This window comes from Aegilops tauschii, chromosome 2 (genome assembly GCF_002575655.3).
Source record: "Aegilops tauschii subsp. strangulata cultivar AL8/78 chromosome 2, Aet v6.0, whole genome shotgun sequence".
Classification (NCBI taxonomy): Eukaryota; Viridiplantae; Streptophyta; class Magnoliopsida; order Poales; family Poaceae; genus Aegilops; species Aegilops tauschii.
In genome coordinates this window covers 8,808,731-8,952,909 of record NC_053036.3, presented here as the reverse complement: position 1 = coordinate 8,952,909, position 144,179 = coordinate 8,808,731, and the positions used below count along the sequence as shown (strand labels likewise).

The 144,179-nt window shown below is 42.1% G+C and overlaps 2 protein-coding genes and 1 pseudogene across 2 annotated transcripts in view; 2 read left to right on the top strand and 1 right to left on the bottom strand.

Annotated features, from left to right (window-relative positions):
- The window catches only part of LOC109775212 (laccase-15), a 4,965-nt gene extending 4,610 nt beyond the window's left edge, over window positions 1–355 (bottom strand). The window contains exons 1-2 of the mRNA XM_020333960.4: window positions 184–355; window positions 1–113 (exon numbers count right to left, since the gene is read on the bottom strand). The exon at window positions 1–113 is cut by the window's left edge and continues 39 nt beyond it. Coding sequence (XP_020189549.1) covers window positions 1–113; window positions 184–273 — 203 coding nt within the window. The 5' untranslated portion in view covers window positions 274–355. The remainder of the gene's footprint in view (window positions 114–183) is intronic.
- A 12,706-nt stretch (window positions 356–13,061) lies between these two features.
- On the top strand, window positions 13,062–13,655 carry LOC141040599 (uncharacterized). Its single transcript, XM_073506709.1, has one exon. The coding sequence runs from the start codon at window positions 13,062–13,064 to the stop codon at window positions 13,653–13,655; it is 594 nt and encodes a 197-aa protein (XP_073362810.1).
- A 40,801-nt stretch (window positions 13,656–54,456) lies between these two features.
- LOC141040598 (uncharacterized) lies at window positions 54,457–133,016 on the top strand (annotated as a pseudogene).
- Window positions 133,017–144,179: the final 11,163 nt, after the last annotated feature.

Here is a 144,179-nt window from a genome sequence, read left to right as displayed (position 1 = left end):
TGAACAGCCACCGAGTCTCCTTCATTAACCTCTATCGCTGGACCTGGGAATTGCCCGTTCACCACAGTGACCAGCGTGTCGTTGCACAACCGATTTAGCTTAACCTGGCTCACCTATATTCCAGTAAATCCATCGATTATTTACTTGTACAAAGGAGGACCAAGGAGGCTAAGAAGAGCTTACAACAAAGGTGTGCTCGACAAGCTCCGCACCGCCTGCCGCTGCTAGGGCCGCAGCGACGAAGAACATGACGAGGACCGCCATTGCTGCCATCGCGCGGGAGCCAGTAGCCTCGATGGTTAGCACACACGGATGTATGCTCTATGTATAGGGGGGTGGGGGTCGGCGGGTCGTTGGGATTAATTAATGCATGCAATTAGTGGTACATAAGAATGAAAAAAAGTTCTAACGGGGACCTCACGGTCTGTGCTGTACAACCTTGGGCCAGTCACCCCTAGGACACAGCCTCCAAACCGTATCCCATTGCCTCATGCTACTAGATCTCTCTCTCTCTCTCTCTCTCTCTCTCTCAACGATTTGTAGGGAAGACGACGGCCGGTTCCGGTGAGGGCCGTTAGGCTGACGGTGTGTGGCAGTGGAATAGATTCTGCTGAACAAGACGGCACCAAGCGGTCCTCTTGACTCTGACGTTAGATCGATCTGCAGGTAGTCAAATCGAATCTGACATCCTCCGTAACATCCATGGTGGGTTGCCATTGGCACCAAGCGGAAGACGCCGGGCGAGAAATGTCCTAGGTCGACGGCCGATCTTCTCATGCACTCTAATGGGTCTTGGGTATTTCTTCACCTTCTACCTTCACAGCGATGCCTATGATGCGGCGCAGCCAACCTGGAATCTCGTGTGAGAGGCTGATCAAAGCCTCGTTCCAACAACTATGTCCGGCGGAGGAAGAGAGCCGCCGCAGCAGCACCACGGCTCCGACAGCTCCATGTCACGGGTCACAGCCGACGCCTCTCTTGTTTGCTTGTGGACATAGATTTTTAGAGCACATGCACCGCGGCCCTGCTATCCTGGTTCTATTGTTTTACGATCCGTGCAACACAACTAACTTTTTACATGAATTTTTTTTTCTTTTTCTTATATAGAAGATGTCTTGAAGTTCAAACCCTTGCGACGCGCCAAAGCACATAATTCGATCATATAACAATCCCTTAACATGCAACAAAGAATCATCCCAAAGTTTCTATCGGAGAACGTAGGACGAAAACGTGCATCAACCAGTATGTATAGATTACCTCAATGTCACCTCGATTATCCGCGAGTTGGGTGTCAAAACATACATCAAGTGAATCAATAGAACATCCTATTTTCATCACAGATGTCTCATCGCAAGACATACATCAAGTGTTCTCAAATCCAATACTCAATCCAACATAACGAAACCTCAAAGAGTAAGACTCAATTAATCACAAGAAGGTAGAGGGGGAGAAACACCATATGATCCAACTATAATAACAAAGCTCGCGGTACATCAAGATCGTGCCAAATTAAGAACACAAGAGAGAGATCAAACACATAGCTACTGGTATATACCTCAGCCCCGAGGGTGAACTACTCCTCCTCATCATGGAGACTGTCGGGATGATGAACATGGCCTCCGGTGAAGGTTTTCCCCTCCAGCAGAGTGCCGAAATAGTCTCCCGATTGGTTTTTCGTGGCTACAGAGAATTGCGGCGGCGGAACTTCCGATCTAGGTTTCTTTCTGGGGGTTTTGGTATTTATAGCAACTTTTGGTGTCGGTTTCACGTAAGGAGAGTCCACGAGGCAGCGAGAAGCCAGGGGGCGCGCCCTGCACCCTTGCCTCTTCCTCGTGAAGCTTGTGGTCCAACTCCGATGCTCCGTGGGCTTCTGCTGGTCCATAAAAAATTACCGTAAATTTTCAACTCGTTTGGACTCCGTTTGATATTCATTTTCTGTAAAACTCAAAAACAAGAAAAAAACAAAAACTAACACTAGGCTCTAGGTTAATAAGTTAGTCCCAAAAATAATATAAAATAGCATATTAATGCATATAAAACATGCAAAACAGATAATATAATAGCATGGAACAATAAAAAATTATAGGTACGTTGAAGATGTATCATGGTCCATATATAATTTTGTTACGTTATTACAATTGTTAATTTTACCATTAAGATTTTTCTATTCGGACCGATTAACAATAAGAATACCATCCGGTTAAGATTTATATATGGATGTGTCTATAGAAAGCTATACTCGTGTCTGTTATGTTGGGAAACGTAGTAATTTCAAAAAATTTCCTACGCACACGCAAGATCATGGTGATGCATAGCAACGAGAGGGGAGAGTGTTGTCCACGTACCCTCGTAGACCGAAAGCGGAAGCGTTAACACAACGCGGTTGATGTAGTCGTACGTCTTCACGATCCGACCGATCAAGTACCGAACGCACGGCACCTCCGAGTTCTACACACGTTCAGCTCGATGACGTCCCTCGAACTCCGATCCAGCCGAGTGTTGAGGGAGAGTTTCGTCAGCACGACGGCGTGGTGACGATGATGATATTCCACCGACGCAGGGCTTCGCCTAAGCTCTGCAACGGTATTATCGAGGTGTAATATGGTGGAGGGGGGCACCGCACACGGCTAAGAGATCTCAAGGATCAATTGTTGTGTCTATGGGGTGCCCCCCTGCCCCCGTATATAAAGGAGCAAGGGAGGAGGAGGCCGGCCCTAGGAGGGGGCGCACCAAGTGTGGAGTCCTACTAGGACTCCCTAGTCCTAGTAGGATTCCACCTCCCATATGGAATAGGAAAAGAGGAAGGGAAAAAGAGAAGGAAGGAAGGGGGCGCCCCCCTTCCCTAGTCCAATTCGGACCAGACCAAGGGGAGGGGTGCGGCCACCCTTGAGGCCCTTTTCCTTCTTTCCCGTATGGCCCAATAAGGCCCAATACGTATTCCCGTAACTCTCCGGTACTCCGAAAAATACCCGAATCACTCGGAACCTTTCCGAAGTCCGAATATAGTCGTCCAATATATCGATCTTTACGTCTCGACCATTTCGAGACTCCTCGTCATGTCCCCGATCTTATCCGGGACTCCGAACTCCTTCGGTACATGAAAACTCAATAAAACTGTCATCGTAACGTTAAGCATGCGGACCCTATGGGTTTGAGAACTATGTAGACATGACCGAGACACGTCTCCGGTCAATAACCAATAGCGGGACCTGGATGCCCATATTGGCTCCCACATATTCTACGAATATCTTTATCGGTCAGACCGCATAACAACATACGTTGTTCCCTTTGTCATCGGTATGTTACTTGCCCGAGATTCGATCGTCGGTATCTCGATACCTAGTTAAATCTCGTTACCGGCAAGTCTCTTTACTCGTTCCGTAACACATCATCCCGCAACTAACTCATTAGTCACAATGCTTGCAAGGCTTATAGTGATGTGCATTACCGAGTGGGCCCAGAGATACCTCTCCGACAATCGGAGTGACAAATCCTAATCTCGAAATACGCCAACCCAACAAGTACCTTTGGAGAAACCTGTAGAGCACCTTTATAATCACTCATTTACGTTGTGACGTTTGGTAGCACACAAAGTGTTCCTCCGGTAAACGGGAGTTGCATAATCTCATAGTCATAGGAACATGTATAAGTCATGAAGAAAGCAATATCAACATACTAAACGACCGAGTGCTAAGCTAACGGAATGGGTCAAGTCAATCACTTCATTCTCCTAATGAGGTGATCTCGTTAATCAAATGACAACTTATGTCTATGGCTAGGAAACATAACCATCTTTGGTTAACGAGCTAGTCAAGTAGAGGCATACTAGTGACACTCTGTTTGTCTATGTATTCACACATGTATTATATTTCCGGTTAATACAATTCTAGCATGAATAATAAACATTTATCATGATATAAGGAAATAAATAATAACTTTGTTATTGCCTCTAGTGCATATTTCCTTCAGTCTCCCACTTGCACTAGAGTCAATAATCTAGTTCACATCGCCATGTGATTTAACATGAATAGTTCACATCACCATGTGATTAACACCCATGGTTCACATCGTCATGTGACCATCACCCAAAGGGTTTACTAGAGTCAGTAATCTAGTTCACATCGCTATGTGATTAACACCCAAAGAGTACTAAGGTGTGATCATGTTTTGCTTGTGAGATAATTTTAGTCAACGGGTCTGTCACATTCAGATCCGTAAGTATTTTGCAAATTTCTATGTCTACAATGCTATGCATGGAGCTACTCTAGCTAATTGCTCCCACTTTCAATATGTATCTAGACCGAGACTTAGAGTCATCTAGATTAGTGTCAAAACTTGCATCGACGTAACCTTTTACGACGAGCCTTTTGTCACTTCCATAATCGAGAAACATATCCTTATTCCAGTAAGGATAATTTTGACCGCTGTCCAGTGATCTACTCCTAGATCACTATTGTACTCCCTTGCCAAAATCAGTGTAGGGTATACAATAGATCTGGTACACAGCATGGCATACTTTATAGAACCTATGGCCGAGGCATAGGGAATGACTTTCATTCTTTTTCTATCTTCTGCCGTGGTCGGGTTTTGAGTCTTACTCAATTTCACACCTTGTAACACAGGCAAGAAACTCTTTCTTTGACTGTTCCATTTTGAACCACTCCAAAATCTTGTTAAGGTATGTACTCATTGAAAAACTTATTAAGCGTCTTCATCTATCTCTATAGATCTTGATGCTCAATCTGTAAGCAGCTTCACCGAGGTCTTTCTTTGAAAAACTCCTTTCAAACACTCCTTTATGCTTTGCAGAATAATTCTACATTATTTCCGATCAACAATATGTCATTCACATATACTTACCAGAAATGCTGTAGTGCTCCCACTCACTTTCTTGTAAATACAGGCTTCACCGCAAGTCTGTATAAAACTATATCCTTTGATCAACTTATCAAAGCGTATATTCCAACTCCGAGATGCTTGCACCAGTCCATAGATGGATCGCTGGAGCTTGCATATTTTGTTAGCACCTTTAGGATTGACAAAACCTTCTGGTTGCATCATATACAACTCTTCTTTAATAAATCCATTAAGGAATGTAGTTTTGTTTATCCCTTTGCCATATTTCATAAAATGCGGCAATTGCTAACATGATTCGGACAGACTTAAGCATAGATACGAGTGAGAAACTCTCATCGTAGTCAACATCTCGAACTTGTCGAAAACCTTTTTGCGACAATTCTAGCTTTGTAGATAGTGACACTACTATCAGCGTCCGTCTTCCTCTTGACGATCCATTTATTCTCAATTGCTTGCTGATCATTGGGCAAGTCAACCATAGTCCACACTTTGTTCTCATACATGGATCTCATCTCAGATTTCATGGTCTCAAGCCATTTTGCGGAATCTGGGCTCAGCATCGCTTCTTCATAGTTCGTAGGTTTGTCATGGTCTAGTAACATAACCTCCAGAACAGGATTACCGTACCACTCTGGTGCGGATCTTACTCTGGTTTACCTACGAGGTTTGGTAGTAACTTGATCTGAAGTTACATGATCATCATCATTAACTTCCTCACTAATTGATGTAGGAGTCACAGGATCAGATTTCTGTGATGAACTACTTTCCAATAAGGGAGCAGGTACATTTACCTCATCAAGTTCTACTTTCCTCCCACTCACTTCTTTCGAGAGAAACTCCTTCTCTAGAAAGGATCCATTCTTAGCAACGAATATCTTGCCTTCGGATCTGTGATAGAAGGTGTACCCAACTGTCTCCTTTGGGTATCCTATGAAGACACATTTCTCCGATTTGGGTTTTGAGCTTATCAGGATGAAGCTTTTTCACATAAGCATCGCAACCCCAAAATTTTAAGAAACGACAACTTTGGTTTCTTGCTAAACCTCAGTTCAAAAGGCATCGTCTCAACGGATTTTGATGGTGCCCTATTTAACGTGAATGTAGCTGTCTCTAATGCATAACCCCAAAAACGATAGTGGTAGATCGGTAAGAGACATCATATATCGCACCATATCTAATAAAGTACGGTTACGATGTTCGGACACACCATTACACTGTGGTGTTCCAGGTGGCGTGAGTAGTGAAACTATTTCACATTGTTTTAACTGAAGGCCAAACTCGTAACTCAAATACTCTTCTCTACGATCAGATCATAGAAACTTTATTTTCTTGTCACGATGATTTTCCACTTCACTCTGAAATTATTTGAACTTTTCAAATGTTTCAGACTTGTGTTTCATCAAGTAGATATATCCATATCTGCTCAAATCATCTGTGAAGGTTAGAAAATAATGATACCTGCTACGAGCCTCAATATTCATCGGGCCACATACATCTGTATGTATGATTTCCAACAAATCTGTTGCTCTCTCCATAGTACCGGAGAACGGCGTTTTAGTCATCTTGCCCATGAGAAACGGTTCGCAAGCATCAAGTGATTCATAATCAAGTGATTCCAAAATCCCATCAGTATGGAGTTTCTTCATGCACTTTACACCAATATGACCTAAACGGCAGTGCCACAAATAAGTTGCACTATCATTATTAACTTTGCATCTTTTGGCTTCAATATTATGAATATGTGTATCACTACGATCGAGATCCAACAAAGCATTTTATTGGGTGTATGACCATAGAAGGTTTTATTCATGTAAACAGAACAACAATTATTCTTTTATTTAAATAACCGTATTGCAACAAACATGATCAAATCATATTCATGCTCAATGCAAACACCAAATAACACTTATTTAGTTTCAACACTAATCTCGAAAGTATAGGGAGTGTGCGATGATGATCATATCAATCTCGAACTACTTCCAACACACATCGTCACCTTGCCTTTTACTAGTCTCTATTTATTCTGCAACTCCCGTTTCGAGTTACTACTCTTTAGCAACTGAACCAGTATCAAATACTGAGGGGTTGCTATAAACACTAGTAAGTACACATCAATAACATGTATATCCAATATACCTTTGTTCACTTTGCCATCCTTCTTATCCACCAAATAGTTGGGGTAGTTCCGCTTCCAGTGACCAGTCCCTTTGCAGTAGAAGCACTTAGTCTCAGGCTTAGGTACAGACTTGGGCTTCTTCACTTGAGTAGCAACTTGCTTGCCATTCTTTTTTGAAGTTCCCCTTCTTCCCTTTGCCCTTTTCTTGAAACTAGTGGTCTCGTCAACCATCAACACTTGATGTTTTTCTTGATTTCTACCTTCGTCGATTTCAGCATCACGAAGAGCTCGGGAATTACTTTCGTCATCCCTTGCATACTATAGTTCATCACGAAGTTCTACTAACTTGGTGATGGTGACTAGAGAATTCTGTCAATCACTATTTTATCTGGAAGATAAACTCCCACTTGATTCAAGCGATTGTAGTACCCAGACAATCTGAGCACATGCTCACTAGTTGAGCGATTCTCCTCCATCTTTTAGCTATGGAACTTGTTGGAGACTTCATATCTCTCAACTCGGGGATTTGCTTGAAATATTAACTTCAACTCCTGGAACATCTCATATGGTCCATGACGTTCAAAACGTCTTTGAAGTCCCGATTCTAAGTCGTTAAGCATGGTGCACTAAACTATCAAGTAGTCATCATATTGAGCTAGCCAAACGTTCATAACGTCTGCATCTGCTCCTGCAATAGGTCTGTGACCTAGCGGTGCATCAAGGACATAATTTTTCTGTGCAGCAATGAGGATAATCCTCAGATCACGGATCCAATCCGCATTTTCTCTAGGAACATATCAAAAATAAAACAGGGAAGCAACAACGCGAGCTATTGATCTACAACATAATTTGCAAAATACTATCAGGACTAAGTTCATGATAAATTTAAGTTCAATTAATCATATTACTTAAGAACTCCCACTTAGATAGACATCCCTCTAATCCTCTAAGTGATCACGTGATCCATATCAACTAAACCATGTCCGATCATCACGTGAGATGGAGTAGTTTCAATGGTGAACATCACTATATTGATCATATCTACTATATGATTCACGCTCGACCTTTCGGTCTCCGTGTTCCGAGGCCATATCTGTTATATGCTAGGCTCGTCAAATTTAACCTGAGTATTCCGCGTGTGCAACTGTTTTGCACCCGTTGTATTTGAACGTAGAGCCCATCACACCCGATCATCACGTGGTGTCTCAGCACGAAGAACTTTCGCAACGGTGCATACTCAGGGAGAACACTTATACTTTGATAATTTAGTGAAGGATCATCTTATAATGCTACCGTCAAACAAAGCAAGATAAGATGCATAAAGGATTAACATCACATGCAATCAATATAAGTGATATGATATGGCCATCATCATCTTGTGCTTGTGATCTCCATCTCCGAAGCACCGTGCTTGATCACCATCGTCACCGGCTCGACACCTTGATCTCCATCGTAGTATCGTTGTCGTCTCGCCAAATAATTGCTTTTACGACTATCGCTACCGCTTAGTGATAAAGTAAAACTATTACATGATGATTGCATCTCATACAATAAAGCGACAACCATATGGCTCCTGCCATTTGCCGATAACTCGGTTACAAAACATTATCATCTCATACAACAAAATATATCACATCATGTCTTCACCATATCACATCACAACATGCCCTGCAATGAGTGCTCGCAACGGTTGTTGCAAGTTTTACGTGGCTGCTACGGGCTTAGCAAGAACCGTTCTTACCTACGCATCGAAACCACAACGATAGTTTGTCAAGTTGGTGCTGTTTTAACCTTCGCAAGGACCGGGTGTAGCCACACTCGGTTCAACTAAAGTGGGAGAGACAGACACCCGCCGGTCACCTTTAAGCAATGAGTGCTCGCAACGGTGAAACCAGTCTCGCGTAAGCGTACGCGTAATGTCGGTCCGGGCCGCTTCATCTCACAATACCGCTGAACCAAAGTATGACATGCTGGTAAGCAGTATGACTTATATCGCCCACAACTCACTTGTGTTCTACTCGTGCATAGCATCAACGCATAAAACCAGGCTCGGATGCCACTGTTGGGGAACGTAGTAATTTCAAAAAAATTCCTACGCACACGCAAGATCGTGGTGATGCATAGCAACGAGAGGGGAGAGTGTTGTCCACGTACCCTCGTAGACCGAAAGCGGAAGCGTTAACACAACGCGGTTGATGTAGTCGTACGTCTTCACGATCCGACCGATCAAGTACCGAACGCACGGCACCTCCGAGTTCTACACACGTTCAGCTCGATGACGTCCCTCGAACTCCGATCCAGCCGAGTGTTGAGGGAGAGTTTCGTCAGCACGACGGCATGGTGACGATGATGATATTCCACCGACGCAGGGCTTCGCCTAAGCTCTGCAACGGTATTATCGAGGTGTAATATGGTGGAGGGGGGCACCGCACACGGCTAAGAGATCTCAAGGATCAATTGTTGTGTCTATGGGGTGCCCCCCTGCCCCCGTATATAAAGGAGCAAGGGAGGAGGAGGCCAGCCCTAGGAGGGGGCGCACCAAGTGTGGAGTCCTACTAGGACTCCCTAGTCCTAGTAGGATTCCACCTCCCATATGGAATAGGAAAAGAGGAAGGGAAAAAGAGAAGGAAGGAAGGGGGCGCCCCCCTTCCCTAGTCCAATTCGGACCAGACCAAGGGGAGGGGTGCGGCCACCCTTGAGGCCCTTTTCCTTCTTTCCCGTATGGCCCAATAAGGCCCAATACGTATTCCCGTAACTCTCCGGTACTCCGAAAAATACCCGAATCACTCGGAACCTTTCCGAAGTCCGAATATAGTCGTCCAATATATCGATCTTTACGTCTCGACCATTTCGAGACTCCTCGTCATGTCCCCGATCTCATCCGGGACTCCGAACTCCTTCGGTACATCAAAACTCAATAAAACTGTCATCATAACGTTAAGCGTGCGGATCCTACGGGTTTGAGAACTATGTAGACATGACCGAGACACGTCTCAGGTCAATAACCAATAGCGGGACCTGGATGCCCATATTGGCTCCCACATATTCTACGAAGATCTTTATCAGTCAGACCGCATAACAACATACGTTGTTCCCTTTGTCATCGGTATGTTACTTGCCCGAGATTCGATCGTCGGTATCTCGATACCTAGTTAAATCTCGTTACCGGCAAGTCTCTTTACTCGTTCCGTAACACATCATCCCGCAACTAACTCATTAGTCACAATGCTTGCAAAGCTTATAGTGATGTGCATTACCGAGTGGGCCCAGAGATACCTCTCCGACAATCGGAGTGACAAATCCTAATCTCGAAATACGCCAACCCAACAAGTACCTTTGGAGACACCTGTAGAGCACCTTTATAATCACCCATTTACGTTGTGACGTTTGGTAGCACACAAAGTGTTCCTCCGGTAAACGGGAGTTGCATAATCTCATAGTCATAGGAACATGTATAAGTCATGAAGAAAGCAATAGCAACATACTAAACGATCGAGTGCTAAGCTAACGGAATGGGTCAAGTCAATCACGTCATTCTCCTAATGAGGTGATCTCGTTAATCAAATGACAACTTATGTCTATGGCTAGGAAACATAACCATCTTTGGTTAACGAGCTAGTCAAGTAGAGGCATACTAGTGACACTCTGTTTGTCTATGTATTCACACATGTATTATGTTTCCGGTTAATACAATTCTAGCATGAATAATAAACATTTATCATGATATAAGGAAATAAATAATAACTTTATTATTGCCTCTAGGGCATATTTCCTTCATGTTAATCTACACTACTTAATTGCCTTACGTTGCAACGCGGTATACATCTTCTAGTGGTTCGCCATTACTATTGGAGATGTGATTTAACTCAACCTGCTCAAGTAACTATTGTGGGCTGCATGCACTGCACCGTGTTGTTGTTCGATTTTATTTTCTAGAATACGCAAATTGCGTACCATGGCTTTACAGAAGAAAAGAATTGTAAGTACAAGATGACTACGCCTTGCTGCGAGACTAGCATACACTCCACATCCGGCTAGTCCAAAGACAGCCACCAATGATCAGACAACTACCAAGCAAAAGGGCTTGCCTAAAAGCGAAAAACTTCGGCGCGTCTCGACCGACGTCGATCACCTCCGAAGAATAGTAGCTCCCACCAAGCTTCGCTTGTCGATGCACTATCCCCCCTTAATGCCTAAAGGAGGTGGCAAGAGGACTGAAGGACTCGATCCGACTTGAGGAAGGCACCGTCTTACATTTGGGTCAAGTATTCCCGAGGTATTGACCAATTTAAGCACGGAACAATTAATATCGCACACATCCCAAAATATATGTGTATGGTCAGATAGCACAAATCACATGTCGCCCTATCCAGAACATCCGATGTAAGTTCTGTCCAGAACGTCTCACAAATGGTTTGGACTTTGTCACCGCTAACATTTTCTTGGTGATCAATGCCATTCTTGTTACCAGGAGTGGTTTCAGAACAGATACATGGATGGGGGACCAGCTCATGATGCCTTGGCTATGCCGTTGGGACATGCAAACATGGTCCAGAATCTAGCTTTTGATTTGTCAGGGTAAGCTGGTACTAGAATGTTAATAGCAAATTAATATCTGGACGCCGCGTGTTAGTATGTATGTTCACTCATTTTAGTACGTATGTAATCATTATTTTGAAAAAGCTAAATGATTTTATATTAAGGAACAGATGGAGTATATTTTAACCACGTGCCACTACCTAAAACAGGCTCTGCATTGGTCCTAAGCCTTTAATAATTATAACACTCTCTTCCAACCGCTGTGCAATGCCCTCAAATGGGTTGTAGCGGGGTGCGGTGACCACGTGAGTGCCAGCAAACATGACCTTGCAGCAGCCTCCAAGGCACAGTGCCGTCATGCAACGATATCTGTATAAGTTGTGGTCCATATTTTTTTTTTACATTATTACTATTGTTAATTTTACCATTAATTTTTTTATTTGGACCGATTAACAACAACAGAACCATCCGGTTAAGATTTATATATGGATGTGTCTATAGAAAGCTATACTCGTGTCTGTTAATCTACACTACTTAATTGCCTTACGTTGCAACGGGGTATGCATCTTCTAGTGGTTCGCCATTACTATTGGAGATGTGGCATAAATCAACCTGCTCAAGTAACTATTGTGGGGTGCATGCACTGCACCGTGCTGTTGTTTGATTTTATTATCTAGAATACGCAAATTGCGTATCATGGTTTTACAAAAGAAGAGAACTGTAAGTACAAGATGACTACGCCTTGCTGCGAGCGTAGCACCCACTCCACATCCGGCTAGTCCAAAGACAACCATCAACGACCAGACAACTACCAAGCAAAAGAGCTTGCCTAAAAACAACAAACTTTGCCGCGTATCAACCTACGCCGGTCACCTCCGAAGAACAGTAGCTCCTACCAAGCTTCGCTTGTCGATGCAGCATCCCCCCTTAATGCCTAAAGGAGGTGGCAAGAGGATGGAAGGACTCGATCTGACTTGAGGAGGGCACCGTCTTAGAGCAACTCTAGCAGACCTCGCATCCGCCCCCGACCCGGAAAATAACCGCCAAAATGCGGGTAGGGGCGGAAAAACCTGCCCGATCAGACCCCGCATACCACCCCGGCCCGGAATTTTTTTTAAGGGGCGCGGCAAAATCTTGGCCCCAAATCGCGAATACGCGGGTTTTCCCCTCGCAGCTGCGGTGCCCTACATCACAAAGAAGCAGTTGGCGGGAGGGACATTTCAGCCCGCGCGCCTTTTCCCCACCCCTTCCGCCGCCGACTGCCCTTGCTTCCGCCTGTCCGCCGACGGCGCTTCCGGCCAAATCTGCGGGCCGAATCGCGCCGCGGGGCCGCCCCCACCCTCCCGCGCCATCACGCTGCACCGACCGCCCGGATCCGGCGAGAAGGAGCGGCGCCCTCGACGCCGCCGCCGCCGGGGATTGACCACCGTCGAGCCCGCCCCTCGTCCCCGCCCAGGATCATCCGCCGCATCTGCCACCGGTTAGTGCGTATTTTGGTGATTTTCGCGAGCGAGCGGTATAGTTGATTGACGCGACGATATGCATGTAGATGGAGTTGAGCCCGTGCGAGAAGTTGTTGCTCTCAGATTCGTCCGACTTGGATGACTCGGATGTTGAGACCATGCTTGCGAACTTTCGGCAGCAGACATTAGTCATGGCACTTGCTGTGAAGGAGCACGAAGACGAGAACCCGAAAAGGTGGCGAGGATCGACCGTCGGGCATCTTTGCATTCCTCGGAATCGTCATCTTGGGAACGAGATGTTGATGCAAGACTACTTCGCGGATAATCCTACATATCCACCGCACCTCTTCCGGAGAAGGTACCAAATGCGCCGATCCCTCTTTGTGAAAATTGTTCAAGCTTGCGAGGCAAATTGCCGGTATTTTACTCAAAGAAGAAATGCTGCGGGCTTAAAGGGATTTAGTGCATATCAAAAAATCTCCGCAGCTATGCAGGTGATTGCATATGGTGTTCCGGCTGACTATGCCGATGAGTACCTTCGCATTGGTGAAGATACTATAATTGAGTCAGTGCGTAGATTTACAAATGTGATCATCCGTGTCTTTGGTCCTGAGTATCTTCGGGCACCCAACGAGGATGACACAAAGAAACTGATGTCATCTAATGAGAGGAGAGGTTAGCCTGGCATGCTAGGTAGCATTGATTGTATGCATTGGACATGGAAAAATTGCCCGAAAGCATGGCAAGGAATGTATTGTGGCAAGTCTCGTGATGCAACAATTGTGCTAGAGACCGTAGCATCCGAGGATTTACGGATTTGGCATTGCTTCTTTGGTATGCCGGGCACTCTCAATGATATCAATGTGTTGCAACGGTCTCATTTGTTTGCTAGGCTTGCTAGTGCTGATGCTCCTGCTTGCAACTACACTATCAATAGGCATGAATACACAAAAGGGTACTATCTTGCAGATGGTACATAACCTCCTTGGTGCACATTTGTCATGAGCATCAAAGAACCCAAAACTAAAAAATAGTGTGAATTTGCAAGGGTGCAAGAGGCAGCCCGAAAAGAAATTGAAAGAGCATTCGATGTTTTGCAATCTAGGTTTGCCATTGTCCATGGTCCTGCTCTTTTTGGGATAAGAAAACCTTGAAAAATATCATGACATGCTGTGTTATCCTTCACAATATGATTCTTGAAGATGAGAGAGGAATGAACTTGGAATTCTTCTACGACAATGTGGGTAGCCGTGTCAAACCAGCTAGAGACCCTCACCGCATTAAAGCTTTTCTTCAGACATACAAGGAGATTGAAAATGCAAACACACACTTTCAACTTCAGGAGGATCTCATTGAGCACCATTGGTAAAGGGCTGGACAGTGACTCATTTTTGTATTATTTTCTATTTGTATTCATCATAAGTTTTGTATTGCATTATTTAAGTTTGATTCGGTCATTTGAATAATTATTTGTAATGTGGATGATTGTTGTATTATGTTGAATTTGAATAATTACTTAGTTTGCTTCCGTTTGTTGTATTATGTTGGATTTGATATTTGCGGGCTGATGAGATGCGGGAAGCAGCGGTGCAAGAGCAGACACCGCAAAGCAGACCCTTATAAAAGCATATTCGTTGCATATACTTTTATACGGGTCCATTTTGAGATCTGCATCTGCGGCTGTGCTTGCCGGCCCGCAAAAGCCGTTTTCCGCGAACTTCAAACACATTTTGCGGGCCGGCGGGATGCGGAGTCTACTAGAGTTGCTCTTACATTTGGGTCAAGTATTGACCAATTTAAGCACGAAACCATTGATATCACACACATCCCAAAATATATGTGTATCGTTAGATAGCACAAATCACACGTCGCCGTGTCCAGGACGTCCGCTCTAAGTCCTGTCCAGAACGTCTCATAAATGGTTTGGACAATGTCACCGCTAACATTTTCTTGGTGATCAATGACATTCTTGTTACTAGCAGTGGTGTCAGAACAAATACATGTGAAATACGTGCATGAGACATGGATGGGGGACCAGCTCATGATGCCATGGCCATGCCGTGGGGACATGCAAACATGGTCGAGAATCTAGCTTTTGATTTGTTAGTGTAAGCTGGTACTATAATGTTAATAACACATTAATTCATAGTTAGAAGTAACATAGTGTGGTTGCCTTTATTCGTTTGTAGACTCATTTTCTCTTGAGAAGTGCTACGTGATGACAACATATTATGTTATTTAAAACACCTCTGTCTTCAGTAATTATATGCCACATAAAAAGACTTATATTGTTATTTTTGAACACAGTACAGGCACAAGCGCTCATATATATGCAGATACACTCACCCCTATGAACACACAAATGCACACCCTATCCCTATGAGCACCTCCGAGAGACTAATCCGGCATGTCATCTTGAGATTTTACGAAGTCATCGTAGGCTCCTCATAGCTAACTCGAGCCTCTCTTCCCTGCCCCTATTCACAATGGGGATGTTCTTATTAGCTGATGGCGTGCATGCTAAGCTAGATACACCGCGATCCCGGTTCTTTTGGGAAGGAACTGGCATCAAGCGGAAATATCACCTGGTAAAGTGGGCGGCTGTCTGTAGGCCAAAAAAATTCGGAGGTTTGGGGATCCTAAACTCCAAACTTATGAACGTAGCCCTATTGTCCAAATGGTGGTGGCGGCTTGCCCAGAACAAGACGAGTCTCTGGGCTCAGCTGCTAAAGGCTAAGTATTTCCCAAATGGGAATCCTTTCAGTGCCCCGGCCAACGGCTCCGTGTTTTGGAAAGGGATCCAAGCGGTCCGACCAGCTTTTGCTATCGGGGCCAAATTCCAGATCCAAAATGGAAATTCCACTCGCTTTTGGCTGGATCATTGGCTGGGAGCCTCTCCCCTTTGGCAAAGTCACCCCAATCTTTTTCGGATCGCCACTGACACCAACATCTCAGTGGGAGAGGCAGCCCGTACTGACCCTCCAGCGATCCATTTCATGAGGGCCCTTTCCAACGCCGAACGGGAGGCATGGGACGACCTAGTGCATCAAATTGGTGACAACCGTTTAGGGCCGGGCGAAGATTTGGTCGATTGGAGCTTGACAGCGTCCCGGAAATTCTCGGTTAAATCTTTATACAACAAGCTTACTGAAGGGACAGCGCTTGATATAGCTAGGAGGCTCTGGAAGGCAGGTCTGCCCTTGAAAATTAAAATCTTCATGTGGCAAATGCTCAGGAATAGGCTGCCCACGTCGGATAATGTGGCAAAACGTAACGGTCCGGCTGACGGTACCTGCACTGTGTGCGGTCTAGGTGAAGATGTTAACCACGTCTTTTTTAGATGCCACCTAGCCAGGTTCGCCTGGAGTGCAGTTAGGGAAGCCTTCCACTCGAACTGGAACCCAGCCTCGGGGAACGACTTGATTGCCATCCTTAAAACCACGAGAGGGACCAGTAGTAGAATCGCTTGGCGTTGCGTAGGGGCGCTACTATGGGCTATTTGGACGACGCGCAATAAAATTATGATTGAGAAAAAATTTCCTAACCACCCTGCGGATGTGATCTTCAAATGTCACCTTTTCTTACAGACGTGGACTCCGCTGGGGAAGGAGCGCGATGCTGAGCGCATGTCGGAGGCCATGGCGCGCATCAAGACTATCCAGGTGATGGCTAGACAAGACACCACGACTCGATGATGCTTTTGGAGCCTTCGGTGGATGTTTCATGTTAGATAGGTCTTCTGCGTTGGATGATTTGGATGGTGTAATGGTGCCTTCGGGTGGAACCTTTGTTCTGTTTTCGTCGTCGTCTTGGACTGAACTTGTTTTCTGCTTTTCCGGGTTGTATCTTGCTGTACTGGTGCCTGAGGGCTTTATTAATTTAAAGCCGGACGCGTCTAGCGTCTTTGTTCCAAAAAATTTATCTTGAGATGTGCTATGTTACTAGCTAAGTTACATCCACTATGACCATCCTTAGATGCTAAAACTTATCATGCCTGTGTATTACTATTGTACAACCGGACCACGTTAATTACTATTGAACCACCGGAGCAGTGGTGAAAATTAAGGTGCGACAGTGAAATGCTCGGATGCACCAGCGAACCACCTAAAAGATTATTACTTCATGCCACGTATACCTAATAATTGTCCCTCTCGGTGGCAGATCTGGTCGTCCAAATATGAGACTTGTCTAATAATAGCCGTACTTCCTCCGATTCATTTTACTCCGCATATATGATTTGTCCGAATTCGAATTTCATAAAGTTTGACCAACTTTATAAAAAAAAAATGAACATTGACAATTTGAAATCACTATCTTTAGAACCATCAAGAATTGAAAACTTTATATTGTATAAATTTAGTATTGTACATATTGATATATTTTCATTTAAATATAGACAAACTTTACGAACTTTGTCGTCAGAGAAAATTATATGTGGAGTAAAAAGGACAAGAGGGACTACTATGCTTGATAGTACTGATTAAGAGCATCTCCACCCGTCCCAGGAAGGCCCCCGAAGCACTTTTTTTAGCGCCGGCAGCAAAAAATACTCCCAGTCAGGGCCCCCACGACCATGTTTTTCGCCGGATTTGGGCAAAAACGGCGCCGGCGACCGCAACCAGAACCCAGGCTCCCGGGGGGCACTTGGGACGCCCGGCAATACTTTATGCATGCAGATACCCCACCAGTCAGCCTCTCTCTCCTCCCTCTCTCCTTCTTTTTCTGCTAGCCCATCACTTGCATGCAGAAAAAACCAAATGTCCTCTCTGTCTCCGCACGAAGCCGCGTTGCGCCGCGCTCGCCTCCACGCGCGCCTCGCCTCCACGCTCGCCTCCTGGCCGCCGCGCACCCTCGCCACGCCAAGCTCCGCCCGCGGTGGCGGCGGCCGGCTGCAGGTGCGTGTGTGCCTGGACGGGGGCTACCACGTTGGCGACAAGCTGTGGCGCCCGCCAATCGGGGCGTGCTGGAGCTTGGCATCGTCGAGCTGTGGCGCAATGGCGGCGGCGACGAAGAGCGCGCATCGTCGGCGTCCACGGCAGCAAGTCGCCGGAACCGACGTCGGTGCTGTACAACCGGAGCCCGAGCCCTTCGACCCCTCCTTCCTGCCCCCGCCCCCTCTCCACCCGCCGAAGGAGGCCGCCTTCTCGCTCCCGCAGCTCCCGCCGCAGCTCTCCGTCCCGGCACCGCAGCCGCAGCTCTCCGTTGCCCGTCTCCACCGCACAAGGCGCCGCCGGGCGAGGAGATGGAGTTGGAGCCCCAGGCGGCGGTAGACGAGCTCCTCGAGGCGGCGCGCGCGAGATATTGGTCAATCACCGGCTCCCTCGTCGCCCGCCCCGCCGGGGCACCCTCCCCTGCTCCGCGCTGCTGCAGCGCCTCCTCCCGCCTGCGGCTAGCAGCTCCGTCGCCTCGCCGCTCAACGTCGCGCTCAAGCTCGCTGCGCACAAGGGCCGCGCTGGTCGAGTTGCTCGACACGCCCGGCAGGCCGCGCTAGTCCTGCTCCTGCTGCGGCCCAGGGCGGAGCGCCTGGTCTCCGGCGAAGGGGATGGAGTCCATGCTGCTGTCCGCGGCGGCGACCAGTGCCGTGGCGAGGGCGGCGAGCAGGAGGGTCGAGGGCGGAGGCGGCGAGCGGCAGGCTAGGCGAAGGCGTGCGGTGACGAGTGGATAAGTGCGTGGGAGGGCAAACGAGTGGACATTTTCTCATTCGCTGGAAAAAAAATTCGCCGGCATCCCCCCACGAGGGGAAAAAAAATGCCTCCGGGGGGCTCAACGGCTGGAGATGCTCTTAGTCCCGTCGCCCCATGGGGGTAGATTTTTTGTCCCCGGGCTACCGCAAGGACTTGACCTGTGCGGGCTATTTAACATGCATAGGGATTTGTACTTTTTTTAATATATATACTCCCTTCGGTCCTTTTGACACTGCATACTAGATTTCTAAAAAGTTGAATTTTGTAAACTTTGACCAAACTTATATTCAAAATTATCAACATCTACAATAGAAAATAAATATAATATGAAAATATATTATATGATGGATCTAATGATATTGATTTTGCATTATGACTGTTAGTATTTTTTGGTATAAAACATGGTCAAACTTTAAAGACTTTGACATCGAACAAATCTAATACGTGAACTGGAAAGTACCGGAGGGAGTACAGTCTTGGACACAGAGCAAATACGAGAACTATACATTGTTGTGGATAATTTATAATTTTTGGTTGTTCCCCCAAGTAGTGCGTCTCTTGATAGATTTGTGATTCATCATAGAATCCTTCATTGTTTTGGTTCAAAGCTTGTTGATGTTAGGTACAATCTTAATTTTTGTTTGGTTCGCAATTCAATCTTCAAAATTCTCATAGTTTTTGCAAGAATTTTTGGTCTGCCTGTATACACTATTTTCAAAAGAAAAAAAAATTCAAATTATTTCGTTGGTCAGAGTGTTGTTTTTGAAGGAATGCTGCTGGTTTCCCTTTTGTGGACTTGATATGTGAAAAAGAGTTCTATCGTATTTTCGCACAGTTTTGGTCTCGTAGAATTCGAAGCAACACAATCTTTGCAATAATCAGTGCCTAATCCAGTCTCTGTAATAAAGTTCCACGATTGGAATCGATCGCTTAGTTTTTCAAATGGAATTGGGATTTTGTTAGATTAGCGCCATCTAGATCAGGTAGTTAATGTTGCAAAGTCAGAGTTATTTTATATTAGTTCGACACAATAGTGTGGTACCAGTACCAAACATGAGGATGTATTGATCCTTAGTGTCAGACATGGATTTGCAGAGAAAGGAAAAACAGCTATACATGACAAATATTGCCCAGATACACTCCATTATTTAACTGCAAACAGTGTCGGGTTCAGACAAGCATTGAATTACGTGACCTAAGTATTCATAAACATTGGTATTTGTTGTACAGTTGGGACGTCCTAGTGTCAGGTTTGGTCGAGTAGTACTCGCTCCGGTTCTTTTTACTTTGCATATTTGATTTGTGTCAAGTCAAACTTTGCAAAGTTTGACCAAATTTATATTAAAAAATATCAATATCTACAATACTAAATATATATATTATGAAACTACATTCCATAACTAATTTAACAATATTGATTTGGCATTGTTAATGTTGACACTTTTATCTATAAGTTTAGTCAAAGTAGAGATACTTTGACTTTAGACAAATCTAATATGGAGACTAAAAAGGACCGGAGGGAGTATTTATCACTGGCTAGTGTAAGTGAAAACTTACATACACCTAATAATGGTACTACAGTGGCAACTTTTGTTGTACTTCCTCCATATTTTAGTCTGCATCTATAATTTGACCAACGTTATAGAAATAAATTTATCAACATCCATATTAACGAATCAATATCATTAGATGCATCATGAAGTTTAATTTTCATACTATATAACTTTAGTACGGTAGATGTTGATATTTTTTAATATAAATTTGATCAAAATTCCCGTCGTTTGACTTGAGATAAATCTAAGTAAAATATGGATGGAGTACTAGCGATACCAATACTCCTTCCGTTACCTAACATAAGAGATTTAAATTTTTTTGCTTGATTCATATGTATCTAGACACATGTTACTATGTATGTTCACTTATTTTAGTATGTATGTAATCATTATTTTGAAATAGCTAAATGATTTTATATTAAGGAATGGAAGGATTAGATTTTAACCACGTGCCACTACTCAAAACAGGCTCTTCACTGCTCCTAAGCCTTTAATACTCACTGCACTCTTCCAACCGCTATGCAATGCCCTCAAGTGGGTGGTAGCTGGCTGCGGTAACCACGTGCGTGCCAGCAAACATGACCTTGCCGCAGCCTCCAATGTACAGGGCCGTCATGCACCCTATATCTGTATAAGTTGTGGTCCATCAATAATTTTGTTACATTACTACTATTGTTAATTTTACCAGTAAATTTTTTTTACCGGACGAGTTAACTATAAGAATACCATACGGTTAAGATTTATGTATGGATGTGTCTATAGAAAGCTATACTCGTGTCATGCATACTACTTAATTGCCTTACGTTGCAACAGGGTATACATCTTCTAGTGGTTCTACATTACTATTGGAGATGTGACATAACTCTGGAAGTCCATTGGTTCTCCCGGGAGCGCGCGCTCCAGCACGTGAAGATTATATTTCAGTGTGAAAAAATTTCAAACAAAAATTTGGCGCATACATCTCGACATTATATGTGTGCGCGTCAAGTTCGCAGAAAACCGGCATGTTTTGTGGCTTGTGTAAAAAAGACAAAAGGATGTATTGAGAAAAGCATTTTTACCACTAGATTTTGTCTTTTTCACACACGCAACACATAAGTTGTCGGTTTTTCGCGAAACGACTTTGTGAGCATGTACAATATAGAGATGTACGTGTCAAGTTTTTGTTTCAAAGTTTTTGACATTCCAAAATATGTTTAAAACACATTTTAAAAACCGGGAGCACGCGCTCCCATGTGCCAAAACGCCACTCTCACATAACTCAACCTGCTCAAGTAACTATTGTGGGGTGCATGGTGCATGTACTGCACGGTGCTATTGTTCAATTTTATTTTTCGAGAATACGCAAATTACATACCATACCTTAATAGAGGAAGAGAATTGTAAGTACAAGATGACTACACCATGCTGCGAGCGTAGCACCAACTCCACGTCGGTCTAGTCCAAAGATAGCCACTAACGACCAGACAACTAACAAGCAAAATAGCTTGCCTAAAAATGAAAAACCTCGCCGTGTCTCGACCAACGTCAGCCACCTCCGAAAAACAGTAGCTCCCGCCAAGCTTTGCTTGTCGATGCATCATCCCCCTTAATGCCTAAAGGAAGTGCCAAGAGGATGGAAGGACTCAGATCCGATTCGCGGAGGCACCGCCTTACATTTAGGTCAAGTATTCCCCAGGTATTGACCAATTTAAGCAAGCAAAAATTTATATGGCACACATCCCAAAATGGATGGAGTACTAGCGAGACCAATACTCCTTCCGTTACCTAACATAAGAGATTTCAATTTTTTTCTTGATTCGTATATATCTAGACACATGTTACTATGTATGTTCACTCATTTTAGTATGTATGTAACATTATTTTGAAATAGCTAAATGATTTTATATTAAGGAATGGAAGGAGTAGATTTTAACCACGTACCACTACTCAAAACAGGCCCTTCACTGGTCCTAAGCCTTTAATACTCATTACACTCTTTTCCAACTGCTATGCAATGCCCTAAAGTGGGTGGTAGCTGGCTGCGGTGACCACGTGCGTGCCAGCAAACATGACCTTGCAGCAGCCTCCAAAGTACAGGGCCGTCATGCACCCTATATCTATATCAACACCTACCTACTAATAAAGCAAGGTGCGTTTCTTCATTTTTTCCATCCGTTCATCGTCGAAATTTATTTTTCTATCCGAGGTGGTATTAAATTTTTGTGCATCTATATTCTACCAATCCTGATTTTCGAACTTGGGCTACACACGCTGTGGCCCAGTTAAGACAGCCCACCTATTTCCCTGCCCACGAAGCTCCAAAAAGTCTATTAGTCATCCGATGCGGCAGATAGTCAGAGCTTCGCACAGGTCACCTCAAACGATGCCGGACCATTTCGTTTTTCCTTTCAGATTTATTTTTAATTTTACCTTTATTTTGTAATTAAAACTTTTCAAAAAAGTTCGGAATTTTTTATTCAAAATTTTTAAAAATGTTCAGAATTACAATATTGTTTTCCCTCTTTTTAATATGTTGGGAAAAATATAGTTTTATCATTTTCATTTTTTTCAAATTCAGGACATATTCATAAAAATTCCATTTTTGTGTTTTCAATTTTTTTGGGATTTGCAAAAAATTTGAAAAAAAATCTAAATTGAAAAAATATTCTTGTTTTAGTAAAATGTTCGCAGATTCAAAATAAATTCCACGTTTAAAAACAAATTTTATAAAAAAATCTGAATTTTCCAAACATGTTCAGTTTTCAAAAGTTGGTCACGACTTCAAAAAATATTTGTGTTTTCATAAAAGGTTCATGTCTTCATAAAATGATGCGTTTCAAGTTTTGTTCATGTTTTTTTCAAAATGGAAGGAATATTAAAAACATTGTTTGTAATTTGAAAAAATGTTCAATTTTCTAGGAATATTCGGCAATTCATATTTAAAAAAATCAAAAAATATTCCTTGATCCAGGCTCCCGACCCGCATCCTATCCCTTGATCGAAGAAGAAGCAAAAGAACTCCAAAACAAGCAAGCATCGCTCTCACGTCAGATCATCGCATTACCTATACCTGCATCTATTGTTGTAGTATCTGTGAGCCATGGGGACTCAGCAATCTCATTATCATGGGTATCAAGACTAGCAAAGCTTAATGGGTATGGAATGGATAAGTGATGAGGTTGCATCACCACTAAGCATTGTGTGGTGGCTAACTTACGAGTACAAGAATAAGAAGAGAATCCACACAAACGATCGCAAACTAGTCTGCATAAGTTGTGTCCATAAATAATTTTGTTACATTACTACTATTGTTAATTTTACCAGTAAGAATTTTTTATCGGACCGGTTAACTATAAGAATACCATATGGTTAAGATTTATGTATGGATGTGTCTATAGAAAGCTATACTCGTGTCATGTATACTACTTAATTGCCTTACGTTGCAACACCGTATACATCTTCTAGTGGTTCGATATTACTATTGGAGATGTGACATAACTCTCGAAGTCCGTTGGTGCTCCTGCGAGAGCGCGCTTCTGCACGTGAAAAATTATATTTCAGTGTGAACAAATTCCAAACAAAAATTTGGCGCATACATCTCGACATTATATGTGTGCACGTCAAGTTTCGGAGAAAACCGGCATGTTTTGTGGCTTGTGTAAAAAAGACAAAAGGATGTCTTGAGAAAAGCATTTTTAGCACTAGATTTTGTCTTTTTCACACGCGACACATAAGTTGTCGGTTTTTCGAGAAACGACTTTGTGAGCATGTACAATATCGAGATGTACGTGCCAAGTGTTTGTTTCAAATTTTTTGACATTCCAAAATATGTTTAAAACACATTTTAAAAACCGGGAGCACGCGCTCACATGTGCCAAAACGCCACTCTCACAGAACTCAACCTGCTCAAGTAACTATTGTGGGGTGCATGGTGCATGCACTGCACCGTGCTACTGTTCAATTTTATTTTTCGAGAATACGCAAATTACATACCATAGCTTCATAGTAGAAGCGAATTGTAAGTACAAGATGACTATACCATGCTGCGAGCATAGCACCAACTCCACATCCATCTAGTCCAAAGATAGCCACTAACGACCAGACAACTAACCAGCAAAAGAGCTTGCCAAAAAATGAAAAACCTCGCCGCGTCTTGACCGACGTCGGCCACCTCCGAAGAACAGTAGCTCCCGCGAAGCTTCGCATGTCGATGCATCACCCCTTAATGCCTAAAGGAGGTGGCAAGAGGATGGAAGGACTCGACCGATTCGCAGAGGCACCGTCTTACATTTAGGTCAAGTATTCCGCAGGTATTGACCAATTTAAGCAAGAAAAAATTGATATGGCACACACCCCAAAATATATGTGTATGGTCAGATAGCACAAATCACATGTCGTAGTGTCCAGAACGTCCACTCTAAGTACTGTCGAGAACGTCTCACAAACGGTTTGGACTAGGTCACTGCTAACATTGTCTTGGTGATCAATGTCATTCTGGTTAGCAGGAGTGGTGTCAGAACACATACATGTGCATCAGACATGGATGGGGGACCAGGTCATGATGCCATGGCCATGGCGTGGGGACATGAAAGCATGGTCCAGAATCTAGCTTTTGATTTGTCAGGGTAAGCTCCTACTAGAATGTTAATAACACATTAATGTCTACTTCACCCAACATAATATTTTTTTAACTTGATCGATGCTTACTTTGACTATGCACATATGCCGTGATCCATTAACATTACTATAAAATATTTTCTAAACTCATCATGGCTTTGCTTTTTTATATTTTTTAGCTCAGTTAGAACATCAGCAACGGGACTTAGCAAATCTGGCCTCCTAAACACACGCGGAGGCGCCGGTCAGCGATCGGGCGTGTCCGTTTTGAGTCCTTATTTGTCCGTTCGTGCGGCCATACTCCTCATTTTGTCCATTATATATCCGGTCACTTGTACGTGATTGATGGAGATGAAGAGAGAAAAATAAAAGAATGAATAAAAAAAGAAAAATGATTGTCCGGGATGCGCTGTGTTTTATGTGGCAGACTGACCGAGGCACCCGCGAGCCCTCGTATTCTCTCTACATTTTTTTATCAATATGAGGACTCACAGACAATCTGGACATATAGGGATGATATTATGTGGCCGATTGAGTCACTTTTTTCCTTCTCTCTCCCGTTCAATCAAAAACCCGGCAGGCCCGCGAACATTTGAGGAGGATTTGTGAAGGCCGGTTATAGATGCTCGTACATTCATAGGAGCTACCACGGTTCTCCTCTGACATCCGCTAGTATTTTAGCTCCTCCTGTAAGTAGTTGGTCCCTGGGTGTGAACACTTCAAACAAAGAGAGGGAGGGGTGGGCGAGCGGTGTTTTGGCACCCGGGAGCATACGCTTCTGGTTTTTAAAATGTGTTTTAAATATATTTTGAAACGCCACAAAATTCTCACAAAATGTTTGGCGCGTACATCTCGACATTACACCTGCTCGCAAAGTTGTTTAGGGGAAAACATGCAAATTTTGTGTCGCATGTGAAAAAAATAAAATTTAGTGTTAAAAAGGGCTTTTTGCGAGACCTTTTTTTTCTCTTTTTTACACAAGCAATACAAAATGTCGGATTTCCGCAAAAGTTAATGTGCGCACATTTTGAAATGCAATTTTCCGCATATACTCTCATGTGCCAAAGTGAATATTCAAAGGAGTGATCTCCTTTACGTTCGATCTCTTCCTGGTTAAGAAATTCATCTCGTGTCTTGCAAAAAAAAAAAAGAAATTCATCTCGTGGGGTCACCTCCAACGTGTGTGGGCTACCAGCGGGGCTGCCTTGTCCACGTGCTGCCACGAGAATATGAGATGTTAGGATGGTAGGAGTAACTTACACTCATGTCACGCATATGTAACTACATTTATAGTTAGGAGTAACATAGGGGTAGTGTCATATGTGGTTGCATTTATTAGCTTGTAGACTCATTTTCTCTTGAGAAGTGCTATGTGAAGATAACATATGATGTTACTTAAGACACCTCTATCATCATTAACTATATGCCACCTAAGAAAACTTATATTATTTGTTTGAACACAATACAGATGCAAGCGCATATATACGCGCACACACTCACCCCTATGAACACACGCGCGCACCCTATCCCAATGAGCACCTCGAAAAAACCAAGCCGACATGTCATCTTGAGATTTTACGAAGTCACCAAAGACGCCTCGTAGTCGACGGGAACGACTCCTCCCGCTGAACTTATCTTGGGACGTGTTATGTTACTAGGCAAGTTACTCCCACTATGACCTGCCTTAGATGCTAATACTTATCATGCCTGTCAATTACTATTGTACAATGGACCACCTATTAATTACTATTGAACCACCGGAGCAGTGGCGAAAATTAAGTTGCGACAGCGAAACGTTCGGATGCACCACCGAACGAGCCAAAAGATTATTACTTCATGCAACATATACCTAGAATAATTGTGCCTCTGGCTGGCAGATCTAGTTGTCCTAATATGAGATAGGTGTAATAATAGTCGTACTCCCTCCGATCCATTTTACTCCGCATATAAGATTTGTCTGAATTCAAATATCAGAAAGTTCGACCAACTTCACAAAAAATATATCAACATTGAAAATACGAAATCACTATCTTTAGATCCATCAAGAAGTATTGTACATGTTGATATATTTTCATTTGTATATTGCCAAACTAAAGTTTGACCTCAGACAATCTTATATGTGGAGTAAAAAGGATATCAGGGATTACTATGCTTGATAGTGCTGGTTAGTCCCGTCGCCCCTATGGGGGTAGGTTTTTTGTGCCCGGGCTACTGCAAGGACGCTACCTGTGCGGGCTATTTAACATGCATATGTATTTGTACTCTTTTAGATGATACATACTCCCTTCTATCCTTTTGACTCTGCATATTATATTTCTAAGAAGTCGAATTTTGCAAACTATGACCAAACTTATATTGAAAATTATCAACATCTACTGTACAAAATAAATATAATATGAAAATATATTATATGGTGGATCTAATGATATTGATTTTGCATTACGAATATTAGTACTTTTTGGTATAAAACATAGTCAAACTTTAAAGACTTAGACTTCGAACAAATCTAATACATGAACTAGAAAGGACCGGACGGAGTATAATCTTGGACAGAGAGCAAATACGAGAACTATACATTGCTTTCGAGAATTTATAATTTTTGATTGTTCCCCCAAGAAGTGCGTCTCTTGATAGATTTGTGATTCATCAGAGAAACCTTCATGGTTTGGTTGAAAGCTTGTTGATGTTAGGTACAATCTTAATCTTTGTTGGGGCCCCAACTGAATCTTCAAAATTATCATTGTTTGTGCATGAATTTTTGGTCTGCCTGTATATACTGTTTTCAAAAGAAAAAAAAACAGATTATTGTGTTGGTGAGAGTTTTCGTTTTGAAAGAATGCTGCTGGTTTCTATTTTGTGGGCTTGATTTGTGAAAAAGAATTCTATGTGCATAGTATTTTCGCGCACTTTTAGTCTCAGAGGATCCAAACCAGCACAATCTCTGCGATATCAGTGCCTAATCCAATCTCTGTAATAAAGTTCCACGATTGGAATTGGTCGCTTAGATTTTAAAATGGAATTGGGATTTTCTTAGATTATCTAGATCGGGTAGTTAATGTTGCAAAGTCCGAGTTATTTGATATTTGTTCGACACAATAGCGTGGTACCAGTACTAAACATGAAGATGTATTGATCCTTAGTGTCAGACATGGATTTGCAGAGAAAGCAAAAAAAAAAAACAGCTATACATGACAAATATTGCCTCAGATACACATTTGACTGCAAACAGTGTAGGGTGTGAGACAAGCATTGCATTGAATTACGTGACCTAAGTATTCATAAATATTGGTATTTGTTGTACAGTTGGGACGTCCTAGTGTCAGGTTTGGTCGAGTAGTACTCGCTCCGGTTGTTTTTACTCCGCATATTTGATTTGTGTCAAGTCAAAACTTTGTAAAGTTTGACAATATTTATATTAAAATATATCAATATCTACGATACCAAATATATATATTATGAAACTACATTTCATAACTAATTTAACAATATTGATTTGGCATTGGGAATGTTGATACTTTTTTTTGTAAGTTTAGTCAAAGTAGAGATACTTTGACTTCAGACAAATCTAATATGCCGACTAAAAAGGACCGGAGGGAGTATTTATGACTGGCTAGTGTTAGTGAAAACTTACATATGCCTAATAATGGTATACAGTGGCGGCTTTTGTTGTACTTCCTCCATTTTTTAGTCTGCATCTATAATTTGACCAACTTTATAGAAATAAATTTACCAACATCCATAATAATGAATCAATATCATTAGAAGCATCATGAAGTTTAATTTTCATACTATATAACTTTAGTATGGTAGATGTTGATATTTTTTAATATAAATTTGATAAAGCTTCCCGTGGTTTGACTTGAGATAAATCTAAGTAAAAAAATGGATGGTGTACTAGCGAGACCAATACTCCTTCCGTTACCTAACATAAGAGATTTAAAAAATAAATCTTGATTCATATGTATCTAGACACATGTTAGTATGTATGTTCACTCATTTTAGTATCTATGTAATCATTATTTTGAAATAGCTAAATGAATTTATATTAAGGAATGGAAGGAGTAGATTTTAACCACGTGCCACTACTCGGAACAGGTTCTTCACTGGTCCTAAGCTTTTAATACTCATTACACTCTCTTCCAACCGCTATGCAATACCCTCAAAGTGGGTGGTAGCTGGCTGCGGTGACCACGTGCGTGCCAGCAAACATGTCCTTGCAGCAGGCTCCAAAGTACAGGGCCGTCATGCACCCTATATCTGTATAAGTTGCAGTCCAGAAATAATTTTGTTACATTATTACTATTCTTAATTTTACCAGTAAGATTCTTTTTATCAGACCGGTTAACTATAAGAATACCATACAGTTAAGATTTATGTATGGATGTGTCGATAGAAAGCTATACTCGTGTCGTTTAATGTAGACTACTTAATTGCCTTGCGTTGCAACAGGGTATACATCTTCAAGTGGTTCGACATTACTATTGGAGATGTGATATAACTCTGGAAGTCCGTTGGTGCTCCCGGGAGCGCGCTCCTGCACGTGAAAATTATATTGCAGTGTGAAAAAATTCTAAGCAATAATTTGGGGCATACATCTCGATATTATATGTGAGGACGTCAAGTTTCGGAGAAAACCAACATGTTTTGTGGCTTTCGTAAAAAAGACAAAAGGATTTCTTGAGAAAAGCATTTTTTACCACTAGATTTTGTCTTTTTCACACGCAACACATAAGTTATCGGTTTTGCGCGAAACGACTTTGTGAGCATGTACAATATCGAGATGTACATGCCAAGTTTTTGTTTGAACTTTTTTTGACATTCCAAAATATGTTTAAAACACATTTTTAAAAATCGGGAGCATGCGCTCGCATGTGCCAAAACACCACTCTCACATAACTTAACCTGCTCAAGTAACTATTGTGGGGTGCATGCTGCATGCACCGCATCGTGCTGTTGTTGAATTTTATTTTTCGAAATTACATACCATAGATTTATAAAAGAAGAGAATTGTATGTATAAGATGACTGCACCATGCTGCGAGCGTTGCACCCACTCCACGTCCGTCTAGTCCAAAGATAGCCACTAACGACCAACAACTACCAAGCAAAAGAGCTTGCCTAAAAACGAAAAACCTCGCTGCGTCTTGACCGACGTCAGTCACCTCCGAAGAGGAAGTGGATCCTCTAACATTAAGGAGGGAAGTCACCTAAGCTACAGTGCAATCTAGTGCTAAACAAAGAAGGAATGTCAGAGATACTGTAGCAAATAATGTATTTATTTACTGTAGCAGGTTATGTGCGTGGTTACTGTTCATGTAAATAAATTTAAAATTAATTTTATTGGATCATAATTTGGTTTGTATGTATTTTTTGTAAATGTATACAATAGATCTGTAATTTGCAAATTAATTCAAGTCATTTTAGCCTTAATCATATGGATGTGATGGAGGAAAGTTAGGAGCTTAGGTGACTTCTCTTCTTGATGTTAGAGGATCCACTTCCCTCCGAAGAACAGTAGCTCCCGCCAAGCTTCGCTTGTCGATGCATCATCCCCCTTAATGCCTAAAGGAGGTGGTAAGAGGATGGAAGGACTCGATCGGATTCGCGGAGGTACCTTCTTACATTTAGGTCAAGTATTCCCCAGGTATTGACCAATTTAAGCAAGAAAAAATTGAAATGGCGCACATCCCAAAATATATGTGTACGGTCAGATAGCACAAATCACATGTCGTAGTGTCCAGAAGTCCTCTCTAAGTACTGTCCAGAACAGGTCACAAACGGTTTGGACTAGGTCACTGCTAACATTTTCTTGGTGATCGATGACATTCTGGTTACCAGGAGTGGTGTCAGAACACATACATGTGAAATACGTGCATCAGACATGGATGGGGGACCAGCTCATGATGCCATGGCCATGGCGTGGGGACATGCAAACATGGTCCAGAATTTAGCTTTTGATTTGTCCGGGGTAAGCTCGTAAATGTCTACTTGACACAACATAATATTTTGTTAACTTGATCGATGCTTACTTTGACTATGCACATATGCCGTCATCCATTAAAATTACTATAAAAGATTTTCTAAACTCATCATGGCTTTGCTTGTTGATTTTTTTTAGCTCAGTTAGAACATCAGCAACGGGACTTAACAAATCTGGCCTCCCAAACACACGCGGAGGCGCCCGGTCACCGACCGGGCGTGTTCGTTTTGAGCCCTTATTTGTTTTTTGGTGCAGCCATATTCCTCATTCTGTCCATTATATATCGGGTAACTTGAACGTGATTAATGAAGAAGAAGAGAGAGAAAGAAAATAATGAATAAAAGAAAGAGAAAAGATGGTCCGGGATGGGCAGTGTTCTATGTGGCGGACTGACCGGAGGCACCCGCGACCCCACGTATTCTCTCTACATTTTTCATCAATATGAGGATTCATGGACAATCTGGACATATAGGGATGATATGAGCGATCCGATTGGGTCACTTTTTTCCTTCTCTCTCCTGTCCAGTCAATAACCGGGCAGGCCTGCGAACATTTGAGGAGGATATGTGTAGGCCGGCTCTAGATGCTCGTACATTCATAGGAGCTACCACCGTTCTCCTCTGACAGCTGTTATTATTTTAGCTCCGCCTGTAAGTAGTCGGTCCCTGGGTGTGAGCACTTCAAACAAAGAGAGGGATGGGTGGGCGAGGGGCGTTTTGGCACCCAGGAGCATATGCTTCTCGTTTTTAAAATGTATTTTAAATATATTTGAAATGCCACAAAATTCTCACAAAATGTTTGTCGCGTGCATCTCGACATTGCACGTCCTTGCCAAATTGTGTAGGAAAAAACATGCAACTTTCGTGTTGCATGTGAAAAAATAAAATTTAGTGTTAGAAAGGGCTTTTTGCGAGACATTTTTTTCTCTTTTTTACACACGCCAAATAAAATGTCGGATTTCCGCAAAAGTTGTTGTGCGCACATTTTGAAATGGATTTTTCCGCATATACTCCCATGTGCCAAAGTGAATTTTCGGAGGAGTGATCTCCTTTACGTTCTCTTCCAGGTTGACAAATTCATCTCGTGGGGTCACGTCCAACGTGTGTTTGCTAGCAGCGGGGCTGCCTTGTCCACGTGCTGGCACGTGGATATGGGATGTTAGGATGGTAGGAGTAACTTACACTTGTGTCATGCATATGTAACTATATTCATAGTCAGGAGTAACATAGAGGTAGTGTCATTTGTGGTTGCATTTATTAGCTTGTAGACTAATTTTCTCTTGAGAAGTGCTATGTGAAGATAACATATTATGTTACTTAAGACACCTCTATCATCATTAATTATATACCACATAAGAAAAATTATATTATTTTTTTGAACACATTATAGATGCAAGCGCACATATATACAGGCACACACTCACCCCTATTAATGCACACATGCACACCCTATCCGTATGACACCTTCGAAAGACTAAGCTGACATGTCATCTTGAGATTTTACGAAGTCATCGTAGACGCCTCGTAGTCGACGGGAACGTCTCCTGCCACTGAACTTATCTTGGGACGTGTTATGTTGTTTGGTAAGTTACTCCCATTGTGACCAGCCTTAGATGCTAAAACTTATCTTGCTTATCAATTACTCCCTCCGTTCCTAAATACTTGTCTTTCTAGGCATTTCAACAAGTGACTACATACGGAGTAAAATGAATGAATCTACACTTTAAAATATATCTACATACATCCGTATGTGATAGTCATTTGAAATGCCTAGAAAGACAAGTATTTAGAAACGGAGGGAATACTATTGTACAACGGACCACCTATTAATTACTATTGAACCACCGGAGCAGTGGCGAAAATTAAGGTGCGACAGCGAAACGCTCGGATGCACCAGCGAACCAGCCAAAAGATTATTACTTCATGCCACGTATACCTAGAATAATTGTGCCTCTGGTGGCAGCTCTTGTTGTCCAAATATGAGACAGGTGTAGTAATAGTCGTACTCCCTCCGATCCATTTTACTCCGCATATAAGATTTATTCGAATTCAAATTTCATAAAGTTTGACCAACTTTATATAAAATATATCAACATTGAAAATATGAAATCACTATCTTTAGATCCATCAAGAATTAAAATTTTATATATATTGTGTCAATATATTATTGTACATGTTGATATATTTTCATTTATGTATGGCCAAACTAAAGTTTGACCTCAGACAAATAAGCACTTTAGGGATTACTATGCTTGATAGTGCTGGTTAGTCCCGTCGCCCCTATGGGGGTAGATATTTTGTGCCCGGGCTACTGCAAGGACATTACCTGTGCGGGCTACTTAACATGCATAGGGATTTGTACTTCTTTTGATGATATATACACCCTTCGATCCTTTTGACTCGGCATATTAGATTTCTAAGAAGTCAAATTTTGTAAACTTTGACCAAACTTATATTCAAAATTATCAACATCTACTATACAAAATAAATATATTATATGGTGGATCTAATGATTAGGGATGACAATGGGTAGGGTATGGGCGGGTATGGTCTTTTTCTGCTCAAACCCATACCCAAATATTTTTTCTATACCCACCCATTTCAATATCCATGGGCACAAATTGGTACCCATGCCCATACCCATCGGGTATATTATACCCAGTGGGTATCCGGTGGGTAGAATATATAACATCGGCATGATAAAGGTAAGACAAGAAATGGTCTAAAACTAAACTTAGGTACTTGGCCATCACAATCTGGTTTGCACTTACATCAAAAGTTCACAATGACGATTGAGACACAAAGGTCTTAGGGCCAGTTCTTTTGGTGGCTTCTAGAATAAGCTGCAATAAGCTACCCCCTACCTAGCTTATTCTAGAACCCCAACCAAATTTATTTTTTAGAAGCCTAGTAGTTAAGACTTGACTAGTAGGCTTCTAAAAAATAAAATTGGTTGGGCTTCTAGAATAAGCTGGGTAGGGGGTAGCTTATTCTGGAAACCCAAAAAAGCTAGCAAAAGAACTGGCCCTTAATCTCCATTACTAACTAACTTACAAAAAAATCAGGTTTGCGAACTTGCAATGCTAATTACTGTAGGTTTACCCAGATATTATAGGGATTAATTAATTTATTAATTTTTTTGGGTATTCATTGGGTTACCCATGGGTATAATTTCATACCCATACCTTACCCATGCATTTTGTGGGTATGAATATCCATTACCCATGGGTATGAACTGGTAGAAAATCTCACCCATGCCCATTGTTTTCGGGTAGGTCCCCACGGGTACCCGTACCATGGGCAAAAGTGCCATCCCTACTAATGATATTGATTTTGCATTATGAATGTTAGAATTTTTTTGGTATAAAACATGGTCAAACTTTAAAGACATAGACTTCGAACAAATCTAATACACGAACTAGAAAGGACCGGAGGGAGCACTATCTTGGACACAGAGCAAATACGAGAACTATACATTGCTGTCGAGAATTTATAATTTTTGGTTGTTCCCCCAAGAAATGCGTCTCTTGATAGATTTGTGATTCATCAGAGAATCCTTCATAGTGTTGGTTGAAAGCTTGTTGATGTTAGGTACAATCTTAATTTTTGTTGTGGCCCCAATTGAATCTTCAAAATTCTCAGTGTTTGTGCATGAATTTATGGCCTGCCTGTATATACTGTTTCTAAAAGAAAAAAATTCAGATTCTTGCGCGCTGCCCCTCCCCGGTACCTGCAAATTGTCACGGCGATCGAGCAATGCGTCGATCTCGTGACTCTCTCCATCGATGATCTCGTCGGACGGTACAAGGCTCACGACGAGCCGATGCGGTACAACCTCAGAGACGGGAGGAACGACGAGCTTGTGATGCTCACAGAAGCGCAGTGGATCGCCCTAGAAAAGCAAGGCGGACCCAAAAACAGCAGCAAGAAAAAGGGGAAGCAGCATTCGATGAGAAAGAACTTCGCCGACTTGGACGGCGACTCAGACAATGAGGCTGCACCGCTACCGAGGAGAAAGTTTGGCATCAGGAAAGTGAGGTGTTATAATTGCGGCCTCCTCGGTCACTTCAAGGCTGACTGCAAGGAAGCACCAAAGCAGAAGGCGCTGATGGCCCAGTAAGGAGATGATGGTGACATGATGTTGATGAGTGAACTCGTGGACGAGAAGTATCCAGACTCTCAGGCTTTGACTAAGCAAATTGTCAAGCTTGCGGAAGAAAAAGTTTCTCATCATGATCGTGGTTCAGAAACTCGTGTCAAAGCTACAGATCCGGGGGGGGGGGGGGGGGGGGGGTGATTCCGAAACTTACGACAATGCTATGGACGTAAGTGCTAATTTTGCTGGAGCGGATACAGCGAAAGCTGCGTGTGCTCGTCCATGGAGAAGTAGCCTTTGTGCGGCGCGTTTGAGAAAGGGCAGCTGCGGCCGAAAGAGCAGTTCAGAAAATCTTAAGATAGACGAAGACGTAGCGTCAGAAGTCCACGACACCAGGCATTTCGATGTGGTCATGTTAAAAGATCACAAGGCGAATCGAGATCTGCGGCGAGTTACACTCGGACCAGGTGAGTGTGATGCGTACATGACGCCAGACACTGCAAGGAGCAGCCTCGTGTCCACGGTGTCAGACAGCGTGGCGAGCACGGGCATCGCGTCACACACCACGACGTTGGACGCGGTAGCAAAGCCCGTTGTGTCCCACACGGCTGGAGGGAGCGTGGCCGTCTCAGCGAGCGCGCTTGGCAGCCTAGTTGCGGGCGCTGCAAACGGCAACACAGCAGCAACCCAAGGTAGAAGCAGTACGTACAAGGAATGTCCAGTAGCTCTACAAGGAAACTCACCACCACGTGAAAGCCTATTAGATGGGCTAGAAGGAGCAGGTGGCTCCCATGCAGGTGCGCTGGAAAGGACCCCGGCTGCACCAACAAAATCATCCACAGTGCAAGAAGTTATTTTTGCACATGCGTCACCTCCTACAGTACAGGTGAAAAGAACACGTCCATCTACAACTGATCATCTACCGCCGGTGTTACACCCATATCCGGAGACAACTCTTCGGGTGCTTGACCCAGTAAAGGTGAAAAGGAGTGGGCGACGGTGTCTAACAAGTGTTGAAGAACCGGCAAAATTTGAAAATGCAAACACGGAGGAGTGTTGGGGCGTCGTGCTATGGAAGAGGAGTTGAGGTCGATCCACGACAACAATGAATGGGAGCTTGTGGATCTTCCCAACTATAAAAAAGTAATAGAGCTCAAGTAGGAATTCAAGGTCAAGAAAAATGTCGAAGGGTGTGTGAAGCACAAAGTGATGCTAGTGGCCAAAGAGTACGTGGAAGAGAAATGTGTGTACTTTGAAGAAGTGTTCGTTCCCATTGCAAAGATTGAGTCGGTGAGATTACTCATCGCTCTCGCGGCTCAGGAATCATGGAATGTACATCACATGGATGTAAACTACGTGCTTTTGAAGGGCGAGATAAAAGATGTGTATGTGAATTAACCACTGGATTTCATGAAAGAGGGAGAAGATCACAAGGTACTGAAGTTACACAAAATCTTGTATGAGCTATGGCAAGGACCTCGGGAGTGGAGCATCAAACTTGATCAGACATTGATTTCTTTTGGATTTGAGAAAGCCCCACTAGAGCATGCAATGTACAAGAGAGGTGAAGGAAGGGATCGTCTACTAGTTGGCATCTACGTCGATGATGTTTGATACCGGAGCAGATGAAGAGTTGATGGCAAAGTTCAAGCTACAGATGAAAGAGCTTTTCAAGATGGATGATCTCGGCCTTTTGGGTTATCAAAAGTCGCAGAGGATCACACTATGGCAGGAGACATAAACAAGGAAGGTACTTAAAAGCAGTGGCATGAAATACTGTTGATGCAATAGAGTATATTGCAGCGGCCGCTGCGGCGTGTCAAGGTGTGTGGCTAGGAAGACTATACGGTGATCTCATAGATCGAGATCCGGAACAGGTGTTGCTCTACGTTGATAGCAAATCTGAAAGTTTTCTACGCGAAGATATGGTGAGGCATGATAGGAGTAAGCACATTGATACGATGAATCACTATATAAAGGACTGCGTGGAAGAAGCTAAGACGGAGTTTAACAACAATCGCACTGATGATCAACTGGCAGACATGCTAACCAAGGCTTTGGATAGAGAGAAGTACTTGGATATGCGAAGGATCTGCGTCAGAGCTGTGACGTGACGACGTCGTGATTAGGGAGTGGTTGTTGGAGTTAATCACGTATCTAGTATATGTGTCCGAGTAGTGCACGTATACCTTGCCAACTAGGTTAGCTTTTGGGCTATTTGCTCCTCTATATATATGTAGCCTAACCCCTGTACTTTGTATCGTGCAAAGCAATACAAAATATTAGCAGGCTCGACACGAGCCTGTAGGCATCATATCGTTGTGTCCAGTGTCGTCTTTGGCTATGCATCGATCTCCTATAATTTCGCGTACGTGGTTCCAGCGACATTGATAGAGCAGGTACGCTACATTAGTAGAAAATAGGGCTTTGGTCCTGGCCGGGTAAGTCCATTAATCCCAGTTCACTCACGAACTGGGATCCATGGGGCATCCGTCACGGTTCGTGAGGTCAGGGGGCCAGCCGGGCCTCGTGGCCCATTGGTCCCGGTCCGTCTGGTCCCTTTGGTCCCGGTTCCAGACACGAAGCGGGACCAATGGGCCTCGCTCCTGGCCCACAATCATTGGTCCCGGTTTGTGGCTGGAACCGGGACCAAATGGGGTCCTTTAGTCTCGGTTCCAGCCACGAACCGGGACCAATGAGATGCCTATATATACCTGATGTCTATTATGCAACTTTATTCTTGTAGACATGTATTTGGCCTCCAAGCGCAGAGTTGTGTATGACAGTAGCAATTTTTCCTCAAGTGGATGACCTAAGGTTTATCAATCCGTAAGAGGTGTAGGATGAAGATGGTCTCTCTCAAACGACCCTGCAACCAAATACAAGAAATCTCTTGTGTGCCCAACACACTCAATACAATGGCAAATTGTATAGGTGCACTAGTTATGCGAAGATATGGTGATAAAAGTATAATATGGATGGTAGAAATATATTTTTATAATCTGAATAAATAAAAACAGAAAGGTAGCAAATAGTAAACGGGCACAAAAACGGTATTGCAATGCTTGAAAACAAGGCCTAGGGTCCGTACTTTCGCTAGTGCACTCTCTCAACAATGCTAACATAGTTGGATCTTATGATTATCCCTCAAAGTGCAATAAAGAATCACTCCCGAGTTCCTATTAGCGGAGAACAAAAGATAGAAATTGTTTGTAGGGTACAAAACCACCTCAAAGCTATTCTTTTCGATCGATCTAATCAAGAGTTCGTACTAAATTAACACCATATGACACACATCAACCAACTCTAATGTCACCTAAATACTCCAATGTTACCACGAGTATCCATGAGTTAATTCTACGATATGCATCAATCAAGTTCGTGATCATAATATTCAATCCGCACAAAGAACTACAAAGAGACCCCAAAGTTTCTATCGGAGAAAAGATAATAAAAACGTGCATCAACCCCTATGCATAGATTACCCCAATGTCACCTCGGAAATCCGCAAGTTGAGTGCCATAACATACATCAAGTGAATAAATATGATACCCCATTGTCACCTCAAATATTCATACCACAAGACATACATCATGTGTCCTCATATCTGAACATTCAATCCGACAAGACAAAACTTCAAAGGGTAAAGATTCAATTCATCAAAACAAGAGTATAGAGGGGAGAAACATCATATGATCCATCTATGTTAACAAAGCCCATGATATAGATCATGAGAGACAGAGAGAGATAAACACATAGCTACTGGTACAAACCCTCAGGCCCGAGGGTGGACTACTCCCTCCTCATCGTGGTGGCCGCCGGGATGATGAAGATGGCCAACGGTGATGATTCCCCCCTCCGGCAGGGTGCCGGAACGGGGTCTAGATTGGTTTTCGGTGGCTACAGAGGTCTGCAGCGACGGAACTTCTGATCTAGGTTAACCTCGAAGGTTTTTGGAATGTTTGTGAATTTATAGGGTAAAGAGGGGATGCGGGAGGCCACCGAGGTGGGCACAAGTCACCTGGGCGCGCCTGGGCCCCCAGGCGTGCCCTAGTGGGTTGTGCTCCCCTCGGGGCACCCCCCAGGTGCTGCTCTGGCCCATCTTTGGTGTTCTGGTCCATAAAAAATCACCAAGAAGTTTCGCGGTCTTTGGACTCCGTTTGATATTGATTTCCTGCGATGTAAAAAACAAGCAAAAAAACAGCAACTGGCACTGGGCACTGGGTCAATAGGTTAGTCCCAAAAATGATGTAAAGTTGCTACAAAATGATTGTAAAACATCCAAGAATGATAATAAAACAGCAGGAATAATTCATAAATTATAGATACGTTGGAGACGTATCAATACCCCCTTGCCCGCGAGCAGAGTAGTGGAGTGCTCTGTTTTTTTGGCCGGCTGTGGGAGAGCTTTGTGGTGCTCTAGCTCACCTCCTATGCACATGAGGTGTTGGATGAAATGCCCGAGCCACACTTAAGCTTTCTCCTCTCAAAGATCCTTGTCCAAGCTCCATTTTCCTCAAGATTTGTCTAGGTTTGGCGGTCCGTCATGTCCCGTCCCCGTCCTCACCGCCGTCGATCCCCCGCGCCGATCTCGTCGCCGCCACCACCGTGGTGAGCCTCTTGTTCTTGTCTTCTTTATAAAAGAAAAAAGTTCTTACTTGTATGATTTAAAATATACTTGTGTAATTTTCTTACTTTTATTATTTTTTGTTATTATATAGTGCGATGGTTTTGGTATCCGCCTCCGTCGGCCCTCGTCCTGTCTATGATTCGGATGTGGTATATATATATTATCTTTTATAAATATTTGTTTCATTTAGTGTTTATGACAATTATGCCGACCAACGTGACAGAGATTTTTTTATCTAGGAGGTATGTGAACCGGAAATTCCAACTGACCCTATTGTCGAGAGGTTAAATTTAGTTGACGAAGAAAACATTTACTTGAACGAAAAATTGAAAAAAATTGAGGAGGAAAAGATGATATTGGAGTTGCATGTTGTGGATGTCGTCGATGATGACAAGATCAAGATGGATGCAATGCGCTTGAAGATTAGAAAGATTAGAAAATATGCCATTCATACTGAGACTTTGTATCATTATGTTGTTGGATCAATTGTTACCTTAGTTGCGATTATGATCGCATTTGTTGTTGCATTGAAATGTTTTACATAGTTTCAATATATGGTTTAATTAGATGCTTTGGAGAGTTATATGTTGTTCAATGAGAACTATGTATGTACTTTGGTTTTAATGTGATGATGAACTTCTATTAATTTGGTCACTTCTGTATTCATGATGTTCTGTAATGGTCTCTGACACAATTAATTATATATAATGCACGCAGATGAACCAGCAATGGATATACGGTAACAGATGCACCTCCGAGTAGATTAAGGGCGTGCATAATTTTCTCGAAGTGGCTGATGCAAACAAGCAGAATGGTTTTATGTGTTGTCCATGCCCTATATGTGGGAATACGAAGTCTTATTCTGACCGGAAAATCCTTCACACCCACCTGCTTATGAAGGGTTTCATTGCCACACTATAATGTTTGGACCAAGCACAGAGAAAGAGGGGTTATGATGGAAGACAAGGAAGAAGAAGATGATGACAACTATATGCCCCCTGAATACAGTGATGCTGCAACAGGGAAGCTGAAGATCAAGAGGAACCACACGATGTGCCCGATGATGATCTTCGCCAGGTCATTGTTGATGTAAAGAGACAATGCGAAAGGGAAAAGGAGAAGTTGAAGTTTGATCGCATGTTAGAGGATCACAAAAAAGGTTTGTACCCCAATTGTGAAGATGGCAACACAAAGCTCGGTACCACCCTGGAATTGCTGTAGTGGAAGGCAGAGAATGGTGTACCTGGCAAAGGATTTGAGAAGCTACTGAAAATATGAAGAAGAAGCTTTCAAAAGATAACGAATTGCCCGACAGTACGTACACAACAAAGAAGGTTGTATGCCCTCAGTATTGGAGGTGCAGAAGATACATGCATGCCCTAATGACTGCATCCTCTACCGCGGTGCGTACGAGGATTTGAACGCATGCCCGGTATGCGGTGCATTGCGGTATAAGATCAGACGAGATGACCCTGGTGATGTTGACAGCGAGCGCCCCAGGAAGAGGGTTCATGCCAAGGTGATGTGGTATGCTCCTATAATACCACAGTTGAAACGTCTGTTCAGAAACAAAGAGCATGTCAAGTTAATGCGATGGCACAAAGAGAACCGTAAGAAAGACAGTAAGTTAAGAGCACCCGCTGACGGGTCGCAGTGGAGAAAAATCGAGAGAAAGTGGGGGGGGGGGACTTTGCAGGTGACGGAAGGAACGTATGGTTTGGTTTAAGCGCGAATGGCATTAATCCTTTTGGGGAGCAGAGCAGCCATCATAGCACCTGGCCCGTGACTCTATGTATCTATAACCTTCCTCCTTGGCTGTGCATGAAGCGGAAGTTCATTATGATGCCTGTTGTCATCCATGGCTCTAAGCAACCCGGCAACGACATTTATGTGTACCTAAGACAATTAGTTGAAGAACTTTTACAGCTGTGGAATGGAAACGGTGTACGTGTGTGGGATGAGCACAAAAAGCAGGAATTTGGCCTACATGTGTTGCTGTTTGTAACCATCAATGATTGGCCTGCTCTCAGTAACCTTTCAGGACAGACAAACAAGGGATACCACGCATGCACGCACTGTTTAGATGACACTGAAAGCATATATTTGGACAAATCCTGGAAGAATGTGTACCTGGGCCATCGTCGATTTCATCTGACCAACCATCAGAGAAAGGCAAGCATTTCAAAGGCGAGGCAGATCACCGGAAGAAGCCCGCCGTCCGTACTGGTGATCACATACTTGCTATGGTCAATGATTTACAAGTAATCTTTGGAAAGGGTCCCGTCGGACTATCTGTTCCGAATGATGCTAAGGGACGCGCACCCATGTGGAAGAAGAAATCTATATTTTGGGACCTACCCTATTGGAAAGACCTAGAGGTCCGCTCTGCAATCGACGTGATGCACGTGATGAAGAATCTTTGCGTGAACCTGCTAGGCTTCTTGGGCGTGTATGGGAATACGAAGGATACAACTGAGGCACGGGAGGACCAGCAACGTGTGCACGAAAAAGACGGCATGCCTCCAAAGCAGTATGAAGGTCATCCCAACTACGCTCTTACCAAAGAAGAGAAGGAAATCTTCTTTGAATGACTGCTCAGTATGAAGGTCCCGTTTGGCTTCTCGTCCAATATAAAGGGAATAATAAATATCCCAGAGAAAAAGTTCCAGAACCTGAAGTCTCATGACTGCCACATGATTATGACGCAACTGCTTCCGGTTTCACTGAGGGGGCTTCTACCAGAAAACGTTCGATTAACCATTGTGAAGCTATGTGCATTCCTCAATGCAATCTCTCAGAAGGTGATCGATCCAGATATCCTACCAAGGTTAAGGAGTGATGTGGCGCAATGTCTTGTTAGTTTCGAGTTGGTGTTCCCACCATCCTTCTTCAATATCATGACGCACGTCCTAGTTCATCTAGTCGACGAGATTGTCGTTCTGGGACATGTATTTCTACAAATATGTTCCCCTTTGAGAGGTTCACAGGAGTCTTAAAGAAATATGATTCGTAACCGCGCTAGGCCAGAAGGAAGCATCTCCATTGGCCATCAAACAGAGGATTTCATTGGGTTTTGTGTTGACTTCATTCCTGACCTTAAGAAGATTGGTCTCCCTCAATCGCGGTATGAGAGGAGACTGACTGGAAAAGGCAGGCTAGGAGGGGACTCAATAATATGTAGGGACGGTCATTCTTGGTCTCAAGCAGACAACACAGTTCTACAGTATTCTACCTTGGTGACCCCGTATGTCGATGAACACAAGAATATTCTGCGCTCCAAACACCCGGAGCAGTGTGACGACTGGATTACATGTGAGCACATCAGGACTTTCAGCAGTTGGTTGCAAACACTTCTCATGGGTGACAACACTATTTCTGATGAGCTGTACTCGTTGGCCCGGGGACCATCTTCGACTGTATTAACTTACAAAGTGTACGAGATACATGGGAATACATTTTACACGATCGCCCAAGATCAAAAGAGCACCATTCAAAACAACGGTATCCGCTTTGATGCATCAACCAAGAGGGGAAAGGAGACATATTATGGTTACATAGTGGACATATGGGAACTTGACTATGGACATGATTTTAAGGTCCCTCTGTTTTAGTGCAAATGGGTCAATCTGTTAGGAGGCGGGGTACAGGTACACCCACAGTATGGAATGACAACAGTGGATCTGAACAATCTTGGGTACACATATGAACCATTTGTCCTAGCCAATGATGTGGCGCAAGTTTTCTATGTGAAGGACATGTCTACCAAACCTAGAAAAAGAAAAGATAAGGAAGCGGATACATCATACGATCAGCCAAAGCGCCACATAGTTCTTTCAGGAAAAAGATACATCATGGGATTGGAGGGCAAGACAGACATGTCTGAAGATTATGAAAAGTTTCATGAAATTCCTCCCTTCAAAGTCAAGGCTGACCCAAGCACCTGGTTAAATGATGAAGATTATCCATGGTTTCGGCGTAATAAGCAAAGGACACAAGCGGAAAAAGTGAAGACTTTCTCTCCACAACTATTATGATGATGCCTTTGATCTAGAATATCACTGCAGTTACATGTGAAGAAATGAAATGCCTTTTGTAACAGATGAGTTTCCTTATGAAACCCTGGTACTTCGAAAGAGATTGTCCGTTTTGTACACGAAGTGCATCTAGTTTTTGCCGTAACCCTCTCAACTTTTTAGCACATGCTATGTGGGTGAAATGATGATACCATGCCAACTTTCAACCTTTTCAGAGTTCATTTGTAGTGATTTTCAATTTCACTGTAATTTAGCTCAAAGAATGAACTAACAGCAAAAAGAATGAACTAGAAAACTTTTATGAAACTCTAATAGCAAAAAGAATGAACTAAAAATAATCAATTAAAATATTATGTTATGATCAACTAAAACAAAACTATAATATTCTTCAATAGCTAAGAATCAACTAAAAAGCTTTTATAAAACTCTAATAGCAAAAGGAATCAACTAAAAAGCTTTTATAAACCTCTAGTATTTTTGAAACTAAAATTATATAAAATTTAGCAACTAAAGTTACCAAAGTATTTTTTGTTCAAAACCTTAATTGCAAAAATAATTTTCATAAAGAATTTTTTTGTTAGAAACTTTAATAGCAAACTAAAATAGCAAAATCTGTTTTCGATGAAAACAGACATTTAAAATAACCTAAAAATTACCAAATTGAATATAACGATAAAACACAGTAATATTAAATAGCAGGAAAAAGAATCACTAAAAAATATATTTTATAGTAAAGTTATTCAGAAACTAGTGATTCACACTAATTTCAAAGAATTCAAATTTAAACTATTCAAATTTGAAAACTAATGGCACTAACAGAAAGTTTAAAATTTTTGTGACTTAAAAGAAAAAAGAATCACTGAAAAATAGTAAGTAGAAACAATAGAAAATAAATAAAAGAAAAAACAAAACAAAAAACCTGGAAAAAATTAAAAAAATGCCACCTACTGGGCCACCCCGGCCTGAATACGACTAGAAACCCAACCAGCTAGTTGGGCCAAAATTCAAGCACGCAGCAGGCCCAGTAGGCCCACAGGCAGAGAGACACGTTTTGGCCAGTAGGCCTGGTATAGAGAGGAGTACGAAAGGGGAGGCACTGCCGCGCTTATAAACTGGTGCTGAAGCTCCTCAGCTAGCGAGGTGGGACTAAACATCCACCGCGGCAGTGCCAGGCATAGGCTATTGGTCCCAGTTGGTGGCCCGAACCGGGACCAATGCCCACCTTTGGTCCCGGTTCGTGCCACCAATAGGGACCAATGCCCACCTTTGGTCCCGGTTCGTGGCACCAACTGGGACCAAAGGTCTCTACTTCCCGCCCTTTGGGCTGACGAAAAGAGAGATTTGGTCCCGGTTGGTGGCACGAACCGGGACCAAAGGGGGGCACTGGTCCCGATTTGTGCCACGAACCGGAACCAAAGGATTTGCTATATAAGCCAACACTTAGCGTTTTTCAGATGTCATCTCTGCAATTGCCCCCGACGACGCCGCCTGGCTGCCCGAGCTCGCCGTAACGATGTCGTCGCAGCCCTCTGCCCCATCGACGCCGTCGCCGCCCTCTGCCCCATCGACGCCGTCGCCGCCCTCTGCCCATCGATGCCGTCAGTCTGCTCGACCTCGCCGTCGACGCCCTCGCTGTGCCCCGACCACGCCGCCCTCGCCCCTGCCCCGACGACCACGCCGCCCTCGCCGTGCCTCTACCTCGCCTTGCCCCGACCACGCCACTATCGCCCTGCCCCGACCACGCCGCCGTCGCCGCCCTCTGCCACGCCGCCATGCCTCTGCCCCTGCCCCGACCACGCCGCACCTCTCCTCGGTCCGGCCGGCGCGCCCTTCCTCCCTGTCCTCCTCCCTGTTTTTTTCCACATATATGATGATATTTTTATTCATAGATGATATGTATGTGTATATGATGATATGTCCCATTTTTTCATGAATTTTTTGTTCATATATATGATGTTTTTTTGTTCATACATGATCATATGATGTTTTTTGTTAATAGATGATCATATATATGATGTTTTTTTGTTCATATGTATGCATAGATGTGGCTGGATGTATATATATAGAAAATGATCATATGCTGTTTTTTATTCATAGAATATTTTTTTGTTCATGAGAGAGGCGTGGACGTCGGACAATCAAATTAAAAGTTTGCAATAATTTTGATCATATGTCAAACTTTGAATTTTGACATATGCAACATTTGATCATATATCAAAGTTTGATCATATGTCAAAATTTGAATTTTGACATATGCAACATTTTATCATATGTCAAAGTTTGATTGTATGTCAAAGTTTGAATTTTGACATATGCAACAATATTTGATCATATGTCAAAGTTTGAATTTTGACGTATGCAACATTTGACCATATGTCAAAGTTTGATCATATGTCAAAGTTTGATCATATGTCAAAGTTTGAATTTGACATATGCAACATTTGATCATATATCAAAGTTTGATCATATATCAAAGTTTGAATTTTGAGATATGCAACATTTGATCATATGTCAAAGTTTGAATTTTGACATATGCAACAATATTTGATCATATGTCAAAGTTTGACTTTTGACATAGATTTATCAAGAATGCCCCATTATGGATGTGCACAAGTTGATTCAATTTTTTTTTCTGATCTCATCTATATATATATATTCTTCTATATGTCACGTTGTCTGTCAAAGTATTGAAGAAATCCATGGCTTCATCATTAGCCGGAAGTAACAGGCGTATGATGCTACGAAGCTCTTCAAAGTTGTTTTGGAACGGAGTTCCGGATAGAATAATTCGCTTTTTGGTACAAATTTCAGCAAAGGCCTTCCAAATAGCGATGTTCGGAAGGCTCTTGCTGAACTTCGTACCAAAAAGCTAATTACCCTATCCGGGACTCCATTCCAAATCAATTTTGGAGAGCTTCGTACCATTATGCACCTGTTACTTCCGACTAATGATGAAGCCATGGTTTTTTTGAATCCTTTGACACTAGACAACGTGACATATAGAAGGGTACATGAGACCAGGAAAAATATGGACCATTTTTTGGACATCCAGAATGGCGCCATTTCGTTAAATCCCTTAAAGGTTAAGAGAATCCCTTGTTTGACATTCATGAGAGAGGCGGTCCGGACATCGGACGTTCATTTTTCTTTCATAGAAAACTCCGGTAACTCTACAACATGAGGGGGGACGTCGATCAACCCCCTCTCGCCCGACCAAACCCTAGAAGCGTCGAGGCCACCCCAAACCCTAGAAGCCTTTCCGAGGCCACCCTGAACCCTCGAAGCGTCGAGGCCACCCAAATTTACCATGTTAAAAGAGCATTGTCGAGGCCACCCCAAACCCTAGAAGCGTTGTCGAGGCCACCCCAAACCGTAGAAGCGTTGAGGCCACTAATATGATTCCTTGTTGTGATTAGCTAGCTAGGTCTATGTTTGCCACTAATATATCCATCTCCCATGTTTGTATATTAATTGACATGTTGTAATATTTGCAGAAACTATGGATCAAAGAGACTTGGAACAAGAGCAGTTGTTGGGGGATATAATCTTCGGCGAAGGTGATGTCTTCTCGTTTCTCAACGACACCGATGGTCAGGAAGGAGAGGATGACGGCTCCGGTGATCGAACAATGGAGGAAGGACATGATCATGAAGGCTCCGGTGACCGAATGCCGGAGGAAGAAGGAGACCATGATGACGGCTCCAGTGACCGAACGGAGGAGGGAGCTGTAGCAAAGTCCGGCAGGGTATATATATTAATTAAGCCTGTGCTGACTAGCTAATTGATGCATTAATTGTTTTGGTATGTACATATATTAACTCTTTTTTCCTCTTTTATAGCCCTCCGGATCGAGCCAAACTTCGGTAACGAGACGAGGCCCGAAGAAAAGGTTGCGCCAGGATGAAAGGTTCACGATTACAGCACTCGGGACGATGCCTACCGATTGAACCCAAGCGGACCAAGGACTTACACTACTAGGGAAAAGCCTAGCAGCAGCGCGGGTTTTAGGTACATTAGTAGCGCGGGGACCGCCGCTACTAATAAGGTGCTACACCTAACACTTAGCAGCGGCGTGTGGGCGCCCGCGCTGCTGGTATACAAGTGTAGCAGCAGCGTGCTTCGTGCAAGCTCGCTACTGCTAATAGCTCTAGCGTGCTTGGGCTGGACGCGCTACTGCTACTATCACGCTGCTGCTAACTTTCTCCACTCGCTACTGCTAATTTTAGTAGTTTTTGTTTTTTTTCTGCATATTTGTTTTGTATTTGAACAGGCTTTATACAAGAATCTTCAGCAGATACAAATGTCATCATGATACACATACAAATGGCTGCGAGGCCACAAATGTAATCATAGCATATACATACAAATAGTCTCATCATAATCATCATCCAACACAAAGTGGTATCTCGTCATCATCTCAAAAATAGCGATACAAGTCTCGATTACTTGCAACTACATCGTCATCCATCTAAACAATGATATACGCGAGAAGAGCTATCACTGTGAGTGAGAGCGGAACTATGTAGTACATGAGTTCGTATCCCTCTCTCGCATTAGCGTGAACCTAAACTAACTACTGCCTGTCGCTCGGAAACCGAAAACCGGTACACCTGGGCCTGACACTCCAGCCACTCATCGTATATATACTCCTGGCATAGCACTTCTATGTCATCGATGATCTATGCACCTGCATCGTCACATGAGTCGATGATATGCAACATATATAGTTGAGCAACAGAAAGAGACAGACTTGGCAAAAATAGAAGCAACAAATCATAAGCACAAATAACAAAGTTGATCGTACCCAAAATGCCCTAACTAGAGTGATCGTCGCTAGTCGAGGAGGACGGTTTAATTACATCACAAATAAAGTTTCGTCGTGCATAACTCAAAGTTCCGTCGGACAGAAAGTATGGACTAAACGGACACATTGTCATATATCAACAATCACTCCAGCATGTCGTGCCATCCATCCAAGTCAGGGAGATAGTCCCCGAGCCTAGTGAAAGGCTTCAGGTCGAGACGCTGAGAGGCTACCCGTGTTCGGATGTCTTCCCGCGACATTTGTCCTTCTTCGTAGAACATCCCTGTTTTTCCGACGACCTCCTTCATGATGATTTGGGAAAGTTCGCGCTGGATGTGATAGAACTCAGCTCGAAGTCAATGATTCTCGATATCTCCTACGTTCTTTGCCCATTGCGGAATATGGGCATCGCCGGATTTAGCTGACATGCGAAGGTTCTGGTGATCCCGTCTGTGCTCCAGCATGTGGTGTAGGACATAGAATCCATCATTAAGAGAATCACTCGGTTGTTGGATGCAGCAGAAGTCGGTCTTATGGCCGAAGGCGGGCCTGCCGTCCCTTCTCTTCTTGTCCTTGACCTCTCCACCCCGTGCGCCGTAGAGATAGATAGCACTGTCGAGAACATCCTTGATGTGGGTGTAATCCCATTTGTTAATGTTCTTCGACGAGTCCAAGTAAAGAGCGTGAGAGTATCGGAGGTAGAGCATGATGAGGACAGCGCGCCCGCCGCTGTGCAAAATAAGTGCACCTCAAATTAATTAGCCTCCACCGTGCAAATGAATGATTGAAATCGAAGGAAGGATATCTGCGCGGATGACTTACAGGGGATGATAAGGCACGAGAATCGCCTCCTTGTCCTTATTGGCGAGCATGAAATTGACTATGTAGTCCCTCGCGTATTCACGGTGCTTTGCGCAGACTTCCAAGAAGCTCTCGTGCATGAAGTACGGGTCAGCGACACAGATATAAGGTATCTGCTCAACCCCGATGATGTAGTTCATGTGCAAGGCGTAAAGGCGGACAAACGTAAAATCCAGCTTCTTCACGTGAAACATGTCGAATATGTAATCGAATCGAAGGAAGAACTTATCCGCGGGGAAGAAGTCGACGTACGACAATTGCCGCGGAACGTTAACCACGTAGAGTGGGTATCCTGGATCTTTCGAGGCGATGATGCCTTTCTCTATCTGCAGCACATCGTCATGAAGACTCCTTAGATCGCCGAATCTGGCCTTTAGCGCTGCAGCAGGTAGGATTGGTTGACCGGGGATATGCAATTTATCCGCGCCAGTGATATCTATACGGTCTTGAATCCGAGGCTGCTGAGGCGGCTGGATCATAGAATCAGCTTTCTTGCCTTTCCTCGCTCTCTTCCTAGGCTTCTTTGCCGGAAGGTCGTCTATAATACGTTGAGCCTACGGAGGCGGCAATTGAGGCACCGACTCATGATGCTCAAACCCTGAGTAGGCGCCAGTATAGACATACTGTTGAGTGCCATTGTCAACCTCATCCTCATCCATGGAGACGTCATCAGCGACTAATGGAGCCTCTTCCTTACCCTGTCCGCTATCACCCAACCCGACACCCGACGCTAATTGGGTATGTGGGGTGTTGATGTTCATACCTTGCTGAGGCTGCGTGCTCGTGGGTGTGCTCCCGGCCGCCTCCAGACGAAGCTGACTCTTTGTCCACAACAGGACCCACCCATTGCAACAATCACCAAGCCGCCGCGGGGTCTCGTCGTCATCCCCCCTAGTACCAGAGGAGGCAAATTCTCGTGGCCCGGTTTGACACTGGCCATGGAAACCTTGAAGACGTTCGGGGGGATCGGCCGGCTGTGGAACAATGGTTCCTTCGGATTCATTATCGTCGCCTTCCCCACGTCCACCTTCTGGTCGCCGATGGTGTACAATATGGTGCACGGGGTTTCGTCGGCCTGCGAAGAAAAGTCTGCGACGTGAGACATCCGAAAGGCAACGAAAACGGGAGATTATACATTTATTGAAGGGGCCGGTGTGACAGATACCGTGAGGGCGTCGAGCTCAGCCAAAGACGAAGCACCGCCGAGCACATCTGGTGCGGGAGCCGGTGCGGGAGCAGGTGCAGCTGCAGGTGCTGGTGCAACGCTAGTCGAGCTGCTCCCCAAGAAGTCAGCAAGGGGAAAGTCCGCTGCATTTTTTTTCTGGATTTTGCCTGGTCCAATTGAAAACGGCCGGAACCAAGGAAGTGGACATATCTACAACCATCTGTTTTGCGGCAGCTACCGCTGTTGCGACTGTCTGAGATGATTTCTTCTCAACCGCAATCTCAACCTTCTTGTCGATGTTTTTTCGGTTAACCTCCGTCTTTCCTTTCTCTCCTCCTTGGTCTCACTGTAGTACTTCTTCCACGTGGCGCCGTCTCCGACACCGTTCACGCGTCCATACGAGGTCGAGTATCCACCGGGATTCGTTTCAATATGTTCAACGCCCGGTTGAATGGAGTGTCCCACTTGGGCCTCGCCAACGCCTCAGACGGCGAGTCGCTATCGGCCGCAATCTTGTGCTGCTCTCTCTGCAAAAGGCACAAGGATCGTTTACAAATATAAATAACATGCAGTCGAATCGATCAAAAAATAAAATTACCAGCAGTCTGATGAACTCCGTCATGACCGCCTTCATCTCGAAAACCTTCTTCACTGGGTCCCAACGGTGCCGGGCCCTGAGGACGTCACGCTCCTGCGGGACGGTGAACTCCGCCAAGGGGTCTGGGATGCCCAGACTCGCGGCTTCCGCATCCTCCTTGGCCCATTTGGACTTCTTCTCGCCGTAACCACGGCTTCCGAGGTGGTGGCTCCCAATGTTCCTCTGTTGAAGCCCCTTTATGTACTTAGACTCTTTTTGGCAGCTTCGGCCTCGCAAGCCGCCTTGAATATTTGAAACTGCTCTTCCGTGATTGTCGGATTATCCTTTATAATCTCGGAGTAGGGTTCCTTCTTGTCGATGACCCTTGCTTTCACCCTTGTTTTCCAGGCGGCCAACGCGTCGCTAAACTTGGTCATGGCGTGTTTGTTTATCTTCTTCATTGCCGGGTCCTTATCTGGATCTTTATAATCCTTTTCATTCCGGCCCGGGAACAAGAATATCTGGTGAAACTTCTTTAGGAGGGAGGTCCTCATATTATCTATCTTCTGTAGTTTCTCATCATTGATGGTGGCGGTTGTCCGTACGATGCAGCCTATTTGATTGTTGTAGCACGCGCGCGCTTCCTGGGGCGCTTTTGGCTCAAAATTGGCATCGTCCACCTCCGTGACCACCAGTCTAGTAGTCCTGAGCTTGTTAGGAAGCCGTTGCCTCTTTGCTTTCGGTTCTACACCGGCTCCGCTAGTCTCGGCGCCGGTCTCAGTCTGAGCGCCGGTCTCGATGTCGGTCTCAGTCTCAGCGCCGGTCTCAGTCTCGTCGGCAAGGCTCAAAAATTCGTCTGCCGCCCGGTAGACGTCGTTGCAATCACCAGAACCCTGTCCTTCATCGCTGCTAGCCATGTTTCCTACAATTAAATCTAGTCAACTAATTCTAGACCTAATAAAATGAATGATGACATAAAGAAGGCCTATTGTTTTGCAGGAACGTTGACTCCTTCCCGGTGCGGCAAATCCCGGGCACTCGATATGTCCTAGTTTGTAGCACAAGTCATGCCGAAATTGACGGAAAATTTCGGCATGACCTTTGCTAAAAAGTGGACAAATCGAGAACCTAAATTTTTCCGGAACGGAAATGAATCAACATTCCGACAAAACATAGGCCACTCGGCTTCATTCCCTGGAAACAACAAAAGGCCACTTGGGCACAATCGAACCACTTCAATGTCGATTATGATCAATGAGCAAACAAAATTGAGCATTTTTCATATATCATGACCACTTCAAATTTGCATCTCCTAGTGTTTGACACTTCAAGAAAATCTACACAAATTTCATGCTCTCTGAAACTCAATTCAAAAACCAAATATAGATGGAGGCAGATGTGGCGAGGGAGGCAGGGGCGTCTCTGTCAAAGCCCTAGTTAAGCATATGCAATTTTTTCCTACGGCGAGGGAGGCAGATGTGGCGAGGGAGGCAGGGGTGTCTCTGTCAAAGCCCTATCTAAATTATTTTCCTAACTAAATTAACCTAACTAAATTATTTTCCTAACTAAATTAAGCTAACCAATTTAGAGAGAGAGAGAGAGAGATAGGAGGGGTGGGGCTTACAGAGGATGGCTCCGGTGGTGGCGCGGGAGGCAGTGGTGGCGAGGAAGGCAGGGGCGTCTCCGATGATGGCGAGGGAGGATCCGGTGGCATCGACTGCGGCTCCGGTGGCATCGACTGCGGCTCCGGTGGCGTTGATGAGGCCGCGCTGCTCCGGAGGCGTTGGGGGCAGCTCCGGTGGCGTCGACGGCGCGCGACTCTGGTGGCTCCGGGGGCGTCGACGTCGGCAGGAGACGGCGACGAAGTGGGGCGACGACGAATCGGGCAGACGGCGGCGGGGTGGGTCGAGGGTTTTGGGGGAGAAGTGGTGGCCTAGGGGAAACGGTTTTTTGGTTAAGTCAAACTTAGCGGTAGCGCTTTTCGCGAACGCGCTATAGCTAAGTTAGCTATAGCGATTTTCACAAAACGCGCTACTGCTATAGCTATGTAATTTCCCTCATATTTCTTATTTCCTTTTCTGTTTCTATATCGGGGGTCTAGGAAACGCGCTGCAGCTACGTTAGCTATAGAGCCTCTTACGAACAAACGCTACTGCTATGCCTTTCTCCTTTTTTCCCTTTTTCATTTATTTTCCTCTACATTTTATTTTTTCCTTTCTCCTTTTTCTATTTCTTTCTTTTTCATTTACTTTTCCATTTGTTTTTCATTTTATTTTATTTCCATTAGCAGTAGCGCTCTCCGCGCGAAACGCACTGCTACTTATGTCCTAGCGGTAGCGCGCTTCTCTCAAGACCGCTACTGCTATGCGTAGCCTATCGTTTTAGCAAGGGGAATATTAGTGGTAGCGCTTTTTCATGTGCATGCGCTACTGCTATTGTTGTATCTGTAGCGCGGTTTTCGTACGCGCGCTACTGCTATTTAACACTAGCGCCCATTTGTGACACGCGCTACTGCCAAATTTCTGTGCATAAGGTTTTCCCTAGTAGTGTTATCTTCTGCTAACTGCGGAGCTATTGTTAGGGACAACATCCCGATCAGCATCTAGAAATGGAATAAGCCTAAGGAAGACGACCCTGAAGTTTCTTATGTCACCGATAGACAAAAAAATGATCTTTGGACCACGCCGAAGGCAAATTTCACCCTACCGCCAGAGGAGGATCCCAATAAGCCAGTCATAGAGCCACTGGTCAAGGCGTGTGCTCTTAAGAAGATGACAGATCTATTCAGGAGGTGGAAGAATGAGTTGAAATCAAAGTTTGTCGACAAAGAGAAGACTCCAGAATTCACCGGACGATTTGAGAAGATAAGAGATCACTTGCCCGCATTTGTGGCCTACAAGACATCGGACAAGAGTAAGAAAATGTCAGAGACAAACAAGATAAATGTTGCAAAGAAGCAGTTTCACCATCACACGGGGTCAGGTGGCTACCTCAAAGCCCGGCTATTGTGGGACAAAGCTGAGCAAGACCTGCTTGCTAAAGGGGTCGAACCAGAGACATTAAACTGGCCAGACTGTTCAAGGACTTGGTTCTTCGGGGTTGGGGGAACTTTGGACCCTGAAACAGGGAAGTGCTGTTGGACGGACGAGCAACTTGCAATACCTGTCGAGAAGCTTCAGAAGTATATCACCGCAGCGCAGGAAGGGACGTTCATTCGCGATAGATAGAACGACGAGCTGACTGAGGCCCTCGGGAATCCTGAGCACCCTGGACGAACACGAGGCACGCCAATATCCGTTCTATGGGTGGTTGGGTTTCCCAGCGCAGGCGGTTACAGAAGCCGGGAGAGGAAGAGGAAAGCGGAGCTGAGCAAAGTGCAGAAGCTTAGTGCAAGACTACAATAGCTAGAGGAACTTGAGAGCCAGCGAGCTGCGGGCCAACCATCTCAGCGGCACGAAGCAACCCTAGAAGCTACCCTGCCATCTCAGCGAAGAAGCAGCATGGCTTCCACGGAGCTCGTTCAGCAGCCTGACTTCACGGCTCCTAGCTACCCCGTGGATGCTATAACGGAGGCTCAACATTGCCAGCTTATGACAAAATGTCAGAACCTCACCTTGAAGGCTTCTGTCAGCTCTGTTGCACCTCCTCAACCTGACGGAAATTTTCACTGTCGTCCAATTCCACATGGCTATGCTGTTGTGACGGTGGATGAAGTAATGGAGGGATTTGAGGAGCTCGATCTTGACCACCCTACAGGTGATGGGGAGAATCAGCTGGGTTATGCTCTGAGGACTACATGTCTATGGAGGAAGGAGTACATCAAGCTCCCGAACTGGACGCCTCCGCCTCCTCCTCCTCCTCCGGTAAGTCAGGGCACTCCACCTCCTCCTCCTCCTCCTCCTCGCGCGAGTGATCAGGGCACTCCGCTTCCTTCTACGGCTCCTCCGACGCATGAGGGCACTCCGCCTCCTCCTTCGCCTCCTCCGGCGCGTCGGAGTAGTCTGCCTCCTCCTCCTCCTCGTCAGCAATGGCGGAAGATAGACGCCGCGGCTCCGGCTCCTCCAGCGCGTCGGAGCACTCCACCTCCTTCTCCGCCTCGTAAGCAACGATGGAAGGACGCCGCCGCTCCGGCGGCTAGCAGTACAACAAGATGCGGGAGGCAATTCAGATACGATCCATCTCTCAAGACTTCGGAAAAGTTACCACCCGAGAGGACCGAGAAAGAAATCACGGAGATCTTTGAAGCCTGAGTGAGGGAATTTTTTGCAAAGAAACCTCTGCCTCCGAAGGAGACGATATATCCGGTGAAGGCGAATCACACTATCGATGCCCTGAAGCGACCAGCAACGCCTCCGCCGGATTCCAACTATGTCCGCGCTCTTGAAAAGACATATGAAGATGCGCGGCAGTCGGGAACTACTTTCAGTGATAAAAGGTTAGCAGTTGAAGAAGTGGCAAAAAAAATCCCCAGCTCGGCGAACAGGCGAACCAATCGTGCCACCTGTCGTCGCTAATCTGCCGGGGATGGTGCCCGGTACTGATACGTCTCCAACATATCTACAATTTTTTATTGTTCCATGCTGTTATGTTATCAATCTTGGATGTTTTATAATCATTTTATAGTCATTTTATATCATTTTTTGGCACTAACCTATTGACATAGTGCCAAGTGCTAGTTGCTGTTTTCTGCATGTTTTTTACATCGCAGGAAATCAATATCAGACGGAGTCCAAACGCAACGAAACTCCATGGAGATTTTTTTGGACCAGAAGGAACGTAATGGGCCCTGGCTGCGCTTGGGGGTGCCCCGAGAGGGGCACAACCTACCAAGGCGCGCCAGGAGGCCCAGACGCGCCCTGGTGGGTTGTGCCCACCTCGGGTGCCCCCTAGACCGCCTCTTTGCTCTATAAATACCCCAATATTCCCAAAACCCTAGGGGAGTCGATGAAATATTCATCCAGCCGCCGCGGAGACTAGAACCACCAGATCCAATCTAGACAACATCTCGGATGGGGTGCACCGTTTCTGGCGCCGTACCCCGGAAGGGATTGACAATCCCTTTAACACGTCGGGTTGCGAGGATTTGCTATCTGTGTGCAGGGTTGTTTACGTTGTGTTGCTTGGTTCTCGTACTGGTTCGATAACCTTGGTTTCATATCTGAGGGAAATACCTACCGCCGCTGTGCTGCATCATCCCTTCCTCTTTGGGGAAATACGGACGTAGCTTCAATCGACATCAAAAGGAATTTCTCGCGCCGTTGCCGGGGAGGCTCTTGAACATATACCAGGTTCCTAATCACAAATCACATCTCCTCGCAATTTACATTATTTGCCATTTGCCTCTCGTTTTCCTCTCCCCCACATCACAAAAATTTGCCGTTTTATACGCCTCTCTTTTTCTGTTCGTTGTTTTCTTGCCAGATCTGTTTTTGCGTGCAATCTTGTTGTGTGGTCATAATTACTCAAGAGAACACCAAGTTATGTGATTTCTCAAATACCAACAACAATGATTTTATCGACTCCGATTGCTCCTCCCGCCACTAGTGCGGAGTCTTGTGATATTAATACTGCTTTGCTGAATCTTGTTATGAAAGATCAATTTTCCGGTACTCCTAATGAGGATGCCGCGTCCCATCTTAATACCTTCGTGGAATTATGCAATATGCAAAAGAATAAATATGTGGACAATGATGTGGTGAAGATGAAATTATTCTTGTTTTCATTGCATGACTCTGCAAAAATTTGCTTCTCTTCTTTGCCTCGCAATAGTATCGATTCTTGGAATAAGTGCAAAGATGCTTTTATCACTAAGTATTTTCCTCCCACAAAAAGTATTTCCCTTAGGACCCCGATCATGAATTTCAAGCAACTTGAACATGAGCATGTTGCACAATCTTGGGAAAGGATGAAAATGATGCTAAGGAATTGCCCAACTCATGGGTTAAATCTTTGGATGATCATACAATTTTTTTATGCGGGGTTGAATTTCGCTTCTCGTAATCTTTTAGATTCCGCCGCAGGTAGTACTTTTATGGAAATTACTTTGGGTGAAGCCACCAAATTGCTTGATAATATAATGGCAAATTATTCACAATGGCATACCGAAAGGGCTCCTACTAGTAAAAAGTTAATTCGGTTGAAGAAATTTCTTCTTTGAGTGAAAAAGTTGATGCTCTTATGAAATTGGTTGCCAGTAAAAATGCTCCTATTGATTTTAATGATATGCCTTTGTCTACTTTGGTTGAGCAAAATAGTGATTCCATAGATGTGAATTTTGTCTATCGAAATAATTTCAACAACAATGCTTATAGAGGTAATTTTAATCCTAGGCCTTTTCCTAGTAATTCCTCTAATAATTATGGTAGTGGAAATCAATCTTATAATCATAATAGGAACACCTCTGATCTTGAGAATAATATCAAAGAATTTATCAACACACAAAAAGTTTTCAACACTTCCATAGAAGAAAAGTTGAGTAAGATTGAGTATTTGTCTAGAAGTGTTGATAGAATTGCCCATCATGTGGAAAATCTCAAGATGAAAATTTTTGTGCCTAAAGTAGATGAATCAATTAAAGCGCTTTATGTTTCTATGGATGAAAGTAAGAAAAGAACCGCTATGCTTAGAGCTAAAAGATAATTTTTAGAAAAAGCGTTCTCTAGTGATTACTTTTGTAAAAGTGATGAAGATCTTAAAATGATTGGTGTTTCCTCTATTGATTCTTTGTTTAGTAAAGTTAAGATTGATGGAAAAGGGACTGGAGAAGAGTCAACTTTAGGTAGAAGGCATCCCAATATATTGGAGGGTGAAAATCTTGTTGAGAAAATTGATGAAAGTGGGTTTGGAGAGGTCAAAACTTTAACTAGTGATGTGCCCACTCTTTTGGATTACAAAGACTTTAATTATTATAGTTGCTCTTCGATTTATTGTATTTCTTTGTTGCAATCCATGATAAATTCACCCCATGCTTATGAAAAAAATAAAGGTTTTACGAAACATATTGTTGATGCTATGATGAAAACTTTTGAAGAAAAATCAGAATTAGAAGTTTCAGTTCCTAGAAAATTGCATGATGAATGGGAACCTACTATCAAATTCAAGATTAAAAATTATGAGTGTTTTGCTTTGTGTGATTTGGGTGCTAGTGTTTCTACAATTCCGAAATCTTTATGTGATGTGCTTGGTCTTACTGGTATTGAAGAATGTTCTTTGAATTTGCACTTGGCGGATTCTACTATTAAAAAGCCTATGGGAAGAATTAATGATGTTCTTATTCTTGAAAATAGGAATTATGTGCCATAGATTTTATTGTTCTTGATATTGATTGTAGTCCGTCTTGTCCAATTATTCTTGGTAGACATTTTTTACGCACTATCGGTGCCGTGATTGATATGAAAGAAGGCAATATTAAGTTCCAATTTCCTTTGAGGAAGGGTACGGAACACTTTCCTTGAACAAGAACTAAGCCACCTTATGAATCAATCATGAGGGCATCTTATGGATCTCGAACCAAAGATGACAAAACTTAGATCCTTGCTTTATGCCTAGCTACGGGCATAAAACTATATTGCTTGTAGGGAGGCAACCCAATCAATAGATTTTTTTTTTGCTTTTTGCTTTCTGTTCTTGAGTTTTAGCACAATTATGCTACTATTATGGTTGTGTTTTTTGTGTTTTAATTAATGTTTGTGCCAAGTAGAACCGATAGGATCTTCTTGGGTGATAGTTGTTTGATCTTGCTGAAAAACAGAAACTTTTGCGCTCACAAAAATAATTGTTAAAAATCACCAGAACGAGATAAAATGCCAATTCTTTTTGCACAAGATTAATATACAAATTACCCAGGTCGTTCTAGTTTTTCAGAATTTCTGGAGTTACAGAAGTATTCGAAAATTTCAGAATGCTACAGATTGTTCTGTTTTGACAGATTCTCTTTTTCTTTGTGTTGTGTGCTTATTTTGATGGATCTATGGTTTTCTTTGATGAGTTTTTTCCATAGAAAAGTTGGAATACAGTAGATATAATACAAAAAAAATATGAATTGGTTTGATATAGTACTTATAGTAGTGGTTTGCTTTCTTATACTAACGGATCTCACGAAGGTTTTGTTGAGTTTTGTGTGATTGAAGTTTTCAAGTTTTGGTTTATCTTATGATGGATGAAGGATAGAAGAGCCTAAGCTTGGGGATTCCCTGGCATCCCAAGCTATTATCCAAAAGTGAGCAACCAACTAAGCTTTGGGATGCCCCCGAGTGGCATCCCCTCTTTCTTCTAATGACCATCGGTATTTTACTCGAAGCTATATTTTTATTCGTCACATGATATATGTTTTGCTTGGAGCGTCTTGTATGATATGAGTCTTTTCTTGTTTTATTTTTTGTTTTAAGTCATCAATCCTTGTTGGACACACCTATTTGAGAGAGCCAAAATTATGTCATGACTTATTAGAATTGCTCTCTATGCTTCACTTAAATCTTTTATGAGCAATGGACTTGCTCTAGTGCTTCACTTATATCTTTTTGAGCACGATGTGCTTAGTTTTTTTTGAAGAAATGCACTCTTGCTTCACTTAGATTTATTTGAGAGTTAGTAAAATTTGGAAGAAATTCTCTCTTGCTTCACTTAAATTATTTTGAGAGAAAGAAAAATTATGCTTGTGATCTTCACTTATATTTGTTTGAGCTTATGAAAAGCACACATGAAAATTAGTCCCAGAGTGATAGATATCCAAGAAGGATATAATAAAAACTTTCATGAAGATCATTGGACAAAATAAACTTGATTCTTAGTAATAGTTTTGAGATATGATGCTGTGATATGTGAGTTATGTTGATGAGTAATTATGCTTGGTAAGAATATTGGTGTTAAGATTTGTGATTCCCTATGCAAGCACTAAAGTCAATAGTCATGCAATGAAATTATATCCTACTTGTGGTGCATTATTTGATGTTAATTATGCTTAATGCTTGCTTATGTGATTATTCGTTTCTTGGTGCGTCGCTTCTCAATGTTTTTGCTAGCCTTCATTTTGCACCAAGTATGATCTCTACTTGTGCATCCAAAATCCTTTAAACCAGTTTTGCCACATGATTCCACTATATCTACCTATATGCGGTATTCTTTTGCCGTTCTAAGCAAATTAGCATGTGCCACCTCTAATTTCAAAATAAACTTCTCTTTTGTGTATTTGTTTCGCCCGCGAAGCGGTGAGGTGGCTAATATTTTCCATGCTGGATGTGTTATTCTCACGATGAGTGTTTATTCACTTGTCATTGCACGAGAGTAAGGCAAAGGTTTTTGGGATGCCCAGTCCTGAAATGCAAAAATGAATTTACTTTATGTATTCAAATAATAAATTCCTTGGAAAGTGTTGGTATGGAGGGCAACCGTGGATACGGCTAGCCAGGGAAAGTGAAAGTATGGTGGAACAAGGAATAAACTTTATTTTCTGTTTGGGAACCGCCTATGATATATCTAGCATAGAAAGTGTTGGGAACTCTAAGTCATTTTCGTTGGTGGGACGGATACACCCCCCAAAATGTTTTTATCTCTAATTTTTCGCTTTCAGCTCTAGCACCTCTACAGATCCCTACTTCCCTCTGCGAAGGGCCTTTCTTTTACTTTATGCAATTTTTTATTTTGAATTTGAGTCTCCATCTTCTCTTATAAAAGAACCAACTAGGAGGCAATATGATCGTACTTAAGTATTGGGTGTAGCTAATATTCGAGTGTGTTTCATGAATGGATCAATGGTTGAGCATGATGGGCTAGGGATAACTTATTTTAGCGTTGATGTTTTGAAAGATGGTTGCTTGTTGATATGCTTGAGTATCTAAATTATTATGTCAAAACTAGACTATTGCTTTGAATCACATAAAAGTCCAATTCTCCATGCTATAAAGAAAAGAATATGATATGACATGTTAGGCAGCATTCCATATCAAAAATTCTGTTTTTATCACTTACCTACTCGAGGACGAGTAGGAGTTAACCTTGGGGATGCTGATACGTCTCCAAAGTTTCTATAATTTGTGATAGTTACATGCTGTTATATTAGCAATATTGGATGTTTCATAATCATTTTATAGTCATTTTATATCATTTTTTGTTACTAACCTATTGACATAGTGCCAAGTGTCAGTTGCTATTTTCTGCATGTTTTTTACATTGCAGGAAATCAATATCAGACAGAGTCCAAACGCAACGAAACTCCACGGAGATTTTTTTGACCAGAAGGAATGCAATGGGCCCTGGCTGCGCCTAGGGGGTCACCCAAGGGGGCACAACCCACCAGGGCGCGCCAGGAGGCCCAGGCGCGCCCTGGTGGGTTGTGCCCACCTCGGGTGCCCCGCGGACCGCCTCTTTGCTCTATAAGTACCCCAATATTCCCAAAACCCTAGGCGAGTCGAAAAAATATTCATCCAGCCGACGCAGAGTCCAGAACCACCAGATCCAATCTAGACACGATCTCAGATCGGGTTCACCACCTCCGTTGTTGCCTCTCCAATGATGCGTGAGTAGTTCTTTGTAGACCTACGGGTCCGTAGTTAGTACCTAGATGGCTTCCTCTCTCTCGCTGAATTCTCAATACAATGGTCTCTGGGAGATCCATATGATGTAACTCTTTTGCGGTGTGTTTGTTGGGATCTGATGAACTTTGAGTTTATGATCACTTATATCTTTTTATATCCATGATAGTTATTTGAGTTTCTTTGATCTCTTATATATGCATGATTTCTTATAGCCTCGTATTTCTTCTCCGATATTTAGGTTTTGTTTGGCCAACTTGATCTATTTATCTTGCAATGGGAAGAGGTGCTTTGTAGTGGGTTCGATCTTACGGTGCTTGATCCCAGTGAGAGAAGGGGAACCGACACGTATGTATCGTTGCTACTAAGGATAACACGATGGGGTCTATCTCTACATAGATAGATCTTGTCTACATCATGTCATCGTTCTTATTGTATTACTCCGTTTTTCCATGAACTTAATACACTAGATGCATGCTGGATAGCGGTCGATGTGTGGAGTAATAGTAGTAGATGAAGGCAGGAGTCGGTCTACTCATCTTGGACGTGATGCCTATATAATGATCATTGCCTAGATATCGTCATGATTATTTGAAGTTCTATCAATTGCCCAACAGTAATTTGTTTACCTACCGTTTGCTATTTTTCTCGAGAGAAGCCACTAGTGAAACCTACGACCCCGGGGTCTTCTTTCTCATATATTTGCCTTTGCGATCTACTTTTTCCTTGCATTTATTTTCTGATCTATTAACCAAAAATAAAAAATACTTTGCTGCACTTTATTTTATTTGTGATCTATTTATTCAATATATTACAACTTTCTCCTGTCCGCGCACTGTTTCTGGCGCCGTACCCCGGAAGGGATTGACAACCCCTTTAACACGTCGGGTTGCGAGGATTTGTTATCTGTGTGCAGGGGCTGTTTACGTTGTGTTGCTTGGTTCTCCTACTAGTTCGATAACCTTGGTTTCATATCTGAGGGAAATTCTTACCGCCGTTGTGCTGCATCATCCCTTCCTCTTTGGCGAAATACCTATGTAGCTTCAAGCGACATCAGGTACCAATCCTAGTGATTACCTGGGCGATGATCTGGAGTTTGAAACAATGGAGGTGGACGAATTCAGATACCAGTACGGGGAGCCTCTCATCAAATATGGTCATCCTCCTCTAACAACGATGATGTGGAGATTCCATGAATGGTACTCGACTACCTGCTGGGAGTCTGGGAAGGATACTTTGAGGATGAGAATTAAAGAGGAGCATGACCTCGTTGGAATGGATCTGTTGTGTGTTGAATTTTACGAGTTCTTCCAGTTATACAATCAAAAGGCCCTCGACAAAACACTCGTGACTTGCTACTGTCTGTAAGTACTACTTATGTAATTAAGTCTCTGTATATTGCTCAGCTCGTTCATTGCATGTGTATATATAATTATCCTCACTATGTTATGCAGATTGAAGATCGTCGAATGCATTAAAGCACAAATCTATGACATTGGGTTCATTAAACCAAATTTCATACATGAATGGACGGTTAAAAAGAATGTCACAGAAATGGAGGACAACTTGCTAGAATCGTTGCTCAAAATTCAAAACACAGATAAAATACTCTTTCCTTATAACTTCAAGGGAGTGTTACTATCGTGTGCATATTAGGTTTCTGTTGTTACTCGAGGTTATAGTAATGTAATTGATGAGTTATGCATGCGTGCGTAGCTTCCACTTTATTCTCCTAGAGATTAAGCTTGAGCAGGGAGTAGTAACTATCTTAGACTTGAGACGAAAAGATCCCGAGGACTACGCGAACATGACTCAAATGCTCCAGAAGTAAGTTCAATCGATCATTGTCGCACCATATCGACAACTTTGTTCATTTCCTGATATCATGTTATTATTTTCTTTGTCTGGCAGGGTTTGGAAAGAGTTCACCATAATTACTCCTGGACTGCCGAGCGAGCTGCGATTTGCACACCCAAAAGTATGTACTACTACCTAGTTCCGCGCATCTCCCATTGATTCTAGCTAGTTTCATCAATACTATTTATCATGCTTGCTTATCAGCCTGATTGACCTCTATTTCTAGTAAAGTGCGTGTGGAAGGAATCCGGGAATGATTTTTGTGGATACCACATTTGCGAGTTCATCTACAACGCGACGGCCTCTAAGCGGGGCTACTCTGAAAAACAATATGAAGTGCGTAAGCTAAAAATATTCACAATTTTATTTTATTACCATCATTTGTGTTGAGTGTCATTCATATACATGTATTGACCCTCTTCTTCAAATTAGATCTGGCAGATGCGGGATGAACTCCTACCACAAGATCGCATACGAGCAATTCAAGAGGAATTTGTGGGATTTTTTCTTGACCACGTCATCAATAAAGCTGGAGAATACCATGTGGAAATTGACATAAGATGTTAGGGATTGTAAGAGATCTTATATTGTATATATGTAGCTAGTAGCGTCGGATAGATATACAAAAACTTGTTGTTCGACAAATCTCTCGGAGAAAGAGAGGTGTACTCCTTTCTGTATATGTTCATGACGGTCTTGTGGAATTAATGGTTCCTTCATTTGCTTACTAGCTAGTGTGTCGAGTTCTCTCTATACGTATAGTAGCTAGCACTGGTACAGCGATGTGCTAAACAAACGGTTTTTAACCCCTTTCCGCGACGGCTTTTGGAACCGTCGCCAAGTGAGTGTGGGTGATAGGGGGGTCCTTCCCACACGACCTAGAAATCGTCGGGGATAGGCCCACTTGGGACCCAGGCTGGGGCCGTGCGCGATCGGGCGAGGCATCGAAACCCAATAATTTCCATAGGTATGTACATCCCACACGGTGAATCCCAGAAATCATTTCCGTAGGTATGTACATCCCACAGGGTGAATCCCAGAAATCATTCCCGTAGGTATGTACATCCCACACGGTGAATCCCAGAAATCATTTCCGTAGGTATGTACATCCCATACGGTGAATCCCAGAAAATCATTTTCGTAGGTATGTACATCCCACACAGTTCTTTGTGTGGAAACGTTTGTGCAAGGTGGCCTAATGCAAACAGTTTGCTGCCGGAAGCCGTTTGTGATTGTTAGTTGATCGAACACGCCTACTTTCTAGAAACCGTGTGGGTTGTTTGAGTTCATCGCCCACGGTACTGTCTGATTAACCGTTTTCAATAGAAAACCCCAATAAGCAGGGTAATTAGCCTATTATTGATAATCCATGTACTAATCAAACCGATATTTCTTATAAAACACACCATATATTTCATATGCGTATAAAAGCAACCAGAATTTCATAATCGAATTACATCAGATAGCTTCGGCACTCAGTTACGCCATTACACAACAACACCAAGTTTCACATGCAGAATCAAAAAACTTTGAAAAGCAGCATCATACACGGTAAATAGACAGATGAATCTCATCCGGGAAACTGCAGAAGCGGAAGGCAAATATTGAGCCTTCAGTGATGTTGAATGTCCTTGCAACTTTACGCCAGTGGCTATGGATAATTGCCCGCCCAACCTTCGTCCTCTTCAGCAAGACTTCAATATTGTACCGTGGGTGTTGAATGAATACCTTCCTCGCCTCTTGACCATGCAGGTGGTTTGAGAGGTAATCAGCGGTGGACTGCTTTGAAAAGTACTGAAAACAAAGCTATGCATAAATCGCTGTTGTAAATTTTGAAATGGCGCAAGGGGTAAAAACAAGGTAAAAGATTTGGTACCATCCTATAGTTGACTTATGTCTTCTTCATTGTGCAAACAAAGATCTTTCTGTTATTCGTCGCAAGTTTCTTCATCCTAACAATCTTTCCGAGTTTCTTGACTTGATTGATATTCATGGAGATCTCATTTCCCCATATGCAAAATGGGTTGAGTAGTTGGTCTAAGCTTCTAACAGCAGGACCTACATGTGCAAGACCAAATTTTAAGAAACCTAAATATTAGAATGATTCCTGCAACTGCACAATAATGTGCTATTAGCCAAAGGACCCTGCTTGAACAAACCTCAATGGTAAATCGCAGTGTCTCCCATTGTTTCCCTGCAACACACATAAGGAAGATCTTGATCAGGTTAACTGAGATTTGCCATACTATCAGTAGAATATGTATTGAGTAAAGCCAAATTCGATTGGTGTCAGATGCATAACAATACAAAATTGTACCCACAATAAATGAAAATCAAATTGCAGAACTGAACCAAACAGTTAAATGGACAACAGACCAAATGAACCAAAATAGTTAACTGAGCACAACATTGCAGAATAGTAACATGTATGAGAAGATAAGACAGTTAACAAAACAAAGAATGCTTGAGAACAGTACTACGAAATGTAGCAATTGTTGGACCAAAGTGTTAACTGGACATTACATTTCAGAGGACCAAACTGTTAACTGAACATCAGATTGCATATTAACATTACAGAGGACAAATCACTAGAAGGCACTAGCGGTGGCCTCGAGAAAACATCATGAACTGTTTTTAAAGTAGACAACTGCGTGGCGGTGTCGACGGTGGCCTCGGAGACGAGGTGCTCCTCCATGATCTGGCAGTCGACACGCATGGCAGCCATAGCGACCTCGTTCGCGCGTGCGGCCGCATGCTACTAAGCTCCATGTTATATTGCGTGCAAAATGGCTGTGGGCGGCGCTTAATTCGTGTAGGGGGTAGTGATTTCGGTGGAAGGTGTCGCTCCGTCGGTCGGAGCATGTGGGACGGGAAAGGAGGAGGATGGTGTGGGTGGGGTGTGGATTACCTGACCATATCGACGAGGTCGCGCAGCAAGAAGAAGGGTCGACGGCGAGGAGGCCGCGCAGCAAGAAGAAGGGTCGCCGGCGAGGAGGCGGCGCTGCAAGAAGAAGGATCACCGGCGTGGAGGCGGCGCTGCAAGAAGAAGGGTTGCCGGTGAGGAGGAGGCGCTGCAAGAAGAAGGGTAGCCAGCAAGGAAGCGGCGCTGCAAGAAGAAGGGTCGCCGGCGAGGAGGCTGAGCTGCCAGTAAGCAGCAGTGAAGGTTTGAACTTGGAAAGCAAGGAGGAACAGTGGAAATGTGGCTTTTGGTAGGAGGGAGGGGGCGGGGAGATAGATATTTCCGCGGTGGCAAAAAAATTCGCTCGGTGCCGCGAGAAACTGGCGCGCAAGTGTGGTTCTAGCGTGGGCGGTGGACTGTAGACTACGAAGCTTCCTGCGTAAGCTAGACAAGACGGTGCGCCAAGATATTTTATATCGCATCCCACACGACTCTTTCTAGTAAACTATTTGTGGTATACCTGATTTTTTTGATTATGTTTTTAAAGACAAAATGGTGTTACGGAGGGAAAGGATGGTGTTTGAATTGCTATAACATTTACGTCCAGTGAACATGCAACTAGTAGATGAGTGTTGTGTCTAAATTTGGAATTATTCCGGGTTCGTTTTGCGTTTTTATGCATTAATTGAGTTTCTAGGCATTTAATGTGCATAATTCAAATTTGAACTACAAGCACAGGCTCCAGTGCACCAAAGTTGTTTGAGAAACCACATGTGTGTCCTTGGATGAATTTCTAGGTCCTATGCGAGAGATGGAAATGAAATTCAAATATCTGGGCGTCGTGGCTCGGCCAGAAAGATTGAGAAACTTGGTTTTTTAATTCCTGTAAATCCAAAACATGCCTGAAAATCATGAACTTGGCATGGTGTCATGACATGGCAGCAACATGTTTGAGTAATTTTTTTGGCGGAATTGGGACAAGCTTTGGTGTAAGCTTCTTGCAAACCGGAGCTTCCGTCAAGAAGGCTCGTGGTCATGAGAGGGAACGTGCCACCTCCGTGTGCGAAACGACATACGTACGCTGCCTTCTCCCGCGTTAATTTTTTTACACTGGCAGATTAGACCAAATAGAAATATCGTGCTAAATTTTGGAATTATTCCATATTCGTTTCGCAATTTTATGCATTAATTGAGTTTCTGGGCGTTTAATGTGCATAATTCAAATTTGAACTACAAGCACATGCTCTAGTGCACCAAAGTTGTTTGAAAGATCACATGTGTGTCCTTGGGTCAATTTATAGGTCCCATGCAAGAGATGAGAATGAAATTCAAACATCTGGGCGTCATGGCTCAGCCGAAAAGATTGAGAAACTTGGTTTTTTAATTCCTGTAAATCCAAAACACGCCCGAAAATCATGTAACTTGGCATGGTGTCATCACATGGCACCAACATGTTGCGGTAATTTTTTTGGCCGAATTGGGACAAGCTTTGGTGTAAGCTTCTTGCAAACTGGAGCTTCCGTCTAGAAGGCATGTGGTTCCGAGAGGGAAAGTGCCACCTCTGTGTGCGAAACAACATACGTACACTGCCTTCTCCTGCCTTAATTTTATACATAGGCAGATTAGACCAAATAGAAGTATCGTGCTAAATTTTGGAATTATACAGGGTTCGTTTGGCATTTTTATGCATTAATTGAGTTTCTGGGCATTTAATGTGCATAATTCAAATTTGAACTACAAGCACATGCTCCAGTGCACCAAAGTTGTTTGAAAATTTACATGTGTGTCTTTGGGTGAATTTATAGGTCCCATGCAAGAGATGGGAATGAAATTCAAACATCTAGGCGTCGTGGCTCGCTCGGAAAGAGTGAGAAACTTGGTTTTTTAATTCCTGTATATCCAAAACACGTCTGAAAATCATGAAACTTGGCATGGTCTCATGACATGGCACCAACATGCTGCGGTAATTTATTTGGCCGAATTGGGACAAGCTTTGGTGTATGCTTCTTGCAAACCGGAGCTTCCGTCAAGAAGGCATGTGGTTCCGAGAGAGAACGTGCCACCTCTGTGTGCGAAACGACATACGTACACTGCCTTCTCCTGCCTTAATTTTTTTACACAGGCAGATTAGACCAAATATAAGTATCGTGCTAAATTTTGGAATTATTCCGGGCACGTTTGGCCTTTTTTATACATTGAGCGAGTTTTTGCGCATTTAATGTGCATAATTCAAAATTGAACTACAAGCACAGGCTCCGGTGCACCAAAGTTGTTTGAGAAACTACATGTGTGTCCTTGGGTGAATTTCTAGGTCCTATGCGAGAGATGGAAATGAAATTCAAATATCTGGGCGTCGTGGCTTGGCCAGAAAGATTGAGAAACTTGGTTTTTTAATTACTGTAAACCCAAAACATGGCTGAAAATAATGAACTTGGCATGGTGTCATGACATGGCAGCAACATGTTTGAGTACTTTTTTTGGCCGAATTGGGACAAGCTTTGGTGTAAGCTTCTTGCAAACCGGAGCTTCCGTCAAGAAGGCTCGTGGTTATGAGAGGGAACGTGCCACCTCCGTGTGCGAAACGACATACGTATGTTGCCTTCTCCCGCCTTAATTTTTTTACATTGGCAGATTAGACCAAATAGAAATATCGTGCTAAATTTTGGAATTATTCCAGATTCGTTTCGCAGTTTTATGCATTAATTGAGTTTCTGTGCGTTTAATGTGCATAATTCAAATTTGAACTACAAGCACATGCTCCAGTGCACCAAAGTTGTTTGAAAGATCACATGTGTGTCCTTGGGTGAATTTATAGGTCCCATGCAAGAGATGAGAATGAAATTCAAACATCTGGGCGTCATGGCTCAGCCGAAAATATTGAGAAACTTGGTTTTTTAATTCCTGTAAATCCAAAACACGCCCGAAAATCATGTAACTTGGCATGGTGTCATCACATGGCACCAACATGTTGCGGTAATTTTTTTGGCCGAATTGGGACAAGCTTTGGTGTCAGCTTCTTGCAAACCGGAGCTTCCGTCTAGAAGGCATGTGGTTCCGAGAGGGAAAGTGCCACCTCTGTGTGCGAAACAACATACGTACACTGCCTTCTCCTGCCTTAATTTTATACATAGGCAGATTAGACCAAATAGAAGTATCGTGCTAAATTTTGGAATTATACAGGGTTTGTTTGGCATTTTTATGCATTAATTGAGTTTCTGGGCATTTAATGTGCATAATTCAAATTTGAACTACAAGCACATGCTCCAGTGCACCAAAGTTGTTTGAAAATTTACATGTGTGTCTTTGGGTGAATTTATAGGTCCCATGCAAGAGATGGGAATGAAATTCAAACATCTGGGCGTCATGGCTCGCTCGGAAAGAGTGAGAAACTTGGTTTTTTAATTCCTGTATATCCAAAACACGTCTGAAAATCATGAAACTTGGCATGGTCTCATGACATGGCACCAACATGCTGCGGTAATTTATTTGGCCGAATTGGGACAAGCTTTGGTGTATGCTTCTTGCAAACCGGAGCTTCCGTCAAGAAGGCATGTGGTTCCGAGAGAGAACGTGCCACCTCTGTGTGCGAAACGACATACGTACACTGCCTTCTCCTGCCTTAATTTTTTTACACAGGCAGATTAGACCAAATATAAGTATCGTGCTAAATTTTGGAATTATTCCGGGCACGTTTGGCCTTTTTTATACATTGAGTGAGTTTTTGCGCATTTAATGTGCATAATTCAAATTTGAACTACAAGCACAGGCTCCGGTGCACCAAAGTTGTTTGAAAAACCACATGTGTGTCATTGGGTGAATTTCTAGGTCCTATGCAAGAGATGGGAATGAAATTCAAACATCTGGGCGTCGTGGCTCGACAGGAAAGATTGAGAAACTTGGTTTTTTAAATACTGTAAATCCAAAACACGCCTGAAAATCACAAAACTTGGCATGGTGTCATGACATGGCACCAACATGCTGCGGTAATGTTTTTGGCCGTATTGGGACAAGCTTTGGTGTAAGCTTCTTGCAAACCGGAGTTTCCGTCAAGATGGCTCGTGGTTCCGAGAGGGACCGTGCCACCTCCGTGTGTGAAACGACATATATACACTGCCTTCTCCCGCCTTAATTTCTTTACACAGGCAGATTAGACCAAATATAAGTATCGTGCTAAATTTTGGAATTATTTCGGGTTCGTTTGGCCTTTTTTATACATTGATTGAGTTTCTGCGCATTTAATGTGCATAATTCAAAATTGAACTACAAGCACAGGCTCCAGTGCACCAAAGTTGTTTGAGAAACCACATGTGTGTCCTTGGGTGAATTTCTAGGTCCTATGCGAGAGATGGAAATGAAATTCAAATATCTGGGCGTCGTGGCTCGGCCAGAAATATTGAGAAACTTGGTTTTTTAATTCCTGTAAATCCAAAACATGGCTGAAAATCATGAACTTGGCATGGTGTCATGACATGGCAGCAACATGTTTGAGTAATTTTTTTGGCCGAATTGGGACAAGCTTTGGTGTAAGCTTCTTGCAAACCGGAGCTTCCGTCAAGAAGGCTCGTGGTCATGAGAGGGAACGTGCCACCTCCGTGTGCGAAACGACATACGTACGTTGCCTTCTCCCGCGTTAATTTTTTTACACTGGCAGATTAGACCAAATAGAAATATCGTGCTAAATTTTGGAATTATTCCAGATTCGTTTCGCAGTTTTATGCATTAATTGAGTTTCTGGACGTTTAATGTGCATAATTCAAATTTGAACTACAAGCACATGCTCCAGTGCACCAAAGTTGTTTGAAATATCACATGTGTTTCCTTGGGTGAATTTATAGGTCCCATGCAAGAGATGGGAATGAAATTCAAACATCTGGGCGTCATGGCTCAGCCGAAAAGATTGAGAAACTTGGTTTTTTAATTCCTGTAAATCCAAAACACGCCCGAAAATCATGTAACTTGGCATGGTGTCATCACATGGCACCAACATGTTGCGGTAATTTTTTTGGCAGAATTGGGACAAGCTTTGGTGTAAGCTTCTTGCAAACCGGAGCTTCCGTCTAGAAGGCATGTGGTTCCGAGAGGGAAAGTGCCACCTCTGTGTGCGAAACAACATACGTACACTGCCTTCTCCTGCCTTCATTTTATACATAGGCAGATTAGACCAAATAGAAGTATCGTGCTAAATTTTGGAATTATACAGGGTTCGTTTGTCATTTTTATGCATTAATTGAGTTTCTGGGCATTTAATGTGCATAATTCAAATTTGAACTACAAGCACATGTTCCAGTGCACCAAAGTTGTTTGAAAATTTACATGTGTGTCTTTGGGTGAATTTATAGGTACCATGCAAGAGATGGGAATGAAATTCAAACATCTGGGCGTCATGGCTCGCTCGGAAAGAGTGAGAAACTTGGTTTTTTAATTCCTGTATATCCAAAACACGTCTGAAAATCATGAAACTTGGCATGGTCTCATGACATGGCACCAACATGCTGCGGTAATTTATTTGGCCGAATTGGGACAAGCTTTGGTGTATGCTTCTTGCAAACCGGAGCTTCCGTCAAGAAGGCATGTGGTTCCGAGAGAGAACGTGCCACCTCTGTGTGCGAAACGACATATGTACACTGCCTTCTCCTGCCTTAATTTTTTTACACAGGCAGATTAGACCAAATATAAGTATCGTGCTAAATTTTGGAATTATTCCGGGCACGTTTGGCCTTTTTTATACATTGAGTGAGTTTTTGCGCATTTAATGTGCATAATTCAAATTTGAACTACAAGCACAGGCTCCGGTGCACCAAAGTTGTTTGAAAAACCACATGTGTGTCATTGGGTGAATTTCTAGGTCCTATGCAAGAGATGGGAATGAAATTCAAACATCTGGGCGTCGTGGCTCGACAGGAAAGATTGAGAAACTTGGTTTTTTAAATACTGTAAATCCAAAACACGCCTGAAAATCACAAAACTTGGCATGGTGTCATGACATGGCACCAACATGCTGCGGTAATGTTTTTGGCCGTATTGGGACAAGCTTTGGTGTAAGCTTCTTGCAAACCGGAGTTTCCGTCAAGATGGCTCGTGGTTCCGAGAGGGACCGTGCCACCTCCGTGTGTGAAACGACATATATACACTGCCTTCTCCCGCCTTAATTTCTTTACACAGGCAGATTAGACCAAATATAAGTATCGTGCTAAATTTTGGAATTATTTCGGGTTCGTTTGGCCTTTTTTATACATTGATTGAGTTTCTGCGCATTTAATGTGCATAATTCAAAATTGAACTACAAGCACAGGCTCCAGTGCACCAAAGTTGTTTGAGAAACCACATGTGTGTCCTTGGGTGAATTTCTAGGTCCTATGCGAGAGATGGAAATGAAATTCAAATATCTGGGCGTCGTGGCTCGGCCAGAAATATTGAGAAACTTGGTTTTTTAATTCCTGTAAATCCAAAACATGGCTGAAAATCATGAACTTGGCATGGTGTCATGACATGGCAGCAACATGTTTGAGTAATTTTTTTGGCCGAATTGGGACAAGCTTTGGTGTAAGCTTCTTGCAAACCGGAGCTTCCGTCAAGAAGGCTCGTGGTCATGAGAGGGAACGTGCCACCTCCGTGTGCGAAACGACATACGTACGTTGCCTTCTCCCGCGTTAATTTTTTTACACTGGCAGATTAGACCAAATAGAAATATCGTGCTAAATTTTGGAATTATTCCAGATTCGTTTCGCAGTTTTATGCATTAATTGAGTTTCTGGACGTTTAATGTGCATAATTCAAATTTGAACTACAAGCACATGCTCCAGTGCACCAAAGTTGTTTGAAATATCACATGTGTTTCCTTGGGTGAATTTATAGGTCCCATGCAAGTGATGGGAATGAAATTCAAACATCTGTGCGTCATGGCTCAGCCGAAAAGATTGAGAAACTTAGTTTTTTAATTCCTGTAAATCCAAAACACGCCCGAAAATCATGTAACTTGGCATGGTGTCATCACATGGCACCAACATGTTGCGGTAATTTTTTTGGCAGAATTGGGACAAGCTTTGGTGTAAGCTTCTTGCAAACCGGAGCTTCCGTCTAGAAGGCATGTGGTTCCGAGAGGGAAAGTGCCACCTCTGTGTGCGAAACAACATACGTACACTGCCTTCTCCTGCCTTCATTTTATACATAGGCAGATTAGACCAAATAGAAGTATCGTGCTAAATTTTGGAATTATACAGGGTTCGTTTGTCATTTTTATGCATTAATTGAGTTTCTGGGCATTTAATGTGCATAATTCAAATTTGAACTACAAGCACATGTTCCAGTGCACCAAAGTTGTTTGAAAATTTACATGTGTGTCTTTGGGTGAATTTATAGGTACCATGCAAGAGATGGGAATGAAATTCAAACATCTGGGCGTTGTGGCTCGCCCGAAAAGAGTGAGAAACTTGGTTTTTTAATTCCTGTAAATCCAAAACACGCCTGAAAATCATGAAACTTGGCATGGTCTCATGACATGGCACCAACATGCTGCGGTAATTTATTTGGCCGAATTGGGACAAGCTTTGGTGTATGCTTCTTGCAAACCGGAGCTTCCGTCAAGAAGGCATGTGGTTCCGAGAGGGAACGTGCCACCTCTGTGTGCGAAAAGACATACATACACTGCCTTCTCCTGCCTTAATTTTTTTACACAGGCAGATTAGACCAAATATAAGTATCGTGCTAAATTTTGGAATTATTCCGGGCACGTTTGGCCTTTTTTATACATTGAGTTTGTTTTTGCGCATTTAATGTGCATAATTCAAATATGAACTACAAGCACAGGCTCCAGTGCACCAAAGTTTTTTGAAAAACCACATGTGTGTCCTCGGGTCAATTTCTAGGAACTATGCAAGAGATGGGAATGAAATTCAAACATCTGGGCGTCGTGGCTCGGCAGGAAAGATTGAGAAACTTGGTTTTTTAAATACTGTAAATCCAAAACACGCCTGAAAATCACAAAACTTGGCATGGTTTCATGACATGGCACCAACATGCTGCGGTAATTTTTTTGGCCGTATTGGGACAAGCTTTGGTGTAAGCTTCTTGCAAACCGGAGTTTCCGTCAAGATGGCTCGTGGTTCCGAGAGGGACCGTGCCACCTCCGTGTGTGAAACGACATATATACACTGCCTTCTCCCGCCTTAATTTCTTTACACAGGCAGATTAGACCAAATATAAGTATCGTGCTAAATTTTGGAATTATTTCGGGTTCGTTTGGCCTTTTTTATACATTGATTGAGTTTCTGCGCATTTAATGTGCATAATTCAAAATTGAACTACAAGCACAGGCTCCAGTGCACCAAAGTTGTTTGAGAAACCACATGTGTGTCCTTGGGTGAATTTCTAGGTCCTATGCGAGAGATGGAAATGAAATTCAAATATCTGGGCGTCGTGGCTCGGCCAGAAATATTGAGAAACTTGGTTTTTTAATTCCTGTAAATCCAAAACATGGCTGAAAATCATGAACTTGGCATGGTGTCATGACATGGCAGCAACATGTTTGAGTAATTTTTTTGGCCGAATTGGGACAAGCTTTGGTGTAAGCTTCTTGCAAACCGGAGCTTCCGTCAAGAAGGCTCGTGGTCATGAGAGGGAACGTGCCACCTCCGTGTGCGAAACGACATACGTACGTTGCCTTCTCCCGCGTTAATTTTTTTACACTGGCAGATTAGACCAAATAGAAATATCGTGCTAAATTTTGGAATTATTCCAGATTCGTTTCGCAGTTTTATGCATTAATTGAGTTTCTGGACGTTTAATGTGCATAATTCAAATTTGAACTACAAGCACATGCTCCAGTGCACCAAAGTTGTTTGAAATATCACATGTGTTTCCTTGGGTGAATTTATAGGTCCCATGCAAGAGATGGGAATGAAATTCAAACATCTGGGCGTCATGGCTCAGCCGAAAAGATTGAGAAACTTGGTTTTTTAATTCCTGTAAATCCAAAACACGCCCGAAAATCATGTAACTTGGCATGGTGTCATCACATGGCACCAACATGTTGCGGTAATTTTTTTGGCAGAATTGGGACAAGCTTTGGTGTAAGCTTCTTGCAAACCGGAGCTTCCGTCTAGAAGGCATGTGGTTCCGAGAGGGAAAGTGCCACCTCTGTGTGCGAAACAACATACGTACACTGCCTTCTCCTGCCTTCATTTTATACATAGGCAGATTAGACCAAATAGAAGTATCGTGCTAAATTTTGGAATTATACAGGGTTCGTTTGTCATTTTTATGCATTAATTGAGTTTCTGGGCATTTAATGTGCATAATTCAAATTTGAACTACAAGCACATGTTCCAGTGCACCAAAGTTGTTTGAAAATTTACATGTGTGTCTTTGGGTGAATTTATAGGTACCATGCAAGAGATGGGAATGAAATTCAAACATCTGGGCGTTGTGGCTCGCCCGAAAAGAGTGAGAAACTTGGTTTTTTAATTCCTGTAAATCCAAAACACGCCTGAAAATCATGAAACTTGGCATGGTCTCATGACATGGCACCAACATGCTGCGGTAATTTATTTGGCCGAATTGGGACAAGCTTTGGTGTATGCTTCTTGCAAACCGGAGCTTCCGTCAAGAAGGCATGTGGTTCCGAGAGGGAACGTGCCACCTCTGTGTGCGAAAAGACATACATACACTGCCTTCTCCTGCCTTAATTTTTTTACACAGGCAGATTAGACCAAATATAAGTATCGTGCTAAATTTTGGAATTATTCCGGGCACGTTTGGCCTTTTTTATACATTGAGTTTGTTTTTGCGCATTTAATGTGCATAATTCAAATATGAACTACAAGCACAGGCTCCAGTGCACCAAAGTTTTTTGAAAAACCACATGTGTGTCCTCGGGTCAATTTCTAGGAACTATGCAAGAGATGGGAATGAAATTCAAACATCTGGGCGTCGTGGCTCGGCAGGAAAGATTGAGAAACTTGGTTTTTTAAATACTGTAAATCCAAAACACGCCTGAAAATCACAAAACTTGGCATGGTTTCATGACATGGCACCAACATGCTGCGGTAATTTTTTTGGCCGTATTGGGACAAGCTTTGGTGTAAGCTTCTTGCAAACCGGAGTTTCCGTCAAGAAGGCTCCTGGTTCCGAGAGGGAACGTGCCACCTCCGTGTGTGAAACGACATATATACACTGCCTTCTCCCGCCTTAATTTTTCGACACAGGCAGATTAGACCAAATATAAGTATCGTGCTAAATTTTGGAATTATTTCGGGTTCGTTTGCCCTTTTTTATACATTGATTGAGTTTCTGCGCATTTAATGTGCATAATTCAAAATTGAACTACAAGCACAGGCTCCAGTGCACCAAAGTTGTTTGAGAAACCACATGTGTGTCCTTGGGTGAATTTCTAGGTCCTATGCGAGAGATGGAAATGAAATTCAAATATCTGGGCGTCGTGGCTCGGCCAGAAATATTGAGAAACTTGGTTTTTAAAAATCCTGTAAATCCAAAACACGCCTGAAAATTCTGAAACTTGGCATGGTGTCATGACATCGCACCAACATGCTGTGGTAATTTTTCTGGCCGATTTGCCAAGGCGCACACATTAACAATCAACAAAATCATTTTGGAAGAAGTGCTGTCATGTTACAAATCAGAAACACAAGTATTATTGAAACCGGGGGCGTTCTATTTACCAATTTCGTGCCGCCACGCGTCCCTTTTTTTTATTGTCTAGGAAGTGCCGTGCGGGGTAGCTATTTGAGTTCGGGAGGCGTGCGATCAGACCCCTGCGCGTGCTCATCGGGAGGACAACCCTTTGACCGCTACCCACCGTGCACCTCCCTCCCAATGTTCCCATTAATGGCGCCCGAGCACCTATTCTACGGCGTGGCTATATGTCTCACTGGACTGAGATTAAGAGAGAAAAATGAAAATCTGAAAAGAAAGTTTTGCACAGATCTTGATGTAAGATCTGACGGACCTATATAGCATCGACTGCGACTTATAGCAAGCATGATGAATATAAGGACGATGACAGTGGATAATAATTGTCTTACATATTAAGGAACATAATTAAAAAAAGCCACATGCGGCAACTCCCGAAATACACAAGGGCAAAAGAAGATGGAAGACACCGATCTGGCTCACTGATCTCTACTTTGTTGATGCGTTGCTGCAAGCTGCGGGAACTAGTCTCCGCGGCGAGCAGCGATGAGCTCTTTCTAGTCCTCAAGATGCTTCTTGAGAGCATCCACGGATTTATCCACCAACCTTCTGTGCTTGATGCGCAGCATGGCATTCTCGTCCATAAGTTTCTCGACGATGACGCCGGTCCTCTTCAACAAGGCAGTGGTCTACTCCTGCTGCCCCGCACTTCCGACGATCTTCGCCCTCAGCAGGTCGCGCTCGGCCTGGAGCTTCACATTGCTCTCATTTAGTTGCCGGATGACGCTGGTAGACTGTTCAAATGAGGCTTTCAGGTCATCCTGCAACCTCGCCCACCTGGAGATCTGATCCATCTGCCTAAGGACGAGGGCACGAATGCGCCTGTAAGAGTCCTCGCCTGTGCGCGACACATTTTCCCAGGCCGCCGCGGCGCGGGAGGACATCTCTGCTGCATTCGCGGTGCGGCGGGACATCTCTTCTGCTTCCGCGGCGCGGCCGGACCAGTCTGCTGCATCGACGGCGCGGTGGGATCTCGGTGATGCTTCGGCGGCGCGGCGGGACCTCTCTGCTGCTACAGCCGCGCGGTGGGACATTTTGGCTGCTTTCGCAGCGAGGCGGGACATCTCTCGTGCTTCCGCTTCCAGGCTCGCCATGGCAGACGCAAGGGAACGATGATGAATGACTTGTTTGTTTTTGTGGATAAGGAGTTGAGGAGGAATGTGCAGTCATCTTGGAGTAGTAGTAGTTATAACCGAGTACTAATACGCTCCTAAGTGGAAACCGTTTAGGTTTTGATCATTGCGAACTGGCTTGTAATTTGAAATGTGACGAGACGCGGCCTCCCTGTTCTTCTAAAAAAAATTGTGACGGGACGCATGCTCAAAATTTACTGACGGCTATAAGTGCGGCACTATTTCTGGAAGGCGTAACATGGGCACGTATGCCTTCTCGGCTGCGTACTTGGCGTTTGTACCATAGGGTGCACCGCAATAGGCAATGTCAGCACACGTCTTGTTCCAACAACCGTGCGCCTTCGTTATTAACATTGCACACGCTTCTTTTAATTAGAATGTGTATGTGTCCATCTAGCGCACGCACGTTGATCTATCTAACTGTTTCAGTTTGTTGTAGCTAATCGCAAACAGTTCATCCATGTGAAGTGTATGCCATCAATCGCAGACAATTTGATCTGGATGACCCGTTTTTGTTCTGTTGCCTAATCACAAACGGTTAATCCTTCTGAATCGTATGCCCTCAATCACACACACCTTGATCTGGCTGACATTTCTTTTGTGTTGCCTAATAACAAACAGTTCATCCGAGTGGACCGTATGTTGTGTATCGCACAAGCCTTCATCTGGCTGCCCGTTTTTTTTGTTCCTCCTCGTCGCAAACAGTTAATTGAACTGAACCGTATGCCCTTCATCACACACGCAACTAAAACCTGAACCGTGTTTGATGCATCTGTCATCGCAAACGTTTTATACATTTCTGACGGTTTCATACACCACCGTTTGCGATTATTGCATCGCACACAGTTTCTCGAAGGGTCTCTGATCGTAGTGTCGCGTTAGCAGCATCCTGCAGTAGTGTAGTGTCGACCAAGCACGGAGTTAAGAGAGGTCGCTTCTCTCTATTAGCTAGCTAACACAATATATGAAACACCTAAATTAACCCTCCAAAAACCCATAACCCCCCCTCCCCCCCCTTAAAAAAACCCCTGCTCCTGTCAGCTGCTGACGCGTGGATGCCTTTTGGTCCCGGTTGGTGTTACCAACCGGGACTAAAGGTGCTCCTGCCTGGGCGCCTCGCAGCGGCCACGTGGAACCCTTTCTGTCCCGGTTCGTAAGCGAACCGGGACTAAAGGTTTTGGACTTTAGTCCCGACCATTTAATCCCAGTTCCTGAACCGAGGCTAATGGTCCTCTAGAACCGGGACAAATGGGTCGTTTTCTACTAGTGCTAGCTTGTTATGTACGGGTACCGAAGCACCAGAGGAATCAATCAAGGTGCTTCTGGTGTACGTGCGTGTGTCGCCATATACGCTCGATCGGCCGAAAGAAATCGGCCGCCGCTAGCTTGTACGAGCGCACCATTGGAAAGTACTAGACGGTTGCATCGTCAAGGTAGGCCTGTGCCAACAGAGGAAGAGCGGCGCTTGCGTGGATGAGAGGAACGGCGATGTGTGGATAGTGGAATTGTGGAAGGGGCACGCAGAGGCGATGAGATAGCTCTCGGTGGGTATTTTGGGTGCGTCTTGCTTTTACTAATCAAAATTGTATCGGAAGTTGCTGGATGCGGACGTGCACATCCGGGCGGCTGGAACGGGACCAAAATGTGGTGTAGATGCACGTGCCTAGGCTTTCCTGTTGAGATTGATAGAGTATTAACTAGACCAAGATGAGTAGTAAGTACTGTTGTATTCCTGCTTATTGAAGATTGGGGTAGCCTGCTAAATCGAATTGTTCAGAGCTACTCGTGGGTGTATATCAATCAAGGGATTGGTGTTGTTCAGTTTGATTCTGCTTTAGTCCATTGCTGCAGGATTCAAAAAAACTGTACTATTTCGGTCGGATCGGTGTTGTTCAGTTTGATTGTACTTTCGCCCATTGCTGCAGGATTCAAAAAAACTGTACAATTTCGGTCGTTTTTCTTCATATGTTTCCCATTTTTCATCAAAAAATTCAAATTCTGAATTGTCCTTTTCGTCCGAGATTTTCCCAAAAAGTTCAAAATTCCAAAATTCGCCCATTCGTTCAAGGACAGTAATTTTTTTAAAACAAAACACAAAACCTTGACTCAATGCTATGCGTGCTAGCACCGATTACATTTTCTTTACCCGATGAGCACCAACTATAATTACTTGTTGTTTTTTGTTGTTACTGTCATACTTTAATATTCATGACTACCAAATCTTAGGAATACATTCTCAGACAAACTGAGTAAAACTGAGTGAATATTGGAAAGACTTATTTCTAAAGATAGAAGATATTTGGGGCTTACCGGTACTTGCAGACCATCAAGATATTCCTCAACTCTGAATATCATTCGATGTCGTTGATGATATAGGGAGGAGAGAGGAGGGATGAAGAGTAGAGATAGTGCGACAACGGTGCATCTTGCTCCCGTCCTGTTTCGCCCCACACAGCTGGGAGGGACGACCTATTGCCTTTAGATCGTAAAAACTAAAAAGGAGACGAACACTATCCACTGCTGGGAGTAACACTATTCTGATCACATGATCAGAATAATATTCTGATCACAATCAAACATATATAGGGCGCGTGGAGGTTTTCCTGAACTCCCGAATCGGTGGGAAAAAATGCGCATCCCCCACATCGCCACCTACCTCGCACCACCCCGCGCTCCGGTGCTGCCGCGAACCTCGCACCCCCCACACGCCGCCACCGCGACCCTCGCAGCCCCCCCCCCCCCCCCACGCGCAACCGCCTCTCCACTCCGCCTCACAAGCTACCTACCTCTCCCGCCACCCGATTCCGGCCTCCTACGGCTGCCGCGTGGATCTAGCCACCGTGTTCGTCGCTTTCTGGGCCCGATGACGCGTCGGAAGGTGACCCGTGGCGTGATCTCCGGCCAACGGGACTCGGCGGCGACCCCTCCACCTGTTTCCACGGCGCTGTTGTTGGATATTTATGTGGCTTTCAACATTTATTCAACATAGTAAAATTATTTAACTCAATCTGGAATTAATCATATTATTAATGTTTGTGACGGGGAATAACTGATGCAGAATGTTACTCAAGGAAGTAATACTCGAGGTGCCGGGGCCGATTGTGTTGGAATACAATAGAGGAATTAATAGGGATTGACTCTATTGGAATTTTATATGTACGTACGTATTTTTCTCGGGACATCACAGGATGGAAGAACTGGTTTTGTTTTGCAGGATCGGCTCTGTAGGCTGTTGACCCACATGATTAAGATTGGAAGTGGATCTCACACATACAATCTAATCATGGCACATGACTCACACATGTGTGCTAGGGACTAGTATATTTAGACTCGAAAAACTGACATGTTTGATCGTGGTTGGTAACATTGCTCAGGAGTCGTACGGATCTTTCCGGAAACAGGTGGAATAATAAAACACCTGGACATGGAGTCTATAAATAGGTCCCTACCCTCTGGCCTCAATATGCATTGTGAGCGGCACCGCGGAAAAGGCAGGGGAATTAGAGGGTAGCCGCATAGCCCACAATTTCCTAAAATTGGTATCTTGAGCAGGTTCGATCCGGTCACCCTAACCCTAATGACGGGCCAACTGCATGTTATCTTTGATTCGATCCGCTGCCAACTCTGCCTCTACCGCTGGTTGCCTTGGGATACTCCGACGTTGCTGGTGAGATCCATCTACCGTCCGCCGTCCGCCTGGTAGTCTACTTCAGCACCCTGTTGATTCCGCTGACTGATGTGGGTCAGATCGATGCGTTTCATGCTATGCAATCAAGCACGGAATTGTTGGAGCCTTTTCACGAGGCTTTACTTGATCGAGGAAGACACTCGATGGCTCGGTAGATCTCTGCCACGCACGCGATCGTGAAGGAGACAAGCAGCAGGTTGACTTGTAGACCTAAGCCTCTTGACCCTATTCAGGCTATTACACGCACGTGAAGCGGAACGATGAAACCTTTGCAATCCCTGGCACTTTCTTGGCACGTGGATCAAGGAAGGAAAAGTGTATTCACGTGATGCGTTCTTTTTTTTTTGTTTTTTCTATCATTGGAACGGATCTAAAAGATTGATACGTTGCCAAACCAAAAGCACAGAAATCAAGCAAAGCTTGCACTCTGATCGAGGAAGACTAGCTAATACACAAGTGTTATTACTCTTTGGCAGATTGTTGTCTTAACCAAGTTTGCGCGTATCGAGGAATTGGGGAATTGGATATAGTCGATCCTGCCTCTGAAAGTTCTGTACTGAACGAAGAAATATGTAATTCCCGTGCATACACATCTACTGTCAAAGTCCATATTTCTTCGCTATCAGGATACTTGTGAGGAAGAAAATCGCAAGGAATTAATTTTTTTTGCGGGCGCAAGGAATTAATCTGAGAAATTTGGGCATCCGTCGTCATCAAATCTACAATTCGTAACCTTTTTCTTCCATTCTATGAGTTATTTGGAATCTATAAGTTTAATATCACGGTTTGGAAATTGGAAAAATATTGTTGTATTTTCTATGAAAACATTGAACATGGGATTGATTTAAAACAAACCGGAAAAGGCCAAATTAAATTGATGTTGTTCAGGAAAAGAAAATATATATTATATGCATCTTGGAATATGGATGGCAAATGGCTTTCATACTTACGTCGGGATCATTCAATTTTTTCTTCGGCTATAGTACATGGCAATGAACAAATTGCACGGAAAATTATGTGCAGTTTGGAATATCTTATATATCTCCTTAGTGCTCAGTAATATTTATGGTTTCTATCTTTGTTGAAAATGGAAGTGTCTATTGTTGAGCATCACTTATATATGGAGGAAGATGGGAACCACTCCATGGGAAATTAAAGAAATTTTCTCTCACTTAACGGTATGCACATTGTTAATATTTGCATTAAATATGTATATGCCGCTATTTTTTTTAATAGTTGGAATGTGGATTTAAGCTCCTATGTATTATATTGCTGGAATACAATAGCAATTTTATTGACATGCTAACAGTACCAAAGGAAATTATACATTGTGTGTTTTGTCATTGTTGTTAAATCTTGTACACTTTAGAATTGGAAATTATGTCATCAAACTCCTTTGTGGAGGAAAACTATTATTGTCATAAGACACTCTGTGCAACTCCGGTGAGATGGGATTTGATTTATTGTTCCTATATTGGAATCAATTGACTATGTCATACTATTTGGAGTGGGAAGAGTGGAAATATTGCTCAATGATCAAAGTGGTGCATTACGGAATTTCACATAATGGTCTATTCTTTCTTGATGGCCCATTGGAAGTTAGCAACCCAAATTGTTATTTGGGGAAACTCATAGAGAGGAATGCTGATAATGGGAACACATGCTTCGAATATTTTTGTCATGGACGACTTTGTAACATATCATGGAACCAAATTGAATGGCTTACTGATTCTATAATTCAAAACTTAAGTGGGAGGAATTTGGTTTTATGATGCACATATATAATGTGTATTTGACTTGCACGCCTTTTCTTAAGGTGGAAGGAGATAAAAAGTTTCACATCATTTTTTTATTATACATACAGTATCTCTTTGGATACTCCCACTAGAGGTCAGATCATTTATTTTATCTCATTCATCTTTGACTCTTGACCGCACTTGGTATGTTATGTTTATCTTTCAAATACAAGTCTAATACTCAAGTGGAAAATCAGTTGATTAAAGGATTTGAAAGGTGTAACAACTGATTGGTGGGGGATTATACTTCAGGAAATATATCATATGGATACGTAACAAGCATGGAACTTCATTCACCATATTACTGTACCTTATACTTCAAAATTAAATGGAGGAATTGAATATATCTTTAATACTCCCTTATACTTCATAATTGAAAGGAGGAATTGAATATCCTTGATACTCCCTTATTTTTCTTTGGAGGAAGCATTACATATTGTGTTCATATTTTTTTTCATCGAGCACAATCACTCCATATGGGTTGTAGACTGGAAAGAAGTATTTTATTGTGGCAAGAAATTCTCAACTGCTACAAAGCACACGCCAGGAATTTATTAATTTTTATTCTAATGGATCAAGGGTATGTTTTTTGATCTGGAAAAGGAAAACTGGTGGAAAGTGGGAGCACAATATTTTATGGATAATGGTGGAATTTATGGCAATTATACTAGAATATAATCTTGACACCAAAGGAAACGACAAGTGAAACTCCTAACACTAACATGCTTAAGATAAGTGGGAGGAATTAGCTTGGAATATCATGTCTGGATAATTGTTATGTGTTGTTGGAGGAAGCCACTCTATTTTTTATTAGAGGAATAACTAAAGTCTCTTAAAGGAAGCTTACATTTTTCATGAGTGTCAACTATGGGTGGAACAAATGCGGGAAAAAACTCAAGGAGGAAGAATACAGAGTGGGAACTTATTATCTCACGAAACAACCACAAGCCCATTGCTCGTAAGTTTTCTTCCCAAATTTACAAGGAATTTGGTTCAATGGAATATTATAATGTCACTGTTGTTATTCAAATTTTACACAACGGGAAACATATTTTGTGGAAACTCTTTCCCTGGAATTTAGGGAAAGAGGAAATAAGGCATGGTTTTCTAATTCAATATATTAATGATGGTCTTATAACAAGCTTCACATCAATGGAATAACATGTCACATGGTTTCTAAATGAAGCAAGGCGGTCATCTGCAAATGCAAGTGTAAAGTATTTTGCATTATTATTGTATATGCTAACCCTGTTCTTGTTGTTTGCAATGACAAAGTCACATTGATGGAAGTGAAAGCTTGGTTAACTTTTAACTTTCAAATGAAAGGCATATTTGAAACATCCAATTTTTTGGAGTGGAAATACATAGGAAGTGTTGTGATACATTTTTCTATGGAAAATTGGAAACATGTCGTGGAATTGTCACGGCAGATGTCCTCGTGGAAGGACTTAGTCGTAGGGCCATCGCAACTAGGAAGCTTAAAGGGGTTAAAGCGGGACAAAGGACACAAGGGTTATACAGGTTCGGCCCCTTACGGTGAAGGTCAAAGCCTACTCCAGTTGAGGTGGAATTATTAGGGTTTCGATGACCAGGGAGCAAATCCGCTATGCCTGGCTATCGATCTGATGTTACCCGTCCTGAACCGCCGCTAGGTCGTCCCTTTATATAGAGAGATTAACGCCCAGCGGCTCTCAGAGTCCCGGCCGGCTCATAAACAGTGTCCGGTTCGGTCTCTTAACTATTCTTGCCTTACAATACAAGTCATGCCATTACGACGGTTTATCACTATGGGCCTTAAGTCGCCTCTGGGCCTTGGGCCCTTAACTGAACCGCCATCTTCATGCTTGACATTGGGCTCATATGATGAATCGCCATAACATAACCCGGCCCATCCTGGGCGGGTTACACCAGTAGTTATATCCCCAAACAAACAATGTTAAAATACCTTGATAAGGGGAATCGTACTCAGTGAGGAATTATCTTCGAACTCCTGAGGAAAAAGGGATACTAAATGGTATTGGAATTTGTATATATTTTCTTTATACTATCAACCTTAGCTACCGGAATCTATTGTCGCATTCAAGCGATGGAAGGAAATATGTGTCGTTAAGGGAATCCACACATCATATATGATCGTGGAATGTGCATCACAACCTGTCACTTATTTTGAAGTTTATGGTTAAAAGTAAACACAATTGAGGAAGAAATATTGTATAGACAAGGTGTGGAATGATTAAACTCAGGTGCGTATATTTGATTTATTTTTGTATAATAATAGTAATATGGTGCAGGTTCACTGACCAAGTCAGGAATTCTTTTCAAAACATGTTTACACATGGAACTTCATATATTGATTAATATGTTTCAGCCAAGTGGGAGATGTTGGATATTTATGTGGCTTTCAACATTTATTCAACATACTAAAATTATTTAACTCAATCTGGAATTATTCATATTATTAATGTTTGTGACGGAGAATAACTGATGCGGAATTTCACTCAAGGAAGTAATACTCGAGGTGTCGGGGACGACTGTGTTGGAATACAATAGAGGAATTACTAGGGATTGACTCTATTGGCATTTTATATGTATGTACGTATTTTTCTCGGGAATGGAAGAGCTGGGTTTGTTTTGGAGGATCGGCTTTGCAGGCTGTTAACCCACATGATTAAGATTGGAAGTGGATCTCACACATACAATCTAATCATGGCACATGACTCACACACGTGTGCTAGAGACTAGTATATTTAGACTCGAAAAACTGACATGTTTGATCGTGGTTGGTAATATTGCTCAGGAGTCGTACGGATCTTTCCAGAAACAGGTGGAATAATAAAACACCTGGACGTGGAGTCTATAAATAGGTCCCTACCCTGTAGCCTCAATATGCATTTTGAGCGGCACCGCGGAAAAGTCAGAGGAATTAAAAGGTAGACCGCATAGCCCACAATTTCCTAACAGCTGCACCCGGTTTCCCATTGCCGGCGCTCCTCCTGCCCCGACCCCTTCTTCCTTGATCCACCCCGCCTCCACCTCCTGTGACTCGATCCGGCAGCCTCCTTCCCCGGTGCGAGCGACCACCCCGACCCTCGGCGGCGTGATGCCCCTGTGCGCCGCGGTGGCACGGGCCCCCACCAGGTATCCAGCCGCGAAGTACTGCTCAAAAGCGAAGGACCCCGACGATGAGATTCTCTCCTTCGGCGCCAGCGTCGTTATCTGGCTACCTACTGCGTCAAGGACATTCGTAGGGGACGAATACAGCGGATGCTAGCACGTGGGAATTGGTGCTGCCGCGGTGAGTTACTCCATCCCTGAGCACAGTACGTCACTGGTGGCCTCCTCCTTCTTGTTCTGTCCTCCAAGATGCGTCATCAGAGTGAGGACAACGACACTTCTTGCAGCAAAAAACTGTAGCTTTCTTCAGTATATTTCAAAAAAGATTTGAGGTAATTCTTCTGTATTAGTTCAACAAAACAATTGACATCAGTTCCACTGATACAAGACTGGAAGGAAAACTTCATATGAGCGCAAGTCACACCACCCCTACTGCGAGTCTACGGCTTCTCAGGGAGTCGACTAGGTCACCTGGGCTCCTGTGAGAAGAGTGACAGGGTCAGCAGGAACGCAGATATCATCAAGATGGCAAGAATTGGTGCGGCTTGATCTGCCTCACTTTAGCGGCTCCTCTCCTCTGTCGCTTTTGTCGGCCAAGCCAAGCTAGACATGGATGTATGGGTGTGTACGTTGTCCTGGCCTACTGGGTGTGTGCATGCTCACTGTGAAGTCTTTCCTGGCCAGCCTCTTTAGTCCGATGTGTGTGCTCACTGTGTGGGTCGCCATCTCTCGATCGTGCCAAGCTACACCAACACTCGTTGTTTCCTTTCCCAGCTCCTATCAGACTCGATGTGTTGTGATCGACGGACAAGATGGAGGCATGGAGCTGGCGACTAGGCATGGGAAGGGAGCTTCTACTGCACTTGATCAGCTCGACAGCTGCCGTTGTGGCTGTACTTGGACGACTGCAGATAGTGCAACTGAACGACCGTGTGTGTTTTTGTCAGCCCATTTTTAAAGTTGATGCTAATAAACATTCGTCCACATTCTTTTGTAGTGTTGTTATTTACTAGAAAAAATCATGAATTTTCAATTGGCCGTTTCTTCCACTAGAACATCAGGTGCTTGGGTCCATGAGACAAAACCTATGAAACCATATGCGGAGTAGTACTAAATGATAAGAACAAGATAAATTAAAATAAATATTGTTCATTGGATTTTGATTTAAGTGGACTTATTCTCACAAGTGTGGTTTCAAGTAGATCAGTATCTAAAAAGTTCACACAAAAAGCAATCCTGGAGGGGTTCAAGTTAATGATTGAAATCATGGGGAAATCATGGAATAAAATATGCACTCTTCCGTATTTGTTCCGCATCTTTTCTTACTTGACAAAAAAAGTTGATGAAGTTCATGTATTCCTGTCGCTGAAAAATCTAAAGAAAAGAAACTCGGGGGCATTCGTCAAAAATTAGAAGTCATGAAAGAAACTCGGGGGGAGGTTAAAAATATCTTAGTTGATATGACAACCCTTGCAAGTTCAAATATAAAAACCCATGAAGTTCAACCAAAAAATAGTAACCATAGAGTTCAAAAAAGCAAAAATGTCATGTTCAAACGTTGTACAGCATGTCCTAGGGAAAAAATGTCATGTTCTAACAGAAAAAAACATTTGTCTAAAACATCAAGTTGCACAGTTTCTTGTTCTGTATCATTTCCTGAAGTTCAACAGTGTGTATGCATGCAAAAAAAACTAGTGTTTTTTGATATGTTGGTTTCAATTTGAAAATTACAAAACAAAGAAGCCCAAGTAAGTTCAAATACTAGAACAAAAAGAAGTCCAACAAAGGAGAAAAAGAACACAAAAAGAAGTTCAATTAAAAAAATAACAAAGTAATTTGACGTTCAGAAAAAATGGACATTCCCTACCGTTTCAAAAAAATCGCATTTATAAATAAAATAAAAACCTAGAAGTTCAAATATGAATAATAGAGCATTTTATTTTTGCCGTTAGACAAAGTAGTGCCAATTAAACTAACAAAGTAGTTCGATCTTAATATAAAAAAAAACTTTTCTATGACACATAAACATAGAAGGTCAAACTAAAAAAAAGAGAAGTACAAGTTTAAAAAAATAGTTTTTCTTTTTCTAAAAAGACCAAGTAGTTCAAAATAAAAACTGAACTTTTAAAATGGATATTTTCCCTTTCCAAATAAAAAACCAAGAAGTTCAAATTGAAATAATAGAGCTGTTCGATATTTATAAAAAATTAAAATCTTCTCATTTCTAAACAATAAACCAAGAATAAAAATTAATTAGTATTGTTTCGTTTCTACAAATGAAATCAAGAAGTTCAAATTAAAAAATGAAGAGATTCAAGTATAATAACTAGAAAAGTTCAAATAAAAAAGTATTTTAAAAAAGGAAATAAAAAGCAAAGTTTCACTGTTTCTAGAAAAACCTAGAAGTTCATTTTCAAATAATGAAGTGTTTCAAAATATTTGTTATAAAATTCATTCTGGTGGTATATTATTTTTCACAAGCACGAACACACAGTTAAAGAAAAACAACACACACTGTTAAATATTTTATGTGTGTGTGTGTGTGTAACTTTGCACAAAAATAAACTCTAGCAGTTCACAAAACAGTAGACAATTTTTGTCGTCTCTTAAACTAAACCAAGAAGCTCAAATTTAAGATACATCGCAGGTCAATGTGTATAAGAAAATCAGAAAAAAAAATATCTAAAGAAAAGCAAGAAGTTCAAATTAACATAACACATGACATTGATGCTTATTTTTTTATAAAAAGAACATTGCTTTACGGTTTCAAAAAAAGGAAAAACAAAGTATTTCAAATAAACCAAGAAGTTCAAATTATAAAAAAAGAGAAGTTCAATATTTATGAAAAAACACAGGTTTTCTTCGTTACTAAAGGATAAAATTATAGAAGTACAAATTAAAATAAAAGTAGTAGTTTGATGTTTACGAAAAACTCAAATTCTTTCCATTTGTAGAAAAATTAAAAGTATGAGGTTCAATTAAAAAAATGTTTGATGCTTATTTGAAAACATATTTTTTTCTAAGAATAAGACTAAGAAGTTCAATTTGAAATAACATAGAAGTTTGAAGAATAGAAAAAACTCAGATTTGTTGCAAGAAGTTCACGTGCACACCGGTGCACGGTTCAGAATTTATATTGTGGGACGTTCGACCTCCAATTACATCTTTTAAAATGGCAAAAGTTGACGTTCAACCTTCAATTCCGTGTAATTGGACGTATACACAAAAGTGTGAAAGAAGTTCACAGTGAAAACAACGAGAAGTTCAAGTACCACAAGGAATGCATTTCAGGTGTGAATAAAAGTATAGAAAAATAAAAGCTAAAAAGGTTTGTTGAAAGAAGTTCAAGTGCTCTCTCCGGGGAAGTTCAAAAATTATTGCGAGAGAGGTTCACCTTGTATGTCCATGTTCAAAATCACTAAAAAGAAAAAAAAATGGCGTCTTAAAATAATTCTCTCAATCCACAATGAAGTTAAGTATATTATTTGGGAGCAATTTTATTTCAAACAGAGAAACAAAAATTTAAATTATAAAAATGGAAAAAGTTCAGGCACTACATGATTTGTGTTTAATATGAGAAAATGAATAAAATGGAAAGCTCCAAATTTTTTGTTGTAAAAAGTTAAAGTCCTCGGTCAGGGAAAGTTAAAAAAATTATTGTGAGAGAGGTTTGTATAAAAGGATTATCATTTGTGTAACACTAACGAATGGATGAGAAAAATACAAACGAAAATATGTCACATAAGTTCAATGTGAAAACAACAGGAAGTTCAACTACTGCACTGAATGAATTTCATATGAAACACTTTTAAAACCATCGCGAGTATGAAAAAATGATCAACAGGAGAAAGTTGCGTGTTTACAGTAGCTTTCCATCGGTATATCACTTGCTCTATTCCGGTGAATGGATGGAGAGCTACGAGCAAAAAAAACACGTGAAAACAGAGTGATGTTCAAGTAGACATGCCGAGAAGTTCAAGTTCTTCACGTGGTGCATTTTCAAAAAATCTGTTTTGCGATGACGGTAAAACGAATGATCTCGCCATTTTCGAAATTACTTGAAAACGGCTAGGAATCAGAGAAACCATCAACATGAATAAGTTTCACATTTTCCACATCTTTTCAATGGTATATTATTTCCCCCAATCTGACAAAGTTTGTAGAAATTACGGCGAAAATACATTTTTAGCCATTGTCAAATTGATTTAAAACCGTAAAGAACTGGGAGAAACAATATATACAAAAAGTTTCGCATTTGCTGCATTCGGACGTACGGTTAAAAAATTAACTCAAAAATACGTACTCGGTGTAAGTTGTATCGTTTTCTAAATTACTCTTAAAGCATTCGGAATTAGAAAAAAAAACTTTCAACATGAAAAAGTAGCGCATTTTCATAAGTTTTCCAACGCCATATCATTTGTCTCCATTAGAATAGCCATTTAGAAATGGAATCGAAAATACGAAGTCGGCGGTTTGCAAAATTTTATGATTTTCCAAATTACTCGTTAACCATATGGAATTAGAGAAAACTATCAAGATGTGGAAGGAGCGGTTTTGCAACAGCTTTCCAACGCCATATTATTTGTCCCATTTCTATAAACAGTGTAGAAAAGCGATCGAAAATTCGATTCACGTTTTTTGTATGAAGAAAAAACGGTTTTCAAAACTGCTCTTAAAACGCTTACATTTTGCCAAAAAATTAACTTGGATCATGATACTCGTGTCCATAGCTTTCCAACGGTATATCGCAAACCCCATTTGGGAAATGTTTGCGTAAGTTCAACCTAGCACTGGGTGAATTTCAGGTCGAACAACTCAGGCAGTAAAATTGCAACTGATGTATGTTTATCATGACCCGAGAGCAAAATCCGTCAATGATCGAGATTCCTATTTAAAACGGGCAATTAGTTGCTAAAAACCGCTTGCAGATTACACTTACATGACATAGAACACGACTGACCAGAATAATTCGCGCGGGGACACACGGTTGTGAAGATAGCCCGAAGTGCAGGGAGGTTAAAAAAACATGGTTGTGTTTGCTTATGTGGTTTTCCACTTCAATTACAGAGAAAAGTGCAACTACATATATTACAACGTTTCAGCTACAAAATATACATCAGTTCAATGAGAAAAGAACATCAACTCGAAAAATATATAAAGGAGGTTGTGAGCCCAAATAACTGATTTTTCTGTTGTGTTTATTTTTTCAGCTGAAAAAAGAGAAGACTTTCTCTCATCCTTCTTCTGAGGAAGAATTGGATGGGAGTCTATGGGGCAAGCAAAGTGTGTTGTTGCTTCTACAATTGCAAACATGAATTTGAGAAAAGTTCATCATCGGCTAAGTTTGAAAAAATCTCATTTTGTGAAGTTCAGCTATTCAGCCATGAACTACTAAATGGTGGACTTGCATTTTGTTTCTTCAGTACATACATGAGTTGAATGTAATACATGGAACATATGTCAAATCTCCAAGATAGAGTTCATATTTATTTTCTTCCAAGTAGCAAATATTTTCGTGGATCAGTACAACTTCTGTACGACCTTTTGTTCACAAATCTTGTAGTATTGTTTCTACATGAATCTTTTTAGTACTTTTTAAAGCAAGCGTGGTCCATTTGTAAAAGCAAGTGTTTTTAGTACTTTTTAAAGCAAGCGTTTTTGGTGGCCAAGTGTTTTTGATTTGTGAGAGCTAAACAAATTTCTATTCAAGTGGAAGCTCCTAGTATATGATGGATGTAGGAGTTATTTTTAAATGCACTGCCCAGTGCTTCTCTTTGTGTAATGTTTTATGTTTTTAAGTGCTTGTTGAAAATTTATGTTCCTAGTAGTTCATGTATTATTGCGTGAGGAGTTCATGTGTTATTGCCCAGTAAGTAAACTATTAATGACTCTCAAGTGATGAAAAAATGGGCACTAAACTCATGACTAAAAATATCATTCAGTTCAACGATATAAACCATGCAAGTTCAGGGACGATTATATAGTAATCGTTGAAAAATTACGAGCAAAACTTTAACAAAAAAAACATAGTAAAGTCGAGTCTGTGAAAGCACACATTCAGCACAAACTCATACGGAGATCAGTTCGACTACTATGTTTCCGAAACAGTAAAAGTAGCACAACCGGTATCACCGTATTCAAAACTACTCTCTGAAAAATACCTCAGTACAAACACAGTCATGGATCAGTACGAGTACTCTCTTTTTAGACAGAAAAAACAACACGATGGGTTTCACCTTATTCAAAATTACTCTTAAATGGTTGTGAAGTAGAAAAAACATTCAACATGACTAAGTTTCACATTTTTGATAGCTATCGAACGGTATATTATTTGCCCCATTTCAACAAACTTTTTAGAAAAATCACGTTCGAAATCAAATTTGACCGTATTCAAATTCGAGTTTAAACCGTAAGGAAATAGGAAAACATTTCTATACGAGAATGTTGCGCATATTCCATAGCTTTGCAATGCCGTATCATTTGCGTCAGTCCGACAAACCGTTTGCAAAAAACCCGAAAATACGTTTCGCCCATAATTTCACCATTTTTTAAATTACTTTTAAATTGTATAGAATTTGATAAAACAATAGATAAATGGAAGAAGCAGATTTTCACCAGCTTCCTAATGCCATCTTATTTGCTCAATTCCAAGAAACCGCTTGAAAATCAGTCCAAAATACGATTCGTGTTTTCGGTTTTGAAAAAAACGGTTTTGTCAAAACTGCTCTTAAACCGTGATGGTTTTGCAAAAAATTCCTATATATTTGTAATGTAATATGATATATTACATGCCCCATTCCGACGAAAAGACGATCAGTTCGACGAGATGAAAATCATGAGTACAACCGCCTGAAACCATCAGTTCAAGTAGGGTAACAGAATAATATTCTGGTACGTGAATTAAGACCTTATTCTGCTAACACTAGGTTTATTCTGATAACACAAAACAACCGCAGCAAAAACCCATCCGAACCGCACGCACACACGCGACCAACCCACCTTATCCATTCATCAGATCCACACCCACCCCATGCTCTCGTCTTCTACCTCACACCACCGAGCCCCCCATCCCACGACCTTCTCCCCCCGAGCAACTCCCTGACCTACCTCCTTCCATCGCCGCTCACCCCGCACCGCCCATCCTTCTCCTTCGCGGAGCCCCACCTCCTTCCCACCGTGCCGCCCTCTCCGACTGCCAACCTCCTACGCAGTGCCAGATCGAGCAGGCGCATCTCACGATGGTGCTAGAGGCTACGCGCTCGAGATCGGGGACGCGACCGGTCCTCCCCGCCGACATCTCTCCATGGCGCCCCCCCGCCCTCCCTCCCGACCGGCGCCCCCCGTCCCTCCCGACCGGCGCCACCCTCTAGCTTCTGGCCGCACTAGCGCCGCTATGCTAGATGGCCGGCGGCTTACTTACCTCTGCTGTGGATGTCGGATCCCGCGCTGGGAGTGAACGGGACACCAGCACCGCGGCGGCGCGCCGTCCCCCAACCAACGCTACTCGATCCGGTGACCCCGACCACGAATCCATGGATACAACATTGGATCGGAGCTCTTCTTGACACCCATGTTCACGACCGTCGCCGCCTCCTTCTGGCCGGCGACGAGGTCAACCCTCTCTCTCTTCCTTTCCTCCACCTCACCTCCTCCTCCGGCAGCTGCAGCTCCCTTCCCCTCCTCTGCACCCACTCCTCTTCCACCTCCCCTCCTCTGTCCCAGAAGCACTGCCGACAGCGCTGCACCGGCCACATACTTTAGCCTGCTCGACTACTCCACTCGGAGGACGCCGCCGCCTACTACCACCTCCCCTCCTCTGTGCCCGTGGTGCGGTTGCGCGGGCGTTGCAGTGCTCGGCTCCTCCCGTGACGAGCGGTAGGGCATCTGCCCCCGACGGCGAGGCCACCCTCTGCCCTGACCCCCTCTCCAGTTCTCCTCCTCCCCCGTAGTGCAGAAGAAGAGCCCCAGACGGTCCCAGATGAGTCCCTCTCTCTGTTCGACTTCATAAGCCGTGGAGCAGTGCCTGCAACAACCTGATTGCAGTTCATTTTGATTTTTTTGAAGCTCGCTAAGTTTTGTTTAGTAGTTCAGCTCGTGTTTGCAGTTCGGCCAGCTTCGTCATCTGTATTTCAGGGCGGCAGCGGGTTTGAGCGAGCGAGCGGCTCGGTGAGCTATTTCGTGTAGTATGCTGGATGCATGTTTTTATGTGCTGCTTGTCTAGGATGAAATTTGTTATGTCCTTGTGACGCCGGCAAGGTTTAGCAGCAAAGTTCTGATGAACTTGTGTGAACATATGATGAATGTGCGGTTTCAAATATTTTTGTGTTGTTTGTGAAGTGCACATGTGCCACCCCTGTAGTGCGCTTGTCCACGAATGTTCAGTTCGGCAGCCCCGCGCCCGAGTCGCATTTCAGTTTGTGTATAAAAAATTGTTGAAGAAAAACGAATGAAGTTCATTTCTTTAATGGTTCGGCGCTTCCAATTGTAAAAAGGAAAAATGTAGGAGGCTCTTGCAGTTTATTATTCTTGTTTACCCGTGCAAGTTTGTTATTCCAAATTTCGTCTTTTCAGGCCAACCACGGTAATAACAAAAAAATGAGAAGAAAGACAAAAATGTTATAAAAATGAGAAAAAGAGACAAATGTTATAGAGATTGATAAAAAATCATGGGGTTCTCTTCCGGTAGTGCCGCGGTTCACTTTCGGTAGTGTCGTGGCCCGTTTACGGTAGTCTTGATGTTCAATTTTCATAGCATTGCGGTTCACCAACGCTTGACATGAAGTGCACTCCATCTCGTTCGGGAAAATTTACGTCCCACAAAAAAGAAATCATGCAGTGCAATTGTCTGTTCAATGAAGTGCAGTTTTTAGTCTAAATAAGTACGGTTTTCTGTCTGATGCAGTACGGCCCGTTTACGGTAGTCTCGAGATTCACTTTTCATAGTCTTGCGGTTCACCAACACTCGACATGAAGTGCACTCCAACTAGTTTAGGAAAATTTATGTCCCACAACCAAGAAATCATGCAGTGCACTTGTTTGTCCGATGTAGTGCGGTTTTTCGTCCGATGCAGTGCGGTTTTCAGTCGGATGAAGTACGTATGTCGATTTGGGTGTCGCGAAAAACAGAGTGTCCGCATTTCGGTAAATTCGAAATTCCTCTGAAACTGTAAAGAATTAGAGAGAGTGTTCTACATGAAAAAGTTGCGCCTCGTCGATATCTTTCCAACGGCGTATCGTTTGAATCATTCCGACCAGCGGTTTGTAAAACTTTTACGAAAAACCGGCCGCTGCCACTCGTCGTCCGTTGCACGATTTTCAAAATTAACATAAAACCGTAAGGAATCTCAAAAATATTTCAACATATGAAAGTTGCGCCTTGTCCATATATTTTCAACGTTATATTACACGCCTCATTTTGATAAACGGTTAAAAAACTTGAGCGAAAACAGTACCGAAAATTTGAATTTTTTTCAAAAACTGAATTCCGCGATTTAGTAAATTTGAAAATGCTCTTAAACCGTAATGAATTACAGAAAATAATAGATAGGAAAAATATGCTCCTCGATGATATCTTTCCAATGGTGTATCATTTGCTTCATTCCGACGAGCGGTTTAGAAAAATAACGCGAAAAAACGCTCGCTGCCACTTGTTGTGGGCCGCACCATTTTCATAACTGCTCTTAAACAGTGAGGAATCTCAAAAAGTGTTCAACATGGCGAAGTAGCGCCTAATCCATAGCTTTTGAAAGGTATATTACAAGCCTCGTTTCGACAAATGGTTAAAAACTAGAGCAAAAATGGTTCCAAAAAAACACAGCGTGCAGTTTTTTGCGACGGGAAGTTCACTCGCGTGAGTACTGCAGCACACTTGGTGGAAATAATGACGTGCACTTGCGTTGAGTGTGTAGTGCAGAAGTGTTATCAGAATAGTTATTCTGCTAAGTATAGGACTTCTAACCTATCCTTTTGATTATACCTTTTGTGCGGTATATAAATCATTGCAACGTCACTGGTTTAATTTATTGGGTTAGGATGTGTCGTATTTTTTCTCCCGTTGCCACGCGCGGGCACTTTTGCTAGTATATATATTATGAAACTACATTTCTTAACTAATTTAAGAATATTGATTTGGCATTGTGAATGTTAATACTTTTTTCTATAAGTTGAGTCAAAGTAGAGATACTTTGACTTTAGACAAATCTAATATGCAGACTAAAAAGGACTGGAGGGAGTATTTATCACTGGCTAGCGCTAGTGAAAAGTTACATACGCCTAATAATGGTAGTGCAGTGGTGGCTTTTGTTGTACTTCCTCTGATTTTTAGTCTGCATCTATAATTTGACCAACTTTATTGAAATAAAATTGTCAACATCCATAATAGCGAATCAATATATTAGATGCATCATGAAGTTTAATTTTCATACTATATAACTTTAGTATGGTAGATGTTGATATTTTTTAATATAAATTTGATCAAGCTTCCCGTCGTTTGACTTGAGATAAATCTAAGTAAAAAAAGGATGGAGTACTAGCGAGACCAATACTCCTTCCGTTACCTAACATAAGAGATTTTAATTTTTTTTCTTGATTCATATGTATCTAGACATATGTTAGTATATATGTTCACCCATTTTAGTATGCATGTAATCATTATATTAAAATAGATGAATGATTTTATATTAAAGAATGGAAGGAGTAGATTTTAACCACGTGCCACTACTCAAAACAGGCTCTTCACTGGTCCTAAGCCTTTAATACTCATTACACTCTCTTCCAACCGCTATGCAATGCCCTAGGTGGGTGGTAGCTGGCTGTGGTGACCTTGCAGCAGCCTCCAAAGTACAGGGCCGGCATGCACCCTACATCTTTATAAGTTGTGTTCCATAAATAATTTTGTTACATTACTACTATTGTTAATTTTACAAGTAAGATTTTTTATCGGACCGGTTGACTGTAAGAATACCGTACGGTTAGGATTTATGTATGGATATGTCTATAGAAAGCTATACTCGTGTCTGTTAATGTATACTACTTAATTGCCTTACGTTGCAACAGGGTATACATCTTCTAGTGGTTCGACATTACTATAGGAGATGTAACATAACTCTGGAAGTCCATTGCTGCTCCCGGGAGCGCGCGCTCCTGCACGTGAAAAATATATTCCAGTATGAAAAAATTTCAAACAAAAATTTGGCGCATACATCTCGACATTATATGTGTGCACATCAAGTTTCGCAGAAAACTGGCATTTTTTGTGGCTTGTGTAAAAAAGTCAAACGGATGTCTTGAGAGAAACATTTTTTACCACGATATTTTGTCTTTTTTCACACGCAACACATAAGTTGTCGGTTTTTCGCAATACAACTTTGTGAGCATGTACAATACAATATATATCGAGATGTACATGCCAAGCTTTTGTTTGAAAGTTTTTGACATTCCAAATGTGTTTTAAACACAGTTTAAAACCGGGAGCACGCGCTCCCATGTGCCTAGACGCCACTCAACCTGCTCAAGTAACTATTGTGGGGTGCATGGTGCATGCATTGCACCGTCCTGTTGTTCAATTTTATTTTTCAAGAATAAGAAAATTACATGCCATAGCTTTATAGAAGAAGATAACTATAAGTACAAGATGACTACACCTTGCTGCCAGCGTAGCACCCACTCCACATCCGGCTAGTCTAAAGATAGCCACTAACGACCAAACAACTACCAAGTAAAAGAGCTTGCGTAAAAACGAAAAATCTCGCCGCGTCTCGACCGACGTTGGTCACCTCCGAAGAACAGTAGCCCCCGCCAGGCTTCGCTTGTCGATGCATCATCCCCCTTAATGCCTAAAGGAGGTGGCAAGTGGATGGAAGGTCTCGATCCGATTCGCGGAGGCACCGTCTTACATTTAGGTCAAGTACTCCCCACGTATTGACCAATTTAAGCAAGAAAAAATTGATATGGCACACATCCCAAAATATTTGTGTATGGTCAGATACCACAAATCACATGTCGTAGTGTCCAGAACGTCCTCTCTAAGTACTGTCCAGTACTGTCACAAACGGTTTGGACTAGGTCACTGCTAATATTTTCTTGGTGATCAATGTCATTCTAGTTACCAGGAGTGGTGCCAGAACACATACATGTGAAATACGTGCATCAGACATGGATGGGGGACCAGCTCATGATGCCATGGCCATGGCGTGGGGACATGCAAACATGGTCCAGAATCTAGCTTTTGATTTGTCAGGGTAAGCTGGTACTAGAATGTTAATAACACATTAATGTCTACTTGACCCAACATAATATTTTGTTAACTTGATCGATGCTTACTTTGACTATGCACATATGCCGTGATCCATTGAAATTACTATTCCCTCCATTTTTGTATACAAGACCACAAACTCAGATAACAGGTACCAATGTAAAATTTAATACCTTCTTTACAAGTCAACTTTTCTTTTTGTTTACTGGGATCATTAATACTTTGCATGCATGCAAAGAAACTGAGTGGAGGAAGTAGCCGACTATCATTATGACTGCATGCATGCATGTATTAAACAGGTTGTTAGTACGAGAAAATATCATTAACTTTGCCTTGATTATTGTTAGTGACCTTGTATAGATCTAAAATGTATATTTCATAGTGGCCTTGTATATAAAAATGGAGGGAGTATAAAAAATTTTCTAAACACTTCATGGCTTTGCTTGCTGGGTTTTTTAGCTCATTTAGAACAGGAGCAACGAGACTTAGCAAATCTGGCCTCCCAAACGCACGCGGAGGCGCCCGGTCAGCGACCAGACGTGTCCGCTTTGAGCCCTTATTTGTCTGTTGGTGCAGCCATACTCCTCATTTTGTCCATTATATATCTGGCCACTTGTACATTATTAATGAAGATGAAGAGAGAGAAAGAAAATAATGAATAAAAAAGAGAAAAGGTGGTCCGGGATGGGCGGTGTTCTATGTGGCGGACTGACCAGAGGCGTCCGCGAGCCCACGTATTCTCTCTACATTTTTCATCAATATGAGGATTCATGGACAACCTGGACATATAGAGATGATATGAGGGGTCTGATTGGGTCACTTTTTTCCTTCTCTCTCCTGTCCAGTCAATAACCGGGCAGGCCCATGAACATTTGAGGAGGATTTGTGAAGGCCGGCTATAATTCTCGTACATTCATAGGAGCTACCACCGTTCTCCTCTAACAGCCATTATTTCTTTAGCTCCTCCTGTAAGTAGTCGGTCGCTGGGTGTAAGACTTCAAACAAAGAGAGGGAGGTGTGGGCGAGGGGCGTTTTGGCACCCGGGAGCATATGCTTCTAGTTTTTGAAATGTGTTTTAACTATATTTTGAAATGCGACAAAATTCTCACAAAATGTTTTGCGCGTACATCTCGACATTGCACGTGCTCGCAAACTTGTTTAGGGAGAACATGTAACTTTTGTGTCGCATGTGAAAAAATAAAATTTAGTGTTCAAAAGGGCTTTTTGCGAGACATATTTTTTCTCTTTTTTACACAAGCCAAATAAAATGTCGGATTTCCGCAAAAGTAGATGTCCGCACATTTTTTCTCTAGGATGCACCACCGAACCACCCAAAAGATTATTACTTCATGCCACGTATACCTAGAATAATTGTGCCTCTGGGTGGCAGATCTAGTTGTCCAAATATGAGACAGGTGTAATAATAGTCGTATCCCATCCGATCCATTTTACTCCGTATATAAGATTTGTCCGAATTAAAATTTCATAAAGTTGGACCGACTTTATAAAAAAAATATCAACATTGAAGATATGAAATCACTATCTTTAGATCCACCAAGAATTAAAATATTATATTGTATCAATATAGTATTGTACATGTTGATAAATTTTCATTTATATATGGCCAAACTAAAGTTTGACCTCAGACAAATCGTATATGTGGAGTAAAAAGGACATTAGGGATTACAATGCTTGATAGTGCTGGTTAGTCCCGTCGACCCTATGGGGGTAGATTTTTTGTGCCCGGGCTACTACTAGGACATTACCTGTGCGGGCTATTTAACATGCATAGTGATTTGTACTTTTTTTATGATATATACTCCCTTCGATCCTTTTGACCTTGCATATTAGATTTCTAAGAAGTAGAATTTTGCAAACTATGACCAAACTTATATTGAAAATTATCAACATCTACTATACAAAATAAATATAATATGAAAATATATTATATGGTGGACCTAATGATATTGATTTTGCATTACAAATGTTAGAATTTTTTTGGTATAAAACATGGTCAAACTTTAAAGACTTCGACTTTGAACAAATCTAATACACGAACTAGAAAGGACCAGAGGGAGTACAGTCTTGTACACAGAGCAAATACGAGAACTATATATGTTGTCGAGAATTTATAATTTTTGGTTGTTCCCCCAAGAAGTGTTTCTCTTGATAGATTTGTGATTCATTAGAGAATCCGTCATGGTTTTGGTTGAAAGCTTGTTGATGTTTGGTACAATCTTAATTTTTGTTGGGACCCCAATTGAATCTTCAAATTTCTCAGTGTTTGTGCATGAATTTTTGGTCTGCCTGCATATACTGTTTTCAAAAGAATAAAAAAATCAGATTATTGTGTTGGTCAGAGTGTTCGTTTTAAAGGAATGTTGTTGGTTTCTCTTTTGTGGACTTGATATGTAAAAAAGAACTCTATGTGCATAGTATTTTCGTGCACTCTTTGTCTCGTAGAATTCAAAGCAGCACAATCTTTGCGATAATCAGTGCCTTATCCGGTCTCTGTAATAAAGTTCCATGATTAGAATCGGTCGCTTAGTTTTTCAAATGGAATTGGGATTTTTTTAATATTATCTAGATCAAGTAGTTAATGTTGCAAAGTCAGATTATTTGATATTTTCGACACAATAGTGTCAGACACGGATTTGCAGAGAAAGTAAAAACAGCTATACATGACAATTATTGCCTCAGATACACTCCATTATTTGACTGTAAACAGTGTCGGATGTCAGACAAGCATTGAATTACGTGACCTAAGTCGGAGTATTCAGAAAGATTGTTATTTATAGTACAGTTGGCACGTCCTAGTGTCAGGTTTGGTCGAGTAGTACTCCCTCGGGTTCTTTTCACTCTGCATATTATATTTGTGTCAAGTCAAACATAATTTGCAAAGTTTGACCAAATTTATCTTAAAAAATATCAGTATCTACAATACCCAATATATATATATATTATGAAACTACATTTCATAACTAATTTAACAATATTGATTTGACATTTTTAATATTGATACTTTTTACTATAAGTTTAGTCAAACTTGTGATACTTTGACTTTAGACAAATCAAATATGTAGACTAAAAAGGACCGGAGGGAGTATTTATCACCGGCTACTGTTAGTGAAAACTTACATGTGCCTAATATTGGTAGTATAGTAGCGGCTTTTGTTGTACTTCCTCCTTTTTTTGTCTACATCTATAATTTGACCAGCTTTATAGAAATAAATTTATCAACATCCATAATAACGAATCTATATCATTAGATGCATCATGACATTTAATTTTCATACTATATAACATTAGTATGGTAGATGTTGATATTTTTTTAAATAAATTTGATCAAACTTCCCGTCTTTTCATTTGAGATAAATCTAAGTAAAAAATGGATGGAGTACTAGCGAGACCAATACTCCTTCCGTTACCTAACACAAGAGATTGTAGTTTATTTCTTGATTCATATGTATCTAGACACATGTTAGTATGTATGTTCAAGCATTTTAGTATGTATCTAATCATTATTTTGAAACAGCTAAATGATTTTATATTAAGGAATGGAAGGACGATTTTAACCACGTGCCACTACTCAAAATAGGCTCTTCGCTGGTCCTAAGCCTTTAATACTAATTACACTCTCTTCCAGCCGCTATGCAATGCCCTAAAGTGGGTGGTAGCTAGCTCCGGTGACCACGTGCGTGCCAGCAAACATGACCTTGCAGCAGCCTCCAAAGTACAGGGCCGGCATGCACCCTATATCTGTATAAGTTGTGGTCCATAAATTATTTTGTTATTGTTAACTTTACCAGTAAGATTTTTTTATCAGACCAGTTAACTCTAAGAATATATCGTGTCTGATAACATATTATGTTACTTAAGACACCTCTATCATCATTTATTATATGCCACATGAGAAAACTTATATTATTTTTTTGAACACAGTACAGACGCAAGCGCTCATATATACGCGCATACACTCACGCTTATGAACGCACACACGCACACCCTTTCTCTATGAGCACCTCCAAAAGACTAAGCCGGCATGTGATCTTGAGATTTTATGAAGTCACCGTAGGTGCCTCGTAGTCGACCGGAACGCCTCCTCCCACTAAACTTATCTTGGTATGTGTTATATTACTAGCTAAATTACTCCCACTATGACCAGCCTTAGATCCTAAAACTTATCATGCCTGTCAATTACTATTGTACAATCGGACCACCTGCTAATTACTATTGAACCACCGAAGCAATGGTGAAAATTAAGGTACGACAACGAAACGATCGGATGCACCACCAAACCACCTAAAAGATTATTACTTCATGCCACGTATACCTAGAATAATTGTGCCTCTCGGTGGCAGATCTGGGTATCCAAAGATGAGACAGGTGTAATAATAGTCATACTCCCTCCGATCCATTCTACTCCGCATATAAGATTTGTCCGAATACGAATTTCATAAAGTATGACCAACTCTATAATATATCAACATTGACAATTTGAAAGCACTTTCTTTAGATCCATAAAGTATGACCAATCCTAAACCCTCATCGTTTTGGTTGAAAGCTCGTTGATGTTAGTTACAATCTTAATTTTTGTTGGGGCCCAATTCAATCTTCAAAATTCTCAGTGTTTGTGCACCAATTTTTGGTCTGCCTGCATATACTGTTTTCAAAAGAAAAAAAATCAGATTATTGTGTTGGTCAGAGTGTTCGTTTTAAAGGAATGTTGTTGGTTTCTCTTTTGTGGACTTGATATGTAAAAAAGAACTCTATGTGCATAGTATTTTCGTGCACTCTTTGTCTCGTAGAATTCAAAGCAGCACAATCTTTGCGATAATCAGTGCCTTATCCGGTCTCTGTAATAAAGTTCCATGATTAGAATCGGTCGCTTAGTTTTTCAAATGGAATTGGGATTTTTTTAATATTATCTAGATCAAGTAGTTAATGTTGCAAAGTCAGATTATTTGATGTTTTCGACACAATAGTGTCAGACACGGATTTGCAGAGAAAGTAAAAACAGCTATACATGACAATTATTGCCTCAGATACACTCCATTATTTGACTGTAAACAGTGTCGGATGTCAGACAAGCATTGAATTACGTGACCTAAGTTGGAGTATTCATAAAGATTGTTATTTATAGTACAGTTGGCACGTCCTAGTTGGGTGTCCAATACTCCTTCTGTTACCTAACATAAAGAGAAAGGAAGTGTCCAAAGGGTGTTAGTATGACTTACACGCCTAGGAAGTCCGGGGCTAACGCCACTCTTAAGTTGGGTGCTTCTTTTGCGAGTAGGAAAAATACTAAAAGTTAAACTGTTAGAAGTATAAAGGCAGAAAGAAAGATGACTGGAATATCCAGCTCATGTATGAATGTCATACAAGTTTTTGATGTATAGTAGGCTGGTCAAAGATATAGTTCTTGGGAATTATGGTTAAACATGTTAATCACTAATTCTTGGGTATTGTGAGTTAATCACAAAGATACCCGCTCGATTGCATTCTGTTGCGAATCAATGTAAGAGCTACTATGGCCTAAAAAGACTAACCAGGAATGAGGTTTTAATACGTGTTGGGAACATAGTAAAAGTTACTATACCTTCCATCGGTGTATTACCTATGTATTTTCTTTCATAATTCATTTTAGAGTTTCTTACACTCTAGCCCTTTGCACAAGGTATCTTGCAAGAAGGTTGTTCATAAGAGAACTTTTGATGTTCAGTATTATGAATAAACATAACGGCCATACTTTCATTGTGAATGAGATGTATGTTATGAATAATGATATTAATATATTACCTCTGTGTTTACTTTCATAATTCATTTTAGAGTTTCTTACACTCTAGCCCATTGCACAATGTTTATTGCAAAACGGTTGTTCATAAAAGAACAATTGTTGTTCAGTATTATGAATAACAAGAAGGGCCATGCTTCCATCCAAGATGGGATGTATGTTATGAATATTGATGGTAAAATGATACATCCATAACACTGACGCTAAATGTCGCAAGACTATGAGAATACCACACATGTGTGGCACTGCATTTGGTCACATTGGAGAAACCCGCATGGAAAAATTCCATTATGATGGATTTTGAAGTCGTTTGATTTTGAATCATCTGGCACTTGCAACTTTTCTCCGAAAAGTGAAGTGACTGAAATACCGTTCACAGGCCATAAGGAATGAGCAACAAACTTATTGGTGATCATACATTTTGATGTGTGTAGTTCAATAAATGTTGTTGCAAGTAGTGGATTTATATATCTTCAGAAATGACTCAAGTAGATATATGGATATTTGCTTGATGAGACGTAAGTTTGGATCTTTTGAAATCATTCGAAAGGTTTTCAAAAATGAAGTAGAAGTTATTGTAACAAGGAAATTATTTTTCTGCAATTTTATTGCAGAAAGGAATATTTGAGTTACAAGTGTAGCGAATGTTTGATGAGTTGTGAAAAGAGTTTCATAACTTACAACTCCCGGAACACCACTATGAGTGGAATGTCTGTGAAGATGTAATCAAACCATTTATGACATGGTAAGGTCAAAGATGACATAAATAAATTTGCCATTATCCCTTTTAAAGTGATGCTTTAGAGACTGCGGCTTTTACACTGAAAAGAGCTACATTAGGTCAGTTGAAATGAAGCCATGGTATGGTACGCCCAACCATGTTATATCTTTTCTTAAAATTTGGAATGTGGGGCTTGTGTAAAAGGTTACAAACCTATTCCAAATCAGACAAGTGCTACTTTGTAGGTTATACCAAAATGTTGGGTATTCCTCCCTCACTATACCGAGGCAAATAGTTTTGCCGCGAGACGGTGTGCTGTTAAAGAGAATGGTTCTTTCAAAAAGGTGAGTGGGAGAATAGTGCAACTCGACGAGATAAACAGTATCTTCGTCATCAGATCAAAGGAAAGAGACCTTGGAAGTAATTCTAGAGTTTCCTACTGCGACTGATACAGAAGTCTCTACAATAACATGTATGAACTTCGGTCGAACTTGCAGCAGAACCACGTAGGCAAGGCTCGTGCAAACCTCTCAGGTGCGCAAACGAGATATTGTTGTTAGACAACATTATACCTACGATACACAAGGAAGCGTTGATGGGCCCTGACTCCGGAATTGGCTAAATGCCAATACAACCCGAGTTAGTTTCCATATAAGTGATTCAAGATTAAAACCTTGATACACCTTTCGGAAGACTTAGAGTCTAATGAATATTTATGGAACTTAAAACTGATACGGATAAAAATGTTTTATCCATAAAGCTCGACTTGTTGAAATGACAAGTTCAAGAGTTGACTACGATGAGGTTGTTTTCATCGTAGCGATGCTTAAAGTCGGTTCGGGTTGAACTAGCAATTAATACATATTTCAATCATGAGATATGAAAAATGGATGACAATAGGATTTCCATCTGATGGAAATGAAACCAAGGACTTGCATGTGTTACAGTCCAAGGCATTTTGTTTATCCATAGGATGCTAGTAAGGGTGCAAACTTCAGAGTTCCAGCGATGGACAAAAGAGGGGCAAAATGGAGTTGGAATCTTCGTGCTTTGATGAAATGGTCAAAGTTGTTTGACTTCATCAATGGGTAACGAAGATGCGTGTAATTCAAGAAAGTAAGTGGGAGCATAATAATATTTCTAAAAACCTTGTGTGCTTGACACATTGTTAATTGGAAATAAATTTCTTGACACGAATTAGGACTTCATTTGAAAAAAGTTTTTTGATGAAGTGCTTAGGCTAAATAGCCTCAATATTAGGCATAATGATCTATGGAGATAGATTTACCTAATAGGGCTAAGCAATGAATACATATTGACAAGGTGCTAAAACCGTTTAGCACTAAGAACGACAAGGAGTGATTCTTGCCGAAGTCACATGGAAAGAGTTTTTGCAAGAATAAGTGTCCCAAAACACTGATGAGCAAAATACATGATGGAGATTCCACACACTCATGTGTTTGGATTAATCATGTATTCCATGGTATGTAAAACAACTAGATATGTCCAATACTCCCAAGCTGTTGCGAGTATGGATACTAAAGTGATCAAAGTACTGATCGTTGGACAACAGTGAAAGATGTCATTGAGTACTAGAGTAAGTACTGATTATATGTTTTCTCGCAAGCGGAGATCATGAAGAGTTCGTTGTAATGTTCCATCGATACAGTCTTCATCTTTTCTCCATGCGATTTTTGATTTAAGTTAAGGGTTTTGTGTGATACACAATATGGTGGCACGGTAGTTGGAAATTGTTCCCGACAGGATACTGTTGTGAATTCTATACCAAATGACTAAGTATGTTGACGCTTTAGAAGCGACAAACAAGATGTTGAATCATATAGTTCGTTCATGAACTTAGTATGGTTCCAAGATGGCTTTTGTCAATGGGACACTACTGCAGGTAGTTTCTCCATAACTCAGTCTGAGGAATCCAGGTTCGACCTGTGATTCACATACATAAAAGCCAAGTCCACACAAAATATGAATTTTGTGAAAGCATGAAAACGTGAGGATGTGCAATGATACACACGGAGCTGAAGTCATCAGATCCGTTGGACATCAGGCTATACCACAAGCGAAGCATTTTTTACACCAGTATGCCATAGGTGTAAAGTGCATTAGCATTGACTAGATATTGACTCTAGTGCACGTGGGAGTCTGTAGGAGATATGCCCTAGAGGCAATAATAAATGATATTATCTCCAAGTTCATAATTATGTTTATGTTCCATGCTATAACTGCTATGGTTCTCAAGTCTGCAATAACACGAGGCTCGGAGGAAGACTCATATGCACGTGTGGAATAATAAACGATAAGAAGTATTCTTAGTCTGGCCTCTAAGACTAGCTCAAGTTTTGCATGATGGTTCTGTTTTCCTGCTCATGGGCATGTCAATGCCAGCAACTTTGAGGGCACAATGTTAAGAGAATATTTGTGTTGAATCGACCCGGATTGATGTTATGCTATGAGATTCATTCGTCACAAGTTAATGGAACATAACACAGAGATGGTTAATGTTTGCATAATTCCTTAGACCATGAGAGTATCGAGTTTCTTCATGCTTGCTTCATGAACTTTGGGGTTTGTTAAACATCATCCGTAAATGGGTGGCTATTATCGAGGCTTACGGGTTCATGGAAAGGTATGTCAAGTAACTTGATAGCTCAAGATTGGGATTTTCTCCTCCGATGATGGAGAGATATACTCGGGCCCTCTCGGTGTTATGGTATCCTTCATCGTCTGGCCAGACACAGTGTGATTTGATCACAGGGATGCCGGAACACGGAAACGAGAAAAGAGAACAAAACCAGTAACGAGGTAACTAGCATAGTGGACAAATTGTTGATCCACAGGAATGCAATAAATCTCACCTCGAGTGTTTGTGACATATTGCGAAGCAACAGGAATAGCTCACGGCAACTGGAGGTTCACTCGAATATTCATTCGTGTGGGTATAGGGGTCAATATGGGTGTCCACGGCTCCGATGTTGATCATTGATCGAAAGAGGTTCCAGGTCATGTCTATACTTCACCAAACCTATAGGGTCACATGCTTAAGGGTCATCTATCTGCTGAATACTAGACAGGGAGTCTGAGAGAAAGTTTTCGGAAAAGGTTTTTCGGAGACATCAGAAAAGTTCTGAAAAGAGAGGTCACCGGATGAACTCTAGTGAAACCGAAAAAGTTGTTTCGGGGTATGCCATTAAGTCAAAATGGTTTAGGCACATGCCTGATAATTCTTGGAGGGTGCCAGAATCATCCTGGAAACTTTTTGGAATTTTCAGAAATAAAAACCGAAAATGTTTCGGAGCTGCCGGTACCGCTTTGGTGGTCTTTCGCAGATGAAATTCACTAATCTAAAATTGTTTCAGAACGAATCCAAAATCATTTTAGTGGGTACTGGAATTATTCTAAGACCCACAAAATACTTTCAGATTTAATGGACGCGAAAAATTGTCTTCATGAATAGTGAAAACGCAATCTTGTTTGCTTTTCGCAGATGAAAGTTACTAAGCCGAAATTGTTTCGGAACGCGTTGGAAATTATTTTAGTGGGTACTGGAAATGTTCTGAGCCCACATAAATATTTTCAGTTCGAACGGACGCTGAAAAATGTCGTCATGAATAGTGAAAGTGCTTTTTGCTTGGCTTCTTGGAGAAGCCACCTTGAGGGCCTTTTTGGTATTTCCCCCTTGGCTTCTTGGAGAAGCCACCCTTGGGCTTGGACTATAAATAGGGGTGGAGGGGGGCTGCCTAAAGCATCATCCCTTGCTCTCATACACATGCCATGCATTATCTGGCTTCTTCTCTCCCTCCCACGAAAAGAGTTTCGTAGAGCCGTAAGGCTGTCTGGGTTCCCGCAGGAACTAGTTCTGGATGGCGAAGCCCTGCCGGATAGATGACACCGTATGTGTGCAACCCCGTAGAGAGGTCGTAGTTTCGATCCTTTTGCCCGAGGGGCTATTTTGAGAGTGCCTCCCGAAGGGCTGTCCAAGTGACAGTCCGAGTTATGTGAATCCTCCCGAAGGGCTGTCCGAGTGACCGTCCGAGTTTTGAGCGTCCTCCCGAAGGGCTGTCCGCGACCCCGTCCGAGGGACTGTCTGACCGCCTCCCGGAGGGCTTTCTGTGGGGCGGATGAGGGTATACATCCTCGCGGTTGGGAGGTTGTAAATCCTAGCTCCGGGGATCTGCACCGCCGTTCGTCATCGACTCTACTTCCGATGCGCTACGAGTCGGTAACGAAAAAGATCAAACCATGTATGCAGTCTCCATGGTGGTCCTGGGCTGGTGCGTAGGTCGGAAATTTTTTGTTTTCTGCTGCGTTAGCCAACACAAAGGGGTACTATCTTACAGATGGTATATACCCTCCTTGGTGCACATTTGTCAAGAGCATCAAAGAACCCACAAGTAGGAAACAATGTGAATTTGCAAGGGTGCAAGAGGCGGCCCGAAAAGATATTGAAAGAGCATTCGGAGTTTTGCAATCTAGGTTTGCCATTGTACGTGGTCCTGCTCATTTTTGAGACAAGCAGACCTTGAAAAACATCTGGTTCAGGAGGATCTCATTGAGAGATCGGCACATTTATGATTCTCGAAGATGAGAGAGGCATGAACTTGGAGTTCTTCTATGACAATGTGGGTAGCCGTGTGAAACCAGGTAGAGACTCTAATCGTATTAGAGCTTTTCTTCAGACCTACAAGGAGATTGAAAATGCAAACACCCACTTTCAGCTTCAGGAGGATCTCATTGAGCACCATTGGCGAAGGGCTGGACAGTAACAAAACTCATTTTTCTATTCATTTTCATTTAGTTCATGTGTAATTTGTATTCGGGACAAGTTTTATATTGAATTATTTAGTTTGCGGCGGTGATTCGAATACTTATTTGTACTGTGGATGATTGTTGTATTGTGGTATTGATATTTTTTCTGAATATGTGCATATGTGTCAAATTCAGATCAAACCGTATCTGATTTGCGGACCGGCGGGAGCGGCGCCCGAGCAAACCCCGCAAAGCTGACCCGTAAAAAAGCATATTCTGCGAATATCCTCTTTTTTTAGAAGTACAGGGAGCTCCTCCCCGGTTCCATTTTATAGAAGGAAACCACGAAGTCGTTATTGGATACATCAGCTCACTGAGAGGAGCAGTTGAGAGAAAGACTAGGCAAATGAAAGATTATATCAACCAAGCAGAAACTAAAACGACATGAACTTCAGCACGCATACAGTGCAAGCGTCATTCTTTTAGATGCAGAGCAATCCCTGGGAGGCTTTGCGCGACTTTAGCGGTGGCCCCGCCGTAACTTGGGGTGACCAGGTGGTCGTAAGGGTTGAGGTCCGGCTTGATGACGCTGAGGTTTTCGTTTCTCGCTTCTTGGAAGGAGATGCAAAGGCTAGCGCGTCGTCCGTGATCTTCAGCTTGGTCCAAGGATCCACCAGAGGGGCTTCGGGGTGCCTCATCATCAGCCACTAATCATTAGCGGCTGCCTCAGGAAGTTTCTGAGATGCGTTGTGAAGGCCTCCAGCCTTTCTGCGGTCTCGCTCGAGGACAGTATCATCCAGTTCTTGATAGTCCTTAAGATCAACCTCAGCACCTGCTTAATTGATATCCGTAAGGTGTTATTGAAAATGATAGAGTTCCTATATTTCAGAACACACCAAAGTACAGCAGCACTAACAGTGTTGAGAGCTGAGTGCTTTTTATTAACAACCCAGAATTTCGCCACTGATTCAAAATCAGTCCCCGTGTCCTGAAATGACTTGTGATCAATGGCCAAATTTGTTTAGCCACAACACAGTCAAAAAACATATGTGAACATTTTTCAGCTTCAGAGCAAAAGACATAGTCAAGCGGTTTGATAATCTGTCTTTTCCTGAGATTATCTCTAGTCATCAGTTTGTTGTTAGCAAAAAGCCACAATAAGACATGAATTTTAGGGGGTGTTTTAAGTTTCCACACTGATGGGACGAAAACCGGTTGCACACCCCTAAAATTAATCACATGGTAGAGGGAGCTAGTAGAATAGACCCCTTTGTTTTCCAGCTGCCAAATAAGGGCATCAGTGTCATTACTGAGAGCCAAACTACCAGCTATCTCGACCAACTGATACCATTGCTCCATTAGTTTATAATCAAGGTTTCTTCTAAAGGAGAGTTTTAGCTGTGGACCATCCCACACCTCACTAACACTCTTGGCTTGCTCATTGCAAATGGAGTAGATAGGCCAGAATTGCACAGCTAGAGGGGAAGTACCGAACCAGGTGCCTTCCCAGAATCTAACTTTATCTCCTGACCCAATCTTCCATCTGTAACCAAATTTGCGCGCTTGGATAATGGTTTTTATCCCCTTCCAAAACCTAGAGGCACCGGGTGATAAGTTAGGTGCAAAGATATTAACCCTGCCAGCCATGTACTTGTGATCTATGATCAGCTTCCAAGGCTTTCCCTTTCCTTCATAGTGTCTTGTCACCCAGCAACCTAGTAGGCAGAGATAAATATCATGAAGATTTGGGATTCCCAAACCCCCGAATTCTTTCTTCATACACACCATCCTCTAGTTGGCTAGATGAAGTTTCCTATGACCTTCAAAGTCATTCCACAAACAGTTGGCCATTTGGGAATTAATCATTTCAATAACCCATTTAGGGGACTTGAAGAAGGAAAGCAGATAGATGGGAATGCTTGCAAGACAAGCTTGCGTTAAAATGAGCTTGCCTCTATATGAGAGAAGCTTACCTCTCTAGCCAGCAATCATTTGCACTATTTTATCTATCAGAGGTTGGATGTCCTCTTGCCTATAAGTTTTCATGGTGTAGGGGAATCCCAAGGTATTTGATGGGAAAACACCACCCTTTACAGTCCAGGACAAAAAGAAACGGTGAAAACTCAGAATCTATCATATTAATGGGAATGAGCTCACTCTTAGAGTAGTTAATCCTCATCCCAGACACCTGCTCAAAGCAAGTAAGGATAGTTTTAAGGTTGGAGGCATGAGCAAGGTCATTGTCTAAAAATAGCAGGGTGGCATCAGCATATTGCAGACAAATTATTCCTCCTGGGCACACTTCAGTGCACAGACCAGCAATCAAGTCTTTAGTAGCTGCTTTGGACAACATTTTAGTGAGGACATCTACTACTAGATTAAAGAGAAGTGGGGAGATGGGGTCTCCTTGCCTGAACCCATTCCAGAGATGAAGAAGTCACTCTCTGTGTTATTAACTTAACTCCCACATATCCATTATGAGTAATCTGGCGAATCCAGCTAATCCATTTACTACCAAAGCCCCTTTTCTCAAGAAGGTCTAATAGAAAGTTAAGCTCTACTTTGTCAAAGGCTTTTTCATAGTCAAGCTTCAAGATCAAGCCCTGTTTCTTCCCAGAGTGAACTGAGTGTACTACCTCATGAGCAGTAACTACACTCTCCAGGATATATATACCTTTGAGGAAGGTAGTTTGGTTGCTGGCTATTAATCTCTGAAGGATCATAGTCAACCTATTAGTAAGAACCTTAGTAAAAATCTTAAAGCTACAGTTGAGCAAGCTGATAGGCCTAATCTTTTTCATGGAAGTAGCTTCAGGCTCTTTAGGGATTAGAGTAAGCATAGCAAAGTTAAGTCTATGGATGTCTAGTTCTCTTTTATGGAAATCATTAAACATATCTATCAAATCTACTTTAACCACCTCCCAAAATTGCTGATAGAAGAAAAAAGGAGTCCCATCTGGCCCAGGGGCACCATCGAGGTATGAGTCAAAGACTGCCTTCTTGACTTCTTCCTCAGTAATTGGGGCTTCTAATGCCTCATTCTCAGCAGGTGTGACTAGCTCCTCTGCTGAGAAGAAGTCAGGCTTAAGTTCAAATCCACTACTATTGTCTTTTATAAACAAATCTTTATAAATATCCCCAACAACATTAAGCATATCCTTAATGTCATTGTTAGGCCTATCAGGTCCATCTAAGGAGTGGATGAGGGTTTTCCTCCTCCTCTGGTTAGCCACTGCATGAAACTAAGCAGTGTTTCTGTCTCCTTCCTTAATATCTCTATCCCTAGATCTTTATTTGGCTTTTGTTTCTTCCTGTTGCCAGATTTTGTGAAGTTCAGTATGTATGAATTTCATTCTAGCAAATTCTTCTACAGAAAGGTCAGAGGATTCTGCTTTAACATCTAAGATGTCAAATTCCTCCACTAGAATATTTTTGTACCTTCTAAGATTAGCTTCCTCATTGGAATTCCAACCTTTGGTAACTCTCCTAAGATTTCTAATTTTAATCCGCCAGTTTTCCATGCTAGAAGCAGCTCTATTTGGCTCTGACCAAACCTTGTGGATTAGATCAGCAAAATCGGCCCTAAGGAGCCACCATTTTTCCACCTTATAGCTACTCTTCCTAGGTCGGACCTCTACCCCAGAATCCCAAAGGAGGGGGGTATGGTCACTACCACATCTAGGAAGAGATCTACAAGAGGCCAAAGGATAGAGGGAGTCCATGTTAGTATTGCAGAAAATTCTGTCAATAGTGGACATGATGAGGTCAACCTGGTTGTTGGCCTAAGTGAATTTCCTACTAAGGAGTTTAATCTCAAACAGTCCCCAAATCTCAATCCAAGCATTGAAGTTATCACTCCATCTATGATTGATAACTCCATTGCTCTTTTCTTTTGCATTTCTAAATAGATTGAAATCCCCCCAATTAGAGTAGGGATGTGATTATCTACATATAAGGTGTGAAGCTCAGAAATAAAAGCACCTTTCCCTTCTTTATAAGGGGAGCCATATACTATAATTACCCTAAACAGATGCCCAAGAGTTTTGTGCCTCATTTCACAGCTAACAGAAAAATCTAAATGAGACCAAGAGACAACATCAAAAACATCTTGGTCCACTCCCATGAGGATGCCTCTAGCAGAGCCTATGGCTGGGAGGTGGTGCCTGCTACCTCTTGAGCACTGCGTTGGTTTTCCCTTGAAGAGGAAAGGGTGATGCAGCAAAGTAGCGTAAGTATTTCCCTCAGTTTTTGAGAACCAAGGTATCAATCCAGTAGGAGGCTACACGCAAGTCCCTCGCACCTACACAAACAAATAAATCCTCGCAACAAACGCGATAAGGGGTTGTCAATCCCTACACGGTCACTTACGAGAGTGAGATCTGATAGATATGATAAGATAATATTTTTGGTATTTTTATGATAAAGATGCAAAGTAAAGAAAGTAAACTAAAAACGGCAAAAGAAATAGCTAAGTGTTGGAAGATTAATATGATGAAGATAGACCCTAGGGCCATAGGTTTCACTAGTGGCTTCTCTCAAGAGCATAAGTATTTTACGGTGGGTGAACAAATTACTGTTGAGAAATTGACAGAATTGAGCATAGTTATGAGAATATCTAGGTATGATCATGTATATAGGAATCACGTCCGAGACAAGTAGACCGACTTCTGCCTGCATCTACTACTATTACTCCACACATCGACCGCTATCCAGCATGCATCTAGAGTATTAAGTTCATAAGAACAGAGTAACGCCTTAAGCAAGATGACATGATGTAGAGGGATAAATTGATGCAATATGATAAAAAACCCATCTTGTTATCCTCGATGGCAACAATACAATACGTGCCTTGCTGCCCCTACTGTCGCTGGGAAAGCTAAGCACTTCTCCCATTGCAAGAAAGATCAATCTAGTAGGCCAAACCAAACTGATAATTCGAAGAGACTTGCAAAGATAACCAATCATACATAAAAGAATTCAGAAGATTCAAATATTGTTCATAGATAAACTTGATCATAAACCCACAATTCATCGGTGTCAACAAACACACCGCAAAAGAAGATTACATCGAATAGATCTCCACGAGAGAGGGGGAGAACATTGTATTGAGATCCAAAAAGAGAGAGGAAGCCATCTAGCTAATAACTATGGACCCGAAGGTCTGAGGCAAACTACTCACACTTCATCGGAGAGGCTATGTTGTTGATGTAGAAGCCCTCCATGATGGATGCCCCTTCCGGCGGAGCTCCGGAACAGGCCCCAAGATGGGATCTCGTGGGTACAGAAGGTTGCGGCGGTGGAATTAGTTTTTTGGCTCCGTATCTGATCGTTTGGGGGTACGTAGGTATATGGGGTACAGTAGGAAGGAGTACGTCGGTGGAGCAACATGGGGCCCACGAGGGCGGAGGGCGCGCCTGGGGGGGGTTGGCGCGCCCCCCTACCTCGTGGCTTCCTGCTTGATTTCTTGACGTAGGGTCCAAGTCCTCTCGATCATGTTCGTTCCGAAAATCACGTTCCCTAAGGTTTCATTCCGTTTGGACTCCGTTTGATATTATTTTTCTGAGAAACTCTGAAATAGGAAAAAAACAGCAATTCTGGGTTGGGCCTCCGGTTAATAGGTTAGTCCCAAAGATAATATAAAATGGAATAATAAAGCCCAATAATGTCCAAAACAGAAGATAATATAGCATGGAGCAATGAAAAATTATAGATACGTTGGAGACGTATCAGTGCCAAGCAAAATCTCTGTGACCAATCAGAGATTTAAGGTACGAAGGGGGAAAATCCTCCTTCTTAGTTTCCTGAAAACCTAAAATAGTAAGCTATGGTGTCTATAATGAGAGGCTTTCTGCCTGCATCAGAGATGCCTCTCACATTCCAGAAGAGAGCATTCATTTTGTAATCGCTGTCCTGGGGTGCTTGCCCCGTCTATTCCTCCTTACCAGGGACCAGAGCCCTTCATTAGGGCTAGATGGTGGATCTGAGATGGCTAGATGATCCGTTAAAGGATTATACAGCTCATTCTCATGACCCTGAGTCATGGTTTGGGCTTTAGTTCCATCAATATAAGTGTGGGCGGAAGGATTGATAGATATAGCATTCTCTAAATCAACCTCAACCCCAATGTTAGTGGCTACTGAAAGGAAAGATGGATTATTGAACATGTTAAAAGATGCTTGATTCTTACCATGAGCTTTTTGGACTTCTAGGTTCTGGACCTCCTTGAGCTGTTGAGCTTTTTCCTTGATGGTTCTTCTGTCACCAGCAATTCTTGAGCTCATCCTAGCAGCTTGCGCAGGGCGCACTAGTAGAAAAAGGGTCAAATGTGAGACACATTAGTCCCGGTTTGCATTTGAGCCGGCACTAATGTGTCCATTAGTGCTGGTTCAAATGGCAAGGTGGGAGGAGATCATTAGTACCGGTTCAGTGCGAACCTTTAGTACCGGTTCATCCCACGAACCGGTACTAAAGAGGCTGGGGCCCGGCCAGGCCCTTTAGTACCGGTTCGTGGCATGAACCGATAGTAAAGAGGTTGTGGCAGGCTGTTTTTAGCCCAACCTCGCTCCCCTAGAAAGATTTTTACCACCTTAAATATGTTACTTCTCAAACTATCACAAGCACTTGGTCTTCACTGAACTCTATGTGCAGAATTTGTGGAGGACTCATATTGACAATTCAGATTGTACACAAAAAGATCATTGATAATCAATGTATTTTTTATGTATATTTTCACATGTTTACGCCCTCACTCTCTCCACTCACTCGGTCTCCCCCTCAATCCCCCGCGCCAGTCCTCCCCCGCCGGCTGCCCCTCACTCTCTCCACTCACTTCACAATTGGACGCACTTCGTGTACAAACTGGACAATCTCTTTCGAAGTATCAGGGTTTCGGACGAGAACTCATCTGTTACACAGTTACTTCATTTTTTTAAAACTTATTTGAACTCCAGACCTTTTTTGCGTTCTGTATGCAGCATTCAAAGCGACGTCATCAATTTCCAACACGTTGTGACATCATTTGCTGTTTTTCAGTCATTTACCGATTTGTTTAGAGAGCTAAATGACCATGAAATTGAAAATCACTACAAAATGAACTATGAAAATGTTGAAACTTGGCATGGTATCATCATTTCACCCGCATAGGATGTGCAAAAGAGTAGAGAGGGTCACGGCAAAAACTGGATGCACTTCGTGTACAAACTGCACAATCTCTTTCGGAGTATCAGGGTTTCGGACGATAACTCATCTGTTACACGGGCACTTCATTTTTTCTAAACTTATTTGAACTCCAGACTTTTTTTGCGTTCAGTATGCAGCATTCAAAGCGATGTCATCAATTTCCAACACGTTCTGACATCATTTGTTGTTTTTTAGTCGTTTACCGATTTGTTTAGAGAGCTAAATGACCGTGAAATTAAAAATCAGTACGAAATGAACTCTGAAAATGTTGAAACTTGGCATGGTATCATCATTTCACCCGCATAGCATGTGCAAAGGAGTAGAGTGGGTCACGGAAAAACTGGACGCACTTCGTGTACAAACTGGACAACCCCTTTCGGAGTATCAGGGTTTCGGACGAGAACTCCTCTGTTACACGGGCACTTCATTTTTTTAAAACTTATTTGAACTCCAGACTTTTTTGCGTTCAGTATGCAGCATTCAAAGCGGCGTCATCAATTTCCAACACGTTCTGACATCATTTGCTGTTTTTCAGTCATTTACCGATTTGTTTAGAGAGCTAAATGACCGTGAAATTGAAAATCACTACAAAATGAACTCTGAAAAAGTTGAAACTTGGCATGGTATCATCATTTCACCCGCATAGCATGTGCAAAAGAGTAGAGAGGGTCACGGCAAAAACTGGACGCACTTCGTGTACAAACTGGACAATCTCTTTCGGAGTATCAGGGTTTCGGACGAGAACTCCTCTGTTACACGGGCACTTCATTTTTTTAAAACTTATTTGAACTCCAGACTTTTTTGCGTTCAGTATGCAGCATTCAAAGCGACGTCATCAATTTCCAACACCTTCTGACATCATTTGTTGTTTTTCATTCATTTGCCAATTTGTTTAGAGAGCTAAAGCAAAAATATTCACAAAGAAACTAAATACAGCAAAAAAACTACTCATAAATAAATAGAAGAAAATAAATATAGCAGAAAAGAAAAAAACTATAAAAAAATTACTCAAACATAAATATAAAAAATAAATAATGCAAAAAATAAAAAACTATATAAAAAATTGTTGGGGCGATCCCAGTGGGCCTGCCAGACCTCGGGTGTGAAAATTCAGGCCCAGTAGGGCCAGCAGGCTCACAGGGCAGCGCGCCATAGTTTGGCCCGGAAGCCTGCTATATAGAGGAGTTCGAAGGAGCAGCCGCGGCTGGGTTTATAAACCAGTGCGGCTGCCCTTCGCTCGGCGAGGTGGGACTAAACATTGTCCACCGCGGGTGGCAGCGCACACCCATTAGTATCGGTTGGTGGCTCCAACCCGTACTAATGGTGGCCTTTGGTACCGGTTGGAGCCATGAACCGGTACTAAAGGGGGCCATTTCCCGCCGCTTGACCTGGCCAAAATTGGCCTTTAGTGCCGGTTCGTGGCTCCAACCGGTACTAAAGGCCCCTCCTATATATATGGCACTTACGAAAAATTCAGTTTCATCGATCACCACTTCTTCTCCAACTTCTTCGCGCGACATCGCCGCCGCCGCCGCACCGTCGCCCATTGCTCGCCGCCCCCGCCACACGTCGTCGCCCTGCCGTCCGTCGTCGTCGTCCCCGTCGTCGCCGTCTAGCGCCGCCGCCCCGTACGTCACCGTCTCGATCGCGTCGTCGCCCCCGGCCCGCCGCCCGTCGTCGTGCCGTCCCCGTCGCGTCGCCGTCTCGCACCGCCGCCCATACGCCGCCGCCCCCCACTCGTACACACACACACACTTACACACACAGATACACACACACACACGGAAACACACAGACACACATATTTTTTTTACTTATTTTATGTTTTCTGTTGTTTAGATTAATGTTAGACGAATTACGTAGATAAGAATGTTAGAATGTTAATGTTAGATGAATTAGATACAAAAGTTGTTAAATATTAATGTCAATTGTTAGATGAATTAGCTAGATATTAATTAGGTATATGAGATTTGAACTAGTTGAATTAATATAACTAGTTTATTTTTAGTAAGAAAAATAATAGAACTAGTTTATTTTTAGTAAGAAAATTTAGGTATATGAGATTATTTGAACTTTTTGAATTAATATAGCTAGCTAGTTTATTTTTAGTAAATGCTTAGTTGAACTAGTTGAATTAATAGAACTAGTTTATTTTTAGTAAGAAAATTTAGGTATATGAGATTTGATGATCTAATTAAAATATTACTATATATAGCTACTTTATATATTTTAGTAAGAAAATTAATAGAACTAGTTTATTTTTAGTAAATTCTTAGTTGAATTAATAGAACTAGTTTATTTTTAGTAAGAAAATTTAGGTATCTGAGATTTGATGATCTAATTAAAATATTACTAACTAGCTACTTTATTTTAGTTAGAAAATTAATAGAACAAGTTTATTTTTAGTAAATGCTTAGTTGAATTAATAGAACTAGTTGAATTAATAGAAGTAGTTGAATTAGTTGAATTAATAGAATTAGTAAGTGTTTAATGTTTCACCTATATGAACATAGGAAATGTCGTGTGACGACAAAAAAGATTCCATTATGTGCGAATACTATGAAGACCGGCGCGACTTGTGTGACAGAAATTTCCTTGTTGATGATAGGCGCTTCAGCATCAAGCTGGATGAGACCTTCGAAGTGGATACAGTAAGTCACAACGACAAGTATTTTTTCGTAATTAAGCATGACTTATATATGCTTCATTTGCTTCAACTTATAATTTTAAATTTTCACTATTCTACTAGCGCATCCCCTGCCATGCAAGAATTTTTGTCTTGGATAAGATAGGTTTCAGTGCTATGGAAACTATGGAGGTAAACAGAGTTTACCTGAAGACCGAGCATGGTTATACTTTCAACGTCAAATTATACAATGTAGACACATACACCTAGTTTGAATGCAAAACTTGGCAAGCACTATGCAAGGCTTATGCATTTGAGCCTGATATGGTTATCACCTTTTATATTCGTCCAGAAGATGATATTGAAGGTAATAGAGACATCTGGGTCGATGTGCAGACGCCTCAAGTTCTACCATTATGTGAGTTTCTCAACCATATTTATGTCTTTGATATTGTTTATTCAAAAATAGTTGACAACTAATTTCTATTGATAGCTTATTTCCATTCAAGCAAACATGTCCGGCGCTTGGTAGACAGGACCTACTACTGTCCCGGAACTGAACTAAACTGCGAGGACATAAGTCATTATGTTTCATGGCTTGAGGATCTTCATACTGACAAGACACATTTTCTTCCTGCACTTAGAAATGTTAGTACTCAAAACGTGCGACAAATAGTGATCGTATTGAACTACGGTCACATCTATTTAGGAAATATGGTAAGATTTTTACTATCTGTCCTCAGTGCATCTTTTGCATAAATTATTTTTGAAGTTAAACTTTCATTGCTAAGTATATTAATTACTATATAATGTTCTTCAACAGGGACTCCCGATGACATTTGTGCCTCAGTGTATCGAGACTAAAGGTCGCATGTCAATGGTTAGCTTACGGCCAAGATATCCTACATTGCACATGAGTGCATTCAGGATTTCTAAAAGCGATGAATGCTTAATAGTGAAAGATTGGAGCAAAATTGTTAACGATCCCAGAGAAGTACTAGGGGGCAGCAATGAGAAGCGCAGCCCACGATTAGGAGACAGGTTCATCTGCATGCTCCAGTATGATGAATCAGGAGAGTTATACATGTTTTATGCTATTTTACCTGAGAGCGAGTAGCAGGAGTGATTAAGCTAGTTCATGCTCTTAGTACTTGTCCTCTCATGTTCGTGTTCTTCGTCCTGAACTTAATCTCAAAGAGTGATTTTCTTTTGTGGTGTTATGAACACTTATAATATCATGACCATGTTGAACTCGATGATATCTTTGCTTCTGGTACATGTGAATGTTTCTTCTTTAAGCTAGTGTTGGTGGTGATTAGATAGCGGTAATGACTATGATGATTAAATAGTGGTAATGACGACTATGATGATTTTTAGCTAGCTAGTATACTGTTGTTGATGATATGATGCAAGAATTTTTGTATTAATATGATGATGAGTTATTATATCATTTATGAAAGAAACTGCAGATTAGTTTTCAATTTAATTTAGTGCTTGTTTTACATTATAATGAGTTGTTAAATCATTAGGTGAAAGTACCGCAGATTAGTTTCGACTGGATGCATGTGGATCCTAGCTAAGTGATCAAGTTGTGGATCCTAGCTAAGTGATCAAGTATAATTATACTTGATCACTTAGCTAGGAACCACATGCATCCAGTCGAAACTAATCTGCGGTACTTTCACCTAATGATTTAACAACCCATTATAATGTAAAACAATCACTAAATTAAATTGAAAACACAAAATTAAAGAAAAAATAAAAAACAAAACCAGAACACCCCCAAACATTTAGTACCGGTTGGTGTTACCAACCGGTACTAATGTCCTAGAAGCACCCGGGCCTGGCTCGTGCCACGTGGTGGCACGTTAGCGCCAGTTCATGACGAACCGGTACTAAAGGGGGGGGACCTTTAGTCCCCACTCTTTAGTGCCGGTTAGGGAACCGGCACTAAAGGCCTTTACGAACCGGGACTCAAGCCCGGTTCTGCACTAGTGGCCCCACTTCTTGCTGTCAATAGTAGTCATCATGGCTGATACGTCTCCAATGTATCTATAATTTTTTATTGTTTCATGCTAATATATTATCTGTTTTCGATGTTTAAAGGGCTTTAATATGCTCTTTTATATTATTTTTGGGACTAACCTATTAACCGGAGGCCAGTCCCAGTTTCTGTTTTTTTTTTTGCCTAATTTTAGAGTTTCGCCGAAAAGGAATACCAAACGGACTCCAAACGGAATGAAACCTTCTTTCTTGGACCGAAAGCAATCCAGAAGACTTGGAGTTGAAGTCTGGAACTCCACGAGGCGGCCACGAGGCAGGAGGGCGCGCCCCCACCCTCGTGGGCGCCTCGTAGCTCCACCAACGTACTTCTTTTGCCTATACCCTAGATCAATCAGAGAGTGCCACGAAACCACTTTTCCACCGCCGCAACCTTCTGTACCCATGAGATCCCATCTTGGGGCCTTTTCCGGCGATCTGCCGGAGGGGGAATCGATCACGGAGGGCTTCGACATCAACACCATTGCCTCTCCGATGAAGCGTGAGTAGTTTACCACAGACCTTCGGGTCCATAGTTATTAGCTAGATGGCTTCTTCTCTCTCTTTGATTCTTAATACAAAGTTCTCCTCGATGTTCTTGGAGATCTATTCGATGTAAAACTCTTTTGCGGTGTGTTTGCTGAGATCCGATGAATTGTGGATTTATGAACAAGATTATCAATGAATATTATTTGGTTCTTCTCTGAATTCTTATATGCATGATTTCATATCTTTGCAAGTCTCTTCAATTTGTCGGTTTAGTTTGGCCTACTAGATTGATCTTTCTTGCAATGGGAGAAGTGCTTACCTTTGGGTTCAATCTTGCGGTGTCCTTTCCCAGTAACAGTAGGGGCAGCAAGGCATGCATTGTATTGTTGCCATAGAGGATAAAAAGATGGGGTTTATATCATATTGCTTGAGTTTATCCCTCTACATCATGTCATCTTGCTTAATGCGTTACTCTGTTCTTATGAACTTAATACTCTATATGCATGCTGGATAGCGGTCGATGTGTGGAGTAATAGTAGTAGACGCAGAATTGTTTCGATCTACTTGACACGGACGTGATTCCTATATTCATGATCATTGCCTTAGATATCTTCGTAACTATGCGCTTTTCAATCAGTTGCTCGACAGTAATTTGTTCACCCACCGTAATACATGCTATCTTGAGAGAAGCCACTAGTGAAACCTATGCCCCCCGGGTCTCTTTATTATTATATTGCATCTCTTTTATTTACATCGCATCTCGTTTACTATTTTGCAATTTTTACTTTCCAATCTATACAACAAGCATACCAAAAATATTTACTTTACTATCATTATTAGATCTCAGTTTTGCGAGTGACCGTGAAGGGATTGACAACCCCTTTATCGCGTTTGTTGCAAGGTTCTTGATTGTTTTTGCAGGTACTAGGTGACTTGTGCGTTGTCTCCTACTGGATTGATAGCTTGGTTCTCAAAAAGTGATGGAAATACTTATGCTACTTTGCTGCATCACCCTTTCCTCTTCAAGGGAAAACCAACACATGCTCTAGAGCTAGCAAGAACGATTTCTTGCACCGTTGCCGGGGAGATCTATGCCAAGTCAAGACATACCAAGTACCCATCATAAACTCTTCTCCCTCGCATTACATTATTTGTCATTCGCCTCTCGTTTTCCTCTCTCCCTTCTGTTGTTCGTCTTTTCATTTGCTTTGATGTATTATTTGGCTCGTTTGCTCGTTTGGTTGGAATAATTTTGTATTTATTACAAATCAGAGAACCTAAGATTTATGGATCCTCATCCGCTTGCCAATCTTTTTAAGAGATCCAATTATGATGAACCAATTGCTAGTGAGTTTTGTGCACTAGGTTATCTTTATGAAGTTTTGCTTGAAATTCGTGAATCTGAAAATTGTGATGAAGTAATTTATGAAGTGATTCACGATAGATCTTTGAATAAAAATCATGATTGCAATGATGTTATTATAAATTCTTTTAATGTCAATTGTGCTACTAATATGTAAAACCCTAAGCTTGGGGATGCTAGTTCTGCTAGGTCCACTACTTGCTGCAATGATCATGATTGGGGTGATTCTTCTTATGATCTTGAAAATTTATTTAAGCCCCATGATGAATATGAGATTGATAAGAATGTTTGCAATAATATTGAAAGTGGGTTTGGAAGAGTGTCATCTTTAGATCCCACATATTTGGAGAATATTCAATCTTATGAAATTTTTGATAAAAGTGGGTTTGGAGAGGTCATGACTTTAGTTAATGTTAATCACACTATTTTGGATCATCTAGAGAATATGTTATGTGATACCTATACACGTAATTATTATGAGAGAGGAAAATATGGTTGTAGAAATTTTCATGTTACTAAATCACCTCTCTTCATGTTGAGATTGCTGTCGTCTCTTTCTTCTTCCTTGCATATGCTAGTTTTTGCTTTCCTTGATAATTTGTTTGCTTATAAAATGCCTATGCATAGGAAATATGTTAGACTTAGATGTGTTTGTCACATGTTTTATGATGCTCTCTTTGTGCTTCAATTCTTCTCTTTTACGTGAGCATCATTGAAATTATCAATGCCTAGCTAGGGGCGTTAAATGATAGCGCTTGTTGGGAGGCAACACAATTTTATTTTTTGTTATTTGCTTTTTTATCCTGTTTAGTAATAAATAATCCGTCTACCTTCTGTTTAGATGTGGTTTTATGATTTAATTAGTGTTTGTGCCAAGTAGAACCTTTGGGAAGACTTGGGTGAAGTCTTTGCGATCTTGCTGTAAAAAACAGAAACTTTTGCGCTCACGAGATTAGCTGTCATTTTTTACTGGAGAGTGATTTTAGGTTGATTCTTTTTGAATATGGTTAATAGACAAATTACTCACGTCCACCAATTTATTTCAGAATTTTTGGTGTTACATAAGTGTTCGAACAAATCAGATTCCTACAGACTGTTCTGTTTTTTTTTACAGATTCTGTTTTTCGTGTGTTGTTTGCTTATTTTGATGAATCTATGAGTACTATCGGGGGGTATGAACCATAGAGAAGTTGTAATACAGTAGGTTTACACCAATATAAATAAAGAATGAGTTTATTACAGTACCTTAAAGTGGTGGTTTATTTTCTTGTACTAACGGAGCTCATGAGATTTTCTGTTGAAGTTTTGTGTTGTGAAGTTTTTAAGTTTTTGGGTAATGATTTGATGGATTTTAGAATAAGGAGTGTCAAGAGCCTAAGCTTGGGGATGACCAAGGCACCCCAAGGTAAAATTCAAGGACAACCAAAATCCTAAGCTAGGGGATGCCCTGGAAGGCATCCCCTCTTTTGTCTTCATCTATCGGTAACTTTATTTGAGGCTATATTTTTATTCACCACATGATATGTGTTTTGCTTGGAGCGTCTTGTATGATTTGAGTCTTTTCTTTTTATTTTACCACAATCATCCTTGCTGTACACACCTTTTGGGAGAGACACGCATGAATCGGAATTTATTAGAATACTCTATGTGCTTCGCTTATATCTTTTGAGCTAGATAATTTTTATTTAGTGCTTCACTTATATCATTTTAGAGCACGATGGTGGTTTTATTTTATAGAAATTATTGATCTCTCATGCTTCACTTATATTATTTTGAGAGTCTTTTAGAACAGCATGGTAATTTTCTTTGGCTATAAAATTAGTCCTAATATGATGGGCATCCAAGATGGGTATAATAAAAACTTTCATATAAAGTGCATTGAATACTATGAGAAGTTTGTTTCCTTATGATTGTTTTGAGATATGAAGATGGTGATATTAGAGTCATGCTAGTTGAGTAGTTGTGAATTTGAGAGATACTTGTGTTAAAGTTTGTGATTCCCGTAGCATGCACGTATGGTGAACCGTTATGTGACGAAGTCAGAGCATGATTTATTTTATGATTGTCTTCCTTACGAGTGGTGGTCGGGGACAACCGATGGTCTTTTCCTACCAATCTATCCCTCTAGGAGCATGCGCATAGTACTTCTTTTCGATAACTAATAGATTTTTGCAATAAGTATGTGAATTCTTTATGACTAATGTTGAGTCCATGGATTATACGCACTCTCACCCTTCCACCGTTGCTAGCCTCTCTAGTACCGCGCAACTTTCGCCGGTACCATAAACCCACCATTTACCTTCCTCAAAACAGCCACCATACCTACCTATTATGGCATTTCCATAGCCATTCCGAGAATATTGCCATGCACCTTTCCACCGTTCTGTTTATTATGACACGCTTCATCATTGTCATATTGCTTTGCATGATCATGTGGTTGACATCGTATTTGTGGCAAAGCCACCGTTCATAATTTTTCATACATGTCACTCTTGATTCATAGCACATCCCGGTACACCGCCGGAGGCATTCACATAGAGTCATATTTTGTTCTAAGTATTGAGTTGTAAGTAAATAAAATTGTGATGATCATCATTATTAGAGCATTGTCCCATGTGAGGAAAGGATGATGGAGACTATGATTCCCCCACAAGTCGAGATGAGACTCCGGACAAAAAAAAGAGGCCATATAAAAAAAGAGAAAGGCCCAAATAAAAAAATGAGAGAAAAAGAGAGAAGGGGCAATGCTACTATCGTTTTACCACACTTGTGCTTCAAAGAAGCACCATGATCTTCATGATATTGAGTCTCCTATGTTGTCACTTTCATATACTAGTGGGAATTTTTCATTATAGAACTTGGCTTGTATATTCCAATGATGGGCTTCCTCAAAATGCCCTGGGTCTTCGTGAACAAGCAAGTTGGATGCACACCCACTTAGTTTCTTTCTGAGCTTTCATACACTTATAGCTCTAGTGCATCCGTTGCATGGCAATCCCTACTAATTCACATTGACATCTATTGATGGGCATCTCCATAGCCATCGATACGCCTAGTTGATGTGAGACTATCTTCTCCTTTTTGTCTTCTCCACAACCACCATTATATTCCACCTATAGTGCTATGTCCATGGCTCATGCTCATGTATTGCGTGAAGATTGGAAAAGTTTGAGAATTAAAAGTATGAAACAATTGCTTGGCTTGTCATCGGTGTTGTGCATGATTTAAATATTTTGTGTGATGAAAATAGAGCATAGCTAGACTATATGATTTTGTAGGGATAACTTTCTTTGGTTATGTTATTTTGAGAAGACATGATTCCTTTATTAGTATGCTTGAAGTATTATTATTTTTATGTCAATATTAAACTTTTGTTTTGAATCTTTCGGATCTGAACATTCATGCCACAATAAAGAAAATTACATTGATAATTATGATAGGTAGCATTCCACATCAAAAATTCTGTTTTTATCATTTACCTACTCGAGGACGAGCATGAATTAAGCTTGGGGATGCTTGATACGTCTCCAACGTATCTATAATTTTTTATTCTTCCATGCTAATATATTATCTGTTTTGGATGTTTAATGGGCTTTAATATGCTCTTTTATATTATTTTTGGGACTAACCTATTAACCAGAGGCCTAGTGCCAATTTCTGTTTTTTTGCCTATTTTAGAGTTTCGCAGAAAAGGAATACCAAACGGAGTCCAAACGGAATGAAACCTTCGCGATGATCTTTCTTGGACCGAAAGCAATCCAGAAGACATGGAGTTGAAGTCTAGAACTCCACGAGGCGGCCACGAGGCAGGAGGGCGCGCCCCCCACCCTCGTGGGCCCCTGGTAGCTCCACCGACGTACTTCTTTCGCCTATATATACTCTTATACCCTAGATCGATCAGAGAGAGCCATGAAACCACTTTTCCACCGCCGCAACCTTCTGTACCCGTGAGATCCCATCTTGGGGCCTTTTCCGGCGATCTACTGGAGGGGGAATCGATCATGGAGGGCTTCTACATCAACACCATTGCCTCTCCGATGAAGCGTGAGTAGTTTACCACAGACCTTCGCGTCCATAGTTATTAGCTAGATGGCTTCTTCTCTCTCATTGATTCTCAATACAAAGTTTTCCTCGTTGTTCTTGGGGATCTATTCGATGTAATAATCTTTTGCGGTGTGTTTGCCGACATCCGATGAATTGTGGATTTATGAACAAGATTTTCTATGAATATTATTTGGTTCTTCTCTGAATTCTTATATGCATGATTTGATACCTTTGCAAGTCTCTTCGAATTGTCGGTTTAGTTTGGCCTACTAGATTGATCTTTCTTGCAATGGGAGAAGTGCTTAGCTTTGGGTTCAATCTTGCGGTGTCCTTTCCCAGTGACAGTACGGGCAGCAAGGCACGCATTGTTTTGTTGCCAACGAGGATAAAAAGATGGGGTTTATATCATATTGCTTGAGTTTATCCCTCTACATCATGTCATCTTTCTTAATGCGTTACTCTGTTCTTATGAACTTAATACTCTAGATGCATGCTGGATAGCGGTCGATGTGTGGAGTAATAGTAGTAGATGCAGAATCATTTCGATCTACTTGGCACGGACGTGATGCCTATATTCATGATCATTGCCTTAGATATCTTCATAACTATGCGCTTTTCTATTAATTGTTCGGCAGTAATTTGTTCACCTACCGTAATACATGCTATCTTGAGAGAAGCCACTAGTGAATCCTATGGCCCCCGGGTCTCTTTATTATTATATTGCATCTCTTTTATTTACATCGCATCTCGTTTACTATTTTGCAATCTTTACATTCCAATGTATACAACAAAAATACCAAAAATATTTACTTTACTATCTTTATTAGATCTCACTTTTGCGAGTGACCGTGAAGGGATTGACAACCCCTTTATCGTGTTGGTTGCAAGGTTCTTGATTGTTTGTGCAGGTACTAGGTGACTTGTGCATTGTCTCCTACTGGATTGATACCTTGGTTCTCAAATACTGATGGAAATACTTACGCTAGTTTGCAGCATCACCCTTTCCTCTTTAAGGGAAAACCAACGCATGCTCAAGAGGTAGCAATGGCAGGGAAGTTGGCTTCATATTGCACATCGAGAGATAATTGTTCAGCTTCATCACCATCATCCATGTCCTCTATTTCTTCCACAGGATCAATCTCATCTTCCCCAATTAGCTCCATTTCCCTCAACAGGTTCATTCCAACAGAGTCCCCCTGTTATGGGTTGAGTAATTGTTCTAGAGCTTGAATCCTGGGTAGGTATTGGGTCTCAGGGAGCTGGTTTTTGAGCATGGAAGTTGGTGTTGTCTCTTCATAGGCGTTTTGTTGCCCTGATACTTGAGTCCTGTGAGTTGAATTTCCAGTTCTAGTGAGTGAGCCAGAGTCAGAGCCAGTCCTGGACCCCTGCTGTGATCTACCATCATTAGAAACACTGTCTTTAGACATTGTTTCCAAAGAATTAGTTGTATCCAGAGAGGGGTTGGTTGCTGTCATAGCTTCGTCACTATTTCTTGGCTCCACTTCAATCAACAACCTTTAGATTTTTTCCTTTGATACCAAAAGGTCTCTCTGTAGGGATATTTGTATGGTCCTTGCATGAGATCTCCACCCTAAGTGTCTCATAAAAGGACTGGAAGTTGTGCTACCAGTCAACATCCAGCAGCACCCCCAGGGTGGAAGTGATTTGGTCAAGCATGGACCATTCACAACACTTGGGTTCATCTTCCTGATCTTGATCCAGACATCTTGCAGGTCATCCTCTGCCTCAACATTTCCTTTCCAGACTTCTACATTGACTATTACATTGTCTTTTTTCAGGCCAAAGCAGGGATAGCCTGCCACATGAGCAACATCTATCTCTGGAGGAAATTTTACTAAGAAAGTCCAGTCATCCAGAGCATTGATGGGCCATCGCCAATTGGTCTTATAAATGTCTGCAAATTCCTCAGCTAATTCTTTCTTAGACACTCCCCCAGACTCTGACTCGAAAACCCTTCACATCCACCTTCTTGAGAAAGGTTTCATGCCACACTATAATGATGGAAGACGACAAAGAAGAAGAGGATGATGACAACTATGTGCCCCCTGAATACGGTGATGCTGCAACGGGGGAAGCTGAAGATCAAGAGGAACCAGACGATGTGCCCGATGATGATCTTCGCCGGATCATTGTTGATGCAAAGAGACAGTGCGAAAGTGAAAAGAAGAAGCTGAAGTTCGATCGCATGTTAGACGATCACAAAAAAGGGTTGTACCCCAATTCCGAAGATGGCAACACAAAGCTCGGTACCATACTGGAATTGTTGCAGTGGAAGGCAGAGAATGGTGTACCTGACAAAGGATTTGAGAAGTTACTGAAAATATTGAAGAAGAAGCTTCCAAAGGATAACGAATTGCCCGCCAGTACATACGCAACAAAGAAGGTTGTATGCCCTCTAGGATTGGAGGTGCGGAAGATACATGCATGCCCTAATGACTGCATCCCGTACCGTGGTGCGTACGAGGATTTGAACGGATGCCCGGTATGCGGTGCATTGCAGTATAAGATCAGAGGTGACCCTGGTGATGTTGACGGCGAGCGCCCCAGGAAGAGGTTTCCTGCCAAGGTGATGTGGTATGCTCCTATAATACCACGGCTGAAACGTCTGTTCCAAAACAAAGAGCATGCCAAGTTGATGCGATGGCACAGAGAGGACCGGAAGAAAGACGAGAAGTTGAGAGCACCCGCTGATGGGTCGCAGTGGAGAAAAATCGAGGGAAGGTAATGGGAGGACTTTGAAGGTGACACAAGGAGAATGTATGGTTTGGTTTAAGCGCGGATGACATTAATCCTTTTGGGCAGCAGAGCAGCAATCACAGCACCTGGCCTGTGACTCTATGTATGCATAACCTTCCTCCTTGGCTGTGCATGATGCCAGTTCTCATCCAAGGCCCTAAGCAACCCGGCAACGACATTGATGTGTACCTAAGGCCATTAGTTGAAGAACTTTTATAGCTATGGAGTGGAAACGGTGTACGTGTGTGAGATGAGCACAAACAGCAGGAATTTGACTTGCATGCGTTGTTGTTTGTAAGCATCAATGATTTACCTGCTCTCAGTAACCTTTCAGGGCAGACAAACAAGGGATACCACGCATGCACACACTTTTTAGATGACATCGAAAGTATATACCTGGACAAATGCAGGAAGAATGTGTACCTAGGGCATCGTCGATTTCTTCCGCCCAACCATCAATGTAGAAAGAAAGGCAAGCATTTCAAAGGCGAGGCAGATCACCAGAAGAAGCCCGCCATCCGTACTGGTGATCACATACTTGCTATGGTCACTGATTTACATGTAATCTTTGGAAAGGGTCCCGACGGACTATCTGTTCTGAATGACGCTGACGGACGCGCACCCATGTGGAAGAAGAAATCTATATTTTGGGACCTACCCTACTGGAGAGACCTAGAGGTCCGCTCTTCAATCGACGTGATGCACGTGACGAAGAGTCTTTGTGTGAACCTACTAGGCTTGTTGGGCATGTATGGGAAGACAAAAGATACACCGGAGGCACGGGAGGACCAGCAACGTGTGCACGAAAAAGACGGCATTCCTCCAAAGCAGTATGAAGGTCCTGCCAGCTACGCTCTTACCAAAGAAGAGAAGGAAATCTTCTTTGGATGCCTACTCAGTATGAATGTCCCATGTAGCTTCTCGTCGAACATAAAGGGAATAATAAAGATGCCAGAGAAAAAGTTCCAGAACCTAAAGTCTCATGACTGCCACGTGATTATGACGCAACTGCTTCCGGCTGCATATAGGGGGCTTCTACCGGAAAACATCCGATTAGCCATTGTGAAGCTATGTGCATTCCTCAATGCAATCTCTCAGAAGGTGAATGATCCAGAAATCCTACCAAGGTTAAGGACTGATGTGGCGCAATGTCTTGTCAGTTTCGAGCTGATGTTCCCACCATCCTTCTTCAATATCATGACGAACGTCCTAGTTCATCTAGTCGACAAGATTGTCATTCTGGGCCCTGTATTTCTACACAATATGTTCCCCTTTGAGAGGTTCACGGGAGTCCTAAAGAAATATGTCCGTAACCGCGCTTGGCCAGAAGGAAGCATCTCCACGGGCCATCAAACAGAGGATGTCATTGGGTTTTGTGTTGACTTTATTCCTAACCTGAGGAAGATTGGTGTCCCTCAATCGCGGTATGAAGGGAGACTGACTGGAAATGGCACGCTAGGAGGGGACTCAATAACATGTAGGGACGGGCATTCTTGGTTTCAAGCACACTACACAGTTCTACAGAACTCTACCTTGGTGACCGCGTATGTCGATGAACACAAGAACATTCTGCTCCAAACACCCGGAGTAGTGTGACGACTGGATTACATGTGAACATATCAGGATTCTGGCAGTTGGTTGCGAACACGTCTCAGGGGTGACAACACTACTTCTAATGAGTTGTACTCGTTGGCGAGGGGACCATCTTCGACTGTATTGACTTACGAAGGGTACTAGATAAATGATTATACATTGTACACGATCCCCCAGGATCAAAAGAGCACCAACCAAAATAGTGGTGTCCGCTTTGATGCAGCAACCAAGAAGGGAAAGGATACATATTATGGTTACATAGTGGACATATGGGAACTTGACTACAGACATGATTTTAAGGTCCCTTTGTTTCAGTGCAAATGGGTCAATTTGTCAGGAGGCGGGGTACAGGTAGACCGACAGTACCAAATGACAACAGTGGATCGGAACTATCTTGGGTACACAGACGAACCATTCGTCCTAGCCAATGATGTGGCGCAGGTTTTCTATGTGAAGGACATATCTACCAAACCGAGAAAAAGAGAAGATAAGGAAGCGAATACATCATACGATGAGCCAAAGCGCCACATAGTTCTTTCAGGAAAAAGAGACATCGTGGGATTGGAGGGCAAGCCAGACATGTCTGAAGATTATGAGAAGTTTCTTGAAATTCCTCCCTTCAAAGTCAAGGCTGACCCAAGCACCCTGTTAAACGATGAAGATTATCCATGGTTACGGCGCAATAAGCAAAGGACACAAACGAAGAAAAAGTGAAGACTTTCTCTCCACAACTATTATGATGATGCCTTTGATCTAGAATATCACTGCAGTTACATGTGAAGAAATGAAATGCCTTTTGTAACAGATGAGTTTCCTTATGAAACCCTGGTACTTCGAAAGAGATTGTCCGCTTTGTACACGAAGTGCATCCAGTTTTTTCCGTAACCCTCTCAACTTTTTAGCACATGCTATGTGGGTGAAATGATAATACCATGCCAACTTTCAACCTTTTCAGAGTTCATTTGTGGTGCTTTTCAATTTCAGGGTCATATAGCCCAAAAAAATCAGTAAATGCATGAAAAATAACAAATGAAGTCATAAAGGGTTGAAAATTGATGATGTGGATTTGAGTGGTGCACTTTGAACACACAAAAAGTTTGGAGTTCAAATAAGTTCAAAAAAATGAAATCCCTTTGTAACATATGAGTTTCCGTCCGAAACCCTAATACTTCGAAAGAGGCTGTCCATTTTGTACACGAAGTGCGTCCATTTTTTGGCGTAACCCTCTCGACTTTTAAGAACATGCTATGTGGGTGAAATGATGATACCATGCCAACTTTCAACCTTTTCAGAGTTCATTTGTAGTGCTTTTCAATTTCAGGGTCATATAGCTAAAAAATGAGTAAATGCATGAAAAATAACAAATTGAGTAAGAAAGGGTTGAAAATAGATGATGTGACTTTGAATGGTGCATTTTGAACACACAAAAAGTTTGGAGTTCAAACAAGTTCAAAAAATGTAATCCCTTTGTAATAGATGAGTTTTCATCCGAAACCCTCATACTTCGAAAGAGATTGTCCATTTTGTACACGAAGTGTATCCAGTTTTTGCCTTAACCCTCTTAACTGTTTAGAACATGCTATGTGGGTGAAATGATGATACCATGCCATCTTTCTACCTCTTCAGAGTTCATTTGAAGTGCTTTTCAATTTTAGGGTCATAACTAATAGCTAAAAGAATGAACTAGAAAACTTTTATGAAACTCTAATAGCAAAAATAATGAACTAAAATAATGAACTAGAAAACGTTAATGAAACTCAAATAGCAAAAAGAATGAATAGAAAACTTTAATGAAACTCTAATAGCAAAAGTAATCCACTAAAAAGCTTTTGTAAACCTCTAGTACTTGTGAAACTAAAATTATATAAAATTTATGCAACTAATATTATCAAAGTATTTTTCGTTCAAAACATTAATAGCAAAAAGAATTTTCATAAAGAATTTTTTTGTTTGAAACTTTAAGAGCAAACTAAAACAACAAAATCTGTTTGTGATTAAAACAGACATTTCAAATAACCTAAAAATGACCAAATTGAATATAATGATAAAACACAGTAATATTATATAGCGGGAAAAGGAATTACTCAAAAATCTTTTTTTATAGTAAAGTTATTCACAAACTAGTGATTCACACAGATTTCAAAAAATTGAAATTTAAACTATTCAAATGGGAAAACTAATGGCACTAAAAGGAAAAAAGAATCAATGAAAACAGTAAGTATTTTGCTGTAAGTAGAAACAAAATAAAATAAATAAAGCAAAAAAGAAAACAAAAAACCGGAAAAAAAATGTCACCTACTGTGCCACCACGGCCTGAATACGACTAGAAACCCAACCATGGGCCAGGATTCAGTCCCACAGCAGGCCCAGTAGGCCCACATGCAAGGAGTGACGGATTAGGCCCGAAAGCCTGCAATTGAGAGGAGCTCGAGAGGGTGGGTGCAGCAGCGAAACCACTCTCAAGCTTAACTAGCGAGGTCGGACTAAACATCCCACTGCACCACGCCAGCGCAATGTCTTTGGTCCCGGTTGGTAGCACCAACCGGGACGAAAGGGGTGCATTGGTACCGATTCGTGGCACCAATAGGGACCAATGCCCCCCTTTAGTCCCGATTAGTGCCACCAACTGGGACCAAAGGTCCCTGTTTCCCGCCCTTTGGTCAGCTGAAAACTGACCTTTGGTCCTAGTTGGTGCCACGTACCGGGACCAAAGGCTTTCCTATATAAGTCAGGACTTAGGAATTTTTCCAGATTCTCCCCCGACACCAACGCCCCTGCGCCCCAACGCCGCCAGCCTGCTCTCCTCGTCTCTGTCACCGTCGCCGCCACCGCGCCCTGCCTCATCGCCGCCCGCTCCTCATCGTTGTCGCCATCTCCGACCTCGCCGTCGCCGACGCCTCCCCGACCTCGTCGTCGCCTCCCGTCCTGCGCCCCTGCCCCCTGCCCCCCACCCTCCCCCCTGCCGACGCAAATTGCATTTTTTTTGTTGATATAGTTTTTAGTAAATGGATAAGTATGCATATTGTCTTTCCAAATATATAGGTGTATGTTGATGTATGGATATGTATGCATATTTTTTAATAATTTTATTTTTTCATATATATGATGATATTTTTTTGTTCATAAATGATCATATGAATTTTTTTATAATTCATATTAATTTTATTTGTTCATATATGGTTAGTGCATTTTAGGTTAGTTGAGTTAGTGCATTTTAGGTTAGTTGTACTGTTAGTGCATTTTAGGTTAGTTGAGTTAGTGCATTTTAGGTTAGTTGTACTGTTAGTGCATTTTAGGTTAGTAGATTTTAGGTTAGTGGAGAGGAAAAAGGGAAATTAGGAAAAAGAAGAAAAGAGGAAGAAGGAAGAAGGAAGAAGAAGAAAAAGAAGGAGAGGAAAAAGGAAAATAAGAATAAGAAGAGGAAGAAGGAGAAGAAGAAGGAGAAGGAGAGGAGAGGAAGAAGAGGAGAGAGAAAATAAGAAGAGGAAGAAGAAGAAGAAAAAGAGGAGAAGAAGAAGGAATATAGGAGAAGAGGAAAAAATAGAATAATATTCTATTTTTTCTTCTTCTCCTCTATTCCTTCTTCTTCTCCTCTGTTTTTCATCTTCTATTTTTTCTTCTTCTCCTCTATTCCTTCTTCTTCTCCTCTTTTTCTCTTCTTCTTCCTCTTCTTATTTTTTATCGGGAACGAGGGTGTCGAGGATCGCTGAGCGATCGAGGGTCGGGAACAAGGGTAGAGGGTCGAGGGTCGCCGAGGGGTCGAGGGTCGAGGTTTGTGGAATTTTTTTTCGTAGAAATTAGTGTGATATTTTTGTACATGATGATCTTGCTCGATGAATGTTCTATTTTAAAACTCACATTAAGTTTGTTCGATGATGATTTTTTTGTTCATAGAAATTTACTAAGTTAAAATGTTCTCGTGTTGGGGGGAGGAGTCCTCGAAACATATCAAGTGCACTTTATAAATTTTTATTTTTTATCGGGAACGAGGGTGTCAAGGATCGCCGAGCGGTCAAGGGTCGGGAACTAGGGTACAGGGTCGAGGGTCACCGAGTGGTCGAGGGTCGAGGGTCATTGAGGGTTCGAGGGTCGAGGATCGCCGAGGGGTCGAGAGGGGGACGTCGATCAACCCCCTCTCGCTCGACCAACTCTCGAGGACACCCAACCTCTAGAAAAAATCGTTGTCGATCTCCTACCCCCTCCCGCCCCTACCAGACAAACTCTCTCGAGATTTATAAGAGATTTATCAAGAATGCCCCCATTATAGACGTGCATAATTAAGTTGATCCATATTTTTCCTGATCTCATCTACGCTTCTATATGTGCACGTTCTCTTGTTTCAAAGTATTGAAGAAATACATGGTTTCATAATTAGCTGGAAGTAACAGGCGCATGATGGTATGAAGCTCTCCAAAATTATTTTGGAACGGAGCCCTGATAGGATAATTCTCTTTTTGGTACGAAGTTCAGCAAAGGCCTTCCAAATAGCGATGTACGAAAGGCTCTTGCTGAACTTCATACCAAAAAGCGAATTATCCTATCAGGACTCCGTTCCAACATAACTTTGGAGAGCTTCATACCATCATGCGCCTATTACTTCCGGCTAATGATGAAGCCATGGTTTTCTTCAATCCTTTGACACTAGAAAACGTGACATATAGAAGGGTAGATGAGATCAGGAAAAATAGGGACCATTTTTTGCACATCCAGAATGGCGCCATTTTGTTAAATCCCTTGTTTGACATTCATGAGATAGGCGGTTTGGACGTTGGACATTCATGAGAGAGGCGGTCCGGGACAAACCCTAGAAGCGTTGCCGAGACCATCCCAAACCCTAGAAGCGTCAAGGCCACCCAAATTTACCAAGTTAAAAGAGCGTTGTCGAGGCCACCCCAAATCCTAGAAGTGTTGTTGAGACCACCCCAAACTCTAGAAGCGTCGTTGTCAAGGCCACCCCAAACCAAAGAAGCGTCGAGGCCACTAATTAATACTCCTTGTTATGATTAGCTAGCTAGGATGGTTGCCACTAATATATCCATCTCTCATGTTTGTATATTAATTGCCATGTTGTAAGATTTGCATAAACTATGGAGCAAAGAGACTTCGAAACAGAACAGTTGTTGTGGGACATAATCCTCAGTGGAGGTGATGTCTTGTCATATCTCAACAACATCGATGGTCTGGAAGGAGAGGGTGAAGGCTCCGGTGATCAAACAATGGAGGAGGAATGACATGATCATGATGGCTTAGGTGACCGAATGCCGGTGGAAGAAGGAGACCGTCATGACGTCTCCGGTGACCGAACGGAGGAGGGAGCTGTTGCAAAGTCTGGCGAGGTATATATATTAATTAAGCCTGTGCTGACTAGCTAATTGATGAATTAATTGTTTTGTATGTACATATATTAACTTTTCTTTCTTCTTTTATACCCCTCCGGATCGGGCCAAACTTCGGTAACGAGACGAGACTCGAAGAAAAGGCTGCGCCAGGATGAAAGGTTCACGATCACAACAATCTCGGACGATGGCCAACCGATTGAACCCATGCGGACCAAGGAAGCATTTTCTACTCAGTGCGGGGCTATTGTTAGGGACATGATCTCGATCAGCATCCATCTATGGAATAAGCCTAAGAACGAAGACCCTCAAGTTCCTTATGTCCAGGATAGACAGAAAGAATATCTTCGGACCTCGCTGAAGGAAAATTTTACCCTACCGCCAGAGGAGGATCTGGATAAGCCTATTATAGAGCCATTGGTTAAGGCGTGTGCTCTTAAGAAGATGGCAGATATATTCATGAGGTGGAAGAATGAGTTGGAATCAACGTTTGTCGAAAAAGGGAAGACTCCAGAATTCACCGGCCGATTTGAGAAGATAAGAGATCATTGGCCCGCATTTTTGGCCTACAAGACATCGGACAAGAGTAAGAAGATGTCAGAGACAAATAAGAACAATGCTGCAAAGAAGAAGTTTTACCATCGCACGGGGTCAGGTGGCTACCTCAAAGCCCGACCGTTATGGGACAAAGCTGAGAATGATCTGCTTGCTAAAGGGGTCGAACCAGAGACATTGAACAGGCCAGACCGTTCAAGGACTTGGTTCTTCAGGGTTGGGGGAACCTTGGACGCTGAAACAGGGAAGTGCGTTTGGACGGACGAGCAACTTTTAATACCCGTCATGAAGCTTCAGAAGTGTATCGCCGTAGCGCAGCAAGGGACGTTCATTCCCGAAAGAGAGAATGACGAGCTGACCGACGCCCTCGGGAATCCTGAGCACCCTGGACGAACACGAGGCACGCCAGGCTCAGTTGCGTGGAAGGTTGGGTTTCCCGGCGTAGGCAGTTACAAAACCCGGGAGAGGAAGAGGAAACTGGAGCTGACCGAAATACAGAAGCTGAATGCAAGAGTACAAAAGCTAGAGGAACAAGTTGAGAGCCAATGAGCTGCAGGAGCTACCCCAGAAGCTACCCCGCCATCTCAGAAGAGAAGCAGTGTGGCTTCCACCGAGCTCGTTCAGCGGCCTGACTTCATGGCTCCTAGCAACCCCGTGGATGCTATCACGGAGGCTCAACATTGCTAGCTTATGATACAATGGCAGAACCTCAAAGTTAAGGTGGCTGTCGGCTCTGTTGCACTTTAAGTGCATCTAGTGCCCCTTAGTGATTTTGGTGTATTGAAGACTTATACGTTAAGGGACTAATGTGTTTATGAGTGTACACAGGTCTATAATTCTATGAGGAGTTTGATATTTACAGAGAAAGTTGACCCCTAAAAATGAAGTTCTTCGACTGAAGACTTTGGATTTCTGAAGACTTCCTGAAGACTTTGAAAGTGAAGAAATTGGTGTGACCTTGAAGACTTGGTATTCATTTGAGGAACATGAAGTGTGAAGACTTTTTTTTCGTAGTTTCATTTTCTCTTTCTTGAGTCATAGGAAACACCGTACTGTTAAAGGGGGTCGAGGAAATACTAAGGAAAAATTTCCATGTGATGCTCAACTCAAAATCCTACACCTACCAATCCCTTCGAGTGAAGCCATTGGAAATCTCATACAGTCCAGTCATATTCTTCAGTGACAGAGACTAAGTTCTTCTGGTCTCTGAGGAATTTGTTCTGACTGAGGAGTTAGGAATTCGCCAGTGCGGATTGCCTACACAGTGAGGAACATGATAGCCCTGAGGAATTTGATACTCAAATTTCCGACCGTTGCTGTTCTATGCGCCAGCTGTCCCAAAATATCTTCCCACCTAACGGTCATATCATTGAATGGCATTTATGTCTTATCATGATGGGCTGCTCCCTAGGCTATAAATAGCCACCCCTACAACCACTAGCTGGTTGGCTGCTCTGAGAGAAACTGACACTTGTCATTTGAGAGCATCCCATCCTCTAAGGACTTTGAGCGAAAATCATCAAGAGAGGAAAACCCAAACCCAAACACCTACAAACCCAAAGTGATTGAGCATCACTGAAGAGATTGATCCTGCGTGGATCCGACGCTTGTTACCTTTGAAGACTGTGCATCTTCCAGACGGTTAGGAGTCATGGTCTAGAGCATCCAAGAGGAATTGTGGATCGCCGAGTGACCGAGTTTGTGAAGGTTCGCAAGTCACCTGAAGACTTACCACGAGTGATTGGGCGAGGTCTGTGTGACCTTAGCTCAAGGAGAATACGGTGAGGACTGTGTGTCCGGGACTGTGTGTCCTCAGGTTTAAATACCCAGCCGCTCCAACCAGACGTACAACTGAGACAGCAGTTGGAACTGGTCTACCAAATCATTGTCTTCACCAAACCAACTGGTTCTATTAACTCAACTCTTTCATTTCCTCATAGATGTGTTGTGCTCTTGTTCATATCTGTGTTTGAAGACTTTGACTGAAGACTTTCTCAATTTCCTCAGATCAATTTCTCCAGTCTGTTTGTCTTCATCCTGTGCTATCATGTGTTTACGCTTTCTGTACTCTGTGCTTGTCTTCATTTCATCATGATGACCATGCTTGTATTCTGTTATGTTACTTCTGAGTACTTATTCCGCTGCAAGTAGTTCTTCGCGAAGGAATTTCCTCACCCGCAAATTCCTCAGTGAAGAATTCATAAAAATCGCCTATTCACGCCCCCTCTAGTCGATATAACGCACTTTCAATTAGTATCAGAGCAAGGTACTCCCTTTTTCTGTGTGATTTTGGTTTAACCGCCTGGAGTTTTAGTTATGTCGACCGCAGGTATGATCAAGGTCTCTGCTGGGTGTCCTACCTTCGATGGGACGAACTACCCTACTGGAAGAACAAGATGCGAATGCATCTTGAGGCAATTGATAACGATCTCTGGTATGTTGTGGAAAATGGTGTTCCCTCTGTCTCACCCTCACTGAACGCTACCGATGTGAAGAGATTCAAGCAACTCGATTCTCAAGTGAAGAATATCATATGTGGCCATCTGAGCAAAGGACAGTATGGAAGAGTGAGTGCATTGGAAACTGCTAAGCTTATCTGGGATAGGCTGTCCAAAGTAAATGAAGGAGTCTCAACTCAGCGTGACTCCCGATTTGATGTTCTTCGCAATCTCTTCAACTGCTTCAAAAGACTCGACAATGAAAATGCTCAACAAACCTTCGATCGTCTCACTGACATCTCAAATGAGCTTCAAGCACTTGGTGCCACTGACATCACCGACCATGAGGTGGTGAAGAAATTGTTGAGATCGCTTGATTCCTCATTTGATACTCTCGCATTGATGATACAAGAACGTGCTGATTAAAAGTCACTTGATCCCACTGATATCCTCGAGAGGCTAAATACTCATGAGTTCCAGCTTGCTGAAAAGAGAGATCTCTATGGTTCGAGCTATGGCAGATCACGTGCACTGAAGGCCAAGGCAGTTTCTGAGTCTGAAGATGAAGACTCTGACAGCAGCCTTGGTGATCCTGAAGAACTGAGCCATGATCTAGCACTGCTCGTGAAGAAATTCCAGAAGTTCTCAAGACGTGGTCGCTTTGGAAGACCCTCAAGGAGCAATGATTCCTCATCCAGTGACTACAAGAAGAGGCTTTGTCACAAATGCAAGAAACCCGGACACTACATTCAAGATTGTCCTCAGTGGGAAAAGGAATCAAAGAAGAAGAAATACAAGGATTACAGTTCTGATGATGCGAAGAAGAAGAAATCCTCAAAATCTTCATTATCAAAATCCTCAAAGTCTTCATCTCACAAGAAGAGCAGCTCCAAGAAGGCTCGGGCATTCATTGACAAGGAAATGGACTCTGAGGCTGAATCAGAAGAAAATGAGGAAGAGGAGGCATCTGAGGATTCCGAATCTGGTGTGGCGAGCCTAGCCCTCGCTACTGCATTCGTCAGCAAGTCTATCTTCAACACTGAAGAAAATGACCTCTCCAACAAGGCTGATGAAGGCAATGATGACTACGCTCCCACCTATTGCTTCATGGCAAAGGGTGCCAAGGTACTCAAATATACCTCCTCTGAATCAAGTGAGAATGAATCTGATGAAAACCTCAAGCCCAGCTACTCTAAACTTGCTAAGATTGCTGTGAAACAACAAAGGGCTTTTGAAACGGTTCAAAACATGCTAGACAAAAGTGATGATATGTTGGGTGAAGAAATGGATCGCACTAAAACATTGACTGAAAATCTTCAGAGACTTCGGACTAGGTTTGACAACCTTCAAGGTCATCATAACACTCTCTTATCTGATCATGAGAAGCTTTCTTATGAATTTCTTCAAAGAAAGCAAGATCTTGAGAAGCTAAGAGTGAGTTATGAAGATCTTCAGAAGGAGCGCGATTCATTACTTGCTCAACAAATCAGCGCTGCTCAGGAAGAATTTGTTCCTCCATGTTTGAAATGCATTGAACGTGAATCTGCTAATTCTTCACCTGAATGTTCAAATGCTTCTAATGCTACAAATTCTTCAACTATCTCTGCTATCACTAATTCCTCATTTGAGGACATTGCTAGTATCACTGACGATGCAGGGCTGAAGGAATTGTACATGAAAGGCATGTACAAAAGCCTCAAAGGGCATCAGACTCTTTGTGATGTGCTTAAAAAGCAGATCCTCAACAGGAACCCTAGGAAAGAGGGTATTGCCTTTGAGAGGAAACTCAATGCTGATGGTACATATTGGAAGCCTGAGCAGTACCCCAAAACCTCATGGGTTGCTGCAAAGGGACCTCCAATTGATCCATCTAATTTATCTGGCTTTACATGTGAATCTTGTCATTCTTCTGATGAGTCATTTGACTCCAACTATAAACTGTTTAAAAATCAGAATGGTGAAGTATTTGCTAGATATGTTTGCACTAACTGCAGGAACGGTTCTCCTATGAAGAAAATATGGGTTCCCAAAAAGTGCCTTCAAAGTCTTCAGGTGAATGTCCTCATGACACCACCTGTGAAGAATAGGAACCCCAGATCAAATTCTTCATATGGATCCAAGTCCTCATACGGACCGAATTCCTCACGTGGATCAAATTCCTAAAATGGATCAAAGTCCTCACATGAATATCATCGTGCTAACAACTCGAGCATTATTCTTCTAACCATTATGTTCATAAGTCCTCGGAGAATTTCTCTGCTTATTCATATGCTTATCCTAACTCCTCTTATGTGAAACGAAATGGATTGGCTTCTATGCCACCTTTCTCGTATGGAGCTCGCAGAGTGATGAACTCTTTGCCACCCCTTCAGATGTGGGTGGTGAAGAAAAAGAACTAATCTATTCTGCAGGGTCAGGTCTCCAGACGTGCTCAAACGTCTGAAGAATTTGCTGGAGACCTGAGAGTGCCTGAAAGGACGCAAGCTAAACATGAAGAAATGAACTTTCATTTCTCACGTCCTCATACTGCTTTATCTACTCTATTACTTGAGGAAATTGATTTGATGAATTGATGTCATATTCTTCACTGATGAAGTATATGAGTTCGTAAGCTGCACTAATTCATCTGCAAGATAATCAACCCAAAGCCACTAAGTGGGTCCTCGATAGTGGATGTACAAATCACATGACTGGTGACAAGAATCTATTGATGGATGCTCCCTTATCACCATCTCATCTGAAGCATATCATCTTCGCTGACAAAGGCAAAAGTCAGGTATTGGGTGTAGGTAAGGTTGCGATCACAAAGGATCGACACATGGACAAAGTCATGCTTGTCGAGTCCTTAGGATACAACCTCATGTCTGTCTCAATGCTTTGTGATCTTGATATGGTTGTTGTCTTTGGCAAGTATCGTTGTGTTGTGGTTATGGAAGCTGACAATTCCAAAGTCTTCGAAGGCTTGAGGAGAGGAGACTTGTATATTGTTGATTTCTCTACAGGACCACAACCAGCCGTGTGCCTACTTGCAAAAGCTTCAGAAGGCTGGCTATGCCATCGAAGACTTGGTCATGCAGGCATGAGGAATTTGCACACGCTTGCGAAGAAGAAGCATGTCATTGGCATTGAGAATGTCAAATTCCTCAAGGATCACTTATGCGGAGCCTGTGAAGCTGGGAAGATGACAAAGGCCAAGCATCCAGCAAAGACTATCATGACCACTACTCGACCATTCAAATTGCTTCACATGGACCTCTTTGGTCCTAATCATTACTCAGCAGTCACAAATGATGCATCTCTCTATGGCTTTGTTATTGTTGATGATTACTCTCATTACACATGGGTACGCATTGTTACTTACAAACATGAAGTGCAGGAAGTCTTCAAACGATTTTCCTCGAGGGCTTCAACCAACTTTGGTGTGAAGATCAAGCACATCAGAAGTGACAATGGAACTGAGTTCAAGAACTCTGGTCCTGATGACTATCTTGATGAACTTGGTATTACTCATGAGTTATCTGCTCCTTATACTCCTCACTAGAATGGCG

Coding starts and splice junctions, on each gene's coding strand:
- LOC141040599 (XM_073506709.1), top strand. CDS start 13,062: ATGGAGTTGAGCCCGTGCGAGAAGTTGTTGCTCTCAGATTCGTCCGAC.